Source organism: Perna viridis, chromosome 7 (genome assembly GCF_037379345.1).
Source record: "Perna viridis isolate PV_CMFRI_1.1 ecotype Kerala chromosome 7, ASM3737934v1, whole genome shotgun sequence".
NCBI classification, from domain to species: domain Eukaryota; kingdom Metazoa; phylum Mollusca; class Bivalvia; order Mytilida; family Mytilidae; genus Perna; species Perna viridis.
The window spans coordinates 43,133,435-43,260,917 of NC_142451.1; the positions used below are offsets into that span (position 1 = coordinate 43,133,435).

The 127,483-nt window shown below is 32.5% G+C and overlaps 8 protein-coding genes across 10 annotated transcripts; 4 read left to right on the forward strand and 4 right to left on the reverse strand.

The window, feature by feature from the left end:
- Positions 1–5,064: 5,064 nt before the first annotated feature.
- On the reverse strand, positions 5,065–9,329 carry LOC148612805 (homeobox protein ceh-30-like). The gene is made up of 3 exons (XM_088590555.1): positions 8,853–9,329; positions 6,799–7,021; positions 5,065–5,541 (listed from the first exon to the last, which is right to left on the reverse strand). The coding sequence occupies exons 1-3, from the start codon at positions 9,175–9,177 to the stop codon at positions 5,313–5,315; spliced, it is 777 nt and encodes a 258-aa protein (XP_088446681.1). The 5' UTR covers positions 9,178–9,329; the 3' UTR covers positions 5,065–5,312.
- A 16,481-nt stretch (positions 9,330–25,810) lies between these two features.
- Positions 25,811–44,176, forward strand: LOC148612806 (uncharacterized). Its single transcript, XM_088594547.1, has 9 exons — positions 25,811–25,880; positions 30,646–30,729; positions 31,685–31,928; positions 33,551–33,667; positions 34,977–35,319; positions 35,716–36,003; positions 36,180–36,345; positions 41,611–42,038; positions 42,338–44,176. Exons 2-9 carry the CDS (start codon positions 30,668–30,670, stop codon positions 42,895–42,897), a joined length of 2,208 nt encoding a protein of 735 aa, XP_088450673.1. The 5' UTR covers positions 25,811–25,880; positions 30,646–30,667; the 3' UTR covers positions 42,898–44,176.
- A 6,365-nt stretch (positions 44,177–50,541) lies between these two features.
- LOC148612807 (selenoprotein F-like) lies at positions 50,542–58,911 on the forward strand. Its single transcript, XM_088594554.1, has 4 exons — positions 50,542–50,619; positions 56,013–56,192; positions 56,636–56,699; positions 57,597–58,911. The coding sequence occupies exons 1-4, from the start codon at positions 50,575–50,577 to the stop codon at positions 57,773–57,775; spliced, it is 468 nt and encodes a 155-aa protein (XP_088450680.1). The 5' UTR covers positions 50,542–50,574; the 3' UTR covers positions 57,776–58,911.
- Positions 58,912–59,872: 961 nt separating this feature from the next.
- Positions 59,873–67,498, reverse strand: LOC148612808 (putative RNA-binding protein 18). Of its 3 annotated transcripts, none has more exons than XM_088594551.1 (6): positions 67,429–67,498; positions 66,282–66,410; positions 64,989–65,115; positions 63,449–63,535; positions 62,385–62,440; positions 59,873–61,094 (listed from the first exon to the last, which is right to left on the reverse strand). In XM_088594551.1, the coding sequence occupies exons 2-6, from the start codon at positions 66,401–66,403 to the stop codon at positions 60,923–60,925; spliced, it is 564 nt and encodes a 187-aa protein (XP_088450677.1). In that variant the 5' UTR covers positions 66,404–66,410; positions 67,429–67,498; the 3' UTR covers positions 59,873–60,922. The 3 variants fall into 3 exon arrangements, with proteins under 3 accessions (XP_088450677.1, XP_088450676.1, XP_088450678.1); XM_088594550.1 differs by having other exon boundaries at positions 67,379–67,486; XM_088594552.1 differs by lacking the exon at positions 67,429–67,498 and adding an exon at positions 66,744–66,763.
- Positions 66,864–76,242, forward strand: LOC148612809 (ribosome-recycling factor, mitochondrial-like). The gene is made up of 8 exons (XM_088594549.1): positions 66,864–66,882; positions 67,489–67,594; positions 68,632–68,853; positions 69,455–69,604; positions 71,490–71,608; positions 73,333–73,424; positions 74,213–74,378; positions 74,923–76,242. Exons 3-8 carry the CDS (start codon positions 68,652–68,654, stop codon positions 74,998–75,000), a joined length of 807 nt encoding a protein of 268 aa, XP_088450675.1. The 5' UTR covers positions 66,864–66,882; positions 67,489–67,594; positions 68,632–68,651; the 3' UTR covers positions 75,001–76,242.
- Positions 76,243–77,186: 944 nt separating this feature from the next.
- LOC148612810 (ubiquitin-related modifier 1-like) lies at positions 77,187–81,305 on the reverse strand. Its single transcript, XM_088594555.1, has 5 exons — positions 81,190–81,305; positions 80,589–80,659; positions 79,019–79,100; positions 78,562–78,610; positions 77,187–77,523 (listed from the first exon to the last, which is right to left on the reverse strand). Exons 1-5 carry the CDS (start codon positions 81,210–81,212, stop codon positions 77,455–77,457), a joined length of 294 nt encoding a protein of 97 aa, XP_088450681.1. The 5' UTR covers positions 81,213–81,305; the 3' UTR covers positions 77,187–77,454.
- Positions 81,306–85,495: 4,190 nt separating this feature from the next.
- LOC148612811 (uncharacterized) lies at positions 85,496–93,018 on the forward strand. The gene is made up of 8 exons (XM_088594560.1): positions 85,496–85,794; positions 86,438–86,708; positions 86,993–87,377; positions 87,956–88,140; positions 88,779–88,870; positions 90,400–90,637; positions 90,879–90,932; positions 92,025–93,018. Exons 1-8 carry the CDS (start codon positions 85,549–85,551, stop codon positions 92,936–92,938), a joined length of 2,385 nt encoding a protein of 794 aa, XP_088450686.1. The 5' UTR covers positions 85,496–85,548; the 3' UTR covers positions 92,939–93,018.
- A 7,136-nt stretch (positions 93,019–100,154) lies between these two features.
- LOC148612812 (potassium voltage-gated channel protein Shaw-like) lies at positions 100,155–106,624 on the reverse strand. The gene is made up of 2 exons (XM_088594564.1): positions 105,768–106,624; positions 100,155–101,898 (listed from the first exon to the last, which is right to left on the reverse strand). The coding sequence occupies exons 1-2, from the start codon at positions 106,329–106,331 to the stop codon at positions 100,969–100,971; spliced, it is 1,494 nt and encodes a 497-aa protein (XP_088450690.1). The 5' UTR covers positions 106,332–106,624; the 3' UTR covers positions 100,155–100,968.
- Positions 106,625–127,483: the final 20,859 nt, after the last annotated feature.

Below are 127,483 nucleotides of genomic sequence, written 5' to 3' on the forward strand. Positions count from 1 at the left end.
TAATTGAGGGGAAATAGCGATATTTGTATACGGGCTAGGTTCGAACAGCGGAACCGTGGGCCTGAATTAATGAACTTAAAGACAGTAATAAAACATAGCACTGGCTAAAAAGCATAATAAAGGAGGTTTATTGTTAAATTAATGTTGAATATTCCATGTTTCGGTTCGTCAACTTCTGCGAAAATCTAAACAAGATTAGATTATTAAATTTTCTATAGAAATTTCTTCAAGCACTCTGTTTTTCCCAATCACTTAATTGTGGCATCGAAGAAAATCGGAAATAATTTGAGGAATTTTACACGGATTGATATTTAGTTCGAACAGTGTTTTGTTAAATTTTTATGAGGGCAAATAAGTTAGGCAAAAATTATTTTAACTGAATGCATAATTTCTCAATTATCACTGTTAGGAACATTTACGATCGGAAAAACGATTCAGTAGACATTTTGTGCTTGTAAAACGCTTTAAAAGTTTTCTAATGTGTTTCTATGATAATCGTTTTGAAATTACTTTTACAAAGCATTATTGTTAAGCCTGAAATAATAAGTCAAATGACGGTAAAATGATATTGATTCGCTGTCATGACACAATACAAAATGTTCAGTGAATAAGTGACTAACTGAAAATGTACAAATAATCAGGCGTCTATTGGTACAATGAACGGCTTAACTTACTATAAATAAATCGTTTATATACGCTGCTACTTTGTCAATAGTAAGACCGAGTGCATTTCAGGTAAAATAAGCCCCATGAAATGGCACAAGCACACAATAGCGTCACTTTTTAATAATACTTTTTTTTCAAAATTGTTATGGTTCTTGCCATTTCCAATTTTATGTTTACGTACAAAGTTAAGTCGATGATTAAAACAATTATAAACTAATGACGTCTAATAGTGTGTTTGTAAGCCTGAGTCATTTCTTTTTCATTATTTTGTGTCCTAAAAATAGTATTTGAACAGAAGATAGAAAGCAGAAACATAGATATAAAATGCAGAATCCTGTGAAAAAAATTTAACTACTTACTACTGGAAATCAATAGGTCGCAGTCACTTTTAGTGGCACAAGGGTCAGCAATGGAATTCACCAGCCTTGTCTTACCCGGATTATCTAGTGTAGAGATTAATTACAGAACTTTTAAGTCAAAATATCAAAGTGGTCAAACACTAATGCCTCATTATCTATATTACAAATAGTAAAAATTACTGGTACAGCATTTTGTTTCCCAATTTGGTATTTTGGCATCGAATATTTTTTATTTCAGATTTTAAATTTCATAAGTACTTTGTTATTAAGGTGCCACTGATACGGTAATCCTTAAAATGCATTTACAGTATAGCGCAATATTAATATACATGTAGTTGGTGTTTGTGTACTTACATTTCAAAGATTTATAGGAAATGAAATGAAAGCATGATATGAAATAAATCGCTGCTACAGATGATGATTTGAACTGTGCTGTGTAAGGCGCAGCAGGCATAGAAAAGAGGAGAATAATCTATCGTAAACGCAATTAACACAAGCGGAAAATGAAAACTAATTTAAGGATATTTTCTACTCTATTTTAGAATAATAAGAATTTCCAAGTATTGTGAATTCTTTAAAGGCCTTTCACCATAGAACAATAGTCTTTAGATAAAACCAGAGTAGTAAGAAAATCGAAAAGGAGTCAAAAATAGCCGAACATGACCAGTGAATATCCTTAAGTCAAAATTCGAAGTTATTATTTACCATGTTTTGGAAACAAGGCATTTCTTGTGACATAATAATATCGAATATTTACATGAATACCATAAAGAGAAGGTCGTGTTTTCGATTTATATTGCAGATTCGTTATAAAATTATATATTTCTCTCCTCGAAAGAAGAGATTTTCTGTTTACAATTATAATAGGAATTGATTGCTTCAATCATATTTAAGAGAAATAAAAATAATGTCATTCCAAATCTTATCCGGGCCTTTGCAGTGTTTTCTTTTTTTATTATATCATTCTTAGATAAAACACTGTTATTATTGGAGGTATTCGTGGTGCACCAATTTTCGTGGTTTCGTGGGTATGCCAAACCACAAAATTTGGTTCCCAACGAAAAGGGGATTTCCATTGAAGTGTATACTGAAAACCTCAAAACCACGAATTCAAGAACTTGTGTTTCTTCCTCAATCCACGAAAATTAGTATCCACGAATGAAAGTACTTTCACAGTACGTTTCACATATATTTATACAATTAAGCTTTCTAAATAGTCGAGTACTTGAAGGGTAATAATACACAGGCAAAATTATTTCACATGATTTTCACACAAATTTCACATGATTTTCACCTGAATTGAGCAAATAAACTAAGTGACAGGGTTCACGTGAAATTCAGGTGAATGGAGCCTTCACGTGAAATTCACACGAAATGTTCACATGAAATTCGTGTTAGGTGAATTTCACATGAAAATTATGTTGATTTCATGTGCATTTTACATGAATTTCTGTGAAGCACGACTAGCATGAATTTCACGTGAAAAATATTTGCCTGTGTAACATTACCGAACTGATAAAATCGAGATAATAGTTATAAAGTGCGCATAACATACGCGATATCAGGGTAAAAAAAAACGAAAAGTTGGAAACATAAAAAACATTTTTGATGAGTTCTCCATTAACAAGTCAATATAGTTTTACTGAATGTTAATAGTTAACAAGATAATTATTACTTTGAACCTTTTCATTAGTAAAATTACCAATTTTGTATCAAAGCATAAAATAAAAAACAAGATTCGTAAAAATCTGCCTAGGATCATTGGCATTACAAGAGATTTTGAACTCTAAAAGTAACAAACATCAAATGAAAGGATCTCATTTTTTATACTGCAAATCACAAATGCAGTGAATAAGTTTACTTTAGTAAATGTAAGTAAAGTTCAGAAAACATACTAAATTGACAAACATTTAAAGTTACGTTGAAAGTCTTGGTAACTAATTTTTTTTCAATGAGGATAATCGTAGTTTCTTTAAATTCCATTTGTATTTATAATGAATATTTGTTTGGTTCTTTGTGTAAAAGAGTAATTTAGGGAACCAAGATTCGAGATCAAAGAAAGGACAGGAAGAAAACGCCACACAAGAAAGTACATGAAATAATCAAATAATAGCACGTACAAAGTAACAAAAGTAAATGAGTAAACTGGATTCCTCTAAACTGGAAGCATGGAAAGGTGCTCTGGCATGGTAAGTGTCCTCTACTTTTCTGTAATACCCTGTCAAGATTATAAAATGTTACGTCCGAGGTAGATGAACGAGGAAACTATGGCACGGTAAACAAATCGGTTCTCGGGGTGCCTAGGGTTGGCGACCATAAAAGTGTCGAACATCAGCATAGTAGCGTGTGAACTCATCTTGAATTAAGGATGTAAAGACGAATTCAATAAGAACATGTCAAATTAAAATAAGAAATTAATATTCTTTTATTCTTGTAATTTGTGTGAAATAAATATACAACTGTGAACTTGATTTGTAATCTTAATTTAACCATTCATTTAAAAAGTTTATGAAAATTTCATCGATGTTACTTAAGTACAATTCGAGGAGCAATAAGTTCGCTTAGAATTCACACAAAAGTAATAAAGGTATTATCTTATTAATGCTGTGCATAAAATCCTTTCCACATGTTCAAGAATATAAGTTTGCTTCTTTTGATCTGATGAGACCTCTTTTAAGCACGCAAAGGAAGGTGAAACTGTTATAAAATGGTTTATATAGAATGAACTGACGTATTTAACTTATAACTGTTTGTCAAAATAGCAAATAATCTGTAACACTTTGTATATGAACCCCGCTGTCGAAGATAAGGCACTTTAAATGTAGTTTTTGTTCAGTTATATCTGAAAAAAAGACGTTAAAGCGGGAGAATAAGCACCCGGCTCAATTTATCATTACGTATTAGATAAAGTGGAACATCTCTTATACGGTCCGGGCACCATGTTTCGGCTGTTTTTCACCGTTGGGGTTCTATTTTGCTAATAAATTGCGTTTTTGTTGGCAAGTAATGTTAATGAAAAGGATACCCTTAATTTATTCATGGACATGAAGTAGAAGGTTGTGAATTGAAAATTGGAATTCGACATGAATCGTGTCATCGGAGTTAAATAAACAAATCTTACAAATATCTTTATGAAATGAGTTTATTTAAGTAATACTCCAATTTAAGGTGATTAACTTGATCATTGAATCTGTTCATATTAAGACTCTATTGAAATCTTATGCTGATACTCCACACAAAAAGTCGTTTACACCAGCAGAAGAAGATTATACAAGATACCCGACATTGACAGCTTTTGAAGTGTCAATGATAGCCAAGTACAGCATGTTGTTCAGCTATGGGAGCTGCGAAGACTAATTTGATTTAATGCTCACAATGGAATGATGTGAGTTATTTTGATGATTGATATGAATAGAGACACGTGTTCCTTTTCACCTCTTGATCTTGTAGTTTGCATGTAATCTATTCTATTCAACTCAAGTATTGAGTATATATAGTATTAGGTTTTGACTTTTTAAACACTTCTTCGTTCTAGTGATTGAGATATCAAAACTTGTCTGAACGTTTTAAATCTCATGATACTAGAAATACAGAAATGACGAAGAAAACTGATATAGTCACAAACTAAGCAAACTAACAAACAAAAAAAAAGCAGACACAACATTAATAAAAAATAAAAATAAGTATCTGAGCAACAGTCAAGTCTTAAATGTTCGCCTTTCTTTGCCAGATTGAAAATATGATTTTGAGAGCTTTTAATTAACATGGTTTCACTGTAATCTGCATTACCAAAACTACGTTTTCGATAAGCCTGACACATATATACTAATTGAAACTATGCTTCTGTTTTTTCGATATGGTTATACTCAAAAAGCTGTTACAACTCGAACTAAACTCTTTTCGTACTTCGTCGGATGAAAAAGTAGTCTATTTAACAAGAGAAAAGCAAAGAAAATTACAGTTCGTAAACGAATTGCGCAATCTGATATAAGATGATAGTATCGATGAATACAAGAAATACAAACGCGTAATTGAGTCTATAAAACTTTATTTTCAGTACAATACAACAACTGTTGTACAATATAACACATAAAACCATATATTGGTGATGTAAATTGATCAATTACTTCCCAATAATGTACATATCACAGTTGAAAGCAGATTTGCTTTAAGAGATCAATGGCGCGGCCGCCTTTTTTTCTCAAGATACCTTGTACCCTACGTACTGTCCCAACTTGTTAAGGGATACGTTTGAAATGTTTAAACCAAGTTCTTTTGCAAGGTTTTCTAACTCGAAGATGGAGGGTACATCCGGGGCATTGTCAATGGTCGAACTGGCAATGATGTCATATCTGATCGAAGGTAGTAAGGGTCGAGGCCAGTCATTAATCGAGGAGTATGCTGACCAAAGGGTGACCAGTATGGACCACCTTGAAAAAGTCTATTAAAAGCTGTTAAGTTTCCTGCCTCGGCTAATAGCTCTAGTCCAACTGCTGTTTGCCTTTTCCACTTCGTTCTGAAATTGAAACAAAATATTAATGTAATCACACTGAAGTCATTGCTTTACAGCAGTAGCTTTTATTGAATGTGTAAATGGACCATGCTAATAGTCATGTCTTTTATAATGAATAATGTTTTCAAATGTACGGACTTGAAGTAACACCACAATATAATTTATCAGAATAAGATTAAAATTCTGAAGAATGTTGTTAGTTATAACGCAAATAAAAATGAAAGGATATTCCTGTAGGATTAATTATAACATCATACCGCTTAATTCCATTTTGTCACAAAAAGGGCTTTACGACAACAAAGATATCATGTTTAATGGCATTTTACATGTCAGGAAATTTGCCATTTAACGACAGTAATTTGTGAAACGGTTGTCGCGTAAGGGTAGTGGGATTTCTTAGAATGTCATGCGTCTCAGTAGAATTAAGAAATTTTACAAACATCATCTTAATTTACCAAATAATAGGATGTTGTCTAACCAATTTGCTAGATTCCGGTTTGGGACGAAGTCAAGTAAAAACTTGAAACAATCGAGCCGATTAGTTAATCAGTATTCATTTAATGCAATTTCCTCCTGTCTTCAGATAATGCTCAATCCTTTTAAGATTTGAGTAATTTTATATTAAACCGGAATACCATTTCTGTGCTTGAAAAATGCCTCTGAAACTAATGTGTCATGTGACACTCTTGAACAACTATGTTTTATTTCTTTATAAGATAACAGAAACAACTTACATTCCAACAAGGGACAAAAGTATTCACTTTTTTCACTACTTTTAAGTAGGTTTAAGTAGGCTACAGATTTCAAGAAAGGCAAAGGACCTAAACCTACCTTTACACCTGGTCCACAGTTTATAGTGGAGATCGGGTTGCATATTAACTTTTGTTTCTTCGTACATGTTATTTTAGGTATTTCGTGTTCAATGTGTGTGTCTAGTCTTTATCATTCGAATATATTCTTTTGATTTACGCTTGAATCTAAGTCCCTTAAATTACACTGTCATGCCGTATGTTGTCTTGTCGATATTTATTAAAGTGCCACTTGTTGTACTTAATTTTTATCAGTAAGCTTAATTTGGAAGAACCACATTCGTGTCTGTGAGAAGTTGAAGTATTTGAAACTGATGACTTAGGCTATCTAGCTATTGCGCCTCTATGAGATATTCATCAATAGGATGTAACCTTGTAAATATTACAATTTGTAGGGAAGGATTGCGTTATCCAAATTGTTGTTATATATGTAAAGTTTTTAGACACATACCTTCTATTTTGGTACCACGTCTTAACCTGAGTGTCCGTTAGATTAAGTTTTGAAGCCAATTCCATTCTGTCCTGAACACTTAAATATTTTTGTGATTCAAAGTTCTTTTCAAGACAATTAAGTTGATGGTCGGTAAATGCTGTTCTTGCTTTTCTAGGTTTTCTGTGTTGTTTTGAGCACATTGTTGAGTGTTCAAAGTCGCTATCCATTTTATCTTCCGAGTCTGCAGAATAAAATACACATTGAATAAATATTAATTAAATAATTCAAAATCAAAAGACAAGAAAATTGTAAATATGTTTTACAAGACATTATAATACACTTAATTATGTAAATACATATTTCAATAGCTTTTAATGTAGTAAACAGTTTTTGTTAATGCGGCAATTTATATGAAGTAAAAGCAGATGGGATGTCTGTCCCTCTTTTCTGTGTTTAAAATTTTATAATATGGCAACGTAAAACGACAAAAGAATAAAAAATGAAATTCTTCCGTAAATAAATAAAATGTGTATCAAACAGTAATAAATGTCCAGAAAAAATTTAAGTAATCATACGTCTTGAAGACGTATACATCCAGAATTTAAAAAAAAACTACATTAAATTTTAAATTCAATCTCAGAAACTTATTTGCTGTATGAACAATATAAAACTATCGATTCTTTCCTTTGTGTCCTAGTTACCATATTTTAAAATGAGTGAATGTTATTGCACTGAAAAATACATAAATCACGTTTGATCATTTTGTGTAGCAATTACCTTATTTCTCTGTGCGTTTGTTTTTATATTCATTCTGTAATATTTTTATTCATATATTGAATTCAACATTAATTTATTGAACATATCATCAATAACTTGTATTGGCATATTGTTTTCGGTCGTAATACCCTGGGGACTTATATAGTCTTTAGGGACGGAATTATACCATTTTTGTCATTGGACGACCAAGTGGCTCGTTGAAACTGCTACCCTGCCTACAAATTACTAAAGAACTTAACAAATTTTTTTGTTTGCCATGGCCAGGTGCGAAAATAAAATAAAAACATATAATAGGTTAATGTGTATGAAAAAGAAATATTCAATTATTCAGTTAAACCATAGCATATTAATAGTTAGATTTATTATTGCAAAATGTTTAATTTCCTAAATCTTTATTAGGTAGTTGTTTGTTTATTCAGCCATCTCAAAATATTCCTCTTTTTCATTTGATCACTTAAACGTTTATTTCTGACAACTAAATAATTAAATAGCAACACTGAAATATTCCAATATTCAATTATTTTATTATTGCAGTACATCTTTTGGTCATAGAAATTTATTTATTTTATCAATGGCTCAAAGATAATATTTCGGATAGTCACCTTGTTTATAGTTGCACGCTATAGAATATTTGGTGCAAATATATAGATTGTAAGAAAAAAACACTTTGGTAAAAAAATGAAACATTAAAGAAAAGTATGCTTGACTTATAATCGCAGAGACATATGTGAAACTAACAAACATTTTAATCAATAAATCAGGCGGGAAGATTGATAACCACTTGAACCTTCTAAATAGAATTACCAGTTTTGAAGATGAAATACTAGACTAAAGTTTAAAATTTGGATCCCCTTGATAGTCAATTCTAAAGCGTTATATTATTTTTAAACGAAGTGCATGATTTGTGTGTTTACGCAATTTAATAATTGATAAAGCATATAATCTAGATGTTGTTTACATATTGGAGTTATATGTACTTTGTAAATGATTTAAATTCAGAATTCGATAAACAGAAAAAAATCACATACATTTTCAGTTTTTAAGTTAAATGCATATTGTGTTTTGTGAAAAAATGATTTTAAATTTAGGACAATAAAGTAGTCATATAGAGAACAATAATGTATACTTAATTTTAACATAATTTGAAAAATGTTCACCAAATAAAAACAATAAATACAGTTATTTATGGATATGATGGATGCACTTATGTGATTATAATGATAAATTGACAAATTTAATTTTTGAATTCCACAGTTATGCCACCATTATTTTTAACGTGATCTATTTATAATTACCACTGCTCTCTCCGTGTCTTGAATATGAGTTTGTTTTCGGTATTAAGACATCGCTATCACCATTTCTGAGAGGTATAAAATGTCTGTGGTGAACAATTGAGTCCCTTGTTGTTTCAGAACTGTCCGTAATCCGTTCGTTTGTTTCAGCTAGAATGTCCGTTATGAAAAATGAACACTTGTTTCTAGTTTGTCGTGGAGGCGATGTTGTATTTACGGAACTTTTCTTCTCATCCTGTGTTTCTGGTTTCAGTCTTTCTTCACATGAATGTGAACTTTCGCAACTTTGGGGAGATTCCACTTGTAAATTTTCATCACTTCTATTCATCTTTATTCGGTTTCCACTTTTGTGAAATGCAGTTTTTAAGAAACAAATTATTAAAAAAACTTCCCTGTACACTTCTTAAAAGCACTACAGGTGACTGAACTGGATTTTCAGATTATGACAACATAAAATTATTTTTCAATATTGTCAATGCCCCTTGATCGTTTTTATTTGTGAAAAAGTGGTTTTCTCAGCGGGCGGCTGTCATTGGCTGCAACTCGATATTCAACCAATGATGAAGATGTGAAGGCGGTTCTAAATTCCAGATCAATAACTGCACTGTTGAAGCGGTAATGAGCAGTTAATAATACATTTTTACATTAATATTAAAAGGTTAATTATACTATCTGTTTTAAAACAGTTTTCTTTCAGACACAAAGAAAAAAGGTTATTGATTTTGTGAAATAAAAACAGATGCTTTATCATCTTCTATATTTCTTCCTGAGAATGTTTATTTTTTTAAAACAGGAATAAATTTATAACCCAATAATTCAGTTTGATCTCTTTTAAATTTTAACCTTTAAAATCATGTGTTGAAGAATAGAATATTAAATGAATATGCATGATATCATTTTAACATAAGATTGAATTGTATATTTACATATAACCTTATTTAAAAGAGGAACAAAGTTATTATGGTTTAAGAAAAGAACTAATTAAACTAGATATTTTGTGCGCTATTCATAAATGATATATTTACAGGTTAGATTCAGAAATATTGTAACAAAATACTACTGCCAAATAATTATAATAAAACAAATCTACAGACTTTTCAATGAATAATAATTATGTTTTCCTTTAAATATCCATGACAAACTAACTTTATATCAAATATTTTAGAGTTTATATGATGCATCAATGATACACGGAGTTCATAAATAAAAAAAAATACTTAAAAAGAGATGAAAAACCATTTTTTTAAAATACATTATCATATTTTGATATTCCCTTTATTGTTTTGTGGTAGAAGCGTCTATGTATCATTTGTGAGATAGTGATTTTACCCTACCGGTGCACCTGGTCCAGTTTTTTTGTGGAGTCCGGATTGCTCATTTGCTTTTGTTACTTTGTATCTATTATTTTAGTTACTTTATGTTCTTTGTTGTGTATGTCTGTTTTCCATGTCTGGTCTTTGTCCCTGGATTGTATTCTTTTGATTACCGCTATAGCCTTGGTACCCTTGATTACTCCTTTACATACAGTAAAATTCTTGCAGCGAATGTTTTTATTTTCTGTCATTTTTGTAGTTTTATAGATGTCATATTCAAATAACCTAGGCATGTTTGAACCTTTTGTTCATTGCCTATTTTCGTAGGTAGTCTGTATGTCATTCTTCTACCTGAATGAGATGTTAAAATTGTGGCAAGAGTTTCCCTTGTTCCTTTACACTATTTGTCTGAATTTTCACTACAAGCATTGCTCATCACAACTTACGTTTACACTTTCATTGATGAAAAACTTTTACATTGGGTTTTTCACTACTTTTACAATTATTTATCTTACCGTTCCAATGCTGCTGATGTTACTCATTTGAACATGTGTATTCATATATACAACTTTGGAATATTATTTGTATTTCATTATGTGAAAGCCTTTGCTATTTTGTACAACTTATGACCCTTTCCGCATTATGAACTTTGAACTAGTTAAATCTGCTCAACGTGAATCATGAGATAGAATTTTACTTTTTCTCTCATAATGAAATATCCTAAGACATTTTGCATTGACTATGAAGTATGACGTACAATTCAATAATAATAATAATAATAATAATAATAATAATAATAATGTCCTTCCTTACTGATGAGAAAACGATTCTTAAATTAAAAGATGATGCCATTTGTTTGTTGATGCTCAAATTAAAATTAGTTTGACTGTGCCCTATTTTAAATGATATATAATGAGAAAGAACAGCTAAAAGAAAATAGGAAAAACAAGATTAAAAAAAGAGTCCGTTTGTACTTGCTTCAGCACGAATAAGTTACCGTTGAAACATATTTTACTCCAATTAAGCAAAACAAACAGCACATGCAGAAAATTGTGAAACTGTTCAATAGAAGAGATTGAAAACGTTTTAATAATCCCTTTTATATCTGTGTTAGAAAATTTCATCAATCTCTTCAAAGATTACGTTAACGAGTTTCAAATGAGGTGTAAATTTATTGAAACCCCTTCTTTTGTTTTGTGTCTACTGTGAAATTTGACATTAGCAATTCGTTTGATTTCGTTTATATTGCAGTTTCCTGATATTATGAAAATATTTCTAAAATTGTTTGTTTACTGCTTAATCAAACATCACGATACGAAAGTGTCCTAAAATGACCTTTAATCCTGCAAAGAATTCCCAATAAGCAATGAATAACAATCAGTATGAATCGTTTAGCGAACAAAACATGGTAAATATATTAAATACAATTTAACGAATGAAGTGCGAGAGGGTCCATTATTTATGGAAATCACAATCAGGTTTTTACATTTCAAACAAAATTTCATGTTCGTATAAACGCAAAGATGAAAAATGTTTACTACGCCGTCACACAATATTCAAATTTAAAGTGTTTGAGATTTAATATGGTTCCAAAACCTATCCAATCGTTTGATTTGGTTTTTATGATCCATTTATGCAATAAATTTATTAAAACGGCATATAAAGCACCATTTCCGCATGGTCTCAACGTCCCTGTATGATCTCTGAGTCTTGCAATTTAATGAGTCACGAATTAAATTTGAATTGTATTTTGATTTTACTAGTTGACCTTCTAACAATATGTTAGTATTATAAATAAATTAATTTTAAGTTAATTCATATCTATAATTATGTAATTTTACGAAAGCGGCATTGGCATAAAATAACAATAATATTGTATAGTGGAGCTTGAATAATATGTAAGTAAAACCTTATATGACCCAATTAAAGTTAGTGCTAGTATTAACTGTGGAACTGTCGATTATGAATTCACATACGTCACTTAAACAATGTTCAATGCAAATGTGTCTTGCAATATAGGAACATTCCGAGTATCTATATATACATATAAATCAATAAGGTGATGGAAAAAAAGAAAAGCAAACCACTTTCTAATATCACTACGAATTGAAAGGATTATTTCCTATTCTAACGTGATAATTATACCACAAAATGTAACCGGAAATTAGATGTTATTATAAATGGTAAGGCAGTTTAAGAAATTTTCTGCTTAACTACGGAAGCCGGAAATGGACTATAAAACAAAATGGTCCAATGAATGTCATTTAATCTTAAACAATGCTATTTTACACGCTTTCCTGGTTTAAGATAAGGCATTTTGGTCAATTATGAATTATAGCAATTATTGTATGTTAACACGATAGGAAAACTAACGTCTTTATTTCCGGTAGTATAAGTGGTGACACTATTAAAGCGTGTAAGAGAGACGTGTCCTGCCTTGACATTTTGTGCCGAAGTTGGTTTGAAGCCTTAGTAATGTATTGATATGAAGCTGATTCTTTTTTTTGACATGCTTAGATCAAGATTACTGTTTTAGGAATTGGAAAAAAATGTTGCAGTAGGGGTAATACCTAAGGCGCAAACTAGGGGAAGTCGTTAGACAAAACCACAAAGGAAGCACACAAAAAAAAACAATAAGGAACAAACCTTACCACACCAAAAGACAATCTAAAAATGCACGCAAAGAAATTCGGACGGCACAAACTCATTAGAAAATCTGGGATCAATTTAGGTGATACGTAAGGGTGCTCGGTTCCCGACTCTTGCAAAACATCTACCCCATTACAAACTACAATGCGCCTTAATATTTAGAATTAAAAATCCAACTGTTTCCAACACAATTCACATATTTTTCAGTAACAAGTTAAACCATTTCCATTTCAAGTTACTCTTGTCACTATCACTTATATATTTACATATCAAAAAGAGCTCTATAATTGATTACTAGGATAACTTTCTCAGTTATAAATTACAAAATTGCAATATTTATACTGCTACAATATTTTCAGCTGTTTGAAAGTACATAGCTTAATATTGTAGATATAGTATAAAGAATAATTACACGCTATTCTAGAGTTGGAAAAGGGGGTTGTTTCAAAGAGGTAACAACAACAAAAAGCTTCAAAAACCTTTCATAACTACAAAGCATCAGGTACCATTATGTATAAGAATCAGGCTATGGGTGGCCCATCATAAATCTCAATTTAGTCTTTTTTTTTCCCTTAAATATATTTAATACATCTAGACAACAACTGAAAAGGTAGTAAAATTTTTCCTGAAACATCCGTGGCGTAGAAATATTTTGACTGCTTGTATATATAAAAAGTATTGGGAATTCTCCCGCCATTTTCCAATACTGCATTCAAACTAAATTTTACCTATTTTATAAACACTTTGTTACTTCTGGAGCACATCCGGTAAAAATACTTGGTAAATGCAATGAAATCTCTGCGTTTTTCCCTTCATGTGCCACATCTTTAAATAAGCTAAATCACTGAAGTAACAGCTCACAGTAAGGCATATCACCCAACTCATATACTTGACCCTCATACTGAAGTAGGAATAATTTGAAAACAAAGTTTTCATGTATTCGTCATTGACTTCTACATAGCAATACAATTGTTGTCTTGAAATAGTGGCAAATTGAATCTACGAAGAAAATGAAAATCGAACAAATGTTTATCAAACAGTATATCCTTCCATTTCAATAACAGATTTCGTTACTTTACTAAGACAATACAAATACAGATATATTGAATAGAGTAGGAACATACTGCCTGATTCTTAGATGGAGAAATACATAAAATACTTAAAATTCCGACGCTTTTGAGCATTAATCGACAAGTCGATTAAAATTAGGGTTAATATTCATTAACAGTTTTAAAGGCAAAGAAAAATCAATTATTTCAAATTTGGTGTTATGCCTTGACTTTGTAATTTGTTACATGGTCTTTCCGTTTTGACTTCTTCTTTTGACTTTTGACTTGATTTCATCCGTTTGGTGATGCTTTTTTTCGTCTATCTCACAAAAGAATTCCAAATGACCGGCAGTACACCGTAATATGTACGATCGTATTTTAAAAAAAAACTTTCTTACTTTTCAGAAACGAAAGTAGGTGCACTTTGGCGTTTTAAACTGAAGTTTGCGTATATCGGAAATAAATGTTTGATTTTTCACTTAAGAAAAAAATTAGTATTGAATCCAATGAGCGTAGCAGTTGACTTTGAAAATAGCACGCTTTAAATTTTATCCATTGTTTGTAATCGTTTTTCTTGTTATAATTACTCATGAAAAGTGTATAAGTCAGGCCAAGCGAAATTATTTCAACGACTGAAATCTGTAGATTATCATATTTCTCATATTTATTTTTAAAAGAACATTCAATTAATTTCGCTTCATTACTTGTCTTTTACAGGATATAAACGTGTGTTCTATATGAAATTTTGATAAAAACAATTCGGCCTTAACTCTTTTTTAATTTCTTTTCAAACTATACGAACCTTTCAAATTTACTATTGAAAGGTTGCATCTTATATAATACAATGTGTATATTTTTTACCTTTTCCTCGTTACGTCGTGGCACTTGAGATTTTTGTATTTCATCTAGAATTGCTGTATTTTTTGTTCCCTAGTCCATATCATAAGAAGCGTCTTATTAGGAATAACTTTAGGAGGATTTTTGTCCTCCACATTACAACATAAGGTGGGAAATCTATACACATGTAGCATTAAAAAAATATCAAATTTTTCAAGTTTTATTTTGCATATCATACAACTTCAAAATGTAAGTATAGATCTTAGGTTCAGGCAAGATAGCTGTCTAAACCGAACCACAAATACTAGTAATCCGAAAACCTTCTAAACAAGAAAAGTTTATTCATATATTGTTGAATTATTGTAAACAACAAATTTCAAAGTTCAATAGCGGATCGGTTTAAAAGGGTTCCACTGTATAACTGTTCAATTTTACAGATGTTTGCTGGTCATATAAAAATTGGAGTATGATTGCAAATGTGAAAGTCATCCACCAATTCATAATTAAATCAAATTGAGAACATCCTAAAGTGTTAACATTCAAATAATACATGTTGTATATGTATGATGTATATTAAAAACTGTAGTTGTTTCAATTGTTTCTCCCCTTGCAGGTCCGGGTGTTTAAAGAATAGGCCTGCAGCAGCGCTAAGCTTGTCGTAAAAGGCGACTAAATAGTGCTCAGAACCCTAGCCGGGGGCTAGGGCGCTCTGCCCACAGAGCAACTGGGATGTGTGCCCCAGGTGGTGGAATGGGGTATCCCTGGCGTGTTACATGCTGGGGTTGTCAGGCTATAATACGGAAAACCTGACCGCAAACCATAGTGGTGCCCCGTGTTGGGAAAGATGCCACGTTCCTCGCACGTTAAAGAACCCTACTGTGGTATTCTCCCGGAGTAGGAACCATAGGGCTCCGCCACAGGAGGCTAAATTGCCCGACCCTACCAACCTCTCCCTATTTCCGGTGGCAATCAAAATTTGTCGACCCCATTTCCTTGTGTCCCATCCCTTTTTCATTTCATCATTTCATGTTCATCGTCTGAATATATCTGAAAACAAACAAACAGTTTCAATTGTTTCGATTATATTTCATGAAAGAGTTAGTCAAGGAAACCAAGATTCGAGGAAAATCAAATAATCCAAAATAATCCAAGAATAAAGAACAGACAGTAAAAAAAACAGACACACACAACACATGACTTCGAATAACAAAAGAAAAAACACCAACTAAAAACAACGGAAAATAAGCAACTTAGACTCAATCAAAAACTGGGTACTTGGACCAGTAACAGCTGCCAATTTGCTTATATAATGTCAAATCCGGGATAGACGCAAAAGGAAAGGAAAATTATGATTCGATGAACCAACAGGTTCTCATGGTGCAGATGGATACATCGTAACGATCTACGTTTTCATGATGACGATTAAAAAAATTCAAACTTGTAGCAAAATAACTCTTTTTCAAAAGCCCAATTGTTGAAGACAAGTTTTAAAATATTATTAAAACATAAAAAAAGTTTGGTTTAGCCTAAGATAATGATACTGTTATCTATTTTACGCCTAGCGTATTTTATTTCCTCGTCACTTGTTTGTGTCATTATCAACTTTGCCATTTCGTATTATACTAGATAAATGCTTATTTATATTTCATGACTTTTAATGAAACAATTAGAAAATTCAATTAACTCCCCTGGCACGAGAAAATGTTTATAATCTATATTTTCCTAGCCAATGAACTCTATCATATACCATTAAACATACATGAGTACAATTAAAGAGTGTGATACGCCATGCGATTCTGCAATCGTTATTTAGCTAATTTTAAACTGATATTTCTTTACATTAAAAAATTTCCATTAAATTATTGAGTGTCTTTTTGTACTTTTTTCAAGAAAACAATGCTATTTACAATTTTGCTTAAGTGATATGTCTATTAAATATTAACAGAAGTATGTTTTGACATACATTCAGGAACTTATTGTATGAAAAGTCAAGAAAAAACTAGTGTGTTATATTTTAGCTTCAAATATGATAAGGGTATAATAGTTTGCACGGTATGAAATAAAGAAATAAATAACAATATGTTTCCACTCAGAGCGGTCTTCTCTATTTGTAACTGATCTCATCATCAACGTAGAGTTGTGACAAATGTCCAATAAACTACAAGAACATCGTTCTTTGAATTTCTTGTAGCCGTCTAATAGTTGTTCATTTGATATTGTATTTCGATGAAAATATTTGTTTTAAAAAATACCAAAAATTTAAACTCCATGGGTGTAATGGTTATTGAACAATAAACTGTTCAGCCTTCCAGAAACATGCATGCAACGTAGATTATATTGGAAGTGTGCAACACGTATGCAAAGTATTTTTTTTTTAAATTAAGATGGTTCCGTAAAATGGAAAATAACATAGATTCAGTGCATACGTACTAAAAACAAGCTGAAAATGACGGATTACCTAGTTGTCTTCTTTCATGCTTAGTTTAAATCATAGGTCATTTTAGAAAAATGATTTTTGAAGGATTCTAATTTGGTTATTCATATTTTATAAACTGTGAAGAAACGACTAAAGTATTCAATTAAAAACCATATTAAAAGAAAAGGTAAAACCATTGATGTTACACAACTCAGCGAACTATATATCACACATGATTGAAAATTCATAAACACTTAACAAGCCTGTTCCGCTATGCAATCCTTATCATGTGCGATTCTTCAGCCATTTTAAACTCACTTAAGCTATATTTATGCCGTTACAAAAAATTTTAATTTTTCATGTCAATTATTTACTATCATTGTACCATTTTCTACTCCAAAAGGTTTTTTACCCCAAGTGGGAGTTTGAATTAGCTATTTTAGTCATCCGAAGATAAAATCGCAAGTTTGTTTTGCTTAATAAATATTAATACGAAACATAAAAAGAGTTTAATGAATGCATGCTTTTTTTTAAATCTATAGGTGTTTTTTTTTATAAATTTAATAAGCTACTATTGTTAAAAACTGGTTTACTGTGATTGATTTCATACATATCGGTTTAGCAATGAAAAGCTTGAAGTGTTCACTCTCATGATGCATCTTTTTGGGTTTTGTTTTAATTACTTATTTGGTTTATTTTTAGATTCGAAAAGCCCGTCGCTGAAACAATAGTTTAAAGCTTCCATTATTTTTTAATATTATTTTGAGAAATTTAACGCCTTTAACGTGGCACATACTCTTTGTCTAGTCTTGTAACACGTGAGTATTAATTTAACCAACACGAATGTTTGACAGCACAGTGTTTTAAGTCACAAACGTATGCCACAGTATCAATTTTTCGTAAAATATTTCAACTGAAAAATCGGTTTCCTTTCCAAATAGATAATATTTAATTAAGAACTTGTCGGAGGTAATACATAACTATATAGAAACTCTTCTAATATTTTTAAATAAAATTGTTAACAAATGGGAAGATCCGGATTTCGTGTTGTTACTTATGCCATACACAACTAAATATGTCACATATGAAAATCATATGGTGCTCGATTCATATGGTAATCATATGGTCTTTAACATATGATAGTTATATTAATATCATATGATTCTCATATGTTAATATTAGCTTGAAAACATATGATAGTCATATGTTTGTGAGAAACATATAACTATTATATGGTGCTCGATTCATATGATAAATATATGATGCAAACCATATCTCATGTGTGGAACATTTGCTTGGGTAAGATTGCTTTCAATCATCTTACATCGTATTCTTTTATTTAATTTAACATTGTTTCCCTTCTGCAAAGGCATGCCGGACTGTCACATGCAGTTACTAATACAGCTGCATACATATGGAAATAAAGTTTTGTATTAAAAAGATTTATTGTTGTTAACCTTTATTTGATTGTTGCAAAAAGAAATTTACTGGCCTTGTTAAGTCGTCGCCAGTAAACTCAACTTGCGACCTTCAAATCCTCATATTCCGTCTATATGTTTAATTGCTTATATTTCTCTAATTATTAGATGCTTGTTTTATACAAAACATTTATTCAAATCACAAAATATTAACTTCTAAATAAAAGTAAAGAATGTAAAGAATACTCTTAATCTTGATTATGAGTACAAGCTATCGACATTACCAGTTCACTATTTATTGAATATTATTGGAAGACTAAAATGAGCGTTTCAAATTATGCTATCTACATGACGTAAGTTTCTTTAAACAGGTTTTCACCTTCCTAAATAAACATGTTGGTAGTTGATTGAAATATATAGGCCGCCGTGTATGATAATTTACAAATATGTAGATAGATTATGATTAATAGATTGTATTGTAAAGTCCTAGGAAAGATAAAACACGATTTTCAAAACATGAACGGTTCATTAATTAAACAAAATGTCTTTGTCCGACATGTTAAGCCAGATTTTAAATAAGCTAAAACACTGAAGTAACAGCTCACAGTAAGGCATGTCACCCAACTCATATACTTTATCTTCATTCTGAAGTAGGAATAATTTGAAAACAAAGCTTTCATATACTCGTCATTGACTTCTACATAGCAATACAATTGTTGTCTTGAAATACATGCAAACTGAATCTACGAAAAAAAAGGAAAATCAAACAAATGATTATTAAACAGTATATCCTTCCATTTCAATAACAGATTTCGTTACTATACTAAAACAATACAAATATAGATATATTGAATAGAGTATGAATATTGCAAAAATTCCCGCGAAAAGAAATCTCTTCCATTAACTGTTGAAAGTCAAAATTATTCTACTAGCATGAAAGTGCCATACGCTTTGTGCAATAAAACTTAGGATTGCAGTACAAAGTAATAAAACGCAAAAACTATTGAATGATTTGTCAAAGACTTTCCGAGAGGTATTCTGTTCAATAACAATAGCAGACAATTTAGATTCATCTAACTGATTAATTCCCAAAGACTCTTTTGATATATTCGTCGTTAACTCAAAATGATTGATTACTGCTCTACTTTCCCTGATGAAAAGCTGAAACGGGGGAATAAACTGTTAATTAAAAGGAGATTGTCAGTCGAAAACGAGCTATTTATTCAAAGCAAACGTATTGAGAAAACTTATGTCGTTTTTCAATTTTAATACAAAAATGGAATAAACATAGCAATTATTTCCATTGGACCTATAGAAATCCGATTAATCCTTTATTTAAGTTGCTAGGGAGAGGTGATGCAGCAGAAATTAAGACACTTGGGATCAACAAATGTCCTATAGAAAATGAATTTTGATTAGCACAAGCCTATTTCATATTGTGTTAAACACATTGAATGAACATTTCCAAAAAGTCATGTCAATTTATTTCTGCTCTTGGGTTCTATTACAGGAAGTACATACAAATAGCATTACTCCAACCCGTATAAACTGGGCAATTATTACCACATTATCGAAAATTTTGCCGTTTGAAAAAAATGTGAGCGTAATGCTAAAATGATTTGACAATGACAAATGTATAAATTAAGCATTTAGTTTTTAATGCATGTAAATAACTGTAATAAATTCTAATAAGCAACATTTGCGATTGAAAATACAATCAAAACAAACCAAAAACAACAAAACAGAAACGGAATGAAAATACAATAAAAAACAAAATACATTATATTCATTAGAAATATAATACCTAAAGAAGAATTATGACTCTTTTTAGGAAGTCGTAATAATTACTGTAAACAAAAATTCTTCTTAGTGTCAGGATCAGCTCAAAATAACGATGAATTATATATGAAATATTTGAATATCAGTGTATCGATGTTGTATATGTTTCAGATGAACTCCAAAGTTAAGCATCTTAATTTCAAATTATTAGATAAAGTACAACTTCGACCACTTTAATTTTACTAACCATTGGCGTGGAAATATTTTCCAATTATTTTTTTATTTATTTACTGTTTAAGAGTGACCTTTTACAGTTAAACTTGACACAGTTTCTACGATATGCAATATTTCATAAGAAAACTGTCGTCAGAATTCTTCGTTCTGTGACATAAGGTCAACATATGGACCTAAAACAGATCAAATGTTTGATGAAATTTCCGTTTTGATTATTCAATATTTTTGTTGTAGATTTTTTTAATAGAAACAAGATTTTGCTGGATTATTATGCTATATCAGATACAAAATTACCCATTAAGCACCAGATTGTTCGTTCCAACCGAACGTTACTAGTTCACTTCCGGTTTCAACAAAATCATTTCCGGTTGCTGACAGAGCTGTTAGCAATCATCATATGTACATGATTTATAAGCTTATGTATGTGTAAAGACTAGGTCAGTCATTTTACGCTATAATGTGACTTGACCTAAGATTTAAAAAGTGTTAACTCACCCTTAAAACACATTCGTTTCCAATGTTGTGTATTGTAATATTTATATTTGATCGGATTTGCAAAAGGTTTCTTGGGCCATGATACTCTTTTAAATTACTGATTTGTGGTCAGACTATGGCTGATTTCAATGTTTGAGCATTTTCCAATAATAGTAATAATGATTACGTTATTTTCTGCTTATAAATCCTTCCAATGAGTTATAGGTTTACATACACATGAATGATGTGGAAAAAAGTCTTAACCTATGAGAGACAACTCAACAGAACATTTGGAACTAAATCTTCAGCCGGAAATAAATAATCTATTCTCTAGAGAGAAAACTAATTCGAAAAGTAAGAAACTTGTATTTGGGGGCAACAAGAAGACAATAGACACATGTGTAAACATGCTAGCTACCTATATATTATGATATGACATTATGCGTATAGTAGGACAAACAAAACTTAGCTGCGAAATTAATATGAGGCAAAGGGAGAAGGCTATACCTTATATCACATAAAATGAATAGCCATGGTAAAAATAAGATAGGTTGCATGACCAAAAATAAAGGGAAAGATCCTTATCAATCGCAAAAAGAAAAAAGTTTCGACGGAAGTTATATGAGAGGTAATGATAATTTAATAATCGTCTAGTATTTATTAGTTTTTTTTTTCAAACTCATATCTCAATACCTTAACAATAATGTCAATATGTTATGTACGTGTGCTGAAAAAAATACAAATATGTCTTTACTCACATTGCACGAGAACATCTCACAAGTTTCAATTTAATTCTGTTTCAAATGTGTTCTTCCTAGTCCTTCTTACGTAGCAGTAAAATAATACTGACGAATGAAGAATAATAACAAAATTATCAACTGATTAAGTCTAGCCCAGGGTCAAAAGGAATAGACGAAACGGACCGGAAAGTCCGTATAACAGATGGTAATATCCAGGCAAAAACCGGAACGTTGGAAACAACCGCGATGGTTCGGAATTGGTACCGACTGGAATGCTGGGTTAACCCTGGTTTAGCTTGCTTAACCTCCATTATGATTAATTGTTTCCGGTTCATTGTAATACAAACAAGCAGCACAAACGTTCTTAACAAGACCTTGATATTGAAATAAGCAGCTTATGAGACGTTTTTATAACCCCGACCAAACCCTGTCTTTCTGTCCTGACATACTTTAACAACTGAGAAATACGAACACAGGAAGCTGGTAAATAATTGTACATGACAAGGAAAATTTACCGCTTTTCTAAGTTTCTTATTTCTCTTTTCTTTAAGGTGTTGTAGTGTCGTTCCCATTCTTTCTCATATATCTTCCCCACTGTTTCTTTTCTTGTTTACATGTTATGAAGCAAACCAGAAAATGGATAATAATGAAAAAAATGTTATAGTTAATTTGTTCTTTAACGAAAAGTACAAATACCAAAGATCCAGTAAAGCCTGTTTAAATCGATTTCTGGATAAGCCGGGAACCGGTATAAACCGATTTCTGGATAAGCCGGTAACCGGTATAAACCGATTTCTGGATTAGCCGGTAACCTGTATAAACCAGAACGAAGTCCCTTCATATCGGTTTCAATACATTTTGTAGACCCGCCTTTAAGTGTCAGTCCCTCTAAGAATCAGACTATTGGTGAAACATGGTATGAAAAACCATCATTCTGATAGCGTAATTTGATTATTTGCACCATCAGAATAAAGAAAAACAGACAAGATTTGAAAATGATCATTTCAAGGGCAGATAACTTCGTAAAAAAACTTATTTTTCTACGATTCTATTGAAAAATGTCTGAGCAAATTCATTCTGCAGAAATCAATGAATGGTCTTTAAAAATAGAGAAAGCATCCTTGAGTGATATTATATTGCCTGATCGGCGGGGTTTTGACATGTATGTTTCTGATTTTTCCCATTCTGCCTGATACTTACAAACACTTACACTTAATAACCGAACACATCTCTCAGTCTTCAAGGCATTCGATTTAGATAGGTTTAGGTAGGGCAATATAGAATATCATTACCAAATCAGTTAACGAAGCAAATTTCATACTTGAAGGCATGCACACACAAAACAAAGAAAATTAAATAACCAAAATAACAGTACAAAGAAACGAAATTAAATGAGCAACTCGGACTCCACTTAAAACTGGGAACATGGACCAGGTGTACCGGTAGGTTAAACGTCTTCTGAAAACTAGATATACGGATAGTAATCCTGAGTGCCACATAGAATGATGCAAGCAAAGCGAGATAACACAGATGGAAATTGTAATATAACATTAGTCATCTAAGAAAAGGATGATTTATTCATGTGAAATATACATACTTTATTGTTAATTATTTATTCATCAACATAGTTACAGCAACAAAGGTAGCATTTATAACCACATGGCACTTATGCACAGTAAATTAAAAGTTTCTCTCACACATCATAAATTCTATATAACATCTCAAATTGATGACATAAAAAAAATTATCTCATTTGTTTTGGTTTGGTTTGGTTTGTGTTTTTTATCTTGTTTTGTTTTTGTGCTTTTTGTGTTTTCTTGGTAGACTGCTTAATAGAATATAACTAAAGGTAAGTTTTGATAGCTTTGGCTATGAGTACTTCTTATATGTAATATGTAATTAATTTCTTCTGTATTTAGATCTTCCTACACATTTGATTTTAATACTCCTGATAAGAGGTTACTTCTGGAAATATATGTACAGCATATCGAAATTTGCAATATAAATGATCGGTATTTTTTTTGGAACCTAATCAATTCGCAGGTCAAAAAGTGAATGTTATCAAATTGAGGTACCAGCGTTTTGGTGTTTCGATGCTTTTGTCTTTCTTCAACTGAGGAATTGCTACTTCTGACTAATCACAATGATTTCTTGCTTTTGACGTGCTAACATACTGTGAAAGTACTTATATTCGTGGATAGCAATTTTCGTGGATTCGGAAAGAAACACAAATTCGTGGATTCTTGAATTAGTGGTTTTGAGGTTTTTGTTGGTTACCAAATTTCGTGGTTTGGCCTAACCATGAAAACCACAAAGATTGGTACCCCACGAACAATAGTACTGTCACAGTAATTTACAGTCAGTACAATGTTTTACTGCAAGACGACGCAATTTAGTTTTAAGATTTTCAATGTTAAAAAAACTATAGTTCTTCAGTATACACAACCTTACCTTCTAATTAATATAAACGAATAAACCTATTTGGTGCGTGTTTTGTATTTGCATGGGCATATCAATTATAATGGCAACCTACTTTGTCACCTTGCTTTTTGTTTATTCATTAGAAGTTGCAACCCACTTTTGTCATCTGTTATTCCAGTCAACCTATATTATATTGTCGTTTACTTGTAGTCATGGTTCCTTTATCATATCTTAATTAGTAAAAGGCTTTTTTATTTTTTTGTAAACTTATATATCTGAATCAATGATAAATGATGAATAATGTTTTCCATTTAGTACAAGTGTGCAGATTAATGCAAAATGACGCAAAAAAGGTAAACAGTGTATTTCATTATACATCCAGTAATTTTTTTACACAACTACTAACAGAACAACCTCATTTGATATGATAAAAATGAACATAAGACACATAAATTGTTAGAAAATGTGAATATATAAAGTGAACAAAACATTTTAGGACATAGATGCACTTTGAACAAGGTGCGTGGGTAAATGCTATCAACTTCAGGCCGTTGGGATTTGTGTTTTGTTTTTATTTTGTTCTGTTTCTGTTTTGTTTCACCTTCCTCACCGAGCAGCATGTCTGTTGTTTTGCAATAATGAGGAACTGCTAAAGAACATCAGAGTTCCTCCGTCCGGGATTTAGTGAGGTTTTTGTTATTAGTATTTTTTTCTGTGTGAACTTTTTATTTGTTCTTCTCTGTTGAGTGGATTGATTTTCGACTATTTTTGGCGTTTCTAGTTCTTCGTTTGCATCATCGGTATTGCTACGTCTGAGTTCTTTATCTTATCATGCAACACGAGTCAAAAATGCCTTTCGTGAAAATCATCAACGATAATTAACTTTTTGTCCAGCTGTTGATGTCCAACCTTTCAGTTTAGAGAACAATAAAGAGATCAGTTTTCTTGGTTGAAATAAACGAAATAAAATACAATGAAAAATTGATATTAACCGTTTGTTAATCAACTTTGAACGTTGTTAACAGAAGTTGCAAAATATGGATATTTTTTTTTTGATAAACTGTAGCATTTAAGTTCAATCAAACGTATACATGGCCCTTGTTTTATTTTATTTTTTCAACTGGTCCATACTCCCAGTTTTTAGTGTAGTCCGAGTTGATCATTTGGTTTTGTTACTTTGTATGTGTGATTTTAGTTACTTTATGTTCTTTGTTCTGTATGTCTGTTTTCCATGTCTGGTCTTTGTCCCTTGATTACAGTCTTTTGATTACCGCTGGAACCTTAGTTCCCTTGATTACTCTTTCAAAGCTTTTCAATTTTGATCAGTTCTTAAACGATTCATATGACAAACAAAAGCTTTAAAATTTGATCATCTTACATTTTATAGAGTGAAAACTTCTTAACCGGATATTCTCAATATGCTATAAATCTGTCTACACCAAACATCTTCTTTAGTTCTTTGTTGTTATTTGCCAGCGCAATGTGAACCAGCAAGAAAAGAACACATGTTTTAAACAAACAAACCTTTTAATCCAACAATAGTTCAGATTAGACAGGTTTCTCTGTACAATGTATTGAAAATCAAACAACTCCAGGTAGCCAGCTGGACGTATGATATGTAGATCATTGATTTATTAGCTTCGACCACAAATGAGATAAAAACATATTTATTCATGAACTTCGTCGATTTGCAACCTTCAGGTAAGGTTGTGTATATTGAAGAACCATAGTGTGTTTTGTTTTAACATTGAAAATCTTAAAACTAAATTGCGCCTAAGTAGAGTTGCTTTTTGAAAGAATATTCAAATTACTTTTCAACCATTTGAGTCCTTTAGAAAGTTAGATCTAGGCTTACTAAACATACTATGGCTTATATCTTCAAAATATTGACATATGATATTGCCACATATTTTGTCTGTTATCTGTAGTATTTAAACTTGATTATATAGAATTTTACTTAGTAATTGTTCTTTACTTATAAAGATATCTTACAAAATTTTTAGCGCCACCTGTTGGATAGAACTACTTTCAGCCATACATCTTGATCTAGACTCAGAGATCGATGGTAAAGGAAAACTAACAACCAAACTTTACGACAAACGTGATAACTTTTCATTTAGAATTGTCAACTTTCCTTTCATCTGTAGCAACATCCCTTCAGCACCTAAGTATGGAGTTTTCATATCACAATTCATACGTTGCCAGAGTTCACCGTAACTACGCGGACTTTTTGTATCGCGCTAGACTTCTTACAGTTAGGCTTCTGGAACAGGGCTATGTTGCTACAAGATTGAAGTCATCACTACATAGATTGTATGGTCGCTATCATGAACTCGTGGATCGTTACGATATATCCATCTACACCATGAAAAATTATTTGTTCCTCGTGTCGTAGTTTCCCTTTCCTCTTTCGTCTACCCCAGACTTAACTTTTTAATAGCAACTCGGTGGGTGTTTCTAGAAAAGCAGGGGACACTTACCCTACCGGTGCTCCTGGTCCATGCTCTCATTTGCTGTTATTACTTTGTATGTATTATTTTAGTTACTTGATCCATGTTTGGTCTTTGTGAATGGATTGCTTACTTTTGATTTCCGCTAGAACCTTTGTTCCCTTGATTACTCTTTGAGCCTTTGACTTCAATTCCGGCATTTTTTTTTTCAAGATGATATTCTCCTTTCTGCATCTGAGATTATTTTTAGTGTATCGGAAATGGCCGAGTAGTTCTGATTGAGTTCTAACATCGTTGGAAAATTTTCAGACCTTTTAATCTTACATTATATTCCCTGTATCAATTTGCAAATTTGACAGTTCTAACATCGTTGATAAAACTATCGTTTCAACCTCTCATCTTTTGTTCTATCTGAAACTGGAACCACAGTTTTATCTAAAGGTATGAATTTTTTACCTACTCCTAACTATAAGATGAAGTTCAACTGCAAGAAGGCTTAAACAAATTTGCTAGATCCCTCAGACTCAGAGAACATTTTGCTTTTAATCAAGAAGACCAGGATGTGGACCCTGATAATTCTGACACCAACCGAAAGAAAGTGATCAATACACTAAAAAATTCAGAGAGAAAAATCCATGGATTCCTAAATCGAATAAATGTGCCACGCCAGAAAATGTTATTGACAAAATAAAATCAGATGTCAAGCACTTATCCAACAACTATATACCATCTTTCTTCAACATCATACCCGATGAGTAAAAGCAGTGAAATCGTTGAGAAACCGTGACGATACCTTTATAAAATCAACAGACAAGGGCAGTGTTATAGTAGTCATGGACAAAAATAGCTACATCTCAGAGACAATGCGTCAACTTTCGGATGAAAGATTTTATTAAAGTCTACCAAGCAACCCTACTAAATCCTTTAGTAAAAAAATCACTTCAAAACTGAACAAAATTGCAAGGACGGAAGCATTAGTGAAGAACAGTTAGAATACCTAAAACCAGAGGATCCAAGACCCGGGCATCTTTATCTTCTGCCTAAAATTCACAAAAAAAGATATTCCTGGGAGACCCGTAGTTTTTGCTAATAGTCACCCGACCGAAAATATTTCTGATTTTTTTTATCACCATCTTCGGCCCCTTGTTCTAAAACTGCCGTCATACTAACAAGACACCACAGGTTATTTGAGAAAAAATAGAATCAATGAATCATTTACCTCCAGGAACACTTCTGGTCTCCCTTGATGTCACTCCACTCTATACTAATATCCCACACGATGAGCTTGTAGAGAAGCTTGGGACTCGCGAGATATTTTGGACCCCCTACTGACTGCCTAGTAAATTTACTTACTTTAGTTTTGAAGTGTACTAACCATACTTTCAACGACGGACACTACCTACAAATCAATGATACAGCTATTGGAACAAAATAAGCTCTTTCATATGCAAACATCTTCATGGGTAAATTTGAAAATAAATAATTTCAACATCTTTAGCGAAACCTTTCTCTTGGTTTTGAGTCATCAATGATGTCGACATGAAATGGAATGAGTCTATACTCGGCGTCACATAAATAACATACTGTTAAAATTTGAATAAAAATATTTTCTACAACTTAATTGACACCTACCGTCGTTTAAATTGTCTTAAATGACTTGCTCATTCGTTTAGCCAAACGGCTTCTCCCTAAACATTGAATCGTTAAATTCCGGTCAGATTTTAATTCTCGGTGCCAATATTTACATTGTAAAAAGTCGGCCATGTTTACAGTGATCGGGTTGCTAGGAGATGTTGTTTACGTTTAAATGGTTTGTCCAAAAACCGAAGAACCCAGAATGCATTTCGGCGTTATTTCGGATATCTCGGATTTATTTTACGCGAACAACGTACAATACCGAGAAGTTGATCAAGCAGACGATTGTCACCGGAGTTCGACGGGAACTTACGAACTTCGTTTGTAAACAAATCGTCCCGTAGAAACCAACATGGCGAATATTAGTATGGAATTTAGAAAATTTTATCGCACATGCCAACAACGCTCATCCATCAATCAAATTCACCCATGAAATTTCTGACACTAAAATTACATTTTTGGATAATACTACGTCTGTAAGAGACGGTGAAATATCAATGGATCTTCACAACAAACCAACTGATGGTCACCAATACTTGCCTCTCAATAGTTGTCATCCAAAACATTGTAATAAAGGCATACCATACAACCAGTCACTCCGAATTCGGCGCATTTGCTCATCTGACGATACCACTAACAAACGTCTAGATGAACTCCATGGTCATTTGTTATCGGCTGGCTACTAATCAACAGACGTAGATCGGGGATTTGAATGTGCTAACAACATTAGTCGAAATGACCTACTCGAGTACAAACCAAAAAAAAAAGAACATAAGGGTTCCTTTTGTGCTGACTTACCATCAAGCCTTTGGGAAACTCTCGCAGCTACTACATTCAAATTGGGAAGCCATTCAAGAACATCCCAAGCTCTCCAAAGTCTTTACTGAGGCACCTGTTCTGATATTCCGTAGACCTAGGAGTCTAAAAGATGACCTGGTAAGAGCAGAGATTTCATCTCAGCCCAACCAAATACAATGGGCCGGTATCAACCATATGGAGATAAAAGATGTAAGACCTGTACCTAGATACTGCACACCCAAACGTTTAAAGGCTACTGCACTTGAGAAGAATACGGCATTTTTGCAACGTGACTTGCAAAACCGAAAACACCATATACCTTCTCCTGTGCCGATGTGGCGAAACGTAACAACCTTTCAACAGGTGCATGAATGGTCATCGCAATGACTGCAAATGTAAACCAGACCTCCCTCTCAGTCGCCATCTTAGATTTGCCGGGCACATCCACGAGGATCTCTACAACATCGGTGTTACGATCATAGATCATAATCAACAACTGGTCAAAAAGTAAAAGAGTATCTCGGGAAAGCTTTTGGATGAAAAAATTACAATTTCTTCAGATGGAATTACGACAAAAAATAATTCATTGTTAGGTTCTGGTCTAAAACTTGTACAGCACTATATGCTATACATCAATACGCTTTTGTTATGTTTTCGATCACCCTACCGAACCATCTTCAGACCCATACCCAAAAGTTTTTATTTGTAATTTAAAAAAAAATAATAATTAAAAAGCCTGCCGACTGTCTTTCAGAAAAAAAGAAGAAAATAAAGCCAAACATGTTTTCTATCCTACATGAAAAAACAAAGAGTTAGAAATACTGGTTGTTTATATCTAGAATCGATTGTAAGCACACATGCCGTGAGTATGATATTGGCCATGGACTAAGTCTGTTACATGCTTAGTCTTTGTAAATGTGGTTTCCACATATGAATGCAAACCAGGTTTAACAGTACGAAATGCATATGACAACAACAAGGAATAGTCAGCTGATTGTTAGCGTCACTCATATCGTGCAATTGATTGGCTAACACTGTGGTATGCACGAGTTCAGTGGATCTTAGTGGTTTATATCCACAAAGACTGTCAAATTTTCTGATATACGCGACGGTGTTCTAGCTTTATAATACACGAAATAAAGGGTGTTACAGATATTCAGAAAGTGCTATCTTTCTTAACTTCATTGTTATAGTGATATTTAATGATTATTATTATTATTATTATTATTATAACACATAAAGTAAAACGATACGAAATATGTTACTTTGACTAAAATAACGTTATCATATAACCTTGTGGAAATAGAGTGGGGTATTTTACTAACTTGCAAATAAAAGCCTTATTTAGTCGAGAAAAAAAACAGTAGATGAAGCAAGATCGAAAGTAAGCGAAGCCTTACTATACCCGGTCAACTTTGATACTCGCACAAAGAATGAAGTAAATTCTCTTGACAGAAAATAGTAAGATGCTTCTTATTGACCATCACAAGCTCGCTGGTATTCCCCACATCTGTTCAGTTATTAATTTAAGCTTTTGTCATACTTAAGGAATCGTATATTTGTTTGCATTTCATCTATTGTAGCCAGTTTGTTGAAACAATTAAGATGTCTTCATCGATGAATTATTCCTGTAAACTGCACAACCTGCTGAATACAACAAGCTCCGGGTAAACAATTGTTGATTGATAACTATAACCGCATTTCTTTGTGATATCTTCATTTTTTTTTTTACTTGTTTGGTTTTGTTTTTGTTTTATTTTCAATTCCGAGATTGTTTTATGCATAAGGTTGCACTAAATAGATGCAATTTAAGTGCATTGTTTCGTACACAAAATTGACCCGGTCTATTTTTTGTAAAACTTGAAAATAAAAGGTGGAACTTGTTTGAAAAAAAAATTATTGTAGGTGGTAGTGCATTCGTACTTAAATAAATTCAATATTTGTTAAGCTAACCGAAAAGATTCAGATCCACATGGGATCTGGTTCTCTCCTCTGCTCCAACTGGCTGTTATTTCAAATTCAGGCACAAACTATATAAATTAAATCATAGTCAAATGAGCAGAAAAAGGTACACTTATTTTATTAATTTTTTTATTTATAAATTTAAATATTTTTTTTTTTTTTTTTTTTTGCTTTTTGTTTTTGTTTTTTTGTTTTGTTCTCTTACAATAATACCATTTCAGCTTACTTCTGGCAGTTTTTGATTTTTATTTTAGAAGACCTCTTTTTTTAACAGTTAATCTTGGGAAGGTACCCAAAATCTGTTATGAAAACTTATAATATTTTTTCATTATGTTATCATGGCTATAGATTTGCATTACAAAATATGAATGAATTTCTATCTTTTGTCAGGTACGGCATTTCTCGTTATAATTGGCGAACAGGAGGCCGAGTGATATAGCATGATTTGTATTGAAATATGCCATGATACTTTACATACTCTTTATATGATTGTATACAAGTATTATTTATTGGTATTTCAGCCTTACTTATATATGGATTATAACAAATGATTAAATAGAGATTCCAAGAAACCATTTACGTTTTTGAAGTCTTCATACGTTCATCTAGTATCATTTACGTTTCTACTAACACTCATACTTTTTGGTGTGTACTATTTAGTTTGGCACCCATCCTGGAGAAGCATGAGGGTCTAATGTTGATGTTGTTTGGATTTGGTGGGTTGTCTCTCATCTTGGCTATCCTCCGTAACTACATCAGACGTAAAGTGTTTCATGAGTATGTCAACCTAGATAGCACGTTCGATGCAGGAGGACGGATTAGCCTTGGCCTTACAGCTGTTACGGTGGTGTCACAGATGCTTTGGCCTGCAGATTTTTTACAAGCAGCAACTAACATCAGAAAAGTATATTACTCTTGAAAATTGAATAATTGAAGAAGTGTATTTTAAAATTTCTTTTTCTTTAAATCGGTAATAAAGTCTTGTCAAAGTAAAGTCAAGAGCAACCATGGTTTATTCGAAGTCAGAACTACGGTAGTTGTGGAAAAAGATAAAGGCAAGAAAATGCAAACAGAAACAACACTCTGTAACCAAAAAAAAAACATAAAAAACACCAAGCTCCGAGCAGCGTCTGATGTTCAAAATTGACTCTAGTACAGCGTCTGACGTTCAAAATTGACTCTAGACGCTGCAGACAGCCCTCTCAGAAAATGCAAGAATATTGTAGAATCGGAAAAAGTGAATGATTTGATGCGACGTTATCCGATTGTCAAACAACGCATGATTTTAATAACCTCAGAGAATTGCGATAGGCCTGTCTGCAGCGATTAGTAAGAGAGGAAACGCACAACTACTGTCGCTGCGTGGAGCTTGACAAAACACTACATAAAAGAAATTGGCAATATGTGTATTGTCACTTTCCCCTTATGTAAAATTATGTAGAATATCTTGGAAATCGTCAGAGTCATTTTTTTTTTTCGTCATTTTGTTTTTTTTTATTTCCCCGTTTAAAAAACGGGACATTCGAGTTTTCAATATTGATAAAAAAAAAAAGACTCGTCATTTCAAATCTCTCATGTTTTGGTTCGTCTCACATACATGCAGAAACTATATTCATACGTACCAACTAGTGTATGCTTTGAGGGAATTATGTCCTTAACGTTACTAGAATAAAATTTTAGATAAAAAGGCAGTATCTTATTTTAAGCACTCTGTGTGATTGATTGATTGATTGATTGTTGGGGTTTAACGTCCGAGCAGCAATATTTCAGCTATATTCAGAAGATGAACATGAAATGGATGACAAAATGAACATGAAATGATGATGAAATGAAAAAAAGATGGGGCACAAGGATAACAGGGTCGACAATTTTTGATTGCCACTAGAAAAATGGGGATGGGTAGGGTCGGGCAATTTAGCCTCCTGTGGCGGAGCGCAAAGGTTCCTACTCCTATCGAATACCACAGCAGGGTTCTTTAACGTGCGAGGAACGTGGCATCTTTCACAACACGGTGCACCACTATGGTTTGCGGTCAGGTTTTCCGTATTATAGCCTGACAACCCCAGCATGTAACACGCCAGGGGTACCCCATTCCACCACCTGGAGCACACATCCCAGTTGCTCTGTGGGCAGAGTGCCTAGCCCCGGCTTGGTTCCTGAGCACTATTAGTCGCCTTTTACGATAAGCTTAGCGCTGTTGCGGGTCTATTCTTTTGGCACCCGGACCTGCACGGGGCAGCACTCTGTGTGAACGAATGGGCAAAATTAAAGGCATGATAAGTGTCTGAAGTAATTGGCTATGAGCACGTAATGGGACTATGCCTCCTCCTTTTTTAAAAAAACAATAAACGAAACAAAAACTATCGTAATCTGCTAAATATTGTATTGAATAAGGCAATTTTCATTAAACATGTCATAATCTGGTTTCCTTTTAATACTACGCCTCCCCTTCACAAAATTCTGAAACCATCCCTGAGTATTATATTGGTGCTTTGTAAAATGTTGATGTTTAATTATGTGTTTTAGCATGGTTTAGGAGGATCCTTGTTCTTCTCGATTGGTGTTGTAACTGGTATTCAGATGTTCCCATTTCTGTCGATAACACTGAAAATACGGGCACCAGGAGCTAAAACATTCTTACAAGTAAATTAACTTTATTCGATAATGGCGTCACATTGACACCATATTTGTTTGTTTTGTTTTTGTTTTTGTTTTGTCACAACCCAATTTCATATCGTGCTAAGTATGTCTACATTATTGTTCTTAATTAATCTCCCACCTCTGCTTTCATGCACCATCCAGAATATATGATGTTATATATTTTTGCAAGTCGAAATCCTCTTTTAGTCTAAGTCATTTCACATACTCATAAACGTATCGATGGTATTGCTATCCATCTCATTCACCATTGAGTACATGTTTTAAAGTTTAGTAGAGGATGTGTACCTTCCAGCATTCATTATAACTAATACCATTCTTTTGTTTTTGTTTTTGTTTTGTTTTGTTTTGTTTTCTATTGGACTATCATTTATCGTTGACCTGAGTGCTGAATGGAACAAATTCTTTCCCTCCGCAGACCTTATATATGTGTGTATATATATATATAGTTGTCGAATAAAATTCCAACACGACTAGATATTTCATTTTGTATTTCACATATTTCTCAAGTACTTTCACTGCTTGGGTTAAACGTTAAAAATAGAAAACGAAAGTATAAAAATAAATTGTATAAATAGACAATCTAAATATAGATTTATAACTAGCCACTAATTCTCTAATGTCCATTCAATGCCGCCTTGAATTTTTTAATAAAATTTATTTCTTTTAGTTCTCTTAGAGAATCACTATCTATGTTCATTTTATAGAAAGGAAAAATAAAAAAAATTACCGCGCCCTCATTTTTTTTTATTTTTCCTTTCGTTTTCTATTTTTAACGTTCCTATGTTGTTCTATTATAACGTAACGTCACAAGAACGTTACCAATTTACTATATGTATTCATTCACCTGAAGATCTGCGCAAGCAGTGAAAGTACTTGTGAAATATACAAAATGAAATATCTAGTCGTGTTGTAATTTTATTCGACAACTATATATATATCGTTTTCTTGAAGGCTCTCATTTGACAACTTAAATGGACATTGCAAATGGCGGCTTTCAACAGATAACGTGACATGGTTGTCAGTTTCATAGTATTTATAACTTCAATCTTTAAAAAATTGCTGTTTTAGATCGTTGTAAAAGCCGTCATTGCTGAGGTTGTAAAAGGTGAATTACCAGTTATAATGTACGAAAAAGGCATATGCTAATTAGATTGGAATTATTATAAAATAAACGAGAGATTATATTACCTGTTGTGTGTCCATGCAATAGCAATCTTTCAACCACCAACAACAAAGACTTAGTATATCGAATTGTCATTCATTCAGTTTTTTAATACTGTTTTTCTTTCAGGTAATTTATGCTCGTTTTGGAAAACCTGCCCACATACTGTACTGTTGCATAGCACTCTCAACGAACCTCATTGTAATAATGGGTCTTATCATCGCAGCAAAAACAGCTGTGTCAGCATTGGTAAAGGATATATCGGATGAAATGCTGCTTGTACTTCTAGCAGCATTATTTGGTTCATACTGTATGATTGGTGGTCTAGGAACGACTTTTTATATATCATATTTTAACACTGCTTTGACATTCATATCGGTAATGATATACGTCTTCAGTGTCATTGCAAATGATGATTCTGATTCCCCATCCTCCATAGACAGGATATACACAGCATTATCCTGCGTTAAAGGTTAGTCTATCAATATTACATTATAGAGAAAGACGTTTGAATATGAGAATAACGAAAAGTATATGGAAGCATGATAAAAAAACTGCTGTACTAATAACTACTCTAAAATAGGCTCACTTTTATGACAAAAAATGTGTCAGATGTTAACGTACATAGGTCTACATAAAGTAAGGTCTCTGATAAGTTAGAATACTCTATTTTTCAGACAGTAACTACAGTTTAAAATGTATCATAAAACTGAAACCTTTGCTGGTTTAAGGTTTGTACGAAATTTTGATAATGTTCTGTTCCTTAGACCGTTTCTCAAATTTAGATACATGTACCGTGTAATCATGCACGGGGTACCTTTGATATTTAATTACCCAACTACATTTGTATTCACCTCTAATTTTTCAGGACCAAATGGAAATCTTGGCAACTCGTACCTGACTTTCAGGTCCAGACCAGCACTGATGTTTTTTGTCATTTTGTTCTTCTCTCAAACTACATTTAATTTCTGTGATCAGGCTAGTTGGCAGAGTAGAATAGCAGCCAAGCCCGAACAGGGTGCTGTTGGTTTTATCATTGCTGCTTTTCTTTGGTTCGGGATTTCGGTTACCATAACTTTAACGACGTCGTTTACTTACCTCGCTATGAGCTATCAGAATGGAACTGAACTGCTGAGTATCAATGATATTGAGTCGGGTAATTTTAAACCTACAGTACGTTTTTCTACATTTCATTACATCTTTGAAAAATGCTGACTGCATTTATTTCTTGGATTATTTCAGAGATTAAGGTGAAAAAAAAATAATAATAAAATCATTTCATCATTGTGTTTTCGAATTATCTACCTGAACTAACTGAATTTTCCACTGTAGGGTTTATAACTCCATTTGTAATGGAGCAGACCATGGGATCAACTGGGGCTTACCTTCTCCTTACAATGCTGACGATGGCACTAATGTCGACTGGATCTGGGGAGGTCATGGCAATTTCCTCTATCATCGTCTATGATATTTATAAAGTGTACGTTAAACCATTCAGGTATGTTTCATTCATTTAATCATGTAACTTGTGCCGCGTTCAACTTCAAGAATTTTCATTAGTGCTTTTGTGATTCTAAAAAGATGTTAAAATTTCTGTGGCAAAAAAAGTATTCTGCACATCATCTGTAAATTGGTCATAAAATGAAAATGAGAACGCTTAACTTCATATTATTTTGGTAAAAATAATAACTAACATCTATCATTTATAGGAAGGATACAGTTTTGTCGAAATCGACAATAAAATTATGAAAGAAGCTTAATTACTACGATGCTACATAACTTACGACTAACCACTTAAAAAAGTTATTCAAATTCATATTTTCTGATAACAAATGAGTTAGTTCTGGAATGAATCAATTACATTCATAACATTAGCGTCAACATCTTATTTTATTTTGTGTGCACATCAATTATGTGAGCACATGAAAACAAATAGGAATGCAAATACTAATTGAAACGTCTCCGTAAAATTTGTTTGCTTTCAAACTCGCACCCAGTAAATTAAATATATTTGACATCAACACCAAGCCGAATCTTATTTGCCGCATTTCACCTTATCCGGTCCACGATGGTTTTGTCCACTTCCATTGAATTTAAATGAATAAAGATAGTGGTACTTACACCAATCTGATACATAACTATTTAATTATTAGCACTAAAGAGTATTCCTATTTACAGTAAACACTAGCATACGTTGAATTCGATGAACATGGCGTTTCGCCTATTGAAATAGATTGACACTTATATCTGAATGATTGTTCCTATGATGTAAACTTGAATATGCCAGACCACTAAGCCTATCATCATGTAAACTTTATTTTGCTAGACCACTAATCCTTCTCTAATGTAAACTTGTGTTTTGCCTGCCACTAAGCTTATTCTCATGTAATCTTGTATTTTCCTGGGCTACTAAACCCTTTTTCATGTGAACTTGTATTTTTGCTAGGCCACTAAGCCTTTTCTCATTTAATCTTGTATTTTAATTTGAAAGGCCACTTAACCTATTCTCATGTAAACTTGTATTTTGCTAGAACTCTTAGCCTATGCTCGTGTAATGCGATATTTTCTAGATCAATAGGCTTATTTCATGTAAACTTGTGCTTTTTCTAGGCCACTAAGACTTTCTGATATAAAGTTTACCTTGCTAGGCCTCTTAGGCTATTATCGTGTAAACGTTTATGAAAAGAAGCCTATAAACTGATAGATTAATTGATAATTGCTTATAAAGTTTGTACAGATTTTATCGGTTATAACTTATATGATTCCTAATTTTTTGTACGATTGATATCATACAAAATCAAAGATTTTCAAACGCTAATCGTCGAATATTCTTATTTGCAACATCCGAAATGGCACGAATGCGTTATGCTGTAAAATCGGGTGACTTCAGCTAAAATCTTAGTTCCCTTGATTTGATTGCGTTCTCTTTCCTAACCGTGATTACCCGAATGTGTTCAACTACCCGGAACCAAATGAAACAACTTGCAATGGCTATATATAGATATATCGGGGTCCTGATAATATATATATGACTTATATATAGTCAAGTTAATGAGCCTAGTGTTTGAATCGGAAAATAGGTAACATTACATAAATTCAATGCTAATCAATTCTTCTTTTAGGTAGTAGACCTGGGGTAAGGGAGGTAATCCAAATTGATTTAGGTCTAAGTGCATTATTTGTGTGTAATATAATTAAAAGTAGTCAAAATAAAGCTGAGAATGTGTACTTTAAAATCATATATGTAATTAACTACAAAAGTGTATGAATATTGTTTACATGTGTGAGTAATTTGCCTCCATGCTGTCAGTTTGTTTGTTTGTTGGGGTTTAACGTCAGAGCAGCAATATTTCAGCTATATTCAGACGACGAACATGAATTTGATGATATAATGAACATGAAATGATGAAATGAAAAGGGGATGGGACACAAGGACAATGGGGTCGAAAAATTTTGATTGCCACTGGAAATAGGGAGAGGTGGGTTGGGTCGGACAATTTAGCCTCCTGTGGCGGAGCTCTATGGTTCCTACTCCGGGAGAATACCACAGTAGGGTTCTTTAACGTGCGAGGAACGTGGCATCTTTCCCAACACGGTGCACCACTATGGTTTGCGGTCAGGTTTTCCGTATTATAGCCTGACAACCCCAGCATGTAACACGCCAGGGGTACCCCATTCCACCATCTGGAGCACACATCCCAGTTGCTCTGTGGGCAGAGCGCCCTAGCCCCCGGCTAGGGTTCTGAGCACTATTTAGTCGCCTTTTACGACAAGTTTAGCACTGCTGCAGGCCTATTCTCTGGACCCGGACCTGCACGGGGCCCATGCTGTCAGTTAGCAGAACAGGTAAAAATGTGGATTTTCAGTATTATTTATTCAAGTAAATTTTGTGAAGAATTTCTACTATCATCGTACCATTAGCATAATGATTTTGGAAGCCTTATTTTCCAAGCGTCGCAACGGTATGCAACTTTAAGATGTCATTTGTCCTGGGAATTTACAGTGAGACTTTGAAAATTACTTTTTTAACATGTAAAGTAATGGAAACGTTAGAAGTGGTTAGTGAGACCTTAGTCACTAGAGCGTTTGAATGACTTCTAATATGCAAACTTCAAAGTGATATTGATGATAAGGGAAATAACTTCAAGAAAGGGTTCAACTTCTAGAACAAATATACCAGCTCCTGTAACTCTGCTCTTTTGAAGTATGTTTCAAATGAGTTCATTGAGGAATATATATATATATTGATAAGTCCTTTAGACAAAATATTCAAATTGAAATATGAAAATAATCTTTTGTCAAGAAAGTTGAAACAGTACGGCTAACCAATAACATTTTATAACTCCTTAATATTTTAGGGTTATACTTTCTTAAAAAGTTTTTTTTTATAATTCCTTATAAGACTTCAAGCTTTTTCTGTTTTCATTTTGTTGCTTTGTTCAGCATATGACACTATCCAGTATTGAACTATGTTTAGAATATAGGTTGTTCCCTTCGTGCAGAAGTATGAATATTTATGTGACATTAATTTGAAACAGCTGTTGACTCTAGCTGTGCCCGGCAAAGCTCTTTCATCAATAAAAGTGATCATAATTTATTGAATATTAACAAGATCTTAGCCATAATGATTAATTATTTAAAAAATATTCTAATGCCTTACCCTATAATCATTAAAATCTCAAAAAACTATACGGTGAAGTTTTCTTTAAATTTGTTTATAGATTTGCATATGAATTGTCCATATAATATCAGTTTGTACGGAATTATAAATTATGAATTTTTTGCCAAACAGGTTTTTATATAAGCAAATAGCTGAAAATTGCCCGCTTTTATTGTTATTTTGGTAAATTAAAAGCCTAATATATCCTCTGCAAAAAGTATAGAGGCTAAAAACCACTAATTCCACTTTCCATAGGCTTCTATGCTAATTTCACAATATTCAATGGCTTCTCTGGACTTTACCTTAACTTTAACCTGCAGAGGACTATATATCAGCATGATTCTACATATGTCAGCTCACAATCCTCAGAATGGCATGTGGGGTTAGCAGACTTGCAGTGCAGTACTGGTCACCGGAAGTGAAGGGTCTATAAATAGCATGGGAAATCCCAGTGTTTTCACAAGATAGGGGTATATTTAAAAATCATTATGGAGATTAGGCTTCACATCACAAGAAGCAAAATGCACCTATAAAATGTACAGAAATGTTTTTCCTTTCAGAAACTGTTTAAATTTTTTAAATAAGATGAGAACTTTTTTCACAGCACTATGAGGAACAGGGGTAATTTCTGCATAGGACCATTTTTTGCGTACGTTCCAAATGCTCATTGGTTGAATTGGTGGTCTGTAACCTAGAACAAAATTTCATATTTAATCTGATATATTGATCCTTTTAAAGTGAATTTGACTTGATATTAAGATATTTATTTAAATGTATTGTCAAAGAGTAATCAAGGGAACCAAGGTTCTAGCAGTAATCAAAAGAATGTAATCCAGGGACAAAGGCCGGATATGGAAAACAGACATACACAACAAAGAACATAAAGCAACTAAAACCATACTTACAAAGTAACAAAAGCAAATGAGCAACTGGATCTCCACTAGAAAGTGGGAGCATGGACCAGGTGCACCGGTACGGTAAGCGTCCTCTGCTTTTTCAGAAACACCCGCCGAGTTGCTAATAAAAAGTCAATTCCGGGGTAGTCGAAAGAGGAAAGGAAAACTATGACAGTTTTCATAGCGAAGACGGATACATCGTAAAGATCTACGAGTTCATGATGACGACCATAAATCTTCTGTAGTGATGACTTCAATCTTGTAGCAACATAACCCTGTTCCAGAAGCCTATTAGAATTCTAGCGCGATACAAAAAAGTCTGCGTAGTTTTGGCAAGCTCTGGCATGAGTTGTGAAATGAACACTCCATACGCAGGTGCAGAGAGGATGTTGCCACAGATGCAAGGAAAATTGACAATTCTGAATGAAAATTCATCACGTTTGTCGTAAAGTTTGGTCAATAGTTTTCTATGACCCTAATATACCAGATGACCCCAAAATACCAGATATGGATCAGTTTGGCCAATGATTCAGGTTTCTAAAAATAGCAAAATTTCAGCCTTCATTGTTCAAAATGTGCACGGTGAATTTTCTTTAAAAAATAAACTTTCCGTTCTCACACGAGCAAAAAATTATACATAGGCATGTATATGATATTTTTTAAAAGAGGTAAGTTGTAGCGATCTTTGGGTCGCTTATGATATTAACCAGGGAACCAGATTAGGAACCAGATTAAATATCTGGCAATTAATATTAATATGTATATGACCTATATAGTCTTGTAACGAGCCCCTGTGCCTGAATCGGAAATTGGGCAATGTTCAACGCTAGCCGACCATTTCATGTAAACTTCCTGTTCTCATACATGCAAGAAACACACGTAGAACACACGTCTATGAAATTTTAGAGGTACATTTTTATCTCGTATGAAGCTAGAACTATGACGCTACGGCGTTAATCACGGTACAGATCTACAGCATTACGTGTAGTATTACTATATAATTATGGAAATCTCATGCGAATATTAAGAACTGATATTACGAGTGCAAGAAGTAGCTAACAATATTAGCGACTTAAAAACAACTTTACAAAATATGTAAAAACATATACATAATTATACTATCGACAAGAGCTATAAATTATGATTAGAAAAAAAACGTTACTAAAATTGGTTATTATTATATATATAAATAATAATGTACTTCCAGAGTATTAAGATCTAATACAACTTGTATTTTGTGTGGGAAGGAAAAACATCAAAGAGAAAACGAAATAGGAAGAAAATCAGTAAAGTTTATTACTACGACGTCAGAGAAAGAAACTTGTCACTGTATTTCAGTTCACGATTGTGGTCCTTGTGAAACAGACGTAAAACACCAGAAAGATTCAATTCTACCGTACACGTGCAAGACACATGGTCCCTTCAGAAGTTACGAGGATGTATTGTTACGTCATAAAAGCTGGTGTTTGTTGTGGATTACCGTATTTGTAATTCCTTTTGGTCTATTTATTCTAAATTCTAATATGAACTTAACATGGGCTTGTTTTGCTTTGCAAGCTGGATTAGCGGCATTCGTCCCTCCATTATTGCTGGTGTTGGTTTGGTCAAAGTTGACATCAAAGGGTTTGATAATAGGTAGAATGTTTTATTGTCAGTATTATACCTTAGATTATTCTGAAAATGCCTCGTACTTCAGTTTATTCCTAAAAATTAAAAAACAGTCTTGCACTATTGACGTTATTTTCCTATTGATATATATACATATACTTTATCATTCGTTCAAGATAAGAACGCCCTGAAAACATGTGTTAACCTCATCTCCCTCTCAGTTTAAAACACACTACCTTCATTTATAAAATAATATTCACGTATTTAGTATTGGTTCTGCCACAAAACGCCATGATAACCATTTTGACTATTAACTTTTATTTCAGGTAGTGTGTGCGGTTTGATTGCCGATTTCACAGCTATTGTAGTAGCAGCTGAGTATGCTCATGAAGGGGGTCTTAGAAATTTTTTTATTAACACATCAAGTGAAGTAAGTTTGTTTAGTGGTCTCACAGCCGGAGTAGCAGTTAGCACCATAACAACTATATTGGTCTCCATGGTAACCTACGATAAACGAAGAAACCCCGAGAAAGCATGGGAGGCAACTCTTGCAATTGACAATCCTCTGAATCCATGGAGAAAATACTACGAGAAAGAACTTACTGCTGTCCCTGATGAAACGAAAATAACTTCTGAAATGATGTGGCAGATTTTTAAAAGGGCGAAACATATTGCTGTTGGTGGATTTATTTTCAGTATAGTAGTATTTGTAATTGTTATCCCGTCTGTCATGCTTAGTATCGATGTATTAACAAAAAATCAGTTGTCTGTGTGGCTAACAGTTTGTCGTGTCTGGATGGTTATAAGCGCTGCGTTTGCTATAGTGGTGCCACCAATTGAAGAAGCGTATCAAATTTATAAACAATATAAAAACAACAGATACTAATACTAGGATTTATTTTATTGTTTGTTATCCCCCAATTTTTCGAGAATGGTCAAAGTGTCTGTTCGATCGCTGAACGGCATAGGTTTGCACTTTTTTTCGTTACTGTTTTTTCACAACCACTTAAAGTTTTGACTCAGTCAGTGAAACTTTATACAAGTCATGTATAGATATACCATATCGTACGATTCGATTTCGGACTGAAACGACTTTATTTTTTTACCTTATTGTTACTTGGGTTGGGAGCGGGGAATATCCTTTAGTGAGCTTTGCTCAAAGTTTTTCTAGTTTAATGTAATCCCAAAAGTATTCTTAAAGCTTTTTTTAACTAAAGAGACATAAAAATTTCTATTTTAGCTGTGCGAGATTTCTAAAACCCACCCTCCCGGTATGAAAATGGCAAATTAAATAAATATCGTACCAGTATCTTTTTTTTTAAATTCTTTTAGAATTATTATTCTATCGAGAAAAGCCGGTGATTTATTATTTCCTGCAGTTTGTCTTTATGAATTGACCTAATTTTTACACCTGGTAATGACGTATCACTGACGACATTGATATGTCATGGTCATCAGTTTAATGTAGGTCATTTCAATTCAAACATTTTAATCGGAAAATAAACTTGAAATGAACAAAATAATCAACATAGCTTTTCTCATGCAAGAAAAGGAAATATTGGACACACTAATATAAGATTAATATGGGTTATTAAAGTATTCCAGTCCTTTTCAGAAATGAAACGTAACTGAACGTCGGATGAAAAGACCAAGAATTTCTATAACGAGTGGAAGATAACCCGATCTTGTTCTTCAACGAGTATAAGTACCTGTTTCTTCCATGAAAACATATTTATTTTGTTCGCTTCTCCAAGAGAACGCCGCCATTTATGGAAACATAGTATATAGTGACGTTTAATTTTCCTTTGTTTTGAATATGTATATGAAGCTGCCACTTTTAAGACGTTTCATTGGTTAAGAAAACGAGTCAAGAAGAACTCGCGTGACCTCGTTCATAGGTCGACCTAACTCGTAAAGGGCCATTTCCGGAAGAAATAATAGTTCTCTAACTCGGTGGATCCTCATAAGAGAACCGTCAAATCCTACTCTCGGGTGTCTGAGATTTCCCTATCTTGCACACGTACAGCTGTAAGACTCTTAATATCCCTTGGTATGGAGCTGGATGTATATATGGATAATTGTAATAAAGCTTAGCTGTCCTCTTCAACAAAAAAATGTTAATGCATTTTTCAAGAAAATGAAAGTTATCCGACAGAATGTATAGTTGTGTAAGTTATAAAAAACTTCAAGTTAGATAAATAAATTTTAAGTTTTTGTTATAATGTTATTTTGTCTAATGACTGAAATTTGTATATTGAAAAAAAACTATAGACGTCTTGGTTAAAGGGTAATCAATGGGACCAAGGTTCTAGTGGTAATCAAAAGAATGTAATCCAGGGACAAACACCAAGCATGGAAAACAGACAAAACACAAAAAATGAACATAAAGTAACTAAAATATGCATACGTAGTAACAAAAGTAAATGAGCAACTTGGACTCCACTACAACACTAAAAACTTGGAGCGTGGACCAGGTGCACCTGTAGGGTAAGCGTCCTCTGCTTTCTTAGAAACACCCGCCGAGTGGCTCATAAAATGTCAAGTCCGGGGTAGACGAAAGAGGAAAGGAAAACTATGACACGTTAAACAATTCTGTTTTCATGGTGCAGATGGATACACCGTAACGATCCACGAGTTCATAATGACGACCATAAAACTCCTATAATGATGACTTCAATCTTGTAGCAACATAACCTTGTTTTAGAAGCTTACTGTAAGATGTCTAGCGCAATACAAAAAAGTCTGCGTAGTTACGGCAAGCTCTGGCATAACGTATGAGTTGTGACATGAACACTCCATATCAATTTTGTTGACACTTCTGAATGAAAAGTCATCACGTTTGTCGCAAACTTTGGTCAATAGCTTTCCTAAACCATCGATCTCTAAGTGTACGTCAAGATATGAGGCTGACTTCACAGTGTCTGTAGTATTCTTTATCTCCTGTTCTTTGGGGAAGATGCGATGTATCAAATCCCCGAAACTAGGATTGATAATAAGTCATCTATATAGGGCAACTGAGATTAAATTGAGACTAAAGCTGAAATTAAACGATGTTCCTTCTTTTTGATCAGATCAGCTAATAATAAGAATGAAGAAGTGGTCATCAAATAGAGGATCACAATTTGTTTCCAATGGAATACTGACCGTTTGTTGAAAAACGAGTCCACCACGCTGGACAAATATAAATGTTATTAAAAAATTCCAGCATTTTGAAACATCCTCTTCCGTATATTTGGAAGATGATTTGGAATTGTTTTTACAAAGGAAATTTGTTTAGGAATCTCTACAAAGAATTATATATTTGTATCTAGTTGTACCGTCTTTACTGCTATTATTTCCTACATCTGCCTCTGATGATAAACATTCGATGTAATACGTTTTACAGACAAAAACAATATTGTTTTGGGCTTTGTCTGCTGGTACGACAACATATTTGTCATGTAAAGTAGAAATGTTTTTCCTAAATCGCGTCTTTAAACATTGATGTAGCATCGACACTCATTGACCTACTTAAAACTTCCATACATTTCAAAATTAAAGACCTCACAGCCATTACCCACTCTGACAGAGAATCATTGTCTTCTTTTTTTCGTTTAATCCATTTCTTGCGTAGTTCTCCACAGCATTCATATGAACTTTAGAATTATCATTATTCAAGATGCTTTTGTATGAAAGGAAGAAGACCATCATGCATCTTAGGTGATGTATATTGGCGATGACCACGACTCCTTATCTGTCTTGGATTTTTGTCAAATAAATATATCACATTTATGTTATTGTTATATTGTTATATTGTCTTGAAAGGTTTCCTATACTGTTGCTGTTGTTTTGCATCCGTAAGGTACTGCAGTATCTATTCTATGTTTCCCTGCGATAGCTTTTTACTTAGGATAGGACTGTTCATTGGATAGTATTTCTTTTTCAAGAATAAGAACTTTCATTGAGAGGTTTGAATGATCCTGTTAATTAAAATGTTGAAAAGCTGTCTGGAATTTGGTAATATTAATACCCGTACGATCAATGCACATTCGTTTATTTAATCGTTCTTGTGTTTCACCAACATATACTAGAACGCATAAGTTGCTTTCTTATTCGTAGATTAAGTTCGTCAATTTACAACTTAAGTCGTTATGATTTCCGGGAACTTTGAATTCGAACAAACAGTCAATTAAGATCCTGAAGAGAAGACTTGAATCAAGTGACGTAGCAATGAATAACGTCTATAAGCAATCAACATACCACACAAGATAACACACCGTAGTTCTTATAAATGAGAAAGGAACAGGATCAAAATTAAGTACAAGTGCATACAAAACTATCTAACATTGTATACAACGGAATGGATAAACAATAGGACAAAATCGCCTTATTTGATGATGAATCGTCAAAGCAATCCATTCAAAACAACGTTACGAAATCAGCTGCAAGTAGCAATGTCATCAATAGCTCAACGAAGCAGCATCCACCACATCCTCTATATCAACATCCGCCGTTTCCGACCGCCACAAACTTTACATCATAATTTACCAATATTACCACGGCCTTATCCTTTATACCAGCCTCTGCCATGTTTAGCAGTTTTCCGTTGGCAACCTTGGAATGTTATCCAGACTCAGCAGCCACCAACACATTTTTTAAGCTACAGGAACCTCAACCAGACACTACAGTAACAGAAAAGGCAGGTGTCAACAACAGAGTTCATTCTTGCCAATTACATCCTTCAACTGCAAACATGCGGACCAGTTTTGAACAAACAATATTACTTCAGAAACATTGGCTCTTCGAATCACAACTACACCTAATCGGCCAACTTCATGAACAAATAAATTCCACAGACAACGAAGAAGATAAGAGCAATCCACTAATGCCAACCTGAATGGCAAGAGGATACGGAGGAATGGCAATAATGTGGCGTAAGGAAATTGACCATATTAAGATTTTAAACCATAGCCTAGAAACAATATATAGAGATCAAGAAAAACAACAACAGTACAGTACAGCTCGCGGCATAGTCTGATAAATAATTGGCATACCTCATATCTGGCATCCAATGACAGGAACAAGACCCCATTGAATTTCCCCAGCATCACATGCTTCCAACATACAACAGGAAATGACTAATTAACTGAACAAGTTCATGTACATATTAGTGGTTTTACCTGAACAGTTAATTTCATGAACGGGTAACTGACCTCAGTATTTTAGAATTAGTATATAAGTAGAATAAATTAAAACTAAGTTTGTTTTTTTTTAATTTACGGTTCGAAATTTTTAAGTATGTGTAATTAAAATTTCAAAGACAATTAGTTCTTAGAGAATTTGTAGATAAATTAGTGTATTTACCATTGTTTTGATTAAACATACAGGCCTTTCATTAAAAGGTAGTAGTAGGTACTTTTGCCCTTCTAAGCTACTGAAAGGTACCTCCAGAATTTTTTTAATTTCTTATAGTTTTATAAAAGAAAATGATAAAAAGTACCTTCTAAAAAAAGAAACGGTACCTAAATTGCAAAAAAAAAAAACAAAAACAAATACAAATAAACATAATGAAACCCAAAGCTGAACATACATGTATATGTAGAACTCTTTGATAAGTTTTGGCATTTTGATATAAAACTGAATTGTATTATTACATATCTGTGACAATTTATATATTTATTATTTATCATTTTGATTTTTTTTTTTAATTTGTTTGAAGTTTAATTAATTATTTTTGAAAATCATAATTAGGAAACTATATTTTGTGTTCTCAGTTGTATGAACACGCTTTTTGTTGCTTTATGATTTAAAACCAGAATTCATTTGAGATGTAGTTATTTTGTTACTGACACTGGGATTTTTGTTTGCAAATTAAAGTAACAACAAAAAATTAAAGTTAAAATTGATTTATAACAATGGAAATCTTCATATATAACAGCACACAAAGATTCCCATATTAAAAGTTTTTATTTACATTTTTAAAGGTTCTTTTACATTGAATATACCATTTATGATAAAACACCTCTACAAAACTTTAAGTTGCTACACCTAATTACAATTTGATTTCAATTAAAATCAAAAGTTAACATTGAAATAATATGTGTTATAGAAAGTAAATACGTGTATGGTATTGTTTATCTGTTAAAAATCTATGTGACATTGTGATAACGATAAACAATTAACATATCATTTATATTTTTATTTTAAAGTTTTTACTATAAAAGGCTATAATATACATCTATCTTTTTTCCTCTAAAATATATAATGTTTCTGAGTGACACTGATTTGTAATATAACAAAATCTGTGAAGGCATACCAGGTATTGGAGGTATGCCAGGTATTTATCAGACTATGCTGTGACCTGTACCGTACTTTACTTTTAGTGTTAGTATATCTTCTAGCAAAATGAAGGAAAAAAACATCTGACAGAATATCAAGAGACAAATGTTCAGCTGTATGAACTTAATGGAGAAAACCATAGAATCATCATCGGAGGAGATATTAACGAAGATCTAAACCAAACCAATGTGTTACGGACTTAAGAAAAGAATGCGAATTGAATTTGTAAAAACAGCAAAAAACACTGGTGTATTCTTTTGGGAAGCATCCGAAATAGACCTTTTGTCGACATAACTTAATGGTAGAAGAATATAGCGACAAAAAATTTCCTAGTACAGCAATCAACCAACAGCAATATCAGAGAAGAGGAAATCGACAAGGCAATACTATCCTTCAATAAAGGGAAATCACCAGACAATCACAGACTGACAATAGAATACATACTGTTTGCAAATCAAAGAATCCAAGGACTGCTCGTTATATTAATTGGCAAGATATTTGAACTAGGCTATATACCAGTATCAATTAAAATTGGTTTGCTAACACCTATATTTAAGAATAAAGTATCGAAACAATAAGCCACTTGTTACAGATCGTCCGGTCATAGCAAAAATGATAGATGCCATTCTAAAAATCGTACTCCGAAATACATTTTGGCAATTCAAAACAAACATTAACGTGGTTTTAATAAGGCGAGATTGTCTCCGATAAACTTCGCGTTACCAGTGGAAAAAGCCTATAGAGAATCATAAAAGCCGAATTTGATATCGTTATACATAGCCATATGATGAGAAAAGCATTCATAGCTGGTATTAACAACAAACATTGGATCCTGATAAAGGACTTTGACGATAACGCTCAAAGCTCCGTAAAGTAGTAATGGAACATTTCCAAACCGTACAGAATAAGTACAAACCTGTGCAAGCTGTATATAATGTATATCAACCAGATACTCGACCAATATGAGGCATTCGGCTAAGGATATAGAATAGGAAACATTAGCACTAATGGTACAGCGCGTGCCGATGACATTGTGTGAATTAGCGCACAGGAAGACTATACACAAAGATATTTATTAAGTAATTATAATTGGCTAACGTTCGAATATTAGCCTAAATATGATCAAAACTGCCAATACAATACAAAATACAAAAGTGCACCAATACGGGATTTGCCGTCCAATACGGTATTTAGCCGTCCAATACCGCTTTTACCCGTCCAATATGTCATATTGGCCTGGTTGAAATCCATATTGGCTTAGGCTAATATGACGTATTGGACTAATTAGTCATTAAGGAAGAATTGCGTAAGCTTTTCCGTATTGGTTGAGTCAAAATTAATGTTCCTCGGCTAGCAATATATTAGACGACTTTGCCTATGCCTCGGTCCAATGTGGCTAGCCTCGGACCAATAACGAAGCAGATATGGAAAACTTACGCAATAATACTTCAATACGACCTACAATTATGCCTACATGGAAGGCTATCAGTCACAGACAAAAAGGGTGTCGTAATAAACATACTACCAAAACCCTTAAAACGAAATGTGCTTTCATCAGAACAAGAATACACTTGAATATCCACAAAAATGCCCGTAGTAGACAAATCCATACATCTTGGGATTATAAGAAAACAATTTCTGAAAAACAATATGGATATAAACGTTGAAGAAAACATAAAAAGCAAAGAGAAGTGCCTGTTCATCTAGCTTCATTTAGCAAGATATAAGGAATTTTGTGTCACAGTGTCCAATGTATACCAGGAGTCACATAAAAAAAAATATTATTTTATCCATCGCTCGACCAAATTCTTCAAAAGACCATGCAGCGTGCTCTTACATTTTAATGACAAAACTGTTTTCACCAAATCAAACTATGATATGATTTATCAAAATAGGACCAAAAATCAAGAATTTTAATTTTAAAGTGAGTGTCAGAACAGTGTTTTACCTTTTAACCAAACGTTTTTTTAGAAATGATGAACTTTTATTCATGTCAACATACCGTGGCATATTGCCAGATATTCATATTTAAAATAAAAGAATATGGATCTTTTAATATCTTTTACGAGTGACACTGTTGATAATGAGCACAATGGAAAAGGGCTTATTCTTTCGGTGAAGGGACCAGTGTATACATAGACAGGCGGCAAGCTACACATTATCTTTAGAAGAGAAACAAATAAAGGGACGAAAATTAAATAGGACGAATTCAATAGATTGTCGATGTAAACTTCCGGTTGGAAAAATGACAGACCTGTCGGGTCTGTTGTGCAGCTTCTTCTTAGTTTTGGTAAGAGTTTTGGCAAAACAGTCTTTAACTTATTTCAGTAAAATATACATGATATCACCTTACATACGTCCTGTTACTCACATTAGGAAAAATCAGTTATTTAGTGGAGAATACACGTTAGAATGCCACGTGTACTAGCTGACTCGGGTTGGGTGCTCAAGTCACAGAATGAGGGCAACACCCAATTTCTGGTACTAATCTTTAACCCATTTCGCAATAAAAGTAAATTGTGAATTATTAATTAATAATTAAGGGGATATCTGAATGTATTTTGAACATACTTCCTATCTCCTGTACTATCCACAACTTGTGTGAAGGATTAAGGAATAGCCTCAATAGGGGTGCAGGACGTTTTGTAACCTGGTCGTCTTGTACCAGGTTGTTTCGTACCTCAGTTGAGACGTTTTGTACCTAGGTAAATTTCAAAGTGGGATGTTTCGTACCTGGGTTATATCACACAGAGACATTTCATACCTATTGTTCAACATACAGCATTGTTATTTTTTAGAGGGTCCTTATAGATTACTACGTTAATGTTCGCTCCTTCGCAGTTATTTTCTGTCAAATTATCACTTACCTTTAAGATTCATCTAAATGATTTGAATAATATGACCGTAGCCAGTGCAGTTTGAAAACTTAAAGGTTAGCAGATATATTAAAGCAAAATGCATTTTATGTTTCAGACAATAGATATTATTTGTGTATTGTTGCAATTCATTTTTTTTTCGAAGTTACAAAAGTGGTCAAAATAAACAAAGTTGTGAAAAATCTGATAGATATTCACCTCTGGTGTTGTCTGAAACATAAAATGCATTAAGATTTCATATATCTAGGTGCATTTACCCTTTAAAAGTTTTCACCTTGTACTGGCTTATCTGTACTCAAGTTTTGGAGGTGTAAACATGGCTATATTTTTCATGTGATATTTTTTTAATTCGCTTAAAGATGATCTCAATATTGAAGTAATACTAAAATGTTCAGTCTTATGAATATACGGTAAATTTGTTTTTTGGAGCGTGTCTCTTGATTGCTAATTACATCGGGTATTGGTATCAGTTGATTGTTTAATACATTCTATACCTAACATATATGTTCAAATTTGCTTATAATGCTGATTAAATGGTTCAATATATCTAATAAACATGACCATGTCATCACAATCTTGCCTCATGTCGGGAAGAGTTTGCCCAGGTACGAAACATCTCACTATGAAATTTAACCCAGGTACGAAACATTCCACTTCGAAATTTACCTGATACGAAACGTCTCAATTGAGGTACCAAACGACCAGGTTACGAAACGTCTAGCACTCAAGGAATAGTCTAAATTATTATGCCTTCTTCAAGACAGTCTTGGAGGGCTAATTTTTATTTTACTTGGTCCCCTCCCTTCACAAATGTCAGATTTAAAAATGCTTCAGCGAACAGTGTGATTAACTAGACTACCCTATTGCTAGTCCAAATGATTTTGCTGTCTTGGGAAGCATTTTTTTTAGAATTTTGGTTAAGGGGGGTACACAGCACCTAAAGCCAGGAAATAACTGTAAAAATCAGCTTAACATTTGATATCAAATTCAAAGCATCTTAGTGACCAAAAGTTTTGTTGATGAAGCTACAATATGTTCACTGAAATGAAATAATTCCCATAAAACATGTTAAAATTTCTTGAAATTTATATATTTTGCTTCTTTTTTCAAAGTAAACCACAGAATGAAATTTAAAGAAGCCAAATAAATTTTAGAGAAGATGTTAGATACCCCCTTGAATGAGAGATTTAAAAAAAAAAGCTCAGCCTTTTGTCATGATCATCTGGACTACACTTTTGCCTTTCCGGTTTGTATTGAATTCCCTAGCACCATGAATTTCATTCTGGAAAAATGTTCGAGTTTTCCTGGATCATACATGTGAACCTACCGGCAGTAGTTCAATTCTACTGGAATTAAAACCTTCCTACCATTCTACTGTTGAAACAGAAAATCTACCGCTTTCTGAACATTATGCTGTAAACAAATTTTGTATGCCATTTTTTTATTTACTGAACGAAAAAAATGGAGAAGATCGAATAACGACATTTCCGGTTGATCTCAGATAGACAGGTGAATATGTTTATTACTGTTAATTAGGGTCATAAACAGTAATTTAGAGCTTTAGTGTTTATCGATGAGACGTAATTTGAAAGATGTCACGTGTGATGATTATATAACAACAAGAGATGATTGACAGTTACCAAAATTTTAGTGGCACACGCTTAAATGATTAAACAATTTATTACTGACGATTGGGACTGGTGTAATATTGATGTGGGACATGACCTTTTAATGGTTAAGGAAACGTTGACCATGTATTCACTGAAAATCAAATTGACTCGAAGTATGTCTTGTTTTTTTTATCCAAGTTAATGGAGGAACTAAGTGAATTTTTCTATTTGGAGCACTCTCATGATCATCAACCGTCAATAAAAATGCCAAAACGTAATATTTCATCTTCAGCATTTCCTGCCAAGAAAGCATAGTACTGTTCCAATTTCAAATTCAATGCTGAGTGGAAGTCAAAGTTAAAGTGGTGCAAAGCCAGCAATGACTAATTTTGAAATGAAATCATTTTGATGCATATTTATGCAATTGTAGCAATTGCACGTAGTGACATTTTTAAATGAAAATTATTTAATAAATAGTAGATATTTATATTTATGCTGTTCTTGTTATGTAAATATATGTAAATACAATCATTAAAACGTCCAAGTTATACTCCATCAAAAAGGTCTTTCCAACTATTCAAGTAGAGTATTCAGCATTTTTTCTCATGGAAACAGACTTAATACAAGGTTTTCCATAAGTTTCTTACATATTTGATTTGTTATGCCTCCAATTTTCAAACCAAATCTCCAGCTGAAAAATGACAAATCTCCAGTTTTGAAGGAATGACTTTATCACATGTATGCTGGATGAAATTTGCAGCATTTACTACATTGTGTATTAGGGATCCAGTAGTCAGCTAAATCAGAAAATACAAAATGTAGTTTCAGACACTTCATCCTAAAATGATTATAAGAAAGTAAAAATGTATATCATTTGCATTTCAATTTTGATTATATTAAAATGTTTAGACCCAAGTAAAATGCAATATTCAATGCCTGCTATATTTTAGACAAGGAATATTTATAATATATCCACTCTGTAGAAAAAATGTTACATAGTACTACTACTTCTACATAAAGTATTTCTACTTTTCAACAGTAATTTGAGATTTTTCAAACGTTCTTCTCTAATCATGATTAAAAATCATATTACAATGTATGAGTGGTATACTTTTTTCATACATTTTGTAGATTAAAATTTTTTCTCAACATCTATATATTGTGAATGTAAATAAAATAAAATTCAAATGAAAACTGTCAACACAGAGCATCAAGGGAGTGGTACCTAAATGACACCTTGTGATTTATACATATGTATAAGACAATATAATAGAATACATGTACTTCACAGTTCACTGAGGAGATATTCAGGAAGCATCCAGTTTGACCCAGACAATGACTAAGACTGTTCTGAAGTTGCAATGTAAATGTTAATGGACTGTCTAACACATGTACATTGTAGTGCAATTTGTGAAACTTTTTTATTCAAAATAAAATTTCACTAGCCAGCAAAAAGTCAAGTCCAGAGTAGACTGAAGAGGAGAGGAAAACTATGACACAGTTGAACAAATCAATCCACGAGTTCATGATGATAACCAAAAACTTCTGTAGTGATGACTTCAATCTTGTAGCTACAAAATCTTTTCCAGAAGTCTAATTGTACAAATGTAAGAAATCTAGCATGATACAAAATGTTTGCCTGGTTACAGCAAGCTCTGGCATTATGTATGAGCTGTGATAGGAAAACTCCATATAAAAACTAAACATACATCGTAGTTGAAAATACATGCATATACAAATGTAACTAATCAACACTGGTTTATTATAATATTGTTCAAAATAAAACTATATGCAATAATTTATTATGTATTATTCATAATGTTTGATCAACCTTGCCCTGTTAGCTTACATAAATATCTCCAGAAAACAGTATCAGAAAGATTAATATATCATTAAATTGCCATGTATTTGAAATGTAATCGAAACTATTTAAAAAAAAACTATTTTTTCCAAAAGTATTTAAATACTTTTAAATACTTGTAATTGAAAATTCCTTCAATTACAAATATTTTGCCATTACTTCCAGAAATCTATATAATTGTAATTAAGTGCAATCCTTAAACTTGAATATGACATGTCAAGTTGGCAAAAATATTAAGGAATAAGCAGAAGTGTCCAGGGTTATAACAATAGTAGTGGGTCAAAAAAGTATCAGTTGCCACCTATGTAAGTATTCAATAACTACCACTACTTAAATGGAGTTTTTACTTACATGTACCTTTGACAAGTTGACAAATGGAGGTTTTTCACACTCATGTAGTGGTAGTGTGCCTTAAGGCATCAAAGTGTTAAGTAACTGTCTTTGTAAGAATCATGCAAAATCTGAAATATGTGATACACTTCAAAAAAGGCTACATATTTTTATTTGTGTAATTAAGTTGTTTTATGGGTCTATACTATGAAATGTGTAATTATTCATTCAAATCTGCCTGCTCTTAGGAGATATTAACATTGAAAATACAGTAGATTCTATTGTATTTGAGCGCCATTTACAAATTTAATTTTGAAATCTACAGTGCATTCTATATAATTTATATCTCCTAAGAACACGAGTTATATGAAAAACCACATGTTTAAAAAAACTTTATTTCTGTTTACTATGACATTTCAAACAAAATATCAAAAATAAAAATATGTAGGTTTTTTACCCATGAATCACATTTTGCATGATCCTTAGCTGGAGTGCTACTTAAGTCTTATGTTATAGTCTGTATTGTATAATATAATTGAAATTTTGAAAAGTAATTTTATAGTTGTCTTCTCTGTAACATGAACATGTACATGTAGAACTTACACATGTATAATTAAAATCTCTTTCTGATTCGAAAAATGAGAGTGAAATCAATTTTAAGGAGATAGACCTAGGGTATGGGACATAACTCTTACAAATCATTGGAACGTTTATATTCACCATTTTACATCAGTCTCATGTAAGCTTCATAGTAATTTGGACGGATTTCATTCCGTTTCAAAGGACATCTTTGATGATATTGAATACGATAAAAACATATCACTGATTACAAGAGTTATGTCCCTTACCCTAGGTCTACATCCTTAAGTGCTTTTCTTCATCAGAATGACACAAATAACATATACTAATGTAATTCTGGTAGGTTTAAGAAATGTTTCTTGTTCATGTTTATGTAGTTAATATTCATATACATTGTAATGTAACAACATATATGTTTTACTTGCAGTTATATTTTGATGAAATACGAGCGAGTCTCCTATCAGTAGAAGAGTGTAAATCTTTAGGATTTGCCCCAAATTTAGTATGTTCTCAATGCAATGAGTTAGACCAATTTAACCTCTCACAGCTTACAGAGTCCTGCAACAATTGTTGCCAAAAAGATGGAGAAGATGATAATACACTTAAAGTAAGTCAAATTTCTTACATGTATTAAAGTGAAACCTAACTATAAACATACATTGATATATAAATTTGTGAATGTCAGTCTTTGCAGGAAAAAATGTATTTTTACCAGCAAAAAAAATTTATCATTTCTCCAGGGTCAAAAGGTCAATGAGTGGCCATTCTGAAACTGGGTTGTAGTGTGAATTTGTGTATTGTTATGAAAATTAAAGAAGGGATTGTGTAACATTGCACAAAAAGATGGTTGTTTCTTGATAAATTGAAGTCACATGGAGCATTGTTTATTTCACATAAAAATATATATATCAATTCAAAAAAAAAGTTTTTCGCTTTTTGACAAATGGTAAAACAAGTATATGTTTTTGTGTGTACCTTTTTTTATGTTAGTAGATCAGTATTTTGTTTTTATTTTGGAAGTTACTTAAATTTTTCTTTTTTCAATTGTAGGTTTTTCCATATGCTGAACTCCATGTATGTGGATGAAAATTGGGGCGGTACCCACAAGTGCAAGGTAAGCTTTTTTTGCTTATGAATTTGTTTAATTAAGAATTGGCTATGATAAAAATTTTGTCTATTGAAAAATAACATTAAATTTCCTTGTGCATATTGTTTATTGCTCAAAGTGCAATAAACAAAATATGCACATGGAAAATTTGTTATTTTTCAATAAACAAAATTTTTATCATAGCCAATTCTTATAAATAAACTTTAAAACATATGTTTATCTTTAAACATGAGAAAAGTAGCCCTGAATTTGACTGAATAGGGGCATGTCAATATTTTTTTTATCCATTGAGATATAACAAAATTATTTTAACCAATCTGATTGCAGTATTTATCTCAAATTAATTTATTAAAAATTGTTTCAGACCATTATACATGTAAGTGCCTAGTAAAATATTTTGTATATAAGCAGTAATAATGAATTGATTTTTTTTAAAGTGCAAAACAGGTTATACCAAAAGAAAAAAAATCTGGAAATAGCTTGTGTTTGGTTCTAATATGGGTTACCATTTTCTGCATAATAGCTGCTGTCAATAGCAGCAGCATGAGAACAGGAACTAGCAAAGTTTTTATGTACAGATGTATAATAATAATCTTCTAAATAATGTAGTAATTACTGGAAAGAAATCCCAATTCATTTGACTAAATTCTTTATTAAAACATTAATAAAAAAAAAAAAAAAAGAATTGATGAAATAAATTTTTTTGCCTTGGTATTAGGAAACAAATACAGCATGTTAGCCTTTCAAAACTACACACAATTTAGAGGCTAGATTTTTATAAGACATGAATTTGGTGTACATGTTTGCAAATGTTTGTTCATGTAAAAAATCTAAAGGCTTCACCTTTTCATTTTGTGTACATGTAGATTACCCTGTAAAGATGACAAATACTTTATCTTGCAGCATTTGTGAAGAGTGACCGCCCTAACCAGTTCCCTGGACTAACTATCCATTATGTCCGCGGAGCAGACCCAATAATTAAATTATTGGATGAGAGCAAATCTGTAGTAGAAACTCTCGGAATAGATAAATGGGACACTGATGCAGTGGAAGCCTTTTTCAATGAGAGACTAAAGAAATAAGATAATTGTTGGAGTAGTTGAGAGTATGGTTGTTTTCTCCTTTGATGTAAATTTTATAGTGTTATGATATATTGTTGGTTAGCTTTTAATTTTTTCATATTCAACCAGGGATTATTGTGAGAAAACTATATAGAAGTTAATCCACAAATGACACCTGTGTGGCAGTCTCATTCACAATGACATAATTACTTTATCAAAATTATTTTTATATTCCCTAAATACCAGTTCTTGATACATTAAGGTTGACTTTCATTTTTTGAGATTCAAGTACCTACATTTATTGTCGAAAGAAAATGCGTATTTAGACAATTTTTGTAGCATCGTAAACTACTGCAAACACATTAATTTTCGCTGTTGCTAATTTCCATGGATTCTATCGAGTAAGCATATTCTTGGATTCAAAAAATAATTGGCGTTATATAGTGTCAAAAATCAATTTTTTGTGTATTATTTTCCACAGGTTTCTGTCCACTGTTAAAATAGTGAGAATTGGTATGTTGACAGTATTTTTTTTTTCAATTTTCTGTGGAATGAAATCTTTCTGATACATATATTTGTTTAGGTACATACATGTAAGACCTTAAAATACAATCATGTTTTAGTTAGAGAAAATGGATGGTGTGTGGTATGGTGAAATTGTTGTGTGAAAGAAAAATTGAATTGGAAGAACTTCTTTAGAGATAAGTTTGTGGGATGAAGCAGTGCATTTAATTAAGACAAATTTTTTACACATACAAAGATTGTGACATATTGATTATTAAGGAAACAAAGAAAGTTGAGTGCCTTCAGTTATTCCCATGAACTTGTTTCCAGATTAGTTCATTTAATTCTATATCAGTATGGTGTGTGGACAAACAAGAATTAGAAATTAATGTACAAATGTGTATGCATACATATGTCTCAAAACCATTTTGTAACCAAATTTAAACATTTTTAAAGGTGCCTAGTGCTACACAAGCATAAATTTAGAATCAGTTTAACATTTAAGTATTTTTTGCTGACCTCTATAAATGAAAGCTTGACAAAAAAGCCATGATTAGGCTTGTCAAACTGGATGTGGTAGTGTGTTTCAAATTGTCCTTAAAAGTCATTTTTGATTCTGATTTTTTGCTATTGAAATAAAAAAATGTACTATATTCACTTTCGTTTTAATTTCTGCATGAGTAGATGCATTATTCAACAGGTCATGGGTGTTTGATGATTTGGCCCTATATACTTGTTCACTCTGGGTTGTTTAGCATGAGTGGTTTCACACTATGATTAATATACACAGAACATGATATACTGAACTATGTCATATAAATAATTCATTATAAAATAAATAAATAACTGTCAAATAAATTGAGCAAGGTTATTTGTGTATAAAGTAGTCTACTTTAAAATCCTTATATAACCATACTTTAAATATCCTTGCTTACATTATATAAATGATATGAAAAAGAGAAATGTACTGCTAATGAGAAGAAGAAACTTTCAGCTTGAACTCCACTTGTATTCAATACCTGTTAATTGTTGTAAGCACAAAAAAAGTTTATATATATATATATATATATGAAAAATTACTTCAATGTAATAATTTGATGACATAGGTAATTTGCCGTCAATGCTGCAACTAAGACTGATCACAAAAAAATTGACAAAATTTACAAGTGACATTTTCGTCTTTATTTACATGTAGAAATACTTGAATTATTTGAAGTACAATACAGAAAAACATAATGCTAAATCACCTAGAGTGAACAAGGTTTAGGTAATTAGTAGAGGATTTTCTTTGTGGTAAATGCTTCATGAGTTCTTACGATATTGAAAATGTGTAAGCCAAATATTTATTTAGTTAATTATGACCCCAATAAAATCTTGATTTTTTCAAAGATTTTTGTTTGATAATCAAAGAACTTGACAAGAATGTTTAACACAAAACCACCCAGAACAAACACAGAATAGGATGAAACCAGTCTGGTGCAAAATAAATTCATGGCAAACACACCCAGATTCTTGTCCTGACAAATTCAGTGCACCAAGTTTTAAAAGTTACTGACAGGTGAGGGCATAATGGGCGTATGCCCCCTTTTCAATTAAAAAAATCAAAAACTATCGTAATCTGCTAAGTACTGTATTGAATATGGCATTTTTTCATATTTATTCATTCAGCATGTCATAATCTGGTTTCCTTTAATACTGATTTTCATTATTATGCCTCCCCTTCATAATATCCTGGTTCTGCCCCTGATTGTGAATTCTAGATGGCTCATTTAAATTTTTATTTGACAATGACTTGCTTGTCATTCAAAGGCAAAAAAAGTTAGGCTACATGTAATCATATATTTTGTATGGTATTAAAACGTAACAAAAACAGGTAAAACACTAAAACAATATACCCCCTCACATGGAGTGGGGGTATAAAAAGGCACACATGAATTTGTAAATTTATAGTATACACTTCCAAGGAAATCTAAATATGTTCATATTTACTTTCATGAAAGGTCCTACACTTTTTTGCATCTTAAATATCTGGTCCTAAATAAGAGCAAATATAAATATGGTAGTTCAAGGACCTTCTGACCTTGGCAAATGATATTTAAAGGTCCTGTTTCAGAAATTGAAGGTTCGGACTACTGGTAATTTGAACCCTTTCTAAATCTCATTTGGCAACAAGAAGACCAATCACAGAAATGGTACCTTAACACTTCCACAGTTCACCCCTAGATTGGTAATTTTATACAGACTCATTAAAAATATGAAACATGTTTCAGAAAACATTTATTAAATTTATCACTTCTATTGTCATCCTGGAATGAATCATTACTTGTAGCAAAGTCTTTCATATTCCATTTGATATTCTTTGTTGTGTCGAACATAGCTTTCAATAACAATAGTTTTCAGTTCACATAATTTAGAATGTGAGGTATTGATGACATAGGGAGCAACATCAATATTCACAGAATTCCTAGTGATAGTGAACACAAACAACTTCAAATCTCGTAGTGTGTCATCCTCTGATATGATTTCTCCTTGCACAGAATCCCAATATATATAAGGCATTAAGTAAGGCTACTTCAAGACTTTACTTCTTACAGCAACATTCCGTGGTTGTTGCATTTCATATACTTTTTTTCCTGTCATCCTCAACAAGGATTTACATTAAAGTCACTTTTTACGACAATATGGCTTTTTTGTCTGTTGTTGCTTTGTTGAGTTCAATTGGTATAACTGGCTACTCCCTGGAGGAGCGGCAGGTTTTGAGGTAAGTGTAAACTCTTCTGAAGCCTCTTCCATCCTTTTCAGTTGGGCTTCAATAGCCTTGATTTTACTGTCAGGACTACAAAAATGCAACACTGTCATTGAAATAACGATAAGATGGCATAGTTATAAACATATTTTACTAAAAACAAGAGAATTTAATTATGTACCATTTTGTGCGAGAATCAGGCAATGGAGGGCACTCCACAATTCTCAATTTGGGCTATTTTGTGTCACACTTGTTCAATAAATCTAGAAAACTGAAAAGCTATCAAAATTTACCCTGAAGCATCTGTGACACAGATTTTTTTTTACTGCTTATACATGCAAGAAAATTTTTTCTGTCATTTTTCCATAGTGCATTTCAACTATATTTGATGTAATAATATCTTAAAGGCAAAGTTTACAAACACTTTGGTTATTTCTGGAGGTTATCAGGGATGAATACTTGATTAATGCAATAAAATCTCAGCATTTTTTCCTTTATGTGCCTCACCTTATACACAATGTGCCCAATTCTTAGACAGAGAAGTACTTAAAAATTTCTAAAAAAAACAAATTTTAAAGTGCAACTACTATGAGCATGTTCAGGTAAACCTAAAAAACCTGAAACAGTAGTTTAGTATTTAGTTTTCATTATCTCCCCATCAAATTTCTTCATGTACACTAATCAATGATGCCAAACTGTCATAAAGATTCATTAATACCTTAAGATGACCCATACTATAAACATGACTAATGCTCAAATTTAGGCAAAATAAAATTATATCTTTGTTTCCTAACACGTCAGAAAAAATGGGTTAGTTGGTCTAGATTTTATTTCCTTGTTTTTTTCCGCAAATTTCATAGAAAACAACTTCAAAAACATCTTATTAACCACCTGACTTTGTGGAAGCCTAAAATAGACAACAAGTCTTTTGATGGTACATTTTGTTCTTTATTAACTTGACAAGAAGTCCATCAGGGGTCAAGGCATGAGTCGGACGCGTAACAGAAAACAGAGGCATAATTTTATTTTGCCTTAATATTCTTTATTTAGATACATCTAAAAATAAACATATCCAAAGAGGCTCAACCTTCTTAAAGTGCTTATCACAATCAAATTCATCATCAAAATATGAATGTCGGCTTGCAAGCTTCAAACAAGTAAAATTCTAATAGTTAAGTGATCTTCCCTTAAAGATGACCAATAAAATTTGAGTTTAAGATTTGTGAGATGTGGACTGAACACATATGTAAGATTTTATTTCAACTCTTAGATATTTTAATAAAGAAAAACAACAACACTTAAAAAACAGACTTTAACTTTGCTAACTTCAATTACCAACAGTGTTATACTGCATTCCTCATAAAAAATTACTTCACTTACTTGTCAACTCTTTCGTTTCCAGAACTTGTTCCTTGCTTGCCATCTGTTTGCTCAGTCTGTAGGAATATAATACAATACATCAAAACCCAATCCCGAGACATCACATTTTATACTACAGGAATACATAATCTTAAAGACTGATGAACCTTATGGACTGTAATAAAAACTATTGACCAAACTATATGACAATGACTTTTCACACCATACTGTCAACTTTCCTTTCATATGTGGCAGCATCTCTTCAGCACCTGCGTATGGCATTTTCATATCATACCTCATATATTATGCCAGACTTGCCATACATACACAGACTTTTTGTACCACATAAGACTTCTTACAATTAGGCTTCTGGGACAGGGTTATGTTGTTACAAGATTGAAGTCATCACTACAGAAGTTTTATGGTCGTCATGATGAACTCGTGGATTGTTACGGTGGAGTCAGAGTTACTCATTTACTTTTGTTACTTTATAAGTATTAGTTTGTTTATTTTATGTTTTTTGTTGTGTGTGTCTGTTTTCTGGTCTTTATCCCTAGATGACATTCATTTGATTTCCGCTAGAATCTTGGTTTCCTTGATTTCTCTAGAACAACCCATCCAGCATCCCAAACCTGAGTATAGGGGCAATTCGAGAACATTATACAACTAAAATAACTAGCTCCATTTTTCCAGCTGCCATGAAAAAAATATTACAGATCAAACGTTTAAACTTTTTCTATATTTGTATGAGACCATTGTGCGACACTTATATCATTCTAAGATGTTTTGTTTACCTCTTACTTATAATGAGAACCCTGCACTAATTATCAAGTTCAAGATTGTATCCAATACCTATCTTTTTAGTACACTGTATATTTCATCTAGCAAGAACTGAATCCATAACTCAGTTAAATTGAACAGCAATGCTCGTATTGTGGAGTTAATATTGCACAATCACTGGATACTACTAGTTTACTTTAATCCTAACAAATGAAGTTTGAGACGACTTGACTATTATTTATTATAAGGACGAAAATTAAACTTTAGTTTACTAAATGTTTTAAAAATCATTTCAATAAATGTACCTCGGGTTCAGCATTAGCCCATCTTACAACAAGTTTCTTAGATAAGGCTGTTTTGCCATGAAGCTTCTTCATAGCTCTCTCAGCATTCTGGAAGAAGATATACCTAATCATGAGTTCAATAAGCTTTAGACAATTATCTCAAAATAATATTTTTAATATCATCATTTTTTGCCTCGGCTTGCACTCACATATATTTATCTATATAATCTCTCTTTGCAAACAGCTGATAGTATTTTTCAAGTTCAAGTTAAATTTTCCAGATTGTACATGAAGTAATAAGTAGCTGTCTTTGTAAGAATCATGCAAAATCTGAAAAATGTGATACACCCCAAAAAAGGCTACATATTTTTATTTTTGTAATTAAATTGTTTTATAAGTCTATACAATGAAATGTGTAATTATTCATTCAAATTGTTCTGTTCTCGGGAGATAATCAACATTAAAAATCCAATAGATTCTATTGTATTTGAGTGTCATTTACAGAGTTATCTCCCTTAATTATGAAATCTACAGAACATTCTATATAATTTTTATCTCCTAAGAACATGGGTTATATGAGAAACTGAATGTTAGTTTCTGTTTACCATGGCAATTTAAACAAAATATCAAAAATAAAAATATGTAGGTTTTTTACCATGAATCACATTTTGCATGATTCTTAGCTCTCCGAGTGCTACTTAACTTTTTTATGATGTTTGTAACATGTGACTTATCCAATCTAATTAAAATCAGACAAATTTCAATCATCACTTAATGTTTTAAGATAATTTCAATTGGACTTTACACTTTATGTCTTTTTAGTGTTTCCCATTGAAAAATATGAAAATTCATCTACATGTATACATTATTTTTTGTATTGTGAGAAACTGGCGAGTTTGTCCCATAGCACAAAACGTATTTGGTTCTCAACAAAAGTGTGTGATATTGTATGAAAAAGTTGTCCGCATGTCAAGATATCCTCAAATTTCTACTCCCACAATACTTATTTCTTTTCAGGTCTAGAACATAAGCCCCCCAGACAATAACCTCCTGGACAAAAGCCCCCCATCTTATAATAAGCTTAATGTTAATGTGAAAATATATATTTATTTTTTGGTTTTTTAACAAATATAATTATCAAAAGACAACTCAAAATTGACTTCTATTGAAATGAAAACAAACTAAATGGTTTCAATTGAATATTTCCTGATTGACTTCAATTTCAAACTTAAAGTTGTTATCAGTTAAATAAGCAACTATGAACATCATGAAATGATCAAATATCAAAATACATTATAACTAATTGATTATACCATTCATCCAAACTAAAATAAAATTTCAAAATGAAATAAATGTTTAAATTTTACAATTCCAGTATTTATATGTTTTTCTATCAATCCACATAGTATAAGTTCCAAAGAAATTAAATTTCAAATTTTACACTTTCAGTATTATATAAATATTATTATTTATTCATAATTTCTCATGAGGGCTTTTGTCCTGGGGGGGGGGATTTTTTCCTGATCCCATTTTTGTCGTCAATCATGCCCATTAAACATACCTCTCTGGTCTCGTAACTTACAAAACAATAACCTCTTGGCTTTCCTTTATCAGGTCCTTGTTTGTTTATCAAGAAATCAAATCGCTTTAGATTTCCAAATTTTTGTAACAGCTTTAATAAGGAGTACCTGCAAAGTTCAAGATGATAATGTTAATAAAATTGTGATTACCTCCCTGTATGTAAAACAAAGGTATTACAAAATATTTTTATCTCTATTAAACTGGAAAACATACTGACTCACTATAGTAAACTGTAGTTTGTTTTAATATACATTGTAACTGTAATAATGCAGTAACATAACTAGAATTAAGCCATGTTTTTTTTTTTTTTTTTTTTTTCTTTAAATACATAAATTTATTAATAATCTCTGCAATACATGGAAATCCCCTAACAGCCCAGGGTAGCTGAATAATATATTGAATTATTTAATATGATTTACTTTTTGAAACAGTGAAATAATTGAAATATGAAACCAAGCACAGTGATTACACATTTAGTTCATCAAATAAAATCCCAATCAGTTTTGGGTATTAACAAAGCGAGAATTTGCATCAGTTATCTTTTTTAAAGACAGTGCGTGTTTAAGTTGTTTCTTATATACATGTAGTTCTGTTTAAAGAATATTTAACAAATTTAAAACAGCATGTAGCATTTTCTGTCCATAGGGGCAAAGTGGGGCTACATCCTAAAAGTCAACTTTTTTTATTTCTGGTCCAATTACTGTATCACTGTTTTTGAGTTATAGGGGTAAAAGGGACTAAAAATTTCATTATTGAACGACTATTTTACAAAATTTTCATCAGATTTTAATTTTTTTTTTATTTGTTCCTCTTTACAAGGGCTTCAAGAAGTACATGTACACACATCTAGCAATTTGCTCTTTCATTAACTGTTTTGAGATAATGGAGTACAGAACTTTTTACTAAAGTTTAATTTCAAAATATTGTTAAATATTGTATCCAAACCAGTTGTTGTGTCCTTAATCAACTGTGAGACCCTAGTTTTAAGTGTGTCAAAAACTAATATTGTGTTTATACTGACATTTGTATTGCATCCCAAGTTTTTTCATTAAATAATTCAAAGTAGGAAGCTTCATGCCAGGAAAAGGGGGTATAGAAATTGTAATATAAATTATGAAAATGGGCCATTTTCTAATGAAATTGGAATTTCAAATGTCCATTCATTAACAATAACACTCACTGTTAAAAAAATCTAAATCTTAATGGGGCATTTTAAGATGGATTTGATAAAAAGCACATGCCCTAATCCAAATCACTTATTAATGATTATTACTCAGTAAGCCTTTGATCTAAATTGCCTATCCAAAGTCTACAGTCATCTTTGATATTTCCTGCAGGGTCTTCTGGTAAGGGAACTGGAGTAGTACAGATCATCTGAGAAGATGCTGTAAACATTTTCCCTCTGAAATACAAATAAAACAGGATATGAGTTGGAATAGGCAAACTTTAAGGATCAAAAGTAAATAAGCTTTGGTCTAATCAGATCATGTAGACAGTAGAGCAAATAAATAAGCATGGGGTAGAGACATTGACACATGTCATAAGGTACAATAGTGTTGCTCCTTTGCTTTCCTTTCCAACTAAAAAGCAATGGAGCAATTCAAGTTATGATTCACACCTGGGCCATTTCAAATTATTTGACAGAGTGCACAGAGGTTATAGGGCCATTAAAATTCCAGGCTCCCATAAGGCCAAAAAAATCATGTCCATTTCCTGCTAGCCTACATGTATCTACCCTAGCTAGTTTTTCTTCCTTGTTGGAAGCAGGAAACAAGACTAAAGGAGAGTTCTTTGTGATGTCATTACTTACCTGTGACTTGGTTTTGGTTGGCAAAAAATTCATTGCATGGCATGGGACATCAACTTTACATCATGTAAATCATCATATTTTTTTTTCATTTTTTAAGATAATTGAAAAAATTCTATTGGTTCCCTAAACAGCAAATAAAACTATACCCAAAGAATTTTTAAATACATATTCAATAATTAGCATAAAATTTTAATAATTTCATATAATATTAGGGAATTACTTATAAATATCATTACAAAACTATTTTTCAAGTAAAAGAGCTTGTAAAATATGAATTATTTTCTCAATGAAACATTTTATATAAGCAGAAGTGGTTATTAAACAACAGTCATAAAGTTTTGAAAATTAATTGGGATCATTATCGTGAAATTTTGAATTTTTGCCAACAAATTTGATACTCAATGATATACAAATTAGTGAATATGACATCACTAACGAGATTGGTGAATCCACCTATTATTTTAATTTATGGCCCTAGTTTTGTCATCGATCAAGCTTTACACCATGGTCAGGGACCCAGTTCACGCACATTCAAACACTTAAATTAATTCATAACTAACCATCAACTGCAATCTGATTTGAAACTATTTAAAAAAAAGATCTAATACACCTTTCAACTTCTCCTCAATAAGAACTTAGATTTGAGCTACTTGCTTGTTGTGTTTTGTAGTGGATAACCCCCGAGAACTTACTACAAAAATCTTCCGAAGTCTGCACACATGGTTTGATGACGTATACACAAGCACATGTTTCTTGCAGCTTTAATTAAGTGTGAGGTAAATATCTTTAATTGAATAATCCCTTCGAAATTTATATTAAAATATTTTATTTATTACTTGAACAATGAAAGGTTTTAATATCTTTCACTTATGCTATTGATATTATTTCAAAATAAAAGATACAGGGGTAGGAATAAGACAATTCAATCTCTGATGTGCTTAGCCTTAGGCTTAGCTGCATCCTGCTCAGTGACAGTGGTGTGTCTACATATATGGCAAGAAATGTGTGCAAAATCCAATATATCAACATTTGTAACTCCTATAATAGTATTGACTTACCATATTATAATTATTCACCATTTTATTTTCACTTTACATATTGAATATATCTGTTAACTACAGTCTACACATGTAAAACATCATTCCAATTGTAAAAAAAAACGAACAAAAAAAAAACAACATCTAAAATGGAGTGGCTAATGCCCAGCAGGCAAGCTCTATTTGACTTTTTACTTGCTGCTTTAAAATCTGGTTATGTGCCAGTGGGAGAGTACATACCGGTACATTGTATGTCAACTCCTGCAGTTAAAATGTTGGTTAACCATATTTTCATGTTTTTTTTGGTTTTGTGGTCACCTTGCTGAAAAACCGTTTTTAAATTATCAACAGACACAGTGTTCAAGTTCACTTTCATTAGTGGAAATTTAGTCAAAAACTTGCAAGTTTTAAGCAAAAGGTCCACTCAAGGAAAATCAGAAGTCCGCAATAAAGAGTCTATTAAAGGTGTTTAAGGTCCAGGACCTATGTATCAGTCAATGGAATTTCAAAGATTGAGGATCTCAGACCTCAAACCACCTCTAACTTAAATCCCTGATGTTAGAAGTCATTAGATGTTTCAACTTTCTGTAGACTTCTACATGTATAAATTGAACTCTTTGACACACATGTACTTAGAATTTCCTCTGACCCTGCAACTTTGGTAATTAATTATCATTTATAGTTTTCCTGTGTAAACTAAAATGTTTTTAGAATACATTGAAATCACTGGAAATAAAAATTTCAATTTACTTGAATTTGGTTTTTTTTTATTTCAGTATTGACATTATTTCTTAGAATGACTACAGTAAGAATAATTTCTCAACTGAGAAAACCTATTCAGTCTGCTATAAGTGGATCTCTCAAGCAGAATCGTATCTCTTTCCATCCTGGTTTGTTAGAAAGGACATTTTGTGTGAGAGGAAATATATGTACAGTGAAACCACAGCTGACTTGGTCTGTATGTTGCTATGCTAAAAAAGCTGGGAAGGATAAGAAAGGTATCATCATTTTAGAGAAAAAATGAAATTATCTCCCTTTGATTCTTAAGTTGTTCACATCAAATTTCTATCTTACATATAATTCATGGAAGGATTTATATATCTTTTTTTTGTTTTTTTCTTTCCCACAGTTTGAAAATATATATATTAACAAGAAGAAAGGAATGTATATTAAAGGAATTACAACAGCAATTTAGTAGTGATTTTTTAAAATCTTTAAAAATGCATTTTCTATCTGGTTGGAATTATGATATTAGTAGTTAGATGTTTAATTTATAATGTGACAGGAATTTTTTCCAGTTTTAGTGATCACTTCTGTATTCTAATCTGAATTATAAATTTTGTAAATATCTTACTCTTTGACAAATAGATGACAGAAGATGAAATAATAATGATTATAATTATAAATAAAACCAATTTGGAATCATTTTTTTATTAACTTATTGGTATATCAAAGTTTATAATATAATGAGAATAGGTATGGTATATATGTCAAAGAGACAACAACACCACCAGGATGAAAATGTTAGTCCAAGGCTTCAAAAAAGAAGTATGCAACCATAATTAACAAAAATTTAAAATTTTGAAATTGCTTTTGCAGGAAAAGCAACAAAAGCAGCTAAAGTACAGTTAACACAAGATGAAATTGGAGAAATTCTGAACCTTGAGACAGTGAAACATGACATGCAGGAGGTTCTTGATAGACTTAAAGACAACTATATACATTCACTCAATATAAGGACTTCTGTAGGTATGACTTTTCATTGTTCTCCTATTCCTTATTTGCTTGTAAGGCAAAGAAAAAAAATAAGTCTGTTTAAGGTTACATTGGATGAAAAAATTAGAGTAGGTAGATAGGTGAACTTCATTTTATTTTTAAAATCTATTTAATATAGACATTTATGGGAGAATTTGTTTTACTTAAATAGTGTTCAACTGAACAAATGATTGTTAGGCAGCATTTCATAAATAACATAAAAATTACTGTAAAATTAGCTAGGGTAACCTTAAACATGCATTTTTTTTTTTTTTACCTAAAAGAAAGTTAATTTTAATATATCTTCGAAAACAACAAACTGACATAAATGTGCAACTCCAGCTAAGACAAAAACCATTTGAATTTTTTTGCCTGCTTTAGGGACCAGAATTTTTTTTCTATGTTATATGATTGCCAAGTAATACTAGAAAACTATTTTTTTCCCATGGACAAAATATGGGCCAAGATTATTTTGTTCAGTCTAGACGCCGGCCAAAAATTTTCTTTTTTTTTGACAAAATCAGGGCCACATCCCAGGCTCAATCCCATGAAAATAAAATAGTCCATGCATTAACCCTGGAAATTGGCCAGGTGTAGGGCTGTGGTCAGCATCCTCTGCTTATTACAAAATTCCTGTTGAGTTGCTTATGTCATGGCTGTTACATTGTAGAAAAATGAATCCAGTGAAACCTGTCTAATCCAAACCCTTGTTAAACCAGAAACTTGTGTAAAACAAACATCTTCTGAAGTCCATTAAGCCGTAAGGGAGGTTGGGGGGGGGTGGTAGACCTAGAGTAAGGGACATAACTCTTTAAATCATTGATATGTTTGTATCATATTCAGTTTCACCAAAGTATTTCAAGCTTTCCTTTGAAACAGAATGAAATCAGTCCAAGTTCCTTTCATGCTTACCTGAGGTTGATGTAAAATGGTAAATACAAGTGTTCCAATGATTTGTAAGAGTTGTGTCCTTTACCCTAGGTCTACATCCTTTATATCAATTTTAGTGCATTTTAGGTTACATGCCACTAATTCAACCAATGAGCTTTTAGAATGATCTAAAATTTTGATATCCTTCTATAAAAACCAATTTTTTTTTCTGAAAATACTCGTTAAAACTGTCTGAAAGTTGCTAAATATTCTAATGGTTGAACAGAATGACTGTTATTATTTTTTAAAGTAAGACAACATCTCTTTAGGTTACACACATTTGTACCACTAATTCAACCAATGAGTGTTTAGAACGTACACAAAATTAGTCCTACACAAGTTTTAGTGCACTTGTGTTATGTTGTGGAATAAGTGCATATCAAATCTGCACAAGTGAGCTTGTGTTTGGCAGGGAATTATATTTCCTTTATTTCTACATAAAATGCTCACTGTAACTTAATGAATTAAATATTTTTTTATGAGTTCTGCATGAAGACCCCTTTTTGTGAAATGTAGGGGAATTCCCATTCTATTTTATCTCATTATCTTCTAAGAGCCGGAATCGCACTTCAAGGTAGTAAACCCCACACAATATCTTCAGGGCTATTAGTGTACATATGCAGTTTTTAGGTGATGTATAGTCTTCTTCAGGTTGAACAGAAGGTAGAAGCTCCATAACTCATTGAACTTAGTGAAATTAGCATTGAAGCCTATGGAAAGTGACATTAATGGTTTGTGGCCTTAATTTACCTGTTTATACTGAAAACAGTACTTGCCATTAACAAACAAATCTTTCAAACTCAAATGACTTTGGCTTAAATAGGCTATACTATGTAATATGTAATGAATGAAGTGCATCTTCTGTTCTACAGCTGACAATGATATGAGAAATTGTAAATATAATGAAACAGAATGTACTATGATGAAAGTTCTTAGTATTATTTTGTAGGATCTTTTGACAAGGTTGTAGTGGATACAACTGATGGACGATTTCAGTTGAATCAGCTCGGACAGATTGTACAGAAAAATCCTCAGACAATAATGATTAATTTAGCTTCTGTACCTCAGGTATATCTCATTGATAGCTGTAATTTATTATTTTTCATTGGCAAAAGTTATTATTGTGATTTATGGCACATACAGTTATGATGTTCATGGACATACTGTTGGTTTCCGTTTAATTCATTGATGGTCACCTGATGAACTACCCTATGCAGTTTGCTGGACAATTATGAAGGAGAATTAAAATGTTCTATCAGGTTTAAATTCAGGCTTAAAAGTATCTGTCATGTATATTGAGTAAACCAATATATAAATTGTATGGTTTCAATATTTTGGGGAGCTCGTCACTTATTTGCATTTAATAAAGGGAAGACCAACTCTAGCCTATGAACACAATCATTGTTTTCAGCGTAATCTACCTTGTATCTCATATGTTTATGGAATATGATCCTTGTCTTTGCATGTTGTTTTAAGGGTTTTTTATATTGATACCATCAACTTTGTGTAGCAGAACTGTTTCTTTGTCTAGCAGTTCCTTGAATTTGGATATGGTCACAAAAAACTTGCAGTCATCGTCTGGGGACACTTCAATTCCATACAATTACTTTAGTTGTGACTGACCAATTGTTTTGAAATCCTGATATGATTTTACTTACCATTTATGGTAAGTTTCTATTAGAATTTGGTATTTATGGCCCCTACTTTTTTAGGAAAAGGGTAAAAAAATAATTTTTTAAATTAAAATCCATGTACAATGGGGTTTTTTTGTTTTTTTTGTTTTTGATTTTATTTTCATCTTTTTTTATTGTGTTATTTATTTAATTCTGTTCAAGTAATAGGGGTCAAAGATGGGCAATGCCCAAAAAATTCAATTTATTATCTTTGGTCTGATTTCGATTTTTTTTTTTGATTTCTCATGAAAATCCCTCCTAGCATTTTTCAGTCAGATTTCAAATGTCTCTTAAGGTTCTCGAATTATAAGGGGTCAAAGGGGCCACACCACCCTTGCCTGAATATAGCTGAAATATTGCTGCATGGGCGTTAAACCCCAACAATCAATCAATCAGGGGCCACACTAGAAAAAAATCTACTTTTTATTTTTGGTCCGATTTCTAATTTTTTTTTAATGGATTCCTCATAAAAATTCCTGCCTGCATTTTTCAATCAAATTTCAGATATCTCATATAATTTTCTACACCTTATCTTTGGTCACACCTTTTTAAAATTTGGTCTGATTTTGAAAATTTTAATATAATTTAAAGTTTTATGCAATATAGTGCCCAAACCTGTCCATAATAAATTGTATGATCTTATACTTAAGTGTGTCAAAAACTAATATTGTGGCCACACTTGCCTCAGCTGTTCAGGTTTGACCACTGTGGTTGTATCATGCTGTCCTTGGCAAAGTTTTTTATTTATAATGATGTTTTAGAACTCTTCTTCTAAAAGCTTATATGTTATGTACCAGATCATACAGATTGTTCTCATGCTATCAGGATCACATTTACATTTTTTCAATACCAGTATGACAAAAATTGCTATTAAATGTTATCTGGGCAATGAACTCATCAATTAAATCAATGCTAATTTCTTGTTTTCTTTAAATTTTACATAACATTAACCTAAATATTTTGTAATGAATAGGTAATGATATATGCATGCACATACAAATAGTTAAACATGTATTGTCCAGTCCATACATGCTTGATCCTATTCCCTGTATTGCCTCTTTGGATAAAAGCATCGCTTTGAATTCTTTGAATAATATCTTGTTTTTTTTTGTTAAACAGCACATTAAAAATGTGAAGAAAGCATTAGAAAAGAGTGGTTTGGATGTAAATCCACAACAGGAGGGAACAAGTCTGTTTATACCTATTCCAAAGTAAGTAGAAATAATGCTCTACAGAACATGATACATTATACATCCCTTATGGCTATACAACAAAAAATCAAATTACAATAGGGTTTGTAAGTCTCATTCCAGTTCCCTTACCAAATTTTCAATGTAGAACTTATTGAAATCCAAAGATGATCTACATTTTATTGTTTACTTCCAGGAAATCGAAGAGCTGCATCACAATGCAAAATCTTCTATTTTATGCTTTTCTGAACATTTTTATCCTTTAGAACTTGATAATTGTCATTTTTTATCAGTATTTTTCAGGGATGGTTTTTTTCCACTTTTTAGCGGAATTATGCTAAATTGAAATCTGGATTTTACCGTAACGATTCTTTTTGTTTTACTGTTTATCTATTTCCAATTTTACCAATTTTCACTTTGTTTGACGACCTCGTAAATCATCACTGATTTTTACAGAAAGATATTTTGCATTTTATATTGAACTCAATGCTATGTTAATGACGAATCTCCATGCATTTGAATGGTAGACGAGAACCCATTCTCATGAAACCATGGAGTCAAGTGACGAGATTTACTTGCCCTATTGGAAAAGAATCATTGAAACAAGTCACACTCAGTATTTTTAATCAAACAGCCCAAGGCATGAAAACAAAATTTTCATATTTTGAATGTATTCCATCAAACTACATGTATATGGTCTGTTTGGCACTAGAATTGCTTCTCTTTGCAAGAATAATAAAATGAGAAGTCGAACTTAGTATTTTAAACTTATACAATGAACCCTGTTATTGAAAAATTTTCTTTTACAGAGTTACAAGAGAGCACAGGGAAAACTTGGCTAAAAGTGCAAAGAAACTTTTAGATCAATCTAAAACCCAACTCAACGGTCAATATCAGAAACTTACAAAGACAGTCAACTCATATAAAGACAAGAAAGGAATCAGTAATGACTTGATAAAAAATCTAAATACTTTAGTAAGTAATATAAGATCTATGTTCATTCATTTGTCAGACTATTTGTTCATATATCTTGTCAGCTGGAGTCCTAAACCAGTTTTAGCTCAAATTTACCTTAGATAAAATTGGTGTTAATTGGAGATGTTCTGGTTTTTAAGCAATTAATGATTAACTCTATTCCTACAAAGGGAGATAATAAACTTTTTACATTTTAAGCTACTGATTGCATCTCATTCTCAACTGTTCAATGGATTTTGATTTGTATATGTGTATGTCATATGTAGTTGAATTTATAGAAAGATTTCAACTATTAAAAGCTTGCAAGATTGGAATGCTGCATGTGGAAGCTAGGGTATTTATTCTGGTAGGCTTTTTAAATTCCCTACCATATATAAAAAATAATAATTAAAAAAAAACTCTCTGGATTTATCTACCAAAACAGCTACAAAATTTTGAGCTCCTATCAATACATCTTATTAAAACGGTAGGACAAATGATTCGTCTTTATTTTGTGTTTAGTTTGAATTACATTCTCTTGTAAAATGCTCTTTTTCTTTTTCAGCTTTTAGACTTAACTCATGAATATACTTCAGAAGCTGAGAAGTTATTGGAAATAAAGAAAAAGGAACTTCTAGGATAGTAGGCATGGACAATTGGTGTATTGATTTTTGTAATTTATGTTTAGTGATGTAACAACTTAATCAAGAAACTCAAACTCATACTGTGATGTGAAATTATTTCCAATGCCAGAATTTATTAGTTAACTGATCAAATGCTGATACATTATTCATTACATGTTTAACAGTATTGAACTTAGTTCAGGATAGTTTTACACAATCATTTCATAAATGACGAGCTACTACTAAACCTGCTTTCACCATTGGTGATGCAGACAAAAAAATCAATAGTAATTTTTAGCTCACCTGGCCAAAGGCCATGTGAGCTATTGCCATCACTTGGCATCCGTCGTCGTCTTTAACAGTTATACAAAACTCTTCTCCTCTGAAACTACTTGACTAATTAGAACCAAACTTGGTTTGAATGTTCCTTGGGGTGTCCTGCATAGAACTGATGTGGGGAGTTATGATTTGTCAAAAAACATGGAAACTGTTACTAAAAATAGAACATAGAGGTCAGACAGTAGTTTTTCACATATATCTCCTAAACCATTAGGTTTAGCTGAATTCTGACAGGGTACAAGTTTTCAGCATGATGAGATCTATCTCTGGTCAAATTTTTGTTTTAATCCGTTAAGCCATGTTGGAGTTATTGCCCTTTTTCAACGATTTTTGCTATTTTTAATGTTATTTTTTTCAAAAATCTTCTCCTTTGACACTACTTGACCAATTGAAATCAAACTTGGTATGAATGTTCCTTGGGTATACTGCATAGAAATGATGTGGGGATTTTTGATTCGTCTAAAAACATGGCCGCCGTTACTAAAAATAGAACATAGGGGTCAGACAGTAGTTTTTCACATATATCTCCAAAACCGTTAGGTTTGTCCAAATTCTTTCAATAGTTAAAATGATCCATATTATTAGGACTACAGAAGTCTTCAGACTCATTGTAAGAGTTATTGCCCTTGAAAGGGGAAAAATTACTTTTTTTAAATAGTTTTCAATCAATATCTTGAAAACTATGATAGATTAAAAGAAACTTTCAATTGTTGAAAAGATCTTGTGATAAGTCCTACCAAAGACTTCTTTAGTCAAAATTGTTGGACAGCATCTTGTTTAATTTATTGCCTTTGAAAGGCAAAATTCAACGAGGTGAGCAATTCAGGCTCCTGGGAGCCTCTTGTTTTATGGAAGGTGTGCAAATATATGACCATTTGTATGAATATACAGTATTTATTAAATTATGTCAAGTGGTTTCTTAATGAATTGTTTGTTTACCAGTGTTTTGACAACTAAGTACTTCAAGTGATGCCCAAGTATTTTTGGTCCATCTCCTTCAGAGACAGTGGTTTACTTTCAGTCTTTCCCTCTTTGTCAAAACTAACTTCTAACACTTGAACATTTAGAATCTTATCTTGAGTATCAAGGAAGATTCCTATTGAATTTTGTCTGACAGTAGATCTACCAAAACAGATTTTTGGATGGATTACCTTGACTATTGCTTATAAATGTATATGTATTTCTGATGGACAACATGAAAAATCGTACATAGTCGGATGGAGTAACTTGTCAAATTCATACCCTGTGCAACAAAGAAATATATGGAATACTGTGACAGTACTTTAATTCGTAGATACCAATTTTTGTGGATTAGGGAAGAAAAACAATATGAATGGAAATCTCCTTGTCTTCGTGAACCAGATTTTGTGGCATACCCACAAAAACCACGAAAGTTGGTACCCCACGAACAATAGTACTTCCAAAGTAATGTTCTTGACTTGTAGGTCAGTCTATCAGTAATCCCTATGTAGTTGCCTGGAAAGTGTCTTCATGTTGTTATCAGATTTCCTTCCAACTTTAAGTTTTGGTAACCATGAAAGCTTTGATGGGAACAAAATTTTTAGGAGGGACCCCAGACCAACTCTGCTATATCCCCTGCTCTAAATATTATCTTAAATGCAAAAAGAAATATGTACTATTTCTGATTGGACATTAACAAATAACCAACTATAGTTTACATCCTTCAAATTTGAATGAGTATAGGCTGCCATAAAAGCTTGGATAGGAATTATTTTTGGAGAAATTCATTGAATTGGCACGTTTTTGGACTGAGTGCTTAATATGAAGATATACCAGTGTGCACCATACGGTTCTTTTATTCTACCTAAAATTAATTGCCAAGTGCAGTGAAGAGATGAAAACAAACACAAGTACAATATGTTCATATTTTCTCTATGTTATCAAAAAAAAACCTACAACATTTGGTTTATAAATGTACCATGATATGAACATTCATAATATTCCAAATGATATAACATCAGTATCACTCCTTTTAATAAACTGGCTTTCATCAGCAATCGTCTGAAGTAGGTAGTCAAGTGCATGGATATTAATATCAAAATGTTAATGTTCACCATTAATGTAATGTTAAAATGAACACTTTCATACACCATGTAATGTTAAAATGAACACTTTCATCCACCATGTAATGTTGAGATGAACACTATTCTGTCATTGGGCTGTATTTGGTAGTCCAATTCCCCCTACAAGTAAGACGTACATATACATGTATAATAAAAATGACACTATTATAAATAAATCAAATTCATGTGAATGTCTTAATTTTTAATGAGTCTTTGGTAGCCCACATATACAGGTAGTGATGTCATATCTTTTCACTCAATCACAATTTTGCTTCCAAATGAAAGACCCCACTCTCAATCTTAAATAAAGTAAAATACAATGCTCTTCTGGGCAAAGAAGAGGGAACCAAGATTCTAGCAGAAATCATAATGTCATCCAGGGACAAAGACCTGACAGGGAAAACAGACACACACAACAAAGAACATAAAATAACAAAAATAATACATACAAAGTAACAAAAGTAAATGAGCAACTCGGACTCCACTAAAAACTGGTAGAATGGACCAATAAGGTAAGTGTCCTCTATTTTTCTAGAAACACCCAATGAGTTGCTCATAAAAAATCAGTTTACAATTGTCAAACCATAAACAGTGGGCAAGTGTGGGCACAACATTCAAGCTTAATATGCAGAGTAGCTCTAAATTCAGATTGCTTTCATATTTTTATACAGTCCTAAGGTTGCTGATTCAGACTAAGGGCTTGAAAGTCTCATCATGTGACCCTGTCAATTTATAAGAATTTGCCCCTAGCTCCCATTCAAAAGCATAGAAGTCACGACTACTATATGTGTCTACAAAAACATTTTCTTATGTGTAAATCCAATGGTAAAAGATATGACACCTGACTCATTCTACACTATAAGTTTGGAAATACCTTAAAATGGTAAATTCAGATAACTATACATCATATTGATGGACCTGGAATTAGCAAATTAAATGCAAAACAGTCCATCATTTTGAATACTTTCAAATGTAGAAATTCTGTTTCCAAATTTTAATTATGAACAAACAAAAAGGCCCAATTTTTGTTTAAAATTATTAAAATATTTGAAATTCAACATTTATCTATTTTTTTCTAGTGTGCAAGAATAAAAAAAAAATCAGATATCCAAGATTGAAAGAAAGTGTAGATTCAGCATGAAAAATAGCAGTACCTACCATTAATTCCCAGTCTGCATCATTTACTAAGACTAAGATTCCTGGACGACTGTGAAAAAAGAGAGAACAACACATTAACTCTAAGTAATGAAGTCTTAAAGTAAATAAGGATGGACAAACAGACATGTAACTTCTTGGAGGGTATCATATGATACTTCCCCACTTCGTGTGGCAGGATGTAAAAAATATACAAAACTAAATGTTTTGATCAAATTGTTGATACATTGTAACTGGAGACACTTTAGTCTATGCCTAAGTCTAGTAAAAATTGTTTCTTTTCACAGATTATTTTATGCTATTCAAATGGTCATGACTTTTGCTTTAATTTTGGTTCTTACATTATTGTCTCATGGGTGTTTTCCCAAAAGTTTTGTTGTGCTATACATGTACATGCTACTAGAAATTGTGTGTAGTAAGCTAAGATGATACATTGCCTTTTTCCAGTTTTTCAACTTACACTGTTTCACCTTGCATAAAGAGCTCAGGTCTCTCCTTCAAAAGGTTATCTCTTACCCATGGTAAAAATGTTTTAATAGTCCCTGTAAAATAAGAGAGGTATACATGCAAGTTTAACTTTTAATATACATCTCAATAGATGTATAATATGACAGTTAAAAAAATGTGTGATGTTACAGATAATCATCTTAATGCAGAAAATGTTAGTTTTTTTCAGGGGTTAATTAGTGTGGGTTTTGGGTACTATTATGTAGCATACATGTACATGTAATTTGATTTAATTAATTCTTTTTATTTCCTTCAGGGGTACTGGAACCACTGCATTCATCAATGTGTAGTTACATGTATGAAATTTTGAGAATTTGATAGATTTATTTTCCTCATGATTTGTCTTGCTGAAGCCCCTACATGTAGGACAAAAAGAAGTCAAATATTAAACTTAACTTTCTTAAATAGGTCACTATGGAAGCTAGCATATTTAGCCAGCTATTTCAAGTCATTTCTTGTTTAGATGTACATGTACATGTAAGTGCTAAAAAATCATATGCTGCTTGTTTTATAGTTTTAATACCATATAGCAGATAATTTTGGTGTAGTGCTTATTTTGGCATGTTTTAGCAGTCTGTCTAAAACAGCCAAAATAAATTCCGATAAATTTTACCATTGGCTTAAATACTAAGTACATTGCTTAACATACCACCACATTTATGGCGCATATAATTGGAAGTTCAAAAAAGTTAAAAAAGACAGAACTTCATATTATATCTCAATGTTCCAAACTTATACCATTTGAGAAGGACATTTTAAACAAAATTATTAGGAATCTTTCAGGTAAATATATATATTACAAATTATACAAGGATTGTGCACATGTACATATGCATTTTTAACCATGTTACAACTAATAATATTAACATTTATGAATGAGTCATAAATTATGACATATGTATTACAATGTGTGTTCAAAGTCATATAATGCTATTTCATGGTTTATAATTTACTTGCTATACATAACAAAGTTTTACAAAATCATTCTGTGGAATACACTTTATATCAGAGACTTTAATTTTTATACTAAATATGTAACTGTGAATGGACACCTTTTTCATTTCCTCTTTCTTCATCCTAGGGAAAAGGGTTTTTGTTGTAAACAGGGTCCCTTTTACTTGTTCACTTGGGCTGTATAAGGGAATTGTCAATACAGAGTAAGTACGAAATAAACTATTTTAAAATTAAAAAAAGGTATGTTGCTTAGCATCCGCCAAAATTAGAATTGCCAAAATTTATGTATACCTTTTGCTTCAAAATCTACAAATTTTACACATGCCCAAAAAAATGCTTTACGGTATTAACATATTAGTATCACATCAATTAGCATACTGCTTAGTTATTGCTTTAAATCAAAATGTACATGTACATGTACATCTACTTATGGTTCAAAATCAATGATTTTAATGAGATAAACATGCTTATCAATTGATACTGGTATAATTCTGAACTTATCAGATGAACGTACTTGTAATTAGACAATTGTGTACTTTTGTCTTATTTTAGATATTCATTGTACTCACAGGGATTTGAATTATCTGGGAGAGTCACATCATGCTTTTTCTGGTTGCCAAACAAGAGCTCAGCTCCACCACTGAAAAAAGTCAACATATTATTTCATACTTAAGCATATATATGCTAACAAAAAACTGATGTACAGAAATTACTTGACATCATGCAAATTAGATATACACGTAACCTACATCAATTCACAAATTACCTGGTTGCAAATTACTCTGCTGTACCACTGAATCTCCAACATTTTGTATGGCACATCGTTCTGACCCCAACCCGACATATCAATATCCAAATAAAAAAGAGAAGGGTTGCAGGGTCAGAGGAAATTTGGACTACTTATACTTATAAATTATACAGAACATGTTCCAGGTTTCATGCTCTACCCTTCTTTGGAAGGAAATGATCACATTTGACAAGGAAGGAAATCACATCTTTCTTAATTCATAAAATTACCAACCTTTGTTTTGAGAAAAAATGTAAAATGTATAACACAACACTCTGCTTTCATGATGACTATCCCTCAATGGGGATAATACTCCCTGCTAGTTGTAACAATTGGCAAATTTGTAGTGTCATGAATCATTAATATGAATAATTAGTTTTTACCTTAATTCAATAGTGATTTGCATTTATATCAGTCAATAAATGCTAAAATTATAATGCAATGTGCTGATATTGAGGATATCTCTGACAGGGAAGTGTAGTGTAAGAAAATGATTATTCTCAAATGAGATCTAACTCGTCACCTTTTATTGTCGGTCCTATAAAATTATTCAGTAATGATTTGAATGGCTTCAATAGATAAAAGAACTGAAAACTTTACTTGTAGAAGTAATCAAGTGAACAACGATTCGAGCGGAAATCATAAGAATATATTCAAAAGATAAAGACTGGACAGCGGAAAACAAGGAACATAAAATAAACAAAATAATACTGACGAACTTGTGTAAAGAAACAAAATAAATTAGCAACCCGGACTCCACTAAAACAGCTAGGAGTGACCATTTTCCAGGTGCACTGCAAGGGTAATCTTCCTCTGCTTGCTTTTCCAGAAACACCCGTCGAGCTGCTCATAAAATAAGAAAAATATGACACAGTGAACGAATAGTTTCTCATGGTGCAGTTGGATATTTACACCTTAACGATTCACGAGTTCATGCTGACGACAATAAAGCTTCAGTAGAGACTTCAGTCTTGTAGCAACAAAACCCTGTTCCAGAACAGAATCCTTTCAATTATAAGAAGTCTAACTCGTGATGGTGCTAAAACTTAGCGTAGTTAATGTACGCGAAAAGTAGGTTTGGTTTTACCTTCGTACACAACATGTGGAAGCCAACAGAACGTGGGAACCAAAGACAAATAAAAATTTTCTTAAAATATGAAAAATATATAAACCATTTTCTACTCTTTCAACTTAGTATTTTTTTTTCTTTTTTCTGTTAATTAGATAAGTATAATTTTAGCTAAAATACGAAAACACCAATTTTATGTAAATACTGTACTGCTTTATCAGCTCTACATGTGTTCAGGGACTAACCTTTCATCATCAGCAACAGAACCAGATACAACATACACAGGAAGATCAAGATCCAAATATGAATATAAATTCTCTATGTACATGTCTAAAAGGTACTCATAGTCGCACAAACCGAAAAGGGAACCTAAATTCAGCCCCGAGAATGTTTATGCATTAAAAGGAATGATCGAAGCCTCGGCGTTTTAGCGGTTTTGAATTTTGTGAAATTTCGATAAACATACAGAATCTATGATCGGCAATGAAAGATAGAAGCTGTATATAATTTACATTGAACACGGTGAAACTTTTTTTCAAAGTCATTAATTACTAATATTAGTACGTGGGCTGAGATACCCCCTCCCATCCCTGTGTACTTTTACACCTCCCAGTTATTAATATTTTTTCGCCAAATAATAAGCTGAAGCATTTTCGTATTTTCTTTTTTATCACTTTTTGTACTTCACTGAGGCAAAAATCCAGTTTTGTTATTTTTTATTCTTCCAATGTCTTTACTTTCTACAAAACGAAGTAAATTGACATTGGGTGTCATCAGGTACATGTAGGTGTCATACCACTATTTCGAGTCTTCATTACTTTCTATGTTAAATTCAGCTTTTTATAAGGCTCAAAATTTTTTTTACATTAGTACTGATGGTGCTGGAGGGGTATCATTATGATGGTCACCCTTTACCTTAACTGCCATAAAAATATCAACATACCTTATGTGCCTTCTAAGAAAAAACGATAATTAAAAGTGAAAGTAGACAGGTGCAGGAATCACTACTTTCGTTTTGAAATTTAGCCATATCAAGGGGCCTAGAGTTTCTGTTCAGAATTGTTTTACCCTACACTGAATAAAGAAAATGAAGTTTTTAAAGTATTGCTGATTCATTCAGCTTTCAGATGACACCAAGTTTGTATACCTCTACTACACAAGGAGAATGATGGGGTGCAATATTGGGACTACTTCGTGTCATTACGAACTACTTTCTTCTATGGTCAGGCGACTGGTTTCCGAATTAGTGGTATTACACCTGTAGCCAAATATCTAAGCTTTCCAATGTACAGAAAGAGTTGCGGTAACACTTAAAGGCTTGGAGCGAAATGAAAAATATTTACCCCGGCCTACATTAAAGAATTAATTGACAGATTTTTCATTGTCAAAACCCTAAGAGTATTATGATGTTTCAGTAAAAAAACTTATTTGGTATTTTTTTTCTTTTTATTACTATCAAAATTGATATTGCTGGTGTTCTTTTGGTTATTTTTCATAATCAGAATTTATCAAATATTGCAAACAAAAAAAAAGAGATTTTCGATTTTCTCATAAAAAAAGTCGCATAAATCGACTCTGTAATTTATTGATTACTAAAAACGTCCCAAATATGGTATCATTCGATAGATAATTTAATTGTCTACATAAAGATAATCACGAAAACCTATTTTTTATGAAAGAATTTTCAAAAAGGTTTAAAATATTAACCCTATACCACTAAAATACTAGCCTTAGTATCTAACAAAATCCTCACTCACACATACCGATAGTGTAAAACTTATATGCTTGGCATTCATAATTAAGATAATGATGTACCAAAAATATCTGATCGATTCAGGCGCTTAGACTTTCCCTCCGATGTTACAATTATTATAAAATCGTAAAAAGAGGAATTTTCAGAATTTCATATTTTCTTCTGTATCACCCATTATTGTATTTGTTCTTAATACCGTAGTTTTCGAGTCCCGCGGAGGGAACGACCAAAAATTCGCAGATTTGACAGTTCTAACATCGTAAGAAATTTTTCAGACCCTTCTATAAGTTTACGTTATCTTCCCTGTATCAATTTGATCCGATGGAGCAGTGTAGCGAATAGGTACCAGTATCGTATTGCATATCCCTGAGCAGGTGTACGTCAAAACATGGATGCTATAAAAATATAGTGCATTTTCTTTCTGCCTCTCTACAAACTAATATTTCGTCAAAAGATATGAACAATGACTTATAAAATAGAGCAAACATCACACTGTAAGATGAAGAACTTTTTTAAAAGAAAATCTAACATAATATCATAAAAATGTTCCACTGAAAAGGTTGGTTTGGTGAGTGCAAAACGAAAGTGAAAGTAGGGAAAATGGCTATTTATAGTTCGAGACTACTTTTCTGTCCGATCTTCGTGGACTCACCCTATTTTCTTTGCGGGAAATTATTTTTTCACATGTCCTTAGAAATGCTACATAAGTGAAAGTTTTATTGAATCAATTTACATATTTTTTAAAAAATCCTAAAAATATGCACTTCACTATAGAAGTCTATGGGAAAATTAATACGATACTGAGACCAATAGAGTCGTCACATTCTGAGACGTTGTATATATATATATATATATATATATATATATATATATATATATATATATGTATATATATGTATATATATATATTCAATTTTTTTAAAGTCTAATTAGGTGAAATATTGCCACTACTGCCTTGATGTGACATGATGGGAATTTTTGTTTTAATTGTCAATGTATTGAATATATCTGTTCATTTCAGGCGATTATTTCTCATTTTCATGGTGGCAATAATGAGTTGTTTTTATTTTTTTTAAAGGAAAGTTTCAGAATTTCATATTTTCTTTCATTTCATCTGTAATGGGCATTTTTTTTTCTAATACCGTACTTCAAACAAATTCTGTACATTCAAATACATTTATATAGCAGCTAAGCTTTCAAATGAGCCTAAGTAATGCATAATTAAACGTATTCAAGGCCATTAAGGCGAAAGAATGGTATCCCTACCCACTGAATTCTGACATTAGTTAATAAAGCATGAATACTATAGGGGTTCGGCAGTGAAAAAAGTCAGTTTAAACGATTTTCTTTGGGGAGGGTATATAGTTTTCATTTTACTCCAAACCCATAAGTATTACCTTAACTTCTTAGTACAATATGAATGCTGAGACATTGGGATATCTGATGCCACCTACTTGTTTATAAATTTAGTTTCTTTACACGGGATGTCCTCGAAAAATTAAGTTACAAAACTCTTGGCTTTTTGTGCGATTTGGGTACAAATATAGGATTATAATGAAAATAATGAAAAAAAAAATAAAAAAAAATACATGAAACATGCTGATTTTGTCTGCAATCATAATTTTTTAAATAGCGAGGAAATTGGTGCTGATGATTTATTGTAGCGTACTTCACATTTTTGCTTGCAACCTTGGTGGAAAATAGTCACCATATGTTAACAAACCCATCAAAACGAAGAGAAGAAAATCCCTTCCAAGATATGAGCCATTCAGAACGAAACAATTATAGATATCTTATCACTTCCTAAAACTTCCTTGTCCCAAATGACGTCTTGTACTTGATATCGGTTCAATTTGTGTGATCTGCACTTTCCAAAAAATTGATAACCTTACACATAGACAAGATAAGTGTAATTTCGAAATGAGCTCGTTTTTCGGCATATGCCTTTTTCTTTTCATTTCAACAAATTTTTGCTCTGGTGCTGACCAGACGCGCCAACCTGGTGCCATTGGAGCAGAAGTTGTAGATGCGGTTGTGAATCTCATCCGAGACACGTGCTTGTTTGCAGACGACAAGAGATTTCTCGTGCGGTTAGCGTATGTGCAATCTCATGATGGACATGATTCTAAGACATTCAGATATGGATACCACGGGGGTATATGGCAGGTTAGTCATGTTTGGTTTAGTTTCCATTAATGAGACTTAGTTCTTTCTATTCCTTTTAAGACAAGCAATTCTACATTTTTTCGACAAAATGCCTAGTCTATCCATTGGTAATATCTTAGATTCGAACTGCACGTATGGGAATCCAAATAATTAGTTGTACATCAAATAAAAAGTGAACACGAAATAGAGCTCTATTACTCTATAGACCCTGTTGTATTGACCATGCTCAGTATACACTTTCGCGAGGTAAGGTTTGTGTAGAACAAAAAACAAAAGAATTTTCTTCAATAACAAGTATCATTTACACAAATATAGCAATTAATTGTTGACACTTAACATGAAGTTTAACGTTTCTTTATTGTTATTTTAGAAGTAGTGCATTTTAAAGATTGTGTATCATGGTGCCAACGATAACTAATGCGATTTCATTATTTTATTCTCATTATATGTGGATAGTAAACACACATATCTTTTATATAGTATGTATATGTTTTTGTAATATTAATTAAAACTACGATAACTGGAATCAGTTGAAAATATTACAAAACCGATTTTGAAAATCTCGGTCCCTAATTACCTGTGAAATTTCTACGAACTAATATGATAAAGTAAAGTCACCTTCTTACATTTCATAACGATATAGATTGACGAAAACATGTTCAGAGAAACGCAGAACAATGGAAGACTCTCCTCACAGTACAATATAATCTTCAATCAGTTTGGATTCGATTGGAATCGTGTCTCGTGGTCCGACCTTCGGAAGCCATTGTATTCTGGGGTTGCCGCAGCTCTTTATACAATACTTCATGGCGGCACCCAATGGCGTATAGAGGATCAAGCTCAATTCTACGAACAGCATTTTGTTAATAAAGCTGGGAATAATTTTACTAACGAAGCTCTTATCTTTGACAAAGGTAAATATTGGAGGGATAATCGTATAAAATGTTTGCGACTTTAATATTAGTAATGGGAAAAGCGTAATGTTGTTTAGTTTGGATAGTTAATATATTTTCTCTCAGCATTAATGTTATTTCAATGAACGGACCCGGTTAAAAGTATTTCTTCTCTCTTTTGTAATTGAATTCAAAATGCTGCGTATACTGCATACTGATTTTTCCTTTACAAATATAAATTGAGTCTATTTGTCTTTTACATCAATTTTGAACGCATAATTTTCATGGTTATTGTGAATTTTTAGGTTGCCGTGGACACGAAAAAATAGACTTAGCTTTCATTGTCGATCGTTCATCCAGTCTTTCTGTCGACGATTTTGAACGTGCCAAATATTTTATGAACAGCGTCATTGATAGCTTTATCGTGTCCCCGACTAAAACTCAAGTTGCAGTTGTTTCATATTCCACCCACGCTGCCACGGAATTCCACCTCAATTCTTATAGTACAAAGACTGGCGTACAAAATGCAGTATCCGGAATGACAAATAATGGCGGGTCTACCGCCACCGCTGAGGCCATTGACAGGGCAGTCAATGATATTTTTACTGCTGCCCATGGTGCAAGGCCAGATGCAGTTAAAGCCATCATAATCATAACAGATGGTGATGCCAACGATGTTATAAACACAAGGTATACATAGGTACTTCAAATTGTCAAGTTTCATACCGTTGCTACGTTTTAGGCTACAGCACTGCGCGTTTATGTTACATTATTACCTTCTTTATAATTAAGTTGCTTTTTTCTCCTATCTTGTTGCAAAAATGGTTACATATCTAAATTACCGTATAATTATTTTTGTGGAAATATACATCATGTCCTGTATTAGTATATGACCACAATTTCTTTCTGGCTTAAGGAGGTAGACCTAGGGTAAGGGACACAACTCTTACAAATCATTGGAACGTCTGTATTCATCGTTTACATCAAATATTCAATCTCATGTATAAGTATCAAAGTAACTTGGATTGACTTCATGCTGTTTCAAATGAAAGTTTGAAAGGCTTTGGTGAAATTGGAAGTGATACAAACATATTACTGATTTCAAGAGTTATGTCCCTTACTCTAGGTCTACCTCCTTCAATCATTACTAGAATGTGGGTGGGTAAAAATCAATGTAGAAAAAAACTATGTTGTTGATAAACAGTCCGATAAATCATCTTTTTTATAACCTGATTCGGCCTTCTGGATTAAAGCCCTTTCACTTCCAGGCATGCTGCAGACAGAGCCCAGAGGGCTGGAATAACAGTGTTTTCAATTGGAGTTGGAAGCCGGATACAACAGAGCACATTAAACACAATAGCATCTAATCCAGACTGTACACACGTATTTACTGTCTCAAATTACGCCGAGATCAAAGCATTGAAAGAAGAAATTGAAAAAAGTACATGCAATGGTAAGCCCTAAAAAGTTTAAACTTACAATAAAAATAAACTATGATTTTGTTACATTTCCCTTCCCGGTTTTTGGGAATTTGGTAATATTTTCTGCATGTATTTTAATCTTGATACCAAGTTAAGAAGGCAACATGGTGTACTTTCTTGACCGTATAAGCCACATTTAGAAATATGTGACGGTTTTAAGTTAATATAAGTGTTGCTTATTATGCCACTGAATTATGCTGTAATTTCTGTGAAGGCTATGATATAAGTGCAAGTCGAGTTCAAAACAGTTCATGGTGAAAAAGGTATTGTCTTTTTAATTAGGTTTCATTAGAATTTGTGACACAACTTCAATACATTTCGTTAAATACTGTAATAATAGCAGACGTCTCAGGCCTGTCTGTGTCCAGAGATTTTGGAATGGTAATTCCATAAGAGGTGACAGAAAATTATTGCTTATTTTTTACCAATAAAAAGCACGAACGTATAATTTTTTTTTTCAAAAAGGAGGGTTTCAAACACAGGAACCTCCAAGTTGGATACGCCATGTGGATACGTTTCTTTCATTTCTGCTTTTAAAAAGTCGACATGTTTGGATGATCTTATTGCAATGACATGCATAGATTAAATAAACTGAGTTACTTCATTTTAGCACCTGTGTATATCACTAAACCTTTCTGCTGTACCATTGACCATTGTCCAACTCTTGCATACAACACACAAGTTGGTGGTGTGACACTTGAAGTAAGTCTTAGTACAGTTATAGAGAATAATCTAACTCGGGTCCTGAATAGTTTAAACAATGCAGGAATGTATTTTTTTGGTCTATGATGAAATAATATCAATCACGTGGTCCACACTAAATAACCTGCGTAGCAGGTTATTTTTCAAGTGTGTACCACGGGCATAGAAGTTATTTCAAGTAGACTGAAAAAAAGATAAAATAGTCATTCCTTATAATTATAATAATTTTATATCGAAACTCGACGAGTAAATCATTAAAAAAGGTTGATGACTAAGTCAAATTACAAAATTTGGTCTATAAGATGATGGATGTTTTTATCCAAATGCAATCAGAAAGCATGTTACTTCTGAAATTAAATTGTAAGATGTATATTGAACTCAATAACACAAGCCTCTTTGTATTTACGCACTTTCAAAGTCATAATGGATTTTGTTTTTTTATTAGCTTTATCTAATTTCGAAGTGTTTATAGGCATTGAAAATTTTAATTTTGCACCTGATTAATCATTTGCTTTGTTTGTGAGCATGGAATATACTCATTATATTTTTTTGTGTGTGATTTTGTTTGAGTTAATATTTTTATTTTTTGTAAATTTTCATTTTATTTCCATTTTTAATTATAGCAATAGTATACTGCCTGAAATACATGTTGATTAATGAGTTTAGCATACATATTTGTTTTTGATGTTTTAGTACGTCAATCTATATACAAACTTATATGAATCATAAAAATACCATAATAATTATTATAATAATGGTAAGTGATCTAAACAAGACAAAATGAGTTGATATAACGTAAACTATTCATAACAAATAAGCTATTAGTTCAGTATATATTCAGTATATTAGTAGACGTATAAAATCCGTTGCAGCTATATACAAACCTCAATACGTAATAAATAACATTACTAAAATATACGCTTTGTAAACTTTTAATCTCAAAACTATTAATTAGGTGTATTTCGTTATCTGTCATCTGAGGTACATTATGTAACGAATCTAATCTGTAAGTTAAGGTAACATTGAACTTTGTCCAAAAGACCTAAGCGTGTAAATTTGATTATAATTAAAGCCGAATGTCGAACAAGACTGTGCAATCACTGACAAAATGATGGGAGGTTTTAGAAGCCGAATTCTATAGAAATCTTGCTTATGAGGAAAAACGGAAACATAATTATTATCACCATATTCCAAGTTCTATACTGATAAGGATGTCAATGAAACAAAATACATTGAAATAATCATTACTTAATGGGTGTTTTATACCCCCAACGAGTAGGTGGAATCACCTTGTCCGACCATCTGTCTGTCATTCCACCCGTTCTAATTTCGTGGCAATTTTATCGACTCCCAATGAATGAATCGTTTTCAAATTTGGCATGTGGCTTTATACAGAAATGGCAATTTGGTTGCTGTCATATATCAATATTCCTATTCATGTATGAGTTGACCTATACCTAGCATGACAACACGTGCTAATTCGTGTTGCCATTGCTGATAAAATAAATATTGTTGTTGTATTTTGGCAGTCCAATATGACTTGTGGTTCAGCTAACATTTATACAGCATTCAGTAACTCCAACCCAAGCCAGTCGTTTTATGAACAAACATTTACTGTTTCCGGTGGAAGTCCAGGGGTCATGTTTGTAAACACTTCATACCCACGTCCTCTGTATATCAGCATGAAAGATGCTCTTGCTGGAAGTGGCGGAAGCGGAAATTGTGAAATATGCATCAACCCATTAGATGGTGACCACAGAAACCATGGTAAACATCATTATAATATTGATAAGTTTTGTTTCTGAAAATACGTCTCAGAATGTGACTGCTCTATTCGCTACGTATGGTAGTTCATTGCTCCATCGGATTAAATTGATACCGGGAAGATAACGTAACATTCTGAAAATATATATTTGTGCCGTAACTTATACGTTTGTTTTTGCCCAGCACTAATTTGCTGTCATCTACTTACACATTGACTATATTTGATACACTTCGTTTATTGCAGAAATAAAATGTTATCAGAATGGAGTAGAAGTGGTGTGTCCAGATAACTGTGAAGGTATTCAATCGTTTATTGTGAAACTGTCGGATATTGTGTAATTGGAATGGTATTCAATAAGGGAACCTGTCCGGTATTGGGTGTTGCGATTGGTAATCTCGGTTATTGGATAGTAGTTTTTGGAATGGTTATTTAATTTGGAAACTGTCGAAAAATTGCATCGGAAATTTTATTTACACAATTAGATTTACATGTAGTTGTATCATTCAAAAAGCTCTAACTTTGGATGAAATTATCCTCTCAAAAAGACAAGTTCCGCTTAGAATCACTCATTGCACAAATAGTTTTGATAACAAATACCTTGTTAATGATAAAACAAAAAGCAAATACTAAATAATTTAATTATGAATTCAATACATAATCAAAAAAGAAGTCTAAGATATAGAATACGGTCTGAAATTTATCAATTTCATGTCAAATCGGTATACATAGTTTAAATCAAAGCAATGGTTTCTATAGCAACGTTTAACTGATGACAGGGTCATCCTTAAAACTAATGTACATCATATCGAAAGAACATAATTGTAACTAACTTCATTGAATATAAATATCATTCCTGGAACGGACTGTACGAAACTGTTTTGACTTCTGAATGAGAAGTTACCCGTGCTAATTTTTATTACATTCCTACTGAAAACATGTAAGTTTTTGAACGAGCAATTTTTTCCCCCAAATTTTTCATGTTTTATTATTATTGACCTCAATGAAGATAGCGTTCTGACTGATTTTTGGAATTGTCAGAAATTGTAAGAGTGAACTATTTTAGAATGTCTCATATAGACCGTTTCGCGCTAAGTCGATGAGTGTGCGTGACATATACTAGGGCTTCGGTAGAACAAAATAATTTTTCACTTGATAGAGTATATTGTGCATGCTTCACGCATGCTCGTCGACTATACCACAGTTGACACGAAATGTCACTTGAAACTGAAAAAATCTAAGACAATTCGTATCTACAGCCTTAAAGATATCTGAAAATTAGGCTAGACTAATTAGTACCCTATCAGGTCTCTGACGTTCAAAATATGTCAATATAGATCAAAACAAACCCTTCATGAAGGGTATATCATCCTCATTGTTTTTTTTTTTTAGAGAAATGGAACCTTTTCCCGCATGTCTGCACTCCGGAGAATTTGGGGAATGGTAAAACGAAATTCGAGCATCCATTTTCAAAGGAAAAATACTTGCTATGCGACAACACTGGACAGTTATATGTAGTGCACTGCCCACAGAACCAATCTTACTACCAAGAGTGTGAACAGTGCGTTGGACAAGGATCCAGTTGTCCAGAAGTCTCCGTTGGTTACCAAGGATCAAACCCGTGTACCTTACAAAATCTCTTAGCTGGTAACTTTTTCTTCCGATATCCCCCAGATAACACTAGATTTATTCATTGTGATGTATGGGGCAAAGCATGGCTGATGGACTGTCCAGTGGATGAAATATGGGATCAGCAAGAACTAACGTGTGTCACTGTGTCCAGCCAGAGCAATCCTTGTAGAAATTACAAAGTTGGGGACCCATTATATTATCCATATGAATGTGACCCTCACAAGTACGTTCAATGTGATTTGTGGCATCAGTCGTTCTTAATGACATGCCAGTTAAATTTTGTTTTCAACCCAGCAGTTGGAAATTGTGTTCCAAAGAACACATACACACCACCTACCCGTAGCTCGTTTGCAAGTTGTGATATTCACGCACACCCAACTCATGACCCAACTGCGACCTTGCCCCCATTCGCAGTCAGCAACACAACCGATACACCTTTCCCTACTTACACTTTCTGTGGAAGCTGTCCAGGTTATACCACACCATGTAATACCGCTAACATTAGAGCCCGAAACTATCATTTTGCAGTTACCGGTAATCGTCACCAGTATATCCAATGTGATCTTTCTGGTCATCAATTTTTGAAAACATGTCCAAGCGGTAGTTACTACTTCGATGCCTTTACCGGAACTTGTGTAGATGGTCCATATGTTGGCATAGATGCAGGAAAATAATGCTGCTTGCAAGACTAAAAATTAAATGTGCTGCCAGTATGTATGATTTGCACTTTAGGTGAATAAAGAATTTAAATTCATCCACAATTCATTTAAAAATATGAATCAACGATCTCAATTATATTTCTCTTAAGATAAAAGACAAATAATGAAGATAGCTATGCGTTATCCTTAAGACAAGATCCTGCGTTTCTGACTATACTCGTATAATTGCACTGACAACGTCACTGGTGTTTTTTTTTAAATTATTTTGCCATGGAGCGTTACAATTTTGAGGGAAATGATGGGGGTTAAATCATTAGTAAAATGCAGCGTTTTGGGAAGAAGAGGGCATTTAAAACTAATAATATTGCGATTTCTGTCACTCATGAGAGAAATTTGTCGACTTTATACTGGTTCCGCTGTATTTCATTCGTAATAGAGACTGATCTTCACGGTACTCATATATGCAATGACAGGTTTTCTACAGGGGCTCAAGTTAGAATCTATAAATATGTACGATCCTTAACATATCTTTTTTTATTGACACTAAAGAAGAAGAAAAAACAGAACAGAACAAAAAAAATATTTAAATATTTAAATAAAAACCACCACAATAACCATTTCCAATGTTAATACAAATACAAAATTAAAACTCTTTTTCATCGTAAAAACCCAAACTAAATCATCATTTATAGCCCTACCTAACCATATCAATTTTAATAGTAAATGCTCGTACTTAACATATCATTTTATGTCGTAAGAACCCCAAGCGAACCAGAACCATGTTGTTCAAACCATACATAAAATTTTTCCTTTGACGACCGTCTTAATTTGAATAATTTCTTTTTAAAATATCTTTTTTATCGACAGAGACGATGGAAGTTAATGAAGATCATGATTGTAATGATGTATCTATCTGCATCAAGTGAGCATATTTGTTCACCGTGTCATAGTTAACATGTCCTCTCTCTACCCAGGGATTGCGATTGTTGTGTGTGTCCTTTCATTTGTTGTATGTGTCATTTTTTTCGTCCAGTTTTTAACTCTGGTCTATTTTGTTTTTAATATGAGGCAGATCTAACTTGAAAGAGGAGAACGTTGGATATGTTAATATTCTTCTTTTAGAATATTTACATTTTATTACATTTCATCCAGTGACAACATCCCCTAGTATTCCAGGGACAAGTAATTAGGCCCCCCCTGTGAAATGAAAATCCTCATCAGCAAATCAACTTAACCAACTAGTACTCATGAAAGTCTATAAATAATCTAATGCCCTTCTCATTACGGTCTGTAAATTACCATCAATATAATTCATTTTCGTTAAGGTATCTAACCCAACCTGATATATTATCTCCATCGATTAAGTAATGCAAAATGACCGAACTTAACTCTTCTGAATTTGATGTCATTTCGTAATTTCCAAATTGTACATTTACTCAAATAAATGAAGAGAATTAATTCCATGTGTTTCTCTCCTGATGCATTTATTCCAAATAAAAGGTCTTTTTCAATTAGATACCGAATTGAAATTCCTAAATTTTGACATACCTCTTGATTTATTTTAATAATTATTTTGATTTTCGTAGAATTGAAATTGTTGATATTTTTAAAATTATCATGCCATTTACAACTAGGGTTGACTTTTTCCTCATAATTTAACAAATTTTTAAGATGTATACAGATAAACATTTTGTTTTTTGTTAAAGATAGGAAACCAGTAAATTAAATTTAGACCCGTACTCTGTATAGGGTATGTAAGTCTCGTCACGTGACTCCGTGATTTCATGAGAATGTGTCCTCATCTCCCATTCAAATGCATAGAGATTCGTCACATTGAGTTCAATATGTTAAAAGCAAAATATATTTTTGTGAAAAAATACTGATAAAAATGACAAATATCTAGTTCTACTGAATAAAAATAATAAGAAAAGCATAGAAATAGAAGATTTTGCACAGTGATACAGCGTTTTCATTTCCCGGAAGTGAACAATGATATGCAGACCGACCTTCGGATTTCAGTACGTTCTACATCTAAAATTCCGGAAGGAAAACTGAAACTAGAACGAGACTTACAAATCCTATTACAGGTTAACTTCCTGTCAGACTGAAATCGGGTTCTCAGTACTTTTAAGGTTAAAAGTTTAATTCGTATTGATAAACATTTTGAGGACTTCGTACTATTACCATTCGTTGGTGTTCTACATGTACCCAAGATAGGGAGTAAATAAACTTCTACTTTGTTTGGTTGATTATCCATGCATTTGTTATTCAACCCTATCCTTGAGAAAATATGAATATACATGTATATACGTAGGTAAAACAAATGATATTTTATTTGATTTCTTTTTCTAGTATGTCGGTTGCGTTTAATATTTCTTTCACAAAGTTCAAATGTACCATTATTATGTGAACGTCATTGCTTTTTATCTTGGCACTTGCACATAGACCTTGTTTTATTTAAACATTTTATGGTATATATTTTTTCACAGAATTTTGTTTGACGTATTTTTTTGGCTTTTTTTTTGTTTGAGTATACATGCATGCCTATCAGTTGCTGTTGAACTTTGAACTAGCTGATAGAAAAAAGCAAGTACTCTTTCGAGGTAAATACAACTTGTTGCATGTTGTCATATTTTTATAGTGTTTGTATTTTGCATCGGTCTCAACAGTTAAATCCGAATTCAACAGATTTTTATAAAACGGGAATAGATATGGTGAATATGTCAAAGGGACTACAACCCCAGCGAGAAGAAAATGTCAGCCCAAGGCCAATCATTGGTAAAGTTCGTTTATTGTTGAAATTTGTAACCACTGTCTGAGGTTAGGGGGGAGGGTTGAGCTCTCACAAACATGTTTACACTCGTCACACACTATATGTGCTTGCCCCGAACCAGAAACCTGTGGTCCAGTGGTTGTTTGTTTTTTTTATGACCATTGTTATTCGTTTTACGCTTTACTGTAGATTAGGTCGATTTTTGTCTTTTATGAATAGTTTGACTTCATTTTTAGGCCTTTAACAGCGTACTTTATGGTATGGGTTTTGCCCATCATTGGAGACCGTGTGGTGATCTGTAGAAGTTTAATTGTTCGTTGTTTGGCTTTTGGTGGATGATTGCCTCATTGACAATCATACCTCATCTCCTATGTTGATAACAATGCTTATATCGAGAGAATTAGAAATGTTCAAATAAATGGATAGATTAATTTTATTGGTTAAATAATTGCTGAACGACAGCCATACATATATTATAGTGATGTTATAAATCTATAACTTTGTACCCAAACCATATTGTATGGAATTTAACCCACATAAGTAGTCTGTATCTCAGCAATCTCCCAAATATTTTAAAAGAATTAAACGGCGAAGCAAAGTCGTCATTTCACATTTTTCAGAGACCATAGTTTTTAATCATCACTGGGGGAAAGCGGATCCACGTAACGGCCGTTACAGTCATCCCATGACGGAGGATGGAAATTCGGCTAATAATATTTTTCTTTAATAAAGCTGTCTATTCATGTTATTCAACAAAATAATATGACAAAGAGTCCGTCATTCGTCATTGTTTGATACTTGAAGCGGGAAGCATATTGGTAAATTGTATGATTAATGAGAACTTACGCTCGTAAAAATATCGGCGGAATGACCGTAACGAAGAATCTTTTCTCTGTAAGATGGCCGTAACATGCGACAAGAGATGGCCGTAACATGAGAAACAAGAAACAAAAATATTTCGTGATGAGAGTTTGTACTTTACCATAATGATAAATGTTGAATTGTAAAAGATTTTACAGAATTATGTTAAAATTTATATACTTGATACATTCATTCCAAATGGCTTCAAGTAAAAGCGGTGTTTTGTATAAAATACTGGAAAAAATAGCACGTTGAATAAATTGATTCGGCGATCCATCGTTGAAGACTTTCTTTATGTTTCCCTGGAGCAAAAATCTTTATCGTAACAGACGAACAGCAAAGTACCGTGTAATGCAGAAACATCAGGATAAAGTAGATGTATGGATGTCGCCTGCGGTAGGTAATATTGTTGACTTGCATAAGACAGGAAGTGAATGTGTGGCATACCATTTCTAAGTTCATAATATAATTTTGTGTTCGATCTAAACTATTATGAATATGGTAATATAAGAGATATGAGAAACAGTTATGGTAAGAAAATGAAAACAAGATAAATATTTCTTCATATCAGATGATATGAAGTGGTAGAGTTTTTGGTGATTTAATATATTTATGTTGTAAATTTATTCGCTACAAATCTATTGGATCAAGCTAGTGTAGTTGTATGTAATAGTGTCAGAATGCATGTCAAAAAATACGTATTAAAAAAAGATGAAATAGCTGACTTTCTACCATTTTTTTCTGACTGACATTATATAGTGCAAACTTTCATTTACTTTGATGGAATCTTATGTACAGCCAAGAAAAAATATGCCTGTTAGAGGTAACATTACCGACCCAATATTTTTTGCCTACCCTAGCACATTTATTATGGTATTTTTGATAATATTCCGTTAAACTATAATTTCTTAGTGGAGCACTATTAAAATAAAAAAAACCTCCCATAAGTGAATATATAACATAATTTAAAAAAATGAAACGATTTTACCTACCTACCATATTTTTTTCATCCTATGAGGCCTTAAACGTATTTTTTTAAAATGGCCTTAGTACAGAAGAATACCTATGTACAATAGAAATTCGAGAAGTGGGCAGTTAAAGCTTTCATGAATCGTGTACCACTTACTTGGCTGAGCTGCCAACTACGTTCGATATATTTGCTACAGTTAAATTCAGTTTAAGCACATATATTATTGTCATATATCTTCTGTATTACATAACATAAATTATTACAAAATCATAATATGCAGCTTTGATACTCCACTTAATTTGATACTGAGATAACCATGCAAGGAACAACAGAGAAAAAGGGAAGGATTTTTTTAAACAATAAATTTAAACACAAAAACTTTCAACTATTAACATCAACAAATATATGAATGATGTAGTTTCGTCTGTTTTCCCTGTCTATTTTTAGTTGTGGATAAACACCCAGACTTATTGATCAATTCAATTTTACTATTTTACCCATATCAATATCTTTTACAATATTTGGTCAACATTTCGTATTTCGTATAAAATAATTACGGTCATCACGTTTGTCAGTCTCTTGTTCTGTTACGGTCATCCCATTTTCTTCGTTATGGTCATCCAGCCAATATTTTCACCTTGTAATTTCTCATTAATTATACATCTTACCCATATAATTCCCGCTTTAAGCTTGATGAATGAATGGCAACTTTTTATATTTATTTTATTGAAACTTGAATACACAACTTTTTTTAAAGATAAATATTCTTACCCGAATTTCCATCCTCCATCTTGGTATGACCGTAACGGCCGCTACAGTCTTCCACTTTACCCCAATGATCATAGCATGATATTATAGAACTGGCATGTGCAAATTTCATAGTTGAGCTTAATGTGATTTAAAATGTCAGTCTGTAAGAAACGGGCGGTGGGTGAAACACGGTATGGAAATGCATCATTTTGAAAGTGTAGAGCATGACTATTTGCACTATCAAAATCAAAGGAAAAAAGATAAGATTTTTAGTAAATTGGGTTATATTTATTTGAAATGCACTAAATATTAAGTAGTACTCCAGCTAAGAATCATGCAAAATGTGATACATGGTTGGAAAGCTTACATATTTTTTTTTGATGTATTGTTTAAAATGCCTTAGTAAACAAAAATTAACATTTGGTTTTTCATATAACCCGTGCTCATAGGAGATAAAAATTGTATAGAATGCACTGCAGAATTCGAAAGTAAGGGAGATAACTTGGTAAATGACACTCAAATACAATACAATTTATTGGATTTTCAATTTTGATTAACTCCTAAGAGCAGGCGGATTTGTATGAATAATTACACATTTCATAGTATGGACCCATAAAACAACTTAATTACAAAAAATTAAAATATGTAGCCTTTTTTGGAGTGCATCACATTTTCCAGATTTTGCATGATTCTTACAAAGACAACTACTTAGAATTTCAAAGGCAGATAAGTCTGTCGAAAATCTAATTTTTCTGATATTCTGTTGAAAATTTCTGAACAAATTTAGTTATGCATAGATAAAATAGCAGTCTTTTCAAATTCAGAAATCATCCCTGTTTAAATTTTTTTGTCACATCGTTGGGTTTATGACATGCATGCTTCTGATTTTTTCCCTTTTTTTGCCTGATTCTTACAAAGACTTTCACTTAAAAGATCATCCCAGTAAAGTTTTAAAAGTCAGGAAGAGAGTAGGACACAGTAGAATGCAAGGCGCATGTTGAAAAGATGTAATGTTTTCAAGAAATGTGTCATTGGACCATATAAACTTTTTTTGAATATTTCCTCACATAGTGCATATATTGATCTTATAAGCATTTTCTTGACATGAAAACCCTTTTTTCCTGGTTTCTGGGAGTGTGAATTTCTTGTGCGCTCTATTTATATTCCTATTTAACTGCAGTTTATTAGTTACATCTGACTGGGTTTTATGTAAATGTTTATATCTTAAAACCTATTTAACTTATGTACCAGTGCAATCAATGGTAACTCAGCTTGATTGGAATCCGAAAACTATGTTTTAATACATACATTTCCTTCGCCATAGTAAGTAGTTTTTCTTTCTATGTTCCATGCAAGACGTCACGCATGTGTTATAATGTCACAATTACTTTCGCTGTTATAAAGAATCAGAAAAAGCATTTCTTTGAAAGTAAAGTAATTTCTATAGAATACTTTGACTTCTATGAAATGTTATTGATGTGGGTTTGTTTCAATGGCTGTAATAACCAGCAATCTACAATTGAAAAAAGGAAATTGAGGTATTTTGGGATTAAATGAATTGTTTTAAATAAAAATACGTAAAACATTGCACTTCCACAACACTTAATTACTTCTAAATTGTTTTGAAAACACACCGTACAATTTTTTAAAGAATACGAGAGAAAAATTTTAACAAAAGCTGGCAAACATTATTTTTTAATTATACTTTTTCAAAAGATCTTGGCAAGTTCATTTTCCCGATGACATGACGTCAAATTTAAATGAAAGTGAAAAAAGAAACAGAAAAAACGAGATGAGGAAATACCAAACAAATATCAAAAAATAAACTTATACTGAATAAAGCGGTTAAGATTTGGAGAAAGCGAAACAAACAAAGAGTCTGAAAGTACATTTTAGTGAAAAAAATTCAATAAATTGACATGTGTACAACATGATTAGGGCTCACAATCACCGACAAGTAGTACACCTCAGTTCAAAATGATACTTTATACGAGTTTTCGTGATTGTTTATTGAAGTGTTTGCTTTCGTTTCTTGGTGTTTTCTTCTTGCTGAAACATCAATCTCTATAGATACACCTATGTGAATGAACAAGACAACACAGACAAGACGATTCTGTAGTTATCTCGGTCTCGGTCATTATTTTTTCAGTGTCATGAAAAATGCATATTACAAGGAAAATGAGAGCGAATAAATCAGCGAGTATCGAGATGCAATCAAGAAATAAATAGTAGTTTCATTGGCCGGTAAAAGAGTTTACCGTAGCACATTTTCAATGAAACGCGCTTCAAGTCCAAAATGTGTTACCGGTGAATACTTCGACAAGTGCATCTATTACGTTACTATTTGTATTTTCTGTGTATATGCTTTCTGATTCTGGATTCTGTAGGTAATACATGTCTCGTTTCCTTCGTAATAATTCATTGTATCTTCATTATCGCTTTTTGATTTTTTAAAGAGTTTCAATGGACGTAAATTTGCTGTTTATGTTTCAATTTCAATTTACAACATAAGTGGTTATTTTCACGATAATTAATATTTTGCTATGTCACTGTAGACGTCGAGACGCGAAAATAAAACGCGCGAATTATCAACCCCAAAATTTTAGAGTTTACAAAAAGCCCTGACACGGTATTTTTTTTCAACAACATACATTCTATGTAATGAACTACAAAATATAATGTTGATAAAATTCAGTACTGTTGATATGGGAAAACTGTTGTTAAAACAGATGAATCTTTGCCATTGTGCATTTTTTCAAACGGCACTATTTTACTGCCTGACGTCGCTCTTTTATTTTTCTTGTTTAGCTTTTTGTACTCTTCAAGGTCTGCATTCGTAGTGTATAAGTGGCTAAATTTCCCTGCAATTACTGCAATAGGCATTGCAAACAATAGCAGCCCCGACATAGCACAGACTGATCCTACAAGACGACCCCACACTGATTTTGGGACAATATCCCCGTATCCAAGAGTGGTCATAGTAACGACGGTCCACCATAGACCGATTATCATGTCAGGAAATGTTGTCGGTTCTCTCATTTCAGCAAAATATATAATGTTTGAATAAAAGAGTACAACAATTGAAAATGTGATCAAAAGCAGACCAAGTTCCTTTCCGCTTGCTCGGACAGACAAAATAAGTATTCTCAAACTGCTGTATTGCTTAGTGATCCTGAAGAACCGAAGAAGTCTGAAAACCGAAAGACTGTAGCAGGTACTATATATGATCATCAGGTACAAATTGACCAAAACCTCCTCTCGATAGTTCGAAATTCCGTATCGAACCCACATGGCCAGAAGTAAGATGATATCAACGACATTTAAAAACTGTTTGAAAAACCTCAACTTGCTAGGAGAAAATACAAATCGCAAGATCAGATCAAAAGAAAAGAATACATTGATGAACAAATCCAAGTTTTCCAGCCACTGTGGCATCATCGTCGTGACAAACATGACTTCTTTGGGGTTATTTTTGTCTATCCAAATATTCAGACCTTTAAGCTTTGCTCCATAAAGAAGAGTGTTGATATCTATCCATGCTTCTCTCATTCCTGGATACGTCACCATCATAGGTACTATACATGATAGTAGAACGAATGCAAGATACACAAAACTAAAGATCTGAAAAAAAATAAATGTACTGAAAGTCAAATTATGATGAAATTACACACGATAATAGGACGAATGCAAAATACACAACACTAGTAAAGATTTGAAAGCAAAATAAATGTTTATTTATCGAAGTACTGAAAGTCAGACTATGATGAATTTAGCACGATAATAGATCGAATGCAAGATACACAACTAACGATCTGATAAAAAAAATAAATGAACTGAAAGGCAGATTATGATGGATTTATGCGCGATAATAGGACAAATGCAATGTAGTACACGAAAATAAAAATCTGAAAAAAATGTTTTTGCATCGAAGTACTGAAAACCAGATTATGATGAATGTATGGACGATAATATAATGAAAACAAGTTTTTTTGGAATTATTATAATGTTTTTATCAATGCGGAAAATTCGATTAATTTGATTAACAAAATTTCATTTCATGGAAACCATTTCAATTAAAGTACATTGTTTGTTTGTTTCCTTTTTTCTTGCGTTACTTACATTTAAGGTAAGAAAGCGTGGAAAAAAAATTGTGGACTTTGTAGATGCGGTCTATAAAAACGTTGATAATCTCGGTCACGCCCGCAAGTCCAATTTTGTCTACATTAGTCAAACAATGAAAAGCTTATGCTGAAAATATGAAATATTACTTTTTCAAATTAATATTTTGAAAAAATTTAATAGTTTATTTTAAAGTGTTATCACTATCATTGCAGAAACTATGTTTAGTTTTGTTAGTAATTTTTATGATTTTGATCGTTAACATACTTTCTATCTTAAGACCTCATACTATCTTTTATTATTTCACATAAATTCACATTGTTTATTAACGAATTAAGCACTAATTAAGTATACACATGAAATTTATGTGCATTTTTCACACGAAAATCATGTAAAGTGCATTTCATGTGGAATAAACGGTAAGAACAAAATTACCGAGTTGATAAGCACAAAATATAAGCTACAGTCAAAAGGAAAATTAAGTTAGGGTAGGTTTATATAACAAATTGAAAAATCAAGATAATAACCGGAAAAGTTGGAAGCAATCTCATTGTCCTAACTTGGACATCGAAATGGAAATCACTTTAATTTCATGTTTGTTTCATGTAAACTCTTTTTGCTTGAATAGTTGGAACATTCTTTTTATCCATATGTAAATAAGCCGCACAAAAATATGTGTGTAGCAATAATACAACAAATAAGAATATAATTATATTACACAAAAAATGTGGGGTATATGTTTTTGACCCATCCGTACGTCTGTCATTTTTCATGGGATAGTGTCCCTTGCATTGCACCAAAATGTTTTGACCTATTCCAAAAAGCCAAAAAGATTTTCTGAGAAACAGGTTAAAGGGAAACACTATCTAAAAGGGGGTTAGGTTATTGAGTATTTTTTTGTAAGAATCAGGCAAAACGGGAAAAATTAGCAACATGCATGTGAAAACCCACCTTGACAATATAATTTCTCTACTTTGAAAAAAAACCGTTATTTTATCTCTGATTCACTGGATTTGTTAAGAAATTTTCAATAGAATGTCTGATGGTGGAAAAAGTCAAACTTAATTTTCAAAAAGCGACTGGATTTTGTAGTCCAGTGATTGGCCTTGTTCTTTATCCTCATTGTTAATTGTTTTATTATTTTTTTTTTTGGTTTTTGTTTTTGTTTTTTTAATGGATTTTATGAATAGTTTCACTCTGTTTATTATGGGCCCTTTACGGCTAATCTAATTAATATTAGACCTATCAATTGTCCCATTTAGTCATGACACTGAATGGAACAATTGATAGGTCTGATTTTAATCAAATTGTTTTACCGCTTGCTTTATGGTATGGATTTAGCCCGTGCAGGAGTTTTAGTGTTCGTTCCTTAACTTTTGGTTGATGACAGCTTCATTGGCAATAATGCCTCATCTTCTATTTTTATACTTGACAATTATTTGTCTTGTGAATGGTTAGTATTTATAAAAGCTCGAATAGGATTCACACTCGCAGAAATCGGTGAGGTGGAGTCACTTTTGCGGCATGGGGATGTAATAAAGCATTTTTTATTAAGGGATATCGCCTGAATATTATTGTATTCTGATGATAATCTTAAACTGAGGGTTTCAAGAACATTTTCAGATTTCACATTGAATTAATGCTACTACGGGAGTTTCAAGTGTGGTTGTTTTGGGCATCGTCTGCTGGTACGACAACATATTTGTCATGTATAGTAGACAATGTTTTTGCTACATCGGGGTCTTTGAAAACTGATGAAGCATTGACACTCAATTACCTACATTTAACCTTCATACGTTCCAAAATTTAAAAAACCTCAGAGTCTTTACCCACTCGGACAAAGAATCTATGTCTTCTTGTTCTCGTTTTATTCATTTTCTTGCGTAGTTCCCACGGCATTCATAAGAACTTTAAAATTATAATTCCAATTTATTGAGCGTGTTACACGGTACTTGGAACCTTTAGAAAGGACTTTACGGCGAAACTCGTTTTTTGATTTTATTTAAATCTCTCGTAATGACGTAACCGGGAGTACCATATTTGAATGGAGATTTTTTTCAAGAACAGTCAGATGGTTTAGCTTTGAAGCCCTCAATCTCGAGGTTCTGCAATAATCTCTATAAATATTGAAAATTTTGGCTTCAATAGATGAAGTATGTGAACATGAATTAATCGGTATTGATTGGTCTTTGAAATACGATGAACTTTGTTCGTGACGTTTTTGTGATGGAGGATGTTAGCCAAATTAATTGCATCTATACCTTTGTTGGCAAACGGTAGTGGGAGAAATGGCTGTTATTCGTCATCTAAGTGACATTTTTTCACAAACTGGTTGACAGAGACTTTGGAAACAGTATCCCAAATGATGGCCAAAAGTTTGTATAATGATAAAGTAAGTTCAAAAACGGGAGTATCAAGACTTGTTTTGTAAGGGGAGTGTATTAGAGAGGTATAGAATAGAGTTAAGTTCGAATATCCTTTAATTTCTATGTAAAAATTATGGCCTATATGAAAGGCAGACCATTGTATTTTTTTTTTAAATAAAGACATATACATATAAGACAATAGTGTTTTAATTATCTCTAATTTCAAGTTTATTTTGGTAGATTAGATGTAAGTAATCCTTGAAACTGGGATTTTAAAGAACTAGCATCTTTTCTTCTCCGCAATGTTGTGATCATTTTGTTTAACAAAATAAAACTAAGTATGTATAAAATAGGGAATCGAACATCAAGAGAGAGTAATCAAGGGAACCAAGGTTATAGCGGTAATCAAAAGAATGTAATCCAGGGACAAAGACCACACATGGAAAACAGACATACACAACAAAGAATATAGAGTAACTAACATAATACAAAGTAACAAAAGCAAATGAGCAACTCGGACTCCACTAAAAACCTAAAAACTGGGAGCATGGACCAGGTGCACCGGTAGGGTCAGACACATGAGACACATGGTTTAAGCCACATTTATTGTACTTAGTTGTTTTGTTTGTTATCCAGTAACGTATGGAAGTAAGGGAAAAACAGAAAGAAAATTAAAATATTTGAAATCATGCGACATTGCACTTGTAAAATTTAGTTGCTTTATTCATGTTGTTTGTTTCTTATTGTTCCCACATTTTAACCGATATAAATTGCTAAGTACATTTGTTTTAATCCTTCAATATTTTCGAAAAAGTTTATAATAATCTCAAAAAGAAATTTCTCTTAATTTTAGTCAAAAAATAAAAAAAAATAAATCCCGTTTTAACTTAGAAAATATAATGACTCTTTAGTGTCTAAAGAATTAAGTGAAAATCTGAATGAAAAATGAACTAACAAAGAACAAAACTATTTTATTCTGATGTTGTAAATGTATAGAAATCTTACCCGCGCTGCACTCGACGACGTCGGATCTTCCAAAAACAACCACAACCGTTCCCTAAATCGGCTATAGGGGGATTTTGACTGTGACATATTTTCTTTGCTACAGTAACTATCATTTGTAATATAGTCAACTACTTTTTTGTCGTTGTCATACTTGATAAAAGTTGAGAAACAACATTCTGCGATATCTTTTTCTGGTATTCCCCAGAATAAGAATTCTTGCTTCCATATCCATCCACAGACTTGTGTAGGAAGATGAATTTCACCGTTTCTATAATAATCAAGTATAGTGTTGAAGTTATCTGGGTTCCGATCAAAAAAGAAGTATTTCTTTTCGTGGTTATAGTACTTTGATGAAGTTGAAAGTGATCCGAGCAATGTCTCAGGATGTTTTCTTAGAGTTCCCCAAGTCGTGAGGAACTGGGTTCCACCTACATTTATACTGATTACTTCTTCATTGTTTGTTTGTTTCGTTTCGTTCATGGTTTCAATTGTTCGTGAAATAATTTGATTCGTCCGATTAGTGTTGGTTTTGATTTTTTTATTTATTTTCACTTTTCTAAACATGGTGAACTTATTCTTGTCTTTATCATAGAAATCGCGACCTCTCTTTGCTTATATAATTCCCGGAGTCTCTTCATTGTGTCACAGTCCTGTCTTTTATAACACAGAATAACGATTTTTTACACTTCAAGAATCACCCAATTTCACAGATTTTTTTTTCTTGAAATACAAAGATTGTCTTACATATGACAATGTACTAATGATTTTTACTAGAAGCATACTATTAAGATGCTTTATGTCAGTAGATATAAATTAATAATTAATGTCCTCGTGATATTTCACGTTCTGAATATATAACCTCCTTTCCTTTTTTGAATATTAGAATGAAAGCAACATGATGAAACATTTGTTTAATCGATAAAATGTGCCTCACCTTCAGAACATTTCAATGCTTTTAGAAAATGCCTTTATATAATTAAGTAGCAGTCCGCCTAAGAATCATGCAATTTTCACTGAAAGTGATTTATTGATATCAGATATTTTATTCAAATTGACTTTAAATCAGTTGGATATATAAGAAAAACAATGAATAAAATGAAAAAATGAAAAATGTTTTCACCGTTACCATAGCAACAACCACTCTTTAGCAACCACTAATTTAGGGCCTAATAATCACAAAAAAATCACAATTTGAATGTATTTTTTAATATCTAATGGTGGAAATTTACCAAACTAAATAATTATATCAATGAAGTGCTTTGTACTTTATTGTAAATTGTTTCTCCTAAGACATACTTCATTAATATAATTATGTAGTTTGACAAATTTCCACCATTAAATATAAAATAATGCATTCAAATTGTGATGTTTTTGTGTTTTAAGGCCCAAAATTAGAGGTTGCTAAGGAATGCTATGGTTACGGTGAAAACATTTTTCATTTTTTTATATTAATTCTTGTTTTTCCATTAAATCATACATATTGCAACTCAATTTGGTTCAAATGTCTGACATCGATAAATCACCCACTGCATGATTCTTAGGTGGACTGCTACTTAAAAACATTTATTAATGGTAATAAATATTTCAACCAACACTGGTGTTGTCAGGAGAGAATAATTGCATGATTAGGTCTCCTGTAAATGTCCAACGTAAAATGATGTTGAATTTTAAGCACTTGGTGAATTAAATAACACCTGTTTCGATTTGAAAGCTTTACAAATGAATATTTTTGTATAAAAAATGGGATGCTTTCGTTTAAATAAACATTTAAGTACACATGTTATGCATGTATAAAAACATAGGCGATATAATTATTCTACATCAACTGGCCAGTGTTTGCTATTATCATGTATAGCTGTATTGACAATGAAATACATAATTCAAGCAACTCTAAGTGGATAGTCGATGATCCTTTAACAAATATTCTATTAAAGTCAGGTTGAGGATGTTTTTTCACAATTTAATCGTTAAATGTAAAATGGTTTCATTAGTTTGTTGCTATTTAAATTTAAATAAACATAAAGATACTTATTGTTTCTTTGTATGATGGTAACCGACATTTTTTCAAGTAAATACAATTAGAAATAGAACGAAACATTAAATTGTTGAATTAAATATTCTAATGACTATTCAATATAATGATCAGGCAAGTTTCATGATTTTCTTTTGATTTATTAAAGTCATCTGGTCATAAAAATCATAATCAAACATTATTTGAGAACTTCTTATGTACATTTAATTTTAATAGGTATTTTTGTAAAGTGTGATACGTCTAGATAAATTTTGTCTAATTTTCTATACTTCGATAGAATGTCATGAAACTTAAAAAAAAACACATCTCACTTATTGTTATATCTTTTCTTCAAAATGAAATGTGAAGCTGCGTCTGCATACTTTACTACACTGATCTTTTAGTTCTTTCTTTTGAATGTAGTCATTCTAGTATTCTAACACTCCATATTGTAAAAACATCTATTATTCTTTCCGTATTAGAATGATTAGAATAATCGGATATACATTTTGTACATAGAACATTTCTTTCAAAAAATACATTGGTGCTAATATCGTCGTGTCAGGTATACTGAATATTCCAAACTAAAATCTGTACCGCACGCCGTTTCTATATGGCCTTAAGGGAAGCCAGTCCGCGGGATGATAAAGGTTGTAGGTGTTTTGTATGTGATACAGATTTTGACATGTCATGTCCACTATATTATATAAGTTCACTATATTTCAATACAAAAGTACCAATCATATTAATATCGTGCTTTTCAATATGCTTTACATGTGTTTCAAGGAGTAACCTCTCATCAGCAGTGTTCGAATTAAACACGAAGGAAGATCTAAGTCTAAATCCGTCGATGAATTGTAAACAAGACTTGTATTCAAAACCAAAGCTATCGAAATCCGTAGCCAAATCCTGCACCAGTGGATTCTGCCTTGTGCAATACATGGAATGAAGCCTTTATATTTTGTGGACTTTATATTAAGATTTGTTAAACATACTGCAAATTTCGATAAATGATATATGAGAACAGACAAGTCTGACTACTGGGTGATATATGAGAACACTCGTGATCAGACAAGCCTGACTACTGGGTTTTGTGAATGCCCTCAGTGATTGTTAAAGGTAAAAGTACCAATCATATCAATTTTGCATTTTGATATCCATTTATTCTGGATAGGGACACTATATAAGGTATGTGATATAGGTCTAGGGGAGTGAAATAGAGTATGCGATATAGGTCTAAGCATGTGATATAGTGCATGCGATAATAGGTGAACAATATAGGGTTTAAAATTATTTACATATAATGTAAATAAAAGCAAATATGTGTATTTTAGCCTAATTATGTGATATAACTAAAGATGATACATTTGACAGGTACATATTAAACTACATCATGTCTTGGCCATACCTTTATTCGATACATCGCATAAAACGATATGACGCAAAATCATCTTTCCTTAATAACTATTATTTGGATCTATAAACATAGCTTTGTATGTATTATACTGTACAGAATTGGAAATTACTTAAACTAGGCAATATATATACAAGTCTAAATTACATCAAAACTCTGGGATCGATGCGAGGCTGCTAATTGGTCGCTCCCTTAGCGGGATTCGAACCTCTTCTCTGCTCTGACGTCTATAGCAACACTGCTTGGACTCTAGAACAGTCGGCCAACTAGGCTATATGAAAATATAGCTTTCATTAACCGATTTGTACTTCCTCGTAAATAAACCTAGAGCATGAACATTGGCACATGATATATGACTGGATAGTGTTTTCGATAGGACAACCTCTGATGGTATCGAGTAAGACAGTAGAGGATATATAGTCCTCGTCTGCAACGAATTATATAATGTTACAAAATTACAAAAGTGATAAAATCTACGCAGTATATTCAAAAGGGAAAAAATAAAGGAAAGTCCGTATAACAAATGGCAATATCTTGGTAAATACGAAATGGCAAATTAAATTTGAAAATGGAACCGCGTAATATACATTAAAATTTACTCAATCTTTGTTGTTTTAACATGAGACCGCTGTGAACTGATTCGTTTAAGTATCACGAGTCTTTAAGTCTGCACATGCTGAGAGAGTTGTAACGACATGTGTAGCCGATGATATATGACTGATCATGGGATATATGCATATGAAATATTTATCAACATACCATTGTTTAATTTTATGAGATCAAGTGAATTTCAGTTCCTATATTCTCTTTGCAAAGTTTTTGTAGTTTTATACAGCAGAAATTAATTATTCAAAATTCCATTTGATGGTTTATTTGAATTTCGAAGCAGTTTCACAAAAACAACTAATCAAATTTGCATTTTCCTGTATACTTTGTACGTATTTACGAAATTATATTCCAGGATTGAAAGGTGGAAATCGATCATTGCTTTTTTGTATCAATTTATTTTTCAAGATTAAACTTTCAGCTCCAATATGAAGTTTAATATCAAGATATCCATCAAACCAAGCTTTTAATTAGCCAGTAGTTGCTAGTAAGTATTTGTTATGATATATCAAATCACAAACTACAAAGAAATATAGGGTAATGGCTGACGCGAGTTTACCTATTGATATTGCTATTCAATGTTTCAGTTTGAAAGTCCAATGTATTAAAAATTGTGTGTGTCTACTTTATTTTTTGTTCTACTTGCTTACGCTTTAAAAGCACGTTTTAGTGTAAGATATTTGCATTTACTTCATGCATTGCCTATATATCTGACGTTTTGTTATTATTCATTAGCAAACAACGAATGTGTATAACTATTTTCTCATAAAAACTCGAATCGTTTGTATGTTAGTGTATAATCTAGGTCAAATCTTATTAGCTAATAAAATTGCGCTTGGGGGGGAAACCCCTATTCGACTAGACGATCATTTGAATTTCATTTGCATAAGATATTTTCCAATGCGTGTAAGTCCAGTGTTGATTGTTATAGAGTTGATATTGTTAATGTATATGATGAATATGTCGAAGAGACAACAACTCCGCCGGGATGAAAAATGTCAGATCAAGGCAAGTCATGGGTCTTCAATGAACGACGAGGAAACCCTCACACCACAGGGCAGATTGCAGCTGCCCCAAACACAACATTAAACACAGGAACAGCGAAATAGTTGTCTTAATGACTCCAGCAACATCAAAGAAAACTGAAAGTCAAAAATTAAACAAGACATACAGAGGCCAGAAATTTCTTACTTGTGATAGGCCCAAAAATGCGTCGGGTTAATGTGTTTTGGTGTGGTCACAACCCTCTGGCCACCGTGGGGCAAATATAAGTTAACTGACACACCTTAAAAATCAGTTAAAAATGTCTGAGTTCTTTGTTTAAAGAGAATGAATAATAAACATCGATGATAAATATAGCTCAGTTGTGAAGGCGTTATTTCAAATCATGAATATCATTTCGGTATTCTGTTTAGCTAATTACTTTTTTTTTACTAATGTTTAGTTTCCTTTTTCCGGTGGCCTCAAAGAGACCGAATTTTCATCAAGCTTTCGCCATATGAATAAAGCACCCCCGCACTCCGTTCCAAAAACATGCTTAGCCTAGAATGACGTAATGTCACATCTTGAGACGCTATTAAATATATCTTTCTCAGTACCTTTTGTTGTAAGTTGTCAAAAGGCTGATTTGATAAACTGGTTACTCTTAAGTTTATATCTTGTACACGTGATATATTACTAGAAAACATTTTTTCCTCTTCAATATAATCTTTTACCTCTTTGCACTATTGGGATGAATAATTGAACCCGAATGGATTTGTTTAAATACGTTTTCACAAATGATTATATTTAATATAAACATTTTTTATCAAAACAGATGTTTTGAAAAATTTTTTTTTCACCACCAGGACTTTTTTCTGTTTTAACATATTATACCAAGTGCCAATTATATCACTGAATGGCTGTCTACAAGTATTAGTTTGATGTTTAGTTATAAAACAATTTTATTATTACATGACCGGCAGTAATTAATGCATCAAATTTTAAATTATTGATATAGCAAAAACAACGTCTGTTATGATGTGCTGTCAGAAAGCAATACAAGTTCTGCTCATGCGATACACATTTATTTATTAAGTTGTAACTCGAAAAAATACATCTAAATGCATTTCCTTTCCAAAATCTTCAAATTGAACCCAAGCGAGTGCATTTCTTTGTGTAGATTGGAAATCTCCTGATTTCTGTCAACCCAAAATTGTTATCTAAGAACAACGATGTGAGGTACCTTAATTCTACATTTTCAGTACCATTGACGAATATATACTTTTAACTATAAAAGGCTGCAAAACCGCAAGAGAATATTCAATTATCAATTTTAATGATCTTTTGAAAAATCATGTCTACAAATGTTTAAATGTTAAAACAACAAGTATTTACCTACTTAATTTGGTGCACATTTATATTAAAAACCCATTTGTATTAACAGTGCATAATTTCTACACCGACCACATAGTCGCCATCAATAGTGCTTATGAATATGACCTTTTGATTACAGTTGGATAGATAAATTGCAATGATTGAACCACTGAATGATATGATTATCCACAATTATTTAGTACTCTAATCATATGTATATATGTATATTAAAATTTCAAGGTATTTAATGTATAAAATGTTTAAAAGAGTTATCAAGGGAACCAAGGTTATAGCGGTAATCAAAAGAATACAATCCAGAGACCAAGACCAGACATGGAAAACAGATACATACACAAAAAAGAACACAAAGCAACTAAAATCACATACACAAAGCAATAAAAGGAAACAAGCAACTCGGACTCCACCACTTCTCCAAAAACTGGACCGGGTGCACTGGAAGGGCAAGCGTCCTCTTTTTTTCTGGAAAAGTTTGATATTTGCCCAACTTAACGCACATGCTCTCACGTTTCTATGAAAAGGGTATTTACTCGACAAACGTTACCGCTATATACATATTTTATTGTTTCGTATCAAGACAAAACTATAGGCTCTAAAAAAAAAGGCCGATTCGCTATATATATATTATATTTTTTGGGTTTTTGATTTGTTCTTCATGGATAAAAAATCATAACAATCATACCTAAGAAACAAACATTACAACTTTCATTGAATTATGTCCAGTTATTTCCCAGAAGAAGATTTTGGAAAATAATAACATTTCAACTAGCCACAAAATGTTTAAAAGAAAAGGACAACTCCTATATGAGATGAGATGACATATTTTCACGAAAATTTAACCACAAATATTCAAGATCTCTCAATTCCACACTGCAGCAGACGTTCGTTTCCTCTCTTACTAACCGCTGCAGACAGGCCTTACGAAATTTTCGGGCGTAATTCAAATCATACGTCCTTAGACAATCGGATAACTTCGAAAGATCTTTTGGAGACAATCAGTTCAAGACTATTATCTGAATATAATAGCATTAAGACCTATGATTTTTCAACACTGTATACTTCTATTCCCTATACTCAGTTAAAATCCCGACTTAAAATCGTTATACATCGTTGTTTTTCCAAAAAAGATGGTACACCTATGTACAAATATATAGTTCTTGGTAGAGATTCCTCATACTTTGTAAGAAATAATTCCAAATTATCTTCCAAATATACAGAGGAAGATGTTTACAAAATGCTGGAATTTTTAATCGACAACATATTTGTCCAGTGGGGTGGACGTGTTTTTCAACAAACGGTCGGCATTCCAATGGGAACAAATTGTGCTCCTTTCCTTACTTGATCTGATCAGAAAGAAAGAATATCGCTTGGCTAGATCCTTCAATCTCAGTTTCCGCTATATAAATGACGTATTATCTTTAAACAATCCTAGTTTCGAGGATTTGATACATCGCATCTACCCACTGTGAAGTCAACCTCATATCTTGACCTACACTTAGAAATCGAGGGTAAAGGAAAACTATTGACCAAACTTTACGACAAACGTGATGACTTTTCTTCAGAATTGTCAACTTTCCTTTCATCTGTGGCAACATCCCTTCGGCATCTGCGTATAATGTTTTCATATCACAACTCATACGTTATGCCAGAGCTTGCCGAAACTACGCAGACTTTTTGTATCGTGCTAAAACTCTAACAAATAGGCAAAAGGGTTATGTTGCTACAAGATTGAAGTCATCACTACAGAAGTTTTTTGGTCGTCATTATGAACTCGTGGATCGGTATGGTGTATCCATCTGCACCACGAAACTGATTTATTCAACGGGTCACAGTTTTCCTTTCCTCATTTGTCTACCCCGGACTTGACTTCTTATGAGCAACTCGGCGGGTGTTTCTAGAAAAGCAGAGGACGCTTACCCTACCGGTGCACCTGGTCCATGCTCCCAGTTTTTAGTGGAGGCCGAGTTGCTCATTTGCTTTTGTAACTTGGTATGTATGATTTTAGTTACTTTATGTTCTTTGTTGTGTATGTCTGTTTTCCATGTCTGGTCTTTGTCCCTGGATTACATTCTTTTGATTACCGCTATAAACTTGGTTCCCTTGATTACTCTTTCGCGTAAAATTACTCAATTTTTCCCGACTTTGCAAGATTCTTGCATTTTCTAAGAGGGCTGGCTGCAGCGTCTAGTCAGAGTGAATTTCGAACGTCAGCCGCTGTTCGGAGCTTGCAAGATCTCATTATGCTAAACACTTTCAATCCGTGTCAAAATTTGGCTAAATCTAACGGTTTTTGGAGATAAATTGTGAAAAGGCCTGTATGATCCCATGCTCTATTTCAATAATGGCGGCCATGTTTGTCGACGGATCAAATTCCCCACATCAGTTCTAGGCAAAATACCTGACGAAACACTCATACCAAGCTTTGTTCTAATTGGTTCATTTGTATCAGAGGAGAAGATTTTTTAAAGTAATAATATTAAAAATAGCATAAAAATGTCCAAAAAGGGCATTAACCTCAAACATTGGTTAACAGGCCGAAACCATGCTCTTTGTACATAACGTACAGACCATATTCCAAATACCGGTAAAATATACCGAAGCAATAACACTTCTGAGACATTAGAATCTAAGTGCATATTTTGAACATGGTCAAAACATGATACGGAAACAGAGTGTACACATAATGTAGACGGCAAAATGTAATCATACATAAAAACTGAAAATAAGAAAAGATAGGAAAAAATACAAACAAAAACTAATTAAAAGCACTTACGTACTAGAAGAAAATCGGAAGTGACGTCAGGGGAAACTTGTCGGATTATCATCTGACATACAAATATATATCACATTTGACCCAAGCTATTTGGAAGATAGTTATGCACATGTTACTGTATTTTAAAAGATTATTTTAACATAGCCCCCTCTACAGTAATTGTTCTTTTCTTATAGTTTTGCTGAATGCACTATACTTTGTTTGTGTGTGTGTGTATGTTTTTCAATATTATTCTCGGTTTGTTATTTAGTTGTTTTTGTTTTGTTTTGTTTTTCTGGTTTGTTTGTTCGTGTTTTTTTTTTCCGTTTTGTTTTGTTTTTTTTTTTTGGTTTTGTTTTTGGTTTTTTTTTTTGTGCATATTTCACATTTTTTATGTAAAATCACACATATGATTACACCTTGTATTCATTTTTTTGACAAACAATCTTTTAAAAATCGGTAGAAATTTCTTTATTGATAAGGAATAACTCTGTTTTTTTTCATTATTTTTTAATTTGGTGATTTTTTTTAAACCGCTACATCATTCCATAATTTCATTCATTAGACTAAGACTTTAATTATCTTTCGATTTTTTAAAACATTTAATATCATGTAGTATAGATGGTAAGTTATATCAATATCTCAAATTATAGTTCGAAAACTAGCGCTTTTCATGAAACTGTTAATAATATTCTTTAGATAAATATGGAACATGTGATTCAAACATAAGAGACAACGCCTACATTCCTGGTGGTATTTTATGAAGGGGTATTCACAAAATATATGTTTATACCAGATTTCGGCCTTGTTTTTTACTGTACATTTTAGCTTGCCCAATAAAAGTACTTATTGGCGCACTTTGTTTTAAAAAGATGACTATAAAAAATAGTTGAATGCGTTGTTACAAGTCAAAAATATTGTTTCAATGGATCTTTCATTAATTTCTTTCATAAATTATGAGGTTTGCAATTGTTTGTCGACGGATCAAATTCCCCACATCAGTTCTAGGCAAAATACCTGAAGAAACACTCATACCAAGCTTTGTTCTAATTGGTTCATTTGTGTCAGAGGAGAAGATGTTTTAAATTAACAACATTAAAAATAGCATAAAATGTCCAAAAAGGGCATTAACCTCAAACATTGGTTTACAGATCGAAACCATGCTCTTTGTACATAACATACAGACCATATTCCAAATACCGGTAAAATATACCGAAGCATCTTTGTACATAACATACAGACCATATTCCAAATACCGGTAAAATATACCGAAGCAATAACACTTCTGAGACATTAGAATCTAAGTGCATATTTTGAACATGGTCAAAACATGATACGGAAACAGAGTGTACACATAATGTAGACGGCAAAATGTAATCATACATAAAAACTGAAAATAAGAAAAGATAGGAAAAAATACAAACAAAAACTAATTAAAAGCACTCACGTACTCGAAGAAAATCGGAAGTGACGTCAGGGGAAACTTGTCGGATTATCATCTGACATACAAATATATATCACATTTGACCCAAGCTATTTGGAAGATAGTTATGCACATGTTACTGTATTTTAAAAGATTATTTTAACATAGCCGCCTCTCTACAGTAATTGTTCTTTTCTTATAGTTTTGCTGAATGCACTATACTTTGTTTGTGTGTGTGTGTATGTTTTTCAATATTATTCTCGGTTTGTTATTTAGTTGTTTTTGTTTTGTTTTATTTTTCTGGTTTGTTTGTTCGTTTTGTTTGTTTTTGTTTTTCGTTTTTTTTTTTGTTTTTTTTTTTTTGTTTTTTTTTTTTTTTGTTTTGTTTGGTTTTGGTTTGGTTTGTTTTTTTTGTGCATATTTCACATTTTTTATGTAAAATCACACATATGATTACACCTTGTATTCATTTATTTGACAAACAATCTTTTAAAAATCGGTAGAAATTTCTTTATTGATAAGGAATAACTCTGTTTTTTTCATTATTTTTTAATTTGGTGATTTTTTTTAAACCGCTACATCATTCCATAATTTCATTCATTCGACTAAGACTTTAATTATCTTTTGATTTTTTAAAACATTTAATATCATGTAGTATAGATGGTAATTTATATCAATATCTCAAATTATAGTTCGAAAACTAGCGCTTTTCATGAAACTGTTAATAATATTCTTTAGATAAATATGGAACATGTGATTCAAACATAAGAGACAACGCCTACATTCCTGGTGGTATTTTATGAAGGGGTATTCACAAAATATATGTTTATACCAGATTTCGGCCTTGTTTTTTACTGTACATTTTAGCTTGCCCAATAACAGTACTTATTGGCGCATTTTGTTTTAAAAAGATGACTATAAAAATAGTTAAATGCGTTGTTACAAGTCAAAAATATTGTTTCAATGGATCTTTCATTAATTTCTTTCATAAATTATGAGGTTTGCAATTTTTTTTTCATCACACTTCAATTAAATAAATATGTTTATAAATATTCTGTCAAAAGTTGTCTCTATACAACTGGCTTTTATGGTTGCAATATTTTTAACATGTTGTCAAACTCTTTATGAAATGAAATTTGAACAGTAGTGTTTTCTCTAGTTCCGCAAAATTACACATTTTTTGTTTCCAGTTAAAGAAAAAGGAACTGATATGGTTAACCGCAACAAATTTACCAGCGTATAACATAAATACAAAAAACGCAAATATTTTCGGACATCACCAAAAAGTCTTCAACAAGTGTAAACTATATTTATTTTTGTTATGTGTAGATGAACTGCAAAAAAATGTTTTGTAGGCCAACAGAGCACACATTTTCCTAAATTTATAGAAATTACTACATAGATCAGACCCAGTCCATTTTAAGGGCCGTTTCTTACGTAAACCGACGGTTTTCATACGACCGTAGTATAATGTTATGGCGCAGTCGTCGTCGTCGCATGGGGACACTTCGTTTCCGTGCGATAACTTTAATTGTGGTTGACAATGGTCTGGAATTTTAATAAAATTATACTAATTACTGAAGGAAATTAATATTGAATTTGGAGTTTGTGGCCCATACCGTTTCTGAAAAATGGGTCAAAATGATAAAGATGGGTGTTTTATCAAAACCCATGTAGAATGTTTGTTTTCCCGCCGCGATTTGAAAGTTTTTTTTATTGTTTTTTTTTTTTTTTGGTCGTTTTCAAGTTATATGGGGTCAAAGTTCGGCAACGCCCAAAAAACTCAACTTACTTTATTTTTGGTCACATTTCGAAAAACTTTTATTGATTCCTCATAAAAATCTCTGCCAGCGTTTTTCAAACAGATTTCAGACATCTCTTACGGTTTCCGAGTTATAAAGGGGTCAAAAATCCACTTTTTTATTTTGGTCTGATTTTGAAATCATTTTATTGGAATTTCAAATTTTATGCATTATAGTGTCCAACCAGTTGTTATGTCCATAATGAATTGTAAGTCCCAATGTTTAAGTGTGTCGATAACTAATATTGTGTCCACACTTGCCCATTTATTCAGGGTTCGACCACTGCGGTAGTATTATGCTGCGCTCCGCGAAATTTGTTATTGAAAGTTATTATTGGTTGTCATTCAAACTTTTTCAAGTCTTTATAGTAATCCTTATCCTTGATCACAATATTGGGCTCGTTCTTCATTATATATGTATACACTTACAACTAACAATCATGACATTGTATGTAATGCCACCGGCGCACGGATATATAATGCTAACAAACGGGTATGTAATGCTAACAAACGTGGCTACCCACAGATATCTTAAGTGCAATGCTCGGACATGACTTAACCTATCTTCTCGGTCTCATTGATTATAGTATGGTATCACTAGTACTGTACCTTGAGGATTAAATGAAATGGAACTAATTACTGAATATTCTCGGAACAAAGATCTTATGACAAACGCATTAATCGCAGCATACGAAAATTTCATCGTTAGTTAGTTTCTTTACCTTACGAATGGTTAAGATTGGTTCGCGAGCTCTTTACGAAAAGGATGATAAAATCAAAGACTGAAGTATTCATAGCAGCTAATCGTCAAATATTCTATGCCACTGATTTTGGGTTGCTTTCAACATCAAGGCGAATTCAATGCTTCCGAATCATTCAGTGATTTTCTCATTTTCACCATAAACTCTGGCGTAGATATATATAAATATATATATGGAACTTGGTTTAGAATTTTAAAATATCACAAATTTTACTGAGCAGTACTGAAGATTTTTGGTCGATTGATAATATACGTGCATGTTCTTTTCCACTTTACATCTTGTGATATATCGTACATTTGTACATTACTAGCAAACTGTGTATTCCTTTTTTGGAATTATACTTGATATTTTAGAACGTTTTAAAAAGCTTATGTCTTTTATAACAGCTCCTTAGAGCTTGTGTTTAAATGTTTTATATGGTCTGGCTTTTTGTTGTGTAACGCAACATTTTGGGCATTGGCTTAGATCGGCAAATTTCAAAAGAAGTACGTTGCGATATGCTCTATTTGAAATCGTGATGACCTGAATGTTTCTCAATCAAACAACTCGGGGATCAGGTGTTTTTCAGCTATAGTACAGAAAGGTCAATGCTCAATGATCATTTCATCTTTTAATGTAAATCCCGCTCTCTTACAAGAAAAAACACACGTAGAACACATGTGCACGAATGGTATTTAAGAGGTACATTTTGATCTCGCATGAAGCTTGGATTGACGGTTCTACGGTATCGGTGGTATAGTAATATATAATCATGCAAATCATGTACGAATGTACAGTATTGAAATTACGAGTGCAAGAAGTCGCTAACAGTATTAGCGACTTGAAAAGAATCATGGCCATTCGTTTACATATTTTTGACATGTAGAAAAAAAACATTTCCTTTTGCGAATCGATAATGTCTACGAGCAGGGAGTGTATATTATAATTGTAAAGTGCGCAATGGTAAATCGCAGGTGATTGTCAGATTCATATCCTATAGGACTAGGCATCTGGTGTACTCCAATAAAAAAGCACTGAAAAATGACTCTAACGGTACATTCATTTCTGAAAATTTGACGCAGTTCAGAACAAGTCTAGTCAAGAGGATTGCCAAGCTTAAAAATGACAATCAGATAGAGGCCTACTGGACCTTCGATGGCAGAATATTTGTCAAGCGTACAGAAGATAGTACAAAGCTTATTATAAACTGTCATGACGATATCTCCAACCTAGAGCGAAGGATCCGGGAGCAACCACCGTCATAAAGTGTCTGGAATGATGACCAGAATAGCAATGATGGTGTAGAATAACTTAGTTATTATAAACAATAAATTTGTAGAAACTTAATAAACTTTTGCCAAATTAACAATTCATAACTGTCAACCAAATACTTTCTTTGTCTGTGTACTCTTTATGTTATAATATTAGAACTGTGTATTGGATTCTAAAATATCCACGTCAAAGTGAAACACGTGATCTTTCATTGTTATTGTTACCTGGTTATTGATACTCACGTGTTCCACCATAGGGTTTTTCCTGTTGCTAAATTTAGAATAGACCACTTACCTTGACTAGAAAATTTCACATGTGTGATTAAAAGATGTTCATTTTCTCATTGTTTTTCCTCGACAACTTCATAAATTCTCTGGACTTTATGATTAATTATAAAAACGATTTCAAGAGTTAAATCTTTTCCGGCGAATCAAAAAGTAGTTGATTTCGTTTTGGAATAATTTCATTAACCAGGTTTTATAATCTTAATAGCAATATCTTGCTTGTAGACACTGTTAAAAAAACAGTAGTTATTTAATATATTGTATATAATAAGTACCAAGTGTATATCATTCATTTCTGCTATTTAAAATCAAAACAAATGCTGCTTGATGTGTATGAATGAAATATAATGTCATTTGAATTCAAAATATCATGGTATTGCATTCAAAATTACTCATGATACCCGAATAATTCATTTTGTTTGTGTTTTGTAGTTACTGTAGTCCGTGTTCAGAATTATTCTAAAATATATTTTTATACTGTAGTTTATGTATTTTCCATCGTAATGTATTTTGTACTTTGTTTTGATTTTGGATTGCTGCTAGGCCTGAAGAACTGTAACACATGTCCTAGACCTCTGCTGTTGCAGTTCTGCGAATCTGTCAATCCTGACAAAACCATCCAATGGGTACGATGTGCATTGTGATGGATATATCTCTGCAATTATTTAGAATGATGTTTTATATCTAAATTTACTAAATACAAGTACATGTAGTTATACAAATTTTCAGCTTTTATGATTTACCATATTTTAATGCATTTCTGTGTTCGTGAAAATCTATCAAAATGATCCCTAAATTCCCCAATGGAATGATATTTGTCTTTTACCTGTATATGTCTCCATATCTTGTGTTTTATATTGTTTCTCTTTGTACATTTTTATATCTGTTCATCTTTTCTCTTGGTGATGATGATTTGATACGGGTTACACTTTATAACCATGGCTGTACTGTGGTAACTTACCTTATATCTGTCCCTGTATTAGATGATGGGTAGTGACCTTAGTACTTACAGGGCAGCCATTGGTATATTCAACAACAGAAGATTTGTCAAATCTGGGCCACTAAAACCGTCAAAATCCACCTTCTTTGAATTGTTGTGTATTAATCTAAAATGTACATTTCTCGTCGTCAATCTGTCCATCCTGCAGTCAGTTAATCCTAATATTGACATTGTTTTTCTGCTTTTTGTACTCCATTTTATTTTGATCATCGGTAACATAGAGATGAACCCTGGTCCAGGATCATCTACTAGGTCATCGGTCACCGACAACTCACTATCGATATGTAACATCAATATCCGAAGTATCAGAAACAAACTTAATTTCTTAAACTTGTTTTGTGAAGATTTTGATATTATTGCCATCACAGAAACACACTTAGATCCAAACATTAAGGACGAAGAAATCCATTTAGAATCATTTTCTAAATCCATTCATCGAAAAGATAGAAATGCGTTCGGTGGCGGTATCTTGGTATTAACCAAGGAAAATATCCATGTAAAACGAATGAATATGTTGGAAAATGATGTTGATGAAACTATCTGGGTCGAAATTAGTGCAAAGGGTCAAAAATTTCTATTATGTAATGTTTATCGTCCACCAGGTACAGATTCGGAATTTTACACGCGCTTGAACCACTCGATAGGTACAAGTTACCTATACAGTCACGGTTTAGTGATCTGTGGAGATTTAAATACGGATTTACTTGTCAGAGAAAATAATAGACTTCTCGACACAATGAATCTGTTTAATCTCACTAATGTGATCAAGAAAGCAACAAGAGTAACTGACCAACGTAGATCTTTATTGGACCCTATACTTATTAGTGATACATTGTCGTACAGCTTTTCTGATGTTTTTGATGTTCCGAGATCAATATCGGACCACGATGCAGCTGTAGTATACCTACTGTGCCCACATAAAGAATCCGTAGCCTTTAAAAGACATATTTGGCTGTATGATAAAACGAATAAAGAAAAGTTTTCAGCGGATTTACAGGCTCTGGATTGGAATGCCCTCCTTCCCGACGGTACAGATGTAGATCAAATGACTGATATATTTACAGAAACATTTCTGGCCGTCGCGGGGAGGTCCATTCCAACTAGGGAAGTTACCATCAGACGAAATGACAAATCGTGGTTTAATAACGAATTAAGAAGGGAAATAAGAAAACGTGACCGTTTACGGAAAAGGGCATTAAAATCAAAAACCGACGATGACATTCTTAAGTACAAGAGGCAGAGAAATAGAGTTAATAATCTTAAAAAATCAGCAAAAGAAAAATTCGAAAGTAATTTGGACAATTTCATTTTAGAAAATGTTAACAACCCCAAAGCGTACTGGAAAATAATGAAAATGTTGATAAAGTCAAACAAAGGTTCCAACTCTATACCCCCACTTCAGAATATTATAAACGATCAGGATTTAAATGATATAGCATATGCAGATGACGAGAAGTGTGCATTACTAAATAAATATTTCTGTTCAATCACTAAATTGGATGAAGAAAATCATCAAGTCCCGGAATTTCAAAACCGAACAAATCATAAATTATCGGACGTACATATAGAAGAGTCTGAAATTATTGATATTATTAAGGTTCTAAAACCAAATAAAGCATCTGGACCCGATGTTATCAGTCATAAAATGCTTCAGCTGTGTCCTGATAAAATCGCTCTCCCATTGCAGAAAATTTTTAATAAATCTATTCAGCAATGCAAATTTCCTACTAGTTGGAAATTGGCAAATGTGACTGCTCTCTTCAAGAAGGGTGATACATCTTTACCATCCAATTATAGACCCATATCATTAATAAGTTGTGTTGGAAAAGTAATGGAAAGAATAATTTTCAAATATGTGTACAACCATCTTCACAGCAACAATCTCATCAACAAATATCAATCTGGTTTTCTTCCAAAACATTTGACTGTCCACCAACTACTTGAAATTTATAGTAACATCCTAAATTCACTTGAGAAAAAAGAAATTAACTGTTTTGTTTTTTGCGATTTTTCCAAAGCTTTTGATAAAGTCTGGCATAAAGGTCTTATGTGTAAGCTAGATTCGTATGGTATATCAGGAAATCTTGTTAACTGGTTTAAAAGTTATTTATTAGATAGACGTCAAAAGGTGATTCTAAACACATCATCCTCTAACAGCTGCTCTCTGTCGGCTGGAGTTCCTCAAGGCTCGGTCCTCGGTCCTCTCCTTTTTATAATATACATAAACGATATTGCAGGGAATTTGACATCTCTGTGCAGACTGTATGCAGATGACACTTCTTTCAGTTACTCTGACTCTGATAGAGAGCAGATATTTTCTGTTATCAGTCATGATTTGGTTGAACTGGACAAATGGTCAAACAAATGGCTTATGTCATTTAATCCGGACAAAACTGAGATTATGGTATTTTCAAACATCGAAAAGCCTGATTTTAATTTCTCCTTAAACGGTACAAGCGTTCCAATCACAGATTGTCACAAACATCTTGGTGTTACATTTAGTAGCAATGCTAAATGGAACGATCACATTGAAAACGTTGTAACTAGTGTTAAAAAACACTTGAATATCTTGCGAAAGCTAAAATACCAACTTAACCGTAATACATTAGAGAAATTATACTTAGTTTACATTAGACCCATACTAGAATATGCTCCTGAAGTCTGGGATAATTGTGGGGTTTGTCTTTCGTCTAAATTAGAAAGACTTCAATTGGAAGCTGCTAGAATAGTGACAGGTTTACCTATCTTCACCAACTCAGAAAAACTCTACGGAGAAACTGGTTGGGAAAAATTAGAAGTGAGACGTAATAGGAGAAAGTTAAACATGATGTATAATATCGAACATAAAAATGCACCTGCATACCTATGCGATCTAATTCCACCTAAAATCCAGTCACTTACAAATTACCCACTTAGAAATGGAAATGACATTATGCAGCCTTTTTGTAGACTATCTGTGACAAGCGAGTCGTTTTTTCCTTCTACAATTAAAGAATGGAATAAACTCGATATCTGCACGAGAGAACTAGATTCAATTTCTAAGTTCAAGCCCGCTTTTAAAAGTAATACAAATATCTTGCAAGTTCCAAAGCATTTTTCTTTTGGTCCACAGAAACTAAATATTATTCTGACCCAGCTAAGACATTCTGTATCTTCCTTATAGCATGACTTGCACAGAATGAATATAGTGGATGCACCTTTTTGTAGATGCGGAAGAATGGAAGATGTTAATCACTTCTTTTTTCATTGTCCGTTATATGATGAAATAAGAGCACGCCTTTTAAACCACATTAACTGGATTCCTGATACTTTAACAATAGATGTTGAACTTCTTACACGTGGTAGTTTGGAATTAACATATGATCAAAACATAAGTTTATTGAAGCACGTTCTAGCCTTTATCAAAGATTCTGAGAGATTTTCTGTTGTCTAATAACTTGTAAGATATTACTTTGTGTACCCACTCTCCTACCACCATCATCACCATCATCATCACCACTACTTTTCTGTCAACTTTTTTTTTTAATTTCTTTTCTATTTCTTTCTCTTTATTTTCTATCTTTAAATTTAACTGATTATTATAAGTTTATACACAGTTGATGCATGCTCAATGTCATTTTGTTATTGTATATTATATTGTATTTAGGAGAGAACCTCGTAAGTGTGATTCACTTTTGTTCAATCCCTTTTGTTTATATGCAAATAAAATATGTTTAAACTAAAACTAAAAATATTATAATTGTCATATAAAGTCATTGCCTTTTTAAGAGTTAATTGTGAATTAAATACTAATGGTTGCGAATGGCTAAGAACTGAGTATTCGTAAGGTTCGTGTATGTGAAGGGGATATAAATGAGCTTCTTGATATGTTAGAATATACAACGGGCGGCGTGATATTACATATTTGCTTTTTTCCTATTCCGGTATTTGAGGTATGTCTAATCACTCTTCATTCAGAATTGATAAGTTCCTGATGCAATTTTGATAAACAAAAAAAAGAGAAGAAGAACGACGACAATTACGACCTAGATAAGGCAGTGACCGAGTTAAGCATAACTGTGCCATAGTTTTATTGTTATCTTTGAACTTAAAGAAACTTTTCTTTTATTGAACTCTGATTGTTGATAGATGCCTCTTTATTTTGTGCTGCTCATAATGTATGAACAGTGGGTTGGTCTTACTGGACGAATCGAACGGCAGATTCAACATTAAGCCCGTATATAATGGGCAACGTTGGCCGTTTCTGGCGTCTGGTACCAACTACACTAACGTATTGTTATTTTAGGTAAAGTATTACTTTGTTATTAATTTTGTATTGAGATATTTTATTTTGAGGAAAAAAAACTTGTTAATTTAAATACTTGATTTATTCTATGATATTATATTCTTGAATTTATATCTTATATCTATAAATTATGCTAATTTTAATTTAATAATTGTTATGTTTAAATATGAATTCTTTCAATTAATTGCTATTGAATTTCACATATATTTATGAATTTAAAAATAAAGTCTGGTACCAACTACACTAACGTATTGTTATTTTAGTTGCCTAGAATTAACAGGTACCAGTCCATATTGTGACGGCGTGAGCATTCCCCTACACTCTCACGGAAACAAAATAAAAGACTCTACCAACCAGCAAAAATTCCCGTCATAATACAAATACTAGTCATCAGGTTCAAATCTCGTTGTTCGTCGATGATGTCTGACATTTGCTTATAGATGTGCCTGAATTTCTTCTATTTATTTTAGGTCGAAATTATTGGGGGAAAGTCCCAATTTGCGATTTCTTCGGACCTCGTAATCAATTACCCATTTACTTTCACTTTACAAACCGTCTTCGTGAGCCCCGTGCAGGTCCGGGTGTTAAAAGAATAGGCCTGCAGCAGCGCTAAGCTTGTCGTAAAAGGCGACTAAACAGTGCTCAGAACTCTAGCCGGGGGCTAGGGCGCTCTGCCCACAGCAACTGGGATGTGTGCCCCAGGTGGTGGAATGGGGTACCCCTGGCGTGCTGGGGTTGTCAGGCTATAATACGGAAAACCTGACCGCAAACCATAGTGGTGCACCGTGTTGGGAAAGATGCCACGTTCCTCGCACGTTAAATAACCCTACTGTGGTATTCTCCCGGAGTATGAACCATAGGGCTCTGCCACAGGAGGCTAAATTGCCCGATCCTACCCACCTTTCCCTATTTCCAGTGGCAATTACAAAAATATTGACCCAATTGTCCTTGTGTCCCATCCCTTTTTCATTTCATCATCATTTCATGTTCATTTTATTATCAATTTCATGTTCATCGTCTGAATATAGCTGAAATATTGCTGCTCGGACGTTAAACCCCAACAAACAAACAAACAAACGTGACGTCACAGTTCAACCGGTCATGGCTGCGCCCATAGGCGCGGGAAATTCATATTTCCTAATTATAAATCTCGATTTAATAATTAAGAAAAGGAAATTAATTTGTTTCAATTTAATTTTAATGATTTTTTAACAGATTACTTTCTATATTTATGACGTTCACAACAACACGGTCTTTCCATTTAAACAAACTATATGACCCCTATCCTACCGAATCACCTGGTCCATGCTCCCAGTTTTTAGTGGAGTCCGTGTTGCTCATTTACTTCTGTTGCTTTGTATGTATTATATTTTGATTATTTCATGTTCTTTGTTGTGTGTGTGTGTTTTCCGTGTTTGGTCTTTGTCCCTTGATTACATTCTTTTGATTTCCGCTGGAATTTTGGTGCCCTTGATACACTTCTTTTAAAACTACTGGAGGGATATTCCTTCAATATAAAGGTTGGAATACTGTTCCTCATGGTGGCATCAAGTCGGTAAATAGTTTGACAGAAAACCTATAAAATTGCTTAGCACTGGAGGGACATTTTTTCAAAAAGTATTTCAGGTAATGGAATTTTTCATTTATTTGCCTAGAATAGTGATATATTATTTTTTTATCGCAGGTACGTGTAGAATGGATAATATACCTCCTCCCCTCGTTTTTTCTACAACCCCCCTAAAAATAAAGATCAGT

Coding starts and splice junctions, on each gene's coding strand:
- LOC148612805 (XM_088590555.1), bottom strand. CDS start 9,177: ATGAATAGAAGTGATGAAAATTTACAAGTGGAATCTCCCCAAAGTTGC. Junction 7,022..8,852: donor AAGACACGGAGAGAGCAGTG/GTAATTATAAAT, acceptor TTTATTCTGCAG/ACTCGGAAGATAAAATGGAT. Junction 5,542..6,798: donor ACGTGGTACCAAAATAGAAG/GTATGTGTCTAA, acceptor TTTCAATTTCAG/AACGAAGTGGAAAAGGCAAA.
- LOC148612806 (XM_088594547.1), top strand. CDS start 30,668: ATGTCTTCATCGATGAATTATTCCTGTAAACTGCACAACCTGCTGAAT. Junction 33,668..34,976: donor GAGCTAAAACATTCTTACAA/GTAAATTAACTT, acceptor TTTTTCTTTCAG/GTAATTTATGCTCGTTTTGG. Junction 35,320..35,715: donor AGCATTATCCTGCGTTAAAG/GTTAGTCTATCA, acceptor CTAATTTTTCAG/GACCAAATGGAAATCTTGGC.
- LOC148612808 (XM_088594551.1), bottom strand. CDS start 66,403: ATGTTTACAGCATCTTCTCAGATGATCTGTACTACTCCAGTTCCCTTA. Junction 63,536..64,988: donor TAAGTTACGAGACCAGAGAG/GTATGTTTAATG, acceptor ATCTTCTTCCAG/AATGCTGAGAGAGCTATGAA. Junction 62,441..63,448: donor GGGCTAATGCTGAACCCGAG/GTACATTTATTG, acceptor ATATTCCTACAG/ACTGAGCAAACAGATGGCAA.
- LOC148612809 (XM_088594549.1), top strand. CDS start 68,652: ATGACTACAGTAAGAATAATTTCTCAACTGAGAAAACCTATTCAGTCT. Junction 69,605..71,489: donor CAATATAAGGACTTCTGTAG/GTATGACTTTTC, acceptor ATTATTTTGTAG/GATCTTTTGACAAGGTTGTA. Junction 74,379..74,922: donor TAAAAAATCTAAATACTTTA/GTAAGTAATATA, acceptor TTTCTTTTTCAG/CTTTTAGACTTAACTCATGA.
- LOC148612810 (XM_088594555.1), bottom strand. CDS start 81,212: ATGCAAATCACTATTGAATTAAG. Junction 80,660..81,189: donor CAAATCACTATTGAATTAAG/GTAAAAACTAAT, acceptor GACTTTTTTCAG/TGGTGGAGCTGAGCTCTTGT. Junction 78,611..79,018: donor TTTATGCAAGGTGAAACAGT/GTAAGTTGAAAA, acceptor CTTTTTTCACAG/TCGTCCAGGAATCTTAGTCT.
- LOC148612811 (XM_088594560.1), top strand. CDS start 85,549: ATGAGCTCGTTTTTCGGCATATGCCTTTTTCTTTTCATTTCAACAAAT. Junction 88,141..88,778: donor TGAAAAAAGTACATGCAATG/GTAAGCCCTAAA, acceptor ACTTCATTTTAG/CACCTGTGTATATCACTAAA. Junction 88,871..90,399: donor TTGGTGGTGTGACACTTGAA/GTAAGTCTTAGT, acceptor GTATTTTGGCAG/TCCAATATGACTTGTGGTTC.
- LOC148612812 (XM_088594564.1), bottom strand. CDS start 106,331: ATGTTTAGAAAAGTGAAAATAAATAAAAAAATCAAAACCAACACTAAT. Junction 101,899..105,767: donor CGTCGTCGAGTGCAGCGCGG/GTAAGATTTCTA, acceptor ATTTTTTTTCAG/ATCTTTAGTTTTGTGTATCT.